The sequence below is a fragment of the Oryza brachyantha genome, chromosome 2 (genome assembly GCF_000231095.2).
Source record: "Oryza brachyantha chromosome 2, ObraRS2, whole genome shotgun sequence".
Classification (NCBI taxonomy): domain Eukaryota; kingdom Viridiplantae; phylum Streptophyta; class Magnoliopsida; order Poales; family Poaceae; genus Oryza; species Oryza brachyantha.
In genome coordinates, this window is record NC_023164.2 from 11,738,050 (window position 1) to 11,882,228 (window position 144,179).

Genomic DNA, 144,179 nt, shown 5'->3' on the forward strand with positions numbered 1-144,179 from the left:
TTCATTTTAAATAAGACGGATGGTTAAATGTTGAATATGAATCCAAAGAATTGCTTCTTTTTAGATAGAGGGAGGCCATGTTCGGTATCATGGAGGGAGGGGTTAGTTATCTGGCGCGGAAAACACAATAATAGATTAATACATGATTAATTAATTATTAAAAAATATAAAATAGATTAATATGATTTTTTTAAAAAACAACTTTAATATAGAAATTTTCATAAAAAAATACGCTGTTTACCAGTTTGGGAAATGTGCGCGTAAAAAAGAAAGGGGATTTAGTTATCTAGGGGTTGGCCGAACGCGGCCGGAGTAGCTCTATCGTCTGAAGTGTCACTCTGTCAGTACTGTTGTCTGTTGGCAATATGTCTTCAGTCTTTGTCCGGCTACTTGGTACGACAAGTATACGTACATCACGTACACGCCTCTCCTACTACATCGCTGCTAGCGAGAGAACGAGAGTGGGGAGAGCTACTAGTTGGGGAGAGTGACAGATCTAGAGAGAGAGAGAAAGAGAGAGAGAGAGAGAGTTCAGGAGGTGCAGAGGTCGATGGCGGTACAAGGGAGTGGTACTATCATGTGCGGCCTGGGAAAGTTGTTGTCTGCTGCTGTTGCATAGTACATGCAGCCGTGCATGCATGTGACTGCGAGGGGTAGCCGGTTGGTGCTGATCGCCCACAGATCCGAGTCCACACGAGAGGCGCTCGCTCGATCTCGGCTCGCTGCCGTCCGTCCATTCCCGGTTTCCCGTTCCCGCAGGGGGTAGACTGGCCCATCCCATCCGCTGCCTATTTGCGTGCATGCGCGCGCGGCACGGCCATGTGTTCCTTCCCACCCATCATCTGGCCCTGCCGGCCGGTTACATTTTTACATGCATCCGCCGTTTCCTCGCATCTGTTTGTGACCAAGTTGAAACTTGTCCGTTGGCAGAGTCGCATGTAAGCCTGCTAGTGGATTATAATTCAATCAAATCCGCTCCAATTCATTTCTTTGTTAATTAGTCTAAAACCAACCCGCATCAATTATTTTTCTTTGGGATCTAATCCAAACCGATTCAATTTTGATTTTAGCCTAACCCGCACCAACCCATTTGGTTAAACCCACCCTTGCAAAATAGATGCACCATTTGATATGTATAACCTCGGACCTAAAATTTTAAAACTCACGTTCACACTATAAAAGTTTATCAAATTTGGCTGAAATTTATTGAGATGATCTGTTATGTATAAAAGCAACTTTGTGCAAATTTTGGTCGATTTCTACATGTGGGCCCCACATATATCTATTATCTTATCCATTAGCTATCCAATTAAAGGATCCATTTACTCTCCATGGGTTAAATCCATTTAGAACCTAAAATAACCTAAGCAAATCTAGTCCATACCAATCCATTTGTCTCTATAACCCAATCCAATCCAGACCATTTGAAGTTACAATCCATTTACACCCAACCAAACACAATTCAAATTAAAACCAACTCATTTAACCCATTTTCATACAACCCATTGGCAGGCCTAGTCGCATGCATTCAGACTAGGTTGCATGAATGAGAGAAATATCTTGAAATAATTGGGACAGGCCGGTCCAATGGTGTACCAGGGTTGGAAGGCCCGGGAGCGAAAGAGTGGACCAGGTCTCGGCTACTTGCGTGCCTAGTGGCTGCGGGCCTATTTCATGAGCTGCAAATGCAGCCCATGCAGGTTACTCCGTACCTGGTTAGTGGTTAACACCGATACCACCAGACAAGTAATATTGGGTAGCCAAAAATCGTACTGATGAAGTTTTTCTTGTCCCCCCAGTTGGCCTGCGTCGTCGTTGATAGTACGATGATAAGACCGTATTAGTATCATCTTATTTAAATAAGGGATAAAACTGGTAATGATTAAATGATGTGTGAGACATCAGTGCTGGTTTTTAAAATGAAACGGCACCAATGCTATATCAAGGTGAGCCGATCTAGGGACAAAGCAGCGCCGTAACAGACCCATCTCAACTTTCTCTACCAAATATATTTTAAATATCTCTTTCGGAAGGGCAAATTCAGTCTCTCCGTCTCTCTCTCAGCTCTCGCTGCAGCCCATGTCTTCTGTGGCCGTGCCATCGCGCATCCTCTACACTTCCCCTTCATCTCTGTCGGGAATCCTTGGACATCACTAGGTGAAACACCAAGAACACACGCGAACACTGTAGTAGTGTTTCCGGCACACAGACACCAACCGGCAAAAGACAGAATTTTGGGCTGCTATAATTTGCAGCATTTTCAGGCTATCTCTGAATATAAATAGCAAAACAATACAGCCTACAACTCAGTAACAAACTTAGCCGGATTCGGGTGCATAGACCGTTCCGCCCGCATCCCTAATGTCATATCCCGCCCGGAAATTTATACTAATATTTAAATAATTGTATGTATTAAATCTCGGTCCAAAACTAGCCCAAACAAATAAAATAAAAAAATATCTCAACATATAATTGGAATAGGCCGGTCCGGTGGTGTAGCGGGGTTGGATGGCCCGGGTCCAAAAGAGTGGAGTCAGTGGGCCAGGGCTTGGCTACTTGCCTTCCTAGTGGCTGCGGGCCTGTTTCATGAGTATGCAGCCCTTGCAAGTTACTTTTAGGGGTGGATAGAAAGCTCGTGGCTCGTTAGCTCGCTCGACTCGTGACAAACTTGGCTCGTTTCATTTTTCTAACGAGCCGAGCTAGCATTTTAGCTCGTTAGAGATAACGAGCTAGTTCGTGAGCTGCTCACAAGCCTAACGAGCTAGACCAAAGACACGCGATTAGCCGGCGTTCATTGATTCTACCCCGGAATACATGTGTTCAGTACTTCATTGGTTCATCATATGATATGTTGGTTCAAACTTTAATATTTAGATACAATTTCATATGATTTTCATGTTTGAACTAAAAATTTGTTTGTATAATCTATTGAAAAATTGTTTAAATTCACTTTCAATGCATGGCTCACGAGCCTAACGAGCCAGCTCGAGCTTTGTAACGAGCCGAGCCGAGCCAGGTTTTTAGCTCGTTACGATAACGAGTCGAGCCAGCTCGTTATCTTAACGAGCTAGACCGCCGAGCCGAGCTGAGCTGGCTCGTTATCCAGCCCTAGTTACTTTGTACCTGGCTGACACCAATACCAGAAAACACGTACGACATCAGTATTGGTCAGCCAAAAATGGTACTGATTGAGGATTTCTCTTGTGCCCCCACCCCCCGTTGGCCTGCATCCTCGTTGATAAGACCATATTAGTATCATCTTATTTAAATAAGGAATAAAACTGGTAATGATGTGTGAGACTCAGGTTCTTAAAATGAAATAGCATCAATGCTACCAAACTGAGCCGATCTAGGCATCGAGTAGGGCCGTAACAGACCGACTGTATCTCGACGAATGGATATCTCGGTCTCTCTCAACTTTCTCTGCCAAATGGATTTTAAATATCTCTCTCGTATGGGCTAATTCAGTCTCTCTCTCTCTCTCTCTCAGCTCTTGCCGCAGCCAATCTCTTCGGTGGCGGTGCCATCGCGCATCCTCCACGCTGCCGTCCTCTTCCTCTTTGTCAGGAATCCCAGGATATCACTGGCTGAAACACGAAGAACACACGGGAACACTGTGGTGTTTCCGGCACACAGGCACCAACCGGCAGAAGACACAATTTTGGGCTGCTAGATTCCGGAGACTGATGCCGAAGAATTATGGACTGAATATACATCTTTATCTTTATCTTTACTACTTAAAAGAGGAGTTTCGTCCATCCGTGCCCCCACGAATCCTTCCACCCATGTTGCATTTCTGCCTCCAAACCGTGTCGAACGTCATTTTCCGTAGTTCTCGAATTGCAGTTTGGCCAACTGGTTATCTTGTGAAGCTTTGAATGAGGAGGTGGTACGTTCTAAACTTGCATCGGCCAGTAAAACTAAATTTTTGTTCTTTATCTACACAAAGAACTTTTTTGTATTTCTTTATACATTCTTAAATTTTTTATGTGCAGCAATTTTTCGTATTTTTTTACACATTTATTCTCATTTTTTTTAGATTTTTATGTAATTTTGTATATACACTTCCTTATATTTTTTGGTTTTCTACACAATCTTAAATTTATTTATTTATTGTTTGTCTTATGTGAAAGCACAACACCATATATAATCCGGTTCCATCCTTTGCATGTAAATCGATGTATATCCTACACTTATCATATACTATAATAGATATAAGCTCAGTTTTCATCTTAAGATCCATATTACAGTAAGTGTCGTAGTTCTATGTCTGAAATTTGGACTTAATTTTTTCTCAATAAAACTGTATCAACAAAATTTAAAGCTGTTTGAACAAACTGCCAATTGAATTTTTACGGATGAACTTTAAGTTGCAAGCTCAGTTTTCATCTTAAGATCCATGTCTTTTCTTTATCTTTACTACTTTAAGGATGTGTTTGGCTCGTGGACGAGATGGTTTGGGTTGGCTCCATTCCTGGATTGTAGGATAAGTTGATTCTGTTTTTTTGGTTGGATGAATGGTTTGTACCCTGCTTTTTGTTTGGTGGAAGAGATGAGATGGGATGGGTTGAACCTGTTTTTTGTTTGGTTGAAGGGATGAGATGAATAAAGGTTACCTCTCATAACGAAAATAAAATATTAAATACTAGGATTAATATATGAATAATCTAAAGTAATTGAATGTATATTTATACAAGTAATATATTTTAAATAAATTTAATAAATAAAATGAATACCCCGCTGTGTGTCGTGGTCGTCCTGGGACAGATCCACCTCACCGTTTTAGTAGGATGGGTTAGACCAGGATCTACGAGGAATATTTCTCTTCTAGATCCAACCCATCCTACTCATCCACCAACCAAAGAGCGACAAAACACATCCTAAAACGGGAGACTCGTGCGTCCATCCCCTCCCCACGTTGCACAGCTACATTCTAGATCAAGTCACCGGTTAATTAAATTGACATTCAACATTACCATCAATTAGCCTCATAGCCCAGCGGTAAGGTCCTCTTCTCTCGAAAGGGAGGTTTTGGGTTCGATTCACCTTATCATGCGCGCCTGGTTACATTCTGGTTACATTGCAAATTATTGTACAAAGTCGACAAGCAAAAAAAATTTCTACATATAAATATTTTATTTATGAACAGAAACATTTTATTGATGTGTAAAGTTTACGTATATTTATGTAAACAATTTATGAAAGGAAATAATTTATTTATATACAATGTTTATGAATACAAACATTCCGTTTATTTGGAAAGTTTATCGATGGAACCTGTTTTTCATATATATAATTTTAAGTAGAAGTTTGAATTTTTTAAGTTCACTTTTATTTGATAAGAGAACCTAATCTAAGAAAAAATGCTGAGAATCTTTCATACTGAATACAAGAAATTACATTTTTCTTTTCAATAATTTTTTTTATGGTACAATGAAAATGTTTTTTAATTTTTTAATATTTAGTGGGGTAAGTTAACAAAACATCAAATTACATCGTTAAAATAATGACAAAAAATGCATGCATGCATGAGTTTTTGAGCTAGCTCTTTCATGCACTCACAAAACTAATATTCCATGACGTGTTGAAGTGTTCATGGATCCTTGACATAGACAGCAAATATACATAGATCGGATTTAACCAAGACAGTATGCAGTTGAGCACGATATAATTATAGGAAACATGAATAAATAAACAATGAATGCTTTGCTGTGATCGGCTAAAACCAATTTGCATGTAATCCTCGTAAGCTGATGCAACACAAAATAATTACCGATCTAAGCAAATCCAACCGATTAGAATAAAAATAATGCAGTAAGGCAATCGACTACTTTGGTGACATAAATATGATGAACATGTATATCGGCGAAGATCATCGGCTATAAACGACTAACAAACGACCAAGATCTATAAAATATCTAGCCCAGTGTCACGACCAGAGTTTTATCCTATCCTAAAAATAATTAAATAATGCATTAAAATCAATTTGTTAATTAAAGTTCAAGAGAAAACAATGTAAATTAATTAATTTAAATGGAAGCTTTTCGGATATTCTAAAATGTGCCGAAAGCATTTTAAATTATTAACATGATTTAAATTGAATTTTAGAGTATAAAATTTGCTTAAATAAACCAAATAAAAATTAGCAAAATTGGATGTAATTTTTTTCCTTGTTCTATTTCCCTCCTTCCTTCCTCCCTTTTTCCCCTTTTTTTCCCTTCCTTCTCTCTCCCTTTTTCCTCTTTTTTCCTTTCCCTCTTTTCTTTCTCCTTTTTTTCCCAGCCAAGCAGGTCGCCGGCCCACACCTTCTCCTCCTCCTCTTTCTCCAGCCGGCCTCCCTTCCCCCCTACTCTTTGGGCCGGCCCAGCCCTTTCCCCGGCCCGCTCGCTCCACTCCCTCACCCGCGTCGGGAGTCCAACTACCCTCCCCCCTCTTCCAGCTGCTGACAGGCTAGGCCCACCAGTCGAAGGCGTCCCCTTCCTTCAGCCGCCCCTAGCCCGCACGCGTCGCGCCGCCAACGCGCTCGCCTCGCTGCTTGGCCGCGTTCGCGCCGCCGTCCTCGACCTCGCCTTGTCGCGTCCCGCTCGTGCGCGCGTCTCCCGCCGCTAGCCTCCATGCCGCCACTCTGCCTCGCCACCGCGTTCGTGTCCGCGCCGCGCCCGCCATCACTGTCGTGTTCGCCGGTGCAAATTTCGGGCGCCGTCGTCGCCACAATCCCCGCCACCAATCACTCCCCAAATCAAGCCACCGATTGCGCCGCCGCCTTCCTATTCGGCCTCCACCTTCCTTCCCTCTCCCTCCTTTCCATACTGGCGACCACCCTACCCTTCTTTTTAAACCCCTCTCCATCCGCCGCCGCCGGCCAGCATTATTGCCTCGTCGACGGCATCGCCTTCGTCGCCGACCGAACATCGATAGCCACCGGCGCACCGCGTCCTCATGCCGGACCGCCGCCACTGGGATCACGTCGCCGATCAGAACCGCCGGGCGTCGTCTCCTCCACCGCCTCCGGGCGGCGTCCCCTCCATCGACGCTGTTGTCCTCTTAGCTGCCGCGCCAATCCCGGTGAGCATCTCCTCCCTCCTCTCTCCCTTGCTCTGTTTTCGCCGTGCACCACCGAGAGCGCGCATGCGCTATGCGTCGGCGTCGTCGTTAGCCGCACACCGCTACACTCCCTCCGCTCGCGCGCCGCCGTCGAGGCCACCGCCTCTCCTTCCTGCCGGCCATCGCCGTCGTCGTTTCTGACGCCGTCGCCACCTCCTCTGCCCCGTTTGCTTCCTTTGGCCGCGCCGCCCGTTGTCGGGACAAGCCGCGTCGCCCCGCCGCCTTCTCGCTACGCCGCTGTGTCGCGCCCTCACCGCTCGCTACAGCAGCACCGCGCCCGCGCCATCGGCCATCCTCTGCTGCTGCCGCCATGTCGCGTCGTCTTCTTGGTCGATCCACTTCCGCGCCACCGCTCACCGCACCGCCTTCCAGTCCCCACCGACGCCCGCGCCACCACGTCGCGCCGTGCCGCTCGCGCTGCTGGCCGCCGCCCTCGCCCACGTTGGCCATGTCCTCGCCGCCTCGCGCCACGACGCCACATCTGCCTTGCCGCCCTGTGCCCACGAGCCCATCCCGTCGCGCCGCACCTCGCCGTGCCGTCGCTGTCGCCCCGGCTACCGCCTCTCCTTCCACTCTCCTCCTCTTCCTCCCCTCGCCGTTGTAACGCCATTGGTCTTCGCCGCCGAAGTCGTGCGCACACAGCCGCGTCGTGCCGCCGCCCTGCTCGGCCGACGTCGTCGCCACCTCCCCGGCCATCGCCGTCCTGCCTTCCCCGTCCCCCTGCTCGCTGCGCCAGCACCCCACTCAGCCACCACACGCGTAGCCGTGCTCACCGCTGCTGCCCGCCGCCGGTAGCTGGTCGCCGCCGCCGTTGGTTCTAGCCACCGCAGCACCGTCGCCCTCCGGCCACCGCCCCTGCTGCCCACCGCCACCCATTCGGCTGGCGCCATCCCCTCCCCCTCTGCTTTGTCCCATTGCCATCCTGGGCCCGCTTGTCAGCTCTCCCATCTCCCCTTCTCTCTGCCAAGTGGGTCCCACACACCAGCTCTTCCTCTCTCTCCCCATGGGTCCCCTCTATCAGCCCTCTCTCTCTCACTGACCCGTGGGCCCACTCGATCATGCTATCTCCCTCTCTCCCTTTCTCCCTCCTCGTGGGTCCCGCCCGTTAGACTCCTCCCCTCCTCTCTTTCCCGAGCCCACCTGTCACCCTCTCGGTTCTCCCTCTCCCAGTGGGCCCATGTTGTCATCCTCACTTTCCTGAGGATGACGTCAGATGTCCAATTAATTGTGCAATAAAACATTTAAGGTTTTTCCTGTTTAGTTTAAAAACCCAGAAAACTTCTAAAATTCATAACTAATTCATCTAGTCTCAGTTTAGGTCTATTCAAATTTCATTAAATCTAGAAAAATGCCAAGAATCCATTAAAAATAGTTCTTTCTCTGTTTCGATTGTTTTATAGCCTATTTTGCTCTGTTTGTCATAGGTTTTTGCCCGTCGAAGCACCGATCATCCTCGAAGTCGTCACCGAAGTTTCTCGTGGGTCTGAGCAAGGCAAGTGGCACCCCATCCTTCAACATATTGATCCCATGTTTATAAACTTCCTGCTTTAAATTCAAACATGCATTACTTTATGCAAATTTACTTTAGTTTATTTATCTATTGTGTAATTACCTTTATTTATATCCGTTGATTCCTATTTATTATTATTGTCATCTCAGGGTTAATTTGACTAGAAATAGGCTTAGGCAATGCTTAGCCATGCTTATGATCATGATTAACTAATTACTGTTAGACTTGATAGACCTTTCATGGTTATGATCATGATTAATCTCCTGTGTGGATTAATAATAACTAAAATATTGTTTATGGTGGGCTATGGGTGCATGGGTTTGAGAGTCGCGCCCATGGAAATTAAGAACCGGTTGTCGGGAAACCCATGGAAATTAAGTCTCACACGTACTAACCACAAACAGAGTATGGGCAAGGTGGGATTTGAAGCGTAGCTTCGAACTATTCGACATACCCAGGCAAGGGTGGACATGATGGAGAATGGATGCGAGTCATGGTTTAACGATGGCCTATACTGCTTCGGAATTCACCAAGGCACAAGAGGGGACTGCCGACTTCGTATAAAGGAGGGGGGGAAACCTGCAGTGTGGTGCGATTGAATATGGAGGGTTATGTGACGGGTCCTAGCACAGTTTCCTTTCCGTGGGAGCTGGGAAGCTGGGAGCTCGCCCGTAACCGTGGGCACGGCTATTCGAATAGTTTATACTCTGATCAGAGGTGTACTACTGTACCCACAAGACACGACTCCACTACACTTGAACGTGCGCCGACATACCACCACGGCATACCGGAAAGGAGACCGTGATAGGACCCGTTACACAACCCTCCCTATTTAATCGCACCACACTTCAGGTTTCCCCCCTCCTTTACACCAAGTCGGGCAGTCCCCTCTTGTGCCTTGGTAGATCCGGAAGCAGGAGAAGCTTTCGTTACACCACGATTGCCCGTCCATACTCCATCACGCCTACCCTTGCCTGGGTACGTCAAATAGTTCGAAGTCATGCTCCAAATCCCATCTTACCCATTTCGGCATGTGGTTAGCACTTATTTACTTCCAGGGTTTCCCGTGAACCGGTCCTTAATCGCCATGGGTGCGACTCTCAAAACCATGCACCCCTGGTCCAGCATGGCTAAGCATTAACCTAGGCCTGACTCTAATCAAGTTACCCCTGGTCCAGCAATGAATAAAGTTGGATAAACAACGGCATAATAATAAGGTTTACCCGAAAATAGCATAAAGTAAGTACTTTAATTAAAACAATGCATATTTGAAGTAATAAAGCGGGGAATTTGCAATAATGGGTTCAATATGTTCAAGGATGAGTGTCACTTGCCTTGCTGTGGCCCTTGGGGAACTTCGGCGACGATCTCGAAGTAAACCGGCTCTTCGGCGGGGTCCGAATCTAAGCGACAAAGCACAAAAATAAATAAACAGGTACAAACTCTACTGAAACAGCAAAAGAAACTATTTTTAGTGGGTTCTTGACAATTTTATGATTTTAATGAAATTTGAATGGACCTAAACGGAGACTAGATGAATTACTTATGAATTTTAGAAGTTTTCTGGGTTTTTTAGCTAAACAGAAAAGTCCTAAATCAATTATTGCGCAATTAATGGGGCTGGTGACGTCAGCGAGGAGAGAGGAGGCTGACGGCTGACAGGTGGGGACCACCTGTCGGTGAGAGAAGGGGAGAGGGAGAGACTGACACGCGGGCCCGGGGAGGAGAGAGAGAGGAGGCGGGCGCGGGGTGACTGACGGGTGGGGCCCACTCGTCAGCGAGAGGGAACAGACAGGAGGGGAGCAGAGCGCGGCTCGGGCGGACGGCGGCGACCGGCGGGAGCGGCGGGCGACGCGGCGGCGCACGGCGACGGCGGCGCGACGGCGACGGCGCGACGGCGCCGACCGGCGAGCGGCGACGGCGACGACGGCCGAGGCGGCGACGCACGGCGATGGTGGAAGGACAGCGGCAACGGCGACTAGCGAGCGGCGACGGCGCGGCACGCGCGGGCGCAAGCAACGGCGGCCAGACGTCGGCGACGCGGAGGCGACGACGACCACGGCGACCGGCGGGATCGGCGAGCTTCGGCCTCGTCCGGCGACGGCGCGCGACTCGGCGGCGGTCGGCCAGAAAGGGGGAGAAAGAGGGGAGGAGGATGGGGATGCTCACCGGCGGCGGCGAGAGCGCGGATGGGTCGGCGAGATCGAGGCGAAGGTGGCGGCGCGGGTTGGAGCGGGAGATCGGCAACGGCGGCGGAGATCGACGGGTGCCGGCGACGGGCGAGACGCGGCGGCGGAGAGGTCGGAGGAGCTGCGGCGGGCGCGAGACGTCCACCGGCGACGACGAGAGCCCGGGAAAGGTCGGCGACACCGAGGCGGAGACGATGATGCGGCTAGGCGGCGACGACCGGTGACTGGTGGCGAGATTGCGCGGCGGCGGCGAACGGCGGCGACTCGAGCGACGACGGAAAGTGGGCGACGGCGCACGGCGGCTCGGGATTTATAGGGTGGCGGCACCGGCTAGGGCGGGCGGAGGTTGGAGACCGAGTCGGCGACGACGCGGTCTCGGCGGCGGCCGTTGCGGCGGCGGCGGTTGTGGCGCGGCGGCTGACTCGGACGCGACCGGCGCGACGCGGGCGCGAGCGCGGGGAAACGGTCACTGACAGGTGGGCCCCACCTGTCAGTGGCGCGAGAGGGGAGGGAGCGGCGATGGACTGCGCGGCGCGGGCGAGCGGGCGAGCGGGCGAGCTGGGCCGGAGCCGCGGCCCAGGCGGGAGCGCGCGCGGGCGGAGGGAAGCGGCCGGCGCGGCTGGGCCGGCCGAGCGGGAGGATGGGCCGGCTCGGCTGGGCCGGCCCGGGAAGGAAAATGAAAAAGAAAAAGAAAAGGAAAAAGAGAGAGGGAGGAAAATTGGACTTCGGCCCAATTTGAGAAGGAAGGGAAAAAGAAAGGAAAAAGTAGGAAAAAAGGAAAACCCCACTTTTGCCGAGTTTTAAATTAATTTGTTTGGCCAAATTTTATACTTCTGCAATTTGAATTTAAATCCAGTTAGTCGATTTGCGAGCCACGATTTAATTGAATTAATTCCTTTTAGAGGGATTTTTCCTGAGTTAATTAAGCCAATTGTTATTTACGGATTTCTTTTTACAATTTAGGCTTAGGACGAAACTCCGGGTGTGACAGTTTTCCATAGAGAGAAGGAATTGATTACAATGAAACATTTTTTCCTGTCTCTAATAAAGACTGATTCAAAATTGTCATGGCGCTAGTGGCACATTATGATTTAGAGCTCCATCGAATGGATGTGAAAACGGTATTTCTAAATGGCGATTTAAATGAAAATATTTACATGGCTCAACCGGAAGGTTTTATTGTGGAAGGAAAGAGCCATATGGGATGCAAACTTAAGAAATCCATCTATGGACTTAAACAGACGTCAAGGCAATGGAACCTTAAGTTCGATGAAATTATCAAGAAATTCGGATTTAAGGAGAATAAGGTGGACAACTGCATTTATACCAAAATTAAAGGTGGGAAATTCGTTATACTAGTACTCTATGTAGATGACATTTTATTAGTAAGCAGTGATAAGAATCTGCTGCGAGAAACCAAGGAATTTTTGTCATCGAAATTTGATATGAAAGATCTCGGTGATGCATCATACGTTTTGGGTATTGAGATTCACCGAGACAAGTCCAAAGGGGTGCTAGGATTATCTCAGAAATCATATATTTCCAGAATATTGGAAAGATATAATATGAGTAAATGCTCGACATCACCTGCTCCAATAATGAAAGGGGACAAATTTGGTTCATTCCAATGTCCAAGAAATGAATTAGAAGAAAAAGAAATGACTATGGTACCATATGCTTCAGCTGTCGGAAGCTTAATGTATGCTCAAGTTTGTACGCGACCAGACCTGGCGTTTGTAACCGAGATGCTTGGCAGATATCTGTCTAAACCAGGTATGGACCACTGGAAGGCAGTAAAGAAAGTATTGCGTTATTTGCAAGGAACTAAATATTACATGCTCACATATAGAAAATCTGATAAGCTTGAAGTTACTGGTATTTGGATGCTGACTTTGCAGGGTGTTTAGATACCAAGAAATCTACTTTTGGGTATATATTCACTCTCGCAGGGGGAGCCATTTCATGCAAAAGTACTAAACAAACACTGACTGCATCATCGACAATGCAGGCACAATTTGTGGCATGTTATCAGCAACGGGACAAGCTGTATGGCTTAAAAATTTTATCCCGGGATTACAAGTGGTTGACAACATTGAAAGACCATTGACAATATACTGCGACAATGAGGCCGCAGTTTTCTGTACGAGTAACAACAAGTCAAGTGAAGCTGCCAAACACATTGACCTTAAATATCATGCTGTGAAAGATAGAGTACAGGATCAAACAATTAAAGTTGAATACATAAACGCTAAATCAATGCTTGCGGATCCGTTAACTAAAGGCTTATCTCCCAATTTGTTCAAAGAACATGTGGTCAACATGGGGTTGTGTAATGACCTTGAATATGATCCTAGAAACCGGGGCAATTAATTTCAATCAACATCCGCCTAATTAATCAAGGGTTTATTTATGTGATATAGTGAACTATAAGTCTTGTTGTCTCAATGATGCTAAATGTTGTTGTGACACATTGCTTTGGGGAGCTGTATTATATGATGGACTCGTAATTAACCTCTAAATCAAGGGGAGAATGTTGGTTGATTTATCGTTTAGCCAATATTTAGGAAAGGATATAACCACCATAATCCTATCTGTAATTTATCTCTAACTCTAAATTCGTAACCCTCATGGGCTGTAACTGCAATCGGTAGTTACGGGTCAGAATTAGATTAGGAAAAGCCTCCGAGGCCCACCAGTGCGATATTAAAGAAGAGGAGCCAACGGGGACGCTCGTGTCGCTTATTCTTGTATCCAGAAATTAGAAATCAATCTCTCCTGATCAGAGAAGCGCAGGAAGGGTTTCGTGCGGCGATTCCAGGGTAGTGCCGTTGGAGACCCGAAGGCCGGAGGTTCAGAACAGATCACCGGCAGTCTAATCTCGCCGGAGACGAAGGAAAGAAGACAGAATTGAAGGAAAGAAAAGAAGGGAATCAGATGGCTTCATCTGCAGGTTTATTTAGTTTTCTTCATTTGAATTAATCGGTAGGGTTTAAATTCGTAATCTATTATTTATGGATGAGTTGAGTTATCTAACAAGAAGTGGGGTTCGATTAGGGAGGGAAATAAAGAAAAGAGAAAAAGAAAAAGGAAAAAGGGAGAATGAAAGGAGGGAAAAAGAAAAGAAAAAGGAAGGAGGAAAAAAAAACAAATTGCCTCCAATTGTGTCAATTTTTATTAAGTTTATTAGAGCAAATTTTATTGACTGCAATTGAAATATAAATCCTGTTAATAATTTTTAAATGCTTTCGGAGTATTTTAGAACATCCGAACAGCTTCCATTAAATTAAATTAAATTGTACACTGTTTTCTCCTGAACTTTATTTAAAAAATTTTTTAATGTATTATTTAATTACTTCTTGGCTTGGGGTAAAACTCTGGGCGTGACATTGGGTTGGTCCGAGAATGGATTGGTCGGCTGCCCGATCTACCGTCTCACGAGGGGTAGTCTTGCCAACTCGGTTCAGTGTATGGGAGATTCACCCTTAGCGTGATACGGATAGTTAGGAGTGGGTTATGTGAAGGGTCTTGTCACAACCTCTTTGCGGGATGTCATGGTGATATGTCGACGTGCAGGAATATATGTGGGGCTATGTCTTGTGGGTAAGGTTGCACACCTCTGATCAGAGTAAAACTATTGAAACGGTCACACCTATTGTTATTGGGTGTTAACACCAAAATTTGTTAAATTTCCATATTGGATTCAGATAAGGAAAGATGCAATCGCCGATAGATATTTTATCCGGAAGAGTTCGAATTCAACAGGGAATCGTGAAGACCGCGGCGTAATTTTATCTGGTAGTTAGAGTTAGTTAGCATTTTATCTCTAAGAGATTAGAGTCTGATCGGGACTTGTTGGTCTTCTTTTATCTATTAGAAACCATGTCGTGTTAGAGATAGAGTTTGTTATTTTTTTTTATCTATTAGGAGTCGTGTCCGACATGGATTAGCATCCACCCGATGGTATAAATATGTGTGTCTGGGGTCATTGTAAATCATCTACACATCAATAGATCAATTACTCTCGGCGCATCGCCACCCTCCTAATTGAGGTTTCAATCCGGCGGAACTTGGCACCTGACGCGGGGCTACATCACTTCGATCTCCGGTGGAGGGGTAAGTCCATCGTTCCGCCGGACCACGGTAATCGCATCTGCTAGATTAGGACTGTCTTGGTTCGGTCCGATTTTTTAATCTGGTTGTGCGATTGCCAGTTATCGTATCAGTTTTAACTCGAGTTACTTCGGTACCTTGAGTTGATCTGGTCGGCCACTTTGGGTGATTTCCGTTGGTTCGATATTCGCTGTTTGACATATTCAATCTAGTACTGTCTTGGTTCGGTCTAATCTAGTAGACTGCGTTTGTCAGATGGTTTATATAAGATCGATGTATTTTGTTCACTATTTATCGGAGTACCAACCGATAAGTTATCGATCATCGGCTCGTTGGCTTGATAGCAATCTAGATCTGTTTATAATCTGGCCTGATATTGCTAGGCGTAATCTTGAACTGTCTTGGTTGGGTCCGATCTTCTATGATTATTCTTAGCAATCTAGGCTAGATATTTTATAGATCTTGGTTGTTTATCCGCCGTCTATAGCCGATGTTTTTTTTCCGATCTACATGCTTATCATATTTACATCAATATAATAGCAGATTGCTTTACTGCATTATTTTTATACCAATCGACTTGATTATTTTAGATCGGTAGTTATTTATGTTGCATCAGTTTATGAGAATTACATGCAAATTGGATTTAGCCGATCGTAACACATGATTCATTGTTTATTTCAAGTAATTCGTCAGTTTATTTATTAGCCTTATCGATCGATCTTCATGTTTCCTATAATCATATCGTGCTCAACTGCATACTATCTTGGTTAAGTCCAATCTCTGTACGTCTAGTTCGATCTAGTTATAAGAGCTCGTCCGATCGACTAGGATTAATAAGTAGCTTGGCGGATTACGTTGGTCTAATATTTAATTCAAGTCTATTTCTATCAAGATTCTAGCCGATCGAAGCTTTTTATAGCCGAACGTTTATCCTATCGGCTAACCGTTGTAGCATCAACATCTGATTGACTTGATATTTATTCACCTATCGGCTTGATAGCCGATCGGCTTGTTTTACTGTCTATCTTGTTAGTTGCAGGATCAAATTGACTGGCATGCCCGAGTATCTTCTCAGAATTTAGGTCCTGTACTGGAGCTGTCTAAGATTGACTCCCAGAAGTCAAAGTTGCGTCTAACAAGTAGTTGTTCAAAGATAAGGCGAGTTGCTATACTCAAGTACTACATGTGAGGTTGTGCTGATGCCATCGGTTCTCTAAAAAACTGTACTAATTTTTGTTTTCCAACTGCGTAGTTAACACTCTATTTTTTATTTGTTTAATTAAGACAATGAATATGTACCGAATTGTTATAGTGTGTACACGGGCTAGTCCTGAACCGAGATTTAATGCATACTATTGTTGAAAAATTGGTGTAAATTTTTAGGGGTGTCAGTATTCATTGATTGCTATATCATTGTTTCACTCATCATCAGATCGATCAAGGCTATAGACCACTTTTACTAAATGTCGAGACGACCAAATCACTAACACTAACATCAAACAAAATAGGAACAAGAACTTGGAGTTTTAGAATTATTGTGTTGACACCATCTTTTAAGTGAAATAAATAACTTTCTTGATCTTTCAAAGGATGTATCGCTACAGGTTATATTTTTAATCATTGAATGGGAAATGTACACATACTCCATAGAAACATCACATGCAATTCACTTTGTCAAAAACATCGAATTATAACTTTTGATCTGAAAAGAGTTGATGTGATAAATATTAGGTATGTAATGTATGGTAAATTAATATTTTATTTAAATTTCTTTTATTCAATATAAGAGACCATGATATTTCTTTTCAAACTCACAAAAATATATGTTGAATTACATGTTATTTGAGAGTTGCATAATCATTTGTTCATTGGATATATACAAACATTAATATTTTTTATTTAATATAAGGAGACAAGAAGTTATATGGGATACAACTTATTTTTGCATAAAGTGGCTTTTCAAAATTAGCTTTAAGTAGTTTAAAATTTATGTAAATAATATATAATGTAAACAAATTACATAAATAAAATTATCATTATAATGTGTGAACTTGATTTTGCAGTGATTGTGAAATTAGTGTTTGAACTTATTGTTGCAATCCTTTTGAGATTTGTGTATTAACGTGGTGTTGCAGATTTATCTTTTTGTTTAAAATATAAAAAGAAGAAAAAGTACTGCCATGATATAATTCTTACGGGTTTGATAGATCTTTTTAATTAAAATATAGAACAAAGAAAAAATACTGCCATGATATAATTCTTACGGGTTTGATAGATCTTTTTAATTAAAATATAGAACAAAGAAAAAGTACTGCCATGAAATAGTTTTTTAGATTGTATCCATGTAACCATAATGAGAAGGTCAAATGGTTTGATGAAGGCGGTCCATGAGAATTGTAGAGGAGGAGACAAATTATATAAGTATGAGGTCTTTTAGGGCCTCATAATTTCGCTTCAGCATATGCTTATAAGCTTAAATTTTAATTTTTAGCCTTAAATTTGAGTTTATTTTAGGATTTTTTCATCTATGTTTTTTTGGCATTTGATTTTAGGTAGCTAATATATATATATATATATATATATATAAAACTTCTTAGATTATTTTTCAATGCAAATATACCTTTTGCGTTTTTCTTTTAAAAAGTCAAAAGATGACCTGCTTGGAGTGCATCACTTGACCTCCAACAATAATTCTTGGCCATGGATATTTTACTTTTTATGAATGCAAAGAATGTGTAAAACATTATCTATAGTAGTACATAGTGAGCAAATGGTTGTTACTTTTTTAAAAAGTAAACAATTGTTAAAATTTTAAGGTTAGATGGAACAAATAAAATAAAAGAAATTTCACATATTGAAATATGATTTTTAAGTATTTGCGTTTCACAATTTAATTATCCAGTATGAAAATATAGTTTCAAACTATCATTTGACTTGTACATAAAAATAATGCTAAAGATTTAAATTTATCTGGCAGTAATTGGGTTTTGAAAATGGCTTCACGATTTGTGACAGTAATTTAAATTGGAATGCATTAAATACTTACTTTATAGCAAAGAACACTTCTTAGGCAAGTTTTTTTTTCCTTTTTGATGATCTATTTTCTCTAATGAGGTAAGACGAATGTCATTCATCGGATCATTGTGTAATGGACGGACCAAAACTAATTGGGAGTGCCATAAAGAATTCATATAACTATAAATAAATTTAGTGTTGCAATCACAAATGTACAAAAGAATCCCATCCCCTACTGAAAGAAGGGGAAACTATTAAGACCCATATCCCAATCGTTTAGCTTCACAACAGTCAACCTCCAATGCTCCACCACAAAGCATATCTGCGCGCTGCACTGCGTTTTTCCATAGATTCTGCACTATGTCAGGAGACTGTAACTTCCTAAATTGATGCGAGAAGTGCAACCCCGACGACAATGGCGCCGGGCCGAAGCCATGGTGCGGCCCCAACGCGAGGAGCCGACGACGCGACGTGCGCGCCGCCGGCGTACACCATTCCCGGATCTGATCCCACCGATTTGACGCTGCATTCCAACAAAGCCAAAGGAGGGGTCAGTGACGAACACTAGAGCGAGCGCGAGGGGCAATTAGTTAGCTTGATATAGCGTAATTCGATTAACTCAAATACCTGGCTGTGCTGGGGCAGAAGACGATGTCGTACGACGTGTCGCCGCCGGCACATGTGAAGGTTGAAGTTGCGTCGTCGTAGGCGTAGCTGTACGCTCGTGGGCATGCGTCCTTGAAGAACCGAGAGTACGGCGATGGCCTGCAGGTGTTGGGGCTGCCGTAGCCGCCGCTGCAGCAGTACTGCGCCGACCCGAACGCCTCGCACGCGCTCTTGCACGCCACGCCGTCGCCGCCGGCGGCTGCGGCCGGCAACGCCACCCTCAGCTCGGCTGGGCACCTCCCGTTCAGGTCCACCATGCACCCCGTCGGCACGCAGCTGCCGCCGGACGCCCCGCTCTGCGGCGTCACCAGCATCGGAAGGTTATACCCGTCGACGAGGCTGACGTCGTAGAAGTCCATGCCGCCGCTGCCGTCCAGCGTGAACTCCGCCAGGGTCGCGGGCGGCTTGGCGGTGTTGCCCGCGCAGTCCAGCCGGCCGGTGCCACAGTCGCCGGTGGCGCAGGCGAACCTGCCGGAGGGATCCGTGGAGCAGAACGTGCGGCCCCAGAATCGGCCCGACCACCCGTGGGGCACCGTCATTGTCCTCGACTCGCCCGGCGCGAGCGAGAATCCCGTGCTGTCGAGCGCCGGCGAGTTCCCGGCGGACAGGATCCCCGGCCACACGGTGTACCCGCAATTGTTGGTGACGGTGAACGACTTCGACCGAACACCTGAACAAATCGACCAAGAATTGGAAGGTCGTTGCACAACACGTGACTAGCGCGAATGAAAAAGCAAGCATCAAGATTCAAGAAGCAGAAGAGGGTGATCGATTGGCTGCTTACCACTAACGGAGACGAGGAGGACGACGAGGGTGACGAGAGCTTGGTGTGCTGCTGGCTGCATTGCGATTTGCTTCTCACTAGCGCTGTAATTTCTACGTTAATTAGTGCGAGTGCGATCGATGCGGAGTGTGGCTAAGGTGATCGATGAGCTTTGCTTCTGGTGATGCAGTGTGGTTGAGGGCTTGGAGCTTGAGCTGAGTTATATAAGTTGCTGATCCTGTTTAGTGCTTCCGTTGATGCAGTGTTACGTAGAGGCCCAGCACCTTTTTTTCTTTATCTTTTCGTTGCTGATTCCACCAACCGGGTTCCGAACTTTCATGTGCAACTTCGTTTTCTGTATTTCACATGAATAGTACAATATCGAAAACAAAAAAGTAAATACAGTATTATCCTGATTTCTTTCTCGTGGAGAAAAACACATAACATAAGCGCGTTAGGTATTGCAGATAGTTAATGATCAGAGATAGTAAGAATAATGACACACCTCTTGATTTCATTAAATTATACAGTCGTGCATCAGTATTCCGGAGGCATGGTTTATTGAAAATCCATGCGATGGGCATCGCTGGAATATTCCCATATTAGAAATGAGAAATTTTACGATCTTTTGGTACGTACCGAGAGGCATCTAAATTTTAGTGTAAAATTTGGTATTTCTTAGTACCACACAAAATTTTATATAGAAATTTTGGTACCTCTTGGTACCTTCTGAAAGACCGTAAAATTGCTCATTAGAAATAGTCCTACGAGAGAATAGTTAGTGCTGAGAGGCACCATTGTATGACGAGGGGGATTGTTGGAAAATTTATAGATAGGAAATGTGGGGGAGGGGGGGAGTGGGAGTTGCATCAGCTTAAAAGTGAATAGTCATTCGTCACTTGAGCTAGTTTCTTGGGTGTAGCAAAGATATCTCCACCATTGCGTTGGACTATCACATATATATATATATATATATATATAAAGAAAAAACAGGTAGTACCATCATAAAAATGAACTCACGGAGAAAATGCAATAATCAAATGGAATATTTCTCCCTGGTAAATCCCGTGTGATGATTGGTTTGCCCATTTAATGGAATACTCCATGGTTGGATCCGCATCAAGATTCATACTTACCTCTTTCTACCTCGCCTCCAGCGAGATAGCGGTAACTGCGGCCCAATCAAATAGGTTTTAAGACTGGGAAAGGTTGGGGGTGGCAAAGAAGCGTATAGGGTTGGATCTCGACACTAATGTAGGGAATGACGGTTGGAAGAGCGCACCTAGCCACCGCTAGGTTGAGAAAGAGGCAATGCAACAAGGGAGAAGGGTATTATGGTGGGTCTCACCAGCGCCGTTGTTACCTTCATGCGTCGGCGTGGCTAGGCAATGGTTCTGATTAGGCTCGTATGTGCGGGGTAGTGGCAGAGGAAAGAAGAATAGCAGGGGTGTTTAGAGCTTCGGTGCTTACACGAATCTCGTATCCTGATCCAACGGATCATAATAGGGTATAATAAGAAATCTTAGCGAGGTCACCGTTAGAAATGAAAAAATAATAAATGGAATGTCTTTCTACAACCATACTATTAACTGACATTTTAGTGATTAATCAGAGAAGGAAAAAACATACTCCATTTAAAGTTAAATTTGCCATTTCTACTGCACCTCAATCTATAACCATATTTAAACCATGTTAAAAGTCATTTTGGTTTTCTTCTACCTTCCCTACACCCCGTTTTCATCTATTTCTCCTTGTTCATTTAAACTGTAACGATCTATGTTGCCTCTTGAGGGAGCTTAAATGCATCCTCTCTATATGTTACATAAATTACCAATCAATTATTTTCATCAATATGTGGCGTCTTGAGGGAGCTTAAATGCATATCATTTTGTTGTCTAAGTCATCTCTATAGTATAAAATCGTCATGTCCCCCTCATATAATTTGAGAGCTGGGAGGTTCATGAATTAATTTGGCGCATCCAAGCTAGATGCTTGAATGGAGCGAGAAATTAAAATAACAAGAAAAAAATCATTAAAAGCTGGTTATAAGGGAACTACAGGGTTATGTATGAAATTGATTCGTAGGGGTAAAGTAGAAATACCTGAGAGTATTTGTATTTTTCCCCCTAATTAGAGACATATATAGCCGCACACCCTCAACACGAACTCACTAACATCTTATATAGTATATAGTGGTTGCGGTAAATTTTTTGCTGTATTCAGATGGAAAGTCCAAATTAAAAACATCCAATTTATTTCCTGAAATCATGTTGCATCATCCAAAGTAGATTTTATATGGAGAGATCACACGCTTATTCCCGTTTGCAGATGGTTTTCTAGCGTAAATTTTTTTTGCGTAGAATTATAGATAAATTGTGGGACTGACCTTTCGGTCCTCTTATGGACTGTATAAAGAATACCATTATGTAAATTAACACGACATTTTCTGTGAAATCCAGCGGTGGTATACTATTCAAAGGAGGCACGTGATCCGCGACTATAGCGCTTGTTTTGTAGGATTATTCAGTTGACCAGACATGCATACATTTGCACAACGTGTTTGTTTTCAAGTAGTTTAGATGCATAGTCCTGGAAACACTCCCATCTTCTTCCAGGAAAATTCACTGCTCCTCCTAATAAACAACCATTATACCCTTGCCCGTCCAAATTTACATTATTAATGGTGTGTTGCTGTACGAATTTATTTAAAAACCATGAAAGGAAAAGGGCCCTGGAATATATATATGCGTGCGTTCAACATACGAGATACAGTTATATCTTTGGCCGAAAGCTGCTACTAGCCAGAAGATGATTTATAATAGTATTCAATAAATTGGCCCCATGCCTGAGTGTACGTCGTTTGTCGTTTCACATAATTTTGTTTCGCCCCTGATACATATATATATATATATATATATATATATATATATATATATATATATATATATATATATATATATATATATATATATATATATATATATATATATATATATATATATATATATATAAAGTCTCTATCCTACTACCAGGTGTAGCTACTCCCTTCACGTCTAAAATACAGAAACACTTTCATACATATTTATGCTCTCTTCCAACAAAAAATACAAACTCTATACATATAGTTGTATCATTCATATAAGATTTAATAGTGTCTATACTTTCTGTTGGGTGGAAGCAGAAACATATACGAAAATATTTCTGCACCTTAGATGTAAAGGGAGTAGCTACACCTGGTAGTAGGATATATATATATATATATATATATATATATATATATATATATATATATATATATATATATATATATATATATCCCTCCACTAATCCTGGACGATGGAGCTTCGAAACATCCAGTGAAATCGCGAGGCTTTTCCTGGCCTTTCGTGAAAGCAAGGCAGATCGATCGATTAGCTAGCTAGCTAATATTAATATCATGCAGTGTGCTCCTTCGGTCTCTTTTCTTAATCCGGCCCCATTTCGATTCGATCCCCTGGAGATCAGCTGATGGATGACCATACGCGTTACGTAGCGACCGACCGGTAGTAGTACACTGTACTTCGACGTCGTGTAAGCGGCATGCTGCAGCCTCATCCGTGGACAACCGGCTGCGTTTGCGTGGCGTCGCTGACGTACGATTCCAGCCGCGTGCGTACGTACGTACCTTGATCGCAGTCAGCAATGGCGCATATATATGTCGGTGGTTGGAAGGCGACGCTGTTGATCGATCGGTCTTGCAATCTAATCTAGCTAAGTGTTCGAAAGCATGGTACGTACGTATATAGGGACGTTGCAACGTCCTTGTCATCGTGTGGACCAAATGTTTTGCTCCGATCGACGAGGAACGGACACGTCCATTGATTTCTCTCAGAGGATATATGAATGCATATGTATATTTGTGTACGACAGTTCAGACTATATCAGAAAAAATACTACCTTTCTTTGGATAGATATTCATATTATTACTTATCTCATCAATCGCTTTACATTTAAAATTCTTCCTGTTTTATCTTCCATTTATCTATATACCTCTATCCATTCCTTATTTATTAATGGGCACAACCATTTTTTTCTCTCAGCCTACTACATGCTAAATAAACATATAATGGCTTCCATTTTCGTATGGAGGTAGTAATTTTCGTCAGCGTGGACAACAGGTTCATTCCAACAAGAACGTTGGAATTTCCTAACATCTAGGCTCTGTTTGGAACCAAGGATTTTCAAAGTAAAATGAGAAATAGTATGAAACAGGGACGCATACGAATTGGGACTTTTTGCGTGTTTGGGAGAAAGCAAAACAGTAAATTTAGGAAGGAAGGACATTATATATCCGAATAAATGTTTCTTTGATTCTGTTGATTTAGGCCTTATTTCAAACAAAGTATAGGAGAAATGCATGAATGGTTGTTTGACTTGTACATAGGAAAAAAAATAGAAATGTTGAGTATTAAGTAGTAAATGTGATTTTCAATGGTCTAAGTCATACAATCTAGGGTCAAACTAAGGTAAAGAGTATCTTTCAATGGTGCATTTTCTCAACATATCCTACACAGATGAAAAGAAAAACAGGCGAGCTCAAGGCTGATGTTAGTTGTTGTATGAAATTCCCTTGAAAGTTGAAACCAAGTCATAGGAAAAAATTCTGTACTACTTTTCTTCCTTTGTTCCGTTCTTACAAATCAGAGGGATGAATAGTAACAATTCGTATAAATTTCCAGTATTTCCTATGTTTTAATTTTCTCCATTTTCCGTACAAACAAAAGAGCTGTAAGCAGTCAAGCCGGATGGAAATTCTTTATTGGACACTGTTTTTTTGGCGTTTTCCAACTATGTGCGCGAAAATACTAATGCGCGAGCCTCCTCCGAGTGATCCGTTCAGCTTCCTTTTTTGGCCACCGCAGTATTCATTCTTCTTTTATTTTGGCCCTTTGCTCCTCTTTCTAGTTTTTAGCACGCAGGTCTATGACCATTAGTATTAATTCATACCTTTCGCTACTACAGAACCCTCTATCCGTAACTAACCGAAATAGGTATTAGCCACGGGTATGTGGTCCGTGACGGACAAAGGGTTACTGAAACTCAAATGTTTCACTCACGGGTCAACGGACTGTTACGGATAAGCAATTCCCGTAATGGTTCGTCATTTCGAACCGTGACCGATACTGATCCAGGGACCCATGGTAAGTGAAGAAGACCTGTGACCGATAGTTAGTCGTAATGGCCGAGAACGAAGAACTGTGACCGATCTTGTCTAAATTTGTATCTGTGCTAATAAATTAGAAATATATAAAAATATACATTAGAATCTAGATAAACATAAAAATTCTTATAATATGAAATGGAAAGAGTACGTATTTTAGTAGTGTGCTAGTGCTGAGAGCAACACACATGGCCTCGCAACCCACATACATATTATTTTGTCCTTTTGCAGATTTTTTTGAATTTGTTTTAAATTTATATGTATAAAGTATATATATATATGTAATTTATATGTATAAAGTCTATAAATGTATATAGTTTATATGTATAAAGTATCTACGTATAAAATCTAATGCATAACAAATATGCTACTAAATTCATTTGAAATTTATATGTATATGGTAATCATAGGCTAAGCATATTTTCAGTACATAAGAACTCTACAAGAAGTAGTATTTACTTTCTGCCATGTGTTTCTTTTTCAATTTTACTCCTACACTAATTTTACTACACATACTACTAGACATAATATAGGTGATTTTGACACTCGGATTCAACTCAATGATGGCCCATGCCAATCTTAGGGTATATTTTTAGAGTATAGAAAAATCCAATTGTACTACATATATAGTGGGAGGTGACGCCAATGGCTTATGTCTTAAGTTTTTGCTCTTTCCGTTTCGTATTAGAAAGTGTTAATTTTATCCCTATCTCAATTAACCGATGTGTCAATAAATATGTTTTATATATGTATTCAAATTTATTATGATCCACGTGAATCTTTAAAGTACTAGAACATCTTATAATGTCAAATGAAACTGATAACAATTGCAAATGAGGTTGGTTAAACTAACATGACTAGGCTGTAGCGTTTAATGACACAAAGTACTTAGTTATAAGATTACTACTGCTGCAAAAGTCTACCAGATTTTGACGAATATCTTTGCTAGCTATGATCTTGACCATAATTCACTAGGGATATGATCTTATCCACGAAGAAACACTATAACATAAACAGAAGGCGTCTTTCAAAATTGCTAGGTCCAAATCAGGGCATTGGGTCAAGGATTTTGATTATGGACGGGGTTCGAGATTGCTGACGGTGATTAGTCTAATCACGCAACAACCATTTCCCCGTTGCTGCTGGAGCATATATAGATTATTCTATTAATTAAGCTTACAATGAACTCGCGGATCAATTAACGACTCTGCTGGTGGTTAATATATTTCGTCGAACATTCGTCGGCTTATATATATATATATATATAATATATATATATATATTAATCTTGTTTTGGTATAACTGGAGTAGCAAAACCAGTCATCGGACAGTGTCATCCATGCGTAGTAGCTATTGGTTGAGACATATTGAGTGGTTCACGATAGAAATCATTAAGATTCAATGGCTGGCTATGTAAAGCGATGAATATTCAAGAAGCTGTGTGTTGTTCGACCGATCGATATCGTCAACTCTTTTCATTACTACAGCAGAACAGAACTGTCTCGTAAAGACATTTTTGCCCTACTGTTCAAATGCATAATACCTAGACATTTTGAAAAGTGCTGATAATTACCTTGTGGTGGAATTTCTTTATAAAAAGGCTTTTTCACTACAGCACAAACCCTTTTTGCATGCAGTCAGATCTATTCTATGCATGCATGTGGCTGGGCGGCTCGTCTAGTTCTTTTCGTTTGTGAAAATGGGTGTCTTTGCACAATCATTATCGCGTACGGTCTACTTAAGTAGACACCTACGATCGATATAATTGATCTTCATGTGCAGTCCTGAAAGTTTAGCCCGCCTTATCATAGGCACTATGCCTATCGCTTATGAATATCGTTTCGGTAGAAAAAATATATTTTTCACTTCTTTAATTAATCCTATTGTTTATCTCGTGATAAATAGTATAAATAATTTTAAATAAATTCCAATAAAACATAAACACTGCATGTATTTGAATATTTATAACTTAGCACCGTAGTAATTAAAGAACAAGTAGCGAGCACAATAACTATTTTCAAACAAAGATAAATATGTATATGATCATATTCAAATTTCGGTTCCAAACAGACCATACCATTACTGGACAAGATTTTCATTGAACGTATTCGGTATCCCACTCTACTAGGGACTTCGCATTTATTATCCGCCTTATTCGTCGAAAAATTTGCCAAGATTGTTATAGCAATCCTACAGGAGGAAAAGCGACATGTGTCTACGTCTAGGATGGATCTATAGGATATGATATGCGAGCTATAATCTGGCATATATACTCTGTATACTCAATATATATATATATATACATATATGTATTTTTTTTTTAAAAAAAAGAAACACTAACCTCCAGCGAGGGCGCGAGGCAGCGACCAGCGGCAAGCGGGCATGGGCCGAGGGAGGCCCACGCGCACGCGCGGTGGATGCGGCCCACGCAGTCATGCCAAATGCGGGCGTTTCGCATCCATCTAACAGTATGATCAATATAAATAAACCAACCGCACACTACCCATTAATTAATTAATCGATCGTTAATTAAGCTGCATCCATCCACATATGGTACTACGTACCACTATATAACATTATAACAATCGATCGACGAGTCTGTTGAACTAGTCAACACAGAGAGTGCATCCATCTTCCAGCAAGCTACGTTCATTTCATTTAAATTAACAGAAATAAGTACTACGTCTACCGTTTCGATGGGATATGGCTATTAGTATTAGATGGTTCACTCTGAACATACTGAACATATAGCAGCATAGCGCGATACAGAACATTCACGTGGCTGCGGCGGCGCCTGTCACATCCGAAGTTTAATCATAAGCCGAAATCGTAAAAGGAATTAATTTTAATTAAATTGAAGCCTGCAAATCGTTAAGAAGATTTAAACTCAAATTGCAGAGTATAAAATTTTCTTCCAAAAATTTAATTTAAAACTAGGCAAAAAGGTGAGGCCTTCCCTTTTCCTTTTTCCCCTTCTTTTCTCCCTTTTTCTTTCTTTTTTCCTTTCTTTTCCGGATTGGGCCACAGCCCAATCTCTCCTTCCTCCTCCTCCTTTCTCCTCCTTCCTCTCCCTTCCCTCCTCCCGGGCCGGCCCAAACCGTGCGGCCCAACTCTCTCTCCGCCTCGGCCCAACTCCCGCGCCCCCATCTCGGCCCAGCTCCAAGCCCACGCGCCGCCGAAGTCCGGTCTGCCTCCCCCGCGCTGGCCGAGTCCGAGCCACCGCCGACTCCGCCAGACGCCCGCAACCGTTGCCGCCGAATCCGCCGCCGTGGCCGACTCGGTCTCTCCAACCACCTCCGCCCTAGCCGGCCGCCCCTCCTCCTATAAATCCCTACTCCCCTTGCGCCGCCGCCACATTTTCCCCTTCGCCCGCACCCGCCGTCGCACCGCCGCCGATCCAATCTCACTGTCCGCGTGTCACCGCACTCCTCGCCGGTCGTCGTCACGCGTTCCGCCGCCACGCCGACGCGTCCACGCCTTCGTCGTCGCTGATGAGCGCCACCAACTGTTTCCCCCCTCTTCTTTCCCCCTGCCGCCGTTGTTGGTGTGCCCGCACCGTCGCCACGCGCCGGGAGCCACGCGCCGTCGCCGTCGGGTCGCCGCCAAGCGTCGTCGGCGCCATGCCGTTGTTTTGCCGCCCTCGCCTTCCCGCACCGCCGCCCCGCCACGTCCCCCTCCTCTTCCTCCGTGCGCGTGCCGCCCGGCCGGCGCCACCGTGTGCCTCGTTCGGTCGCTGCCACCCCGGCCGTCGCTGTTCCCGTCGCCGGCCTCTGCCATCTCCCTCCCTCTCTGCTTCCTCTCTCTAACCGGCCGGACCTACCCGTCAGCCTCCCTCTCTCTCACCCCCTGCCCCACCCGGCAGCCGCTCGTCACCCTTCCCCTCTTTCCTCCCCTCGGGCCCACCTATCACCCTCCCATCTCCCTCCTCTCTAACTGCCTCGTAGACCCCACCTGTCCGGTGCCACCCTCCCTCCGTTGACGTCAGCGAGCTCCCTTTATTGCGCAATAAGTGATTTAGGACTTTTCTGTTTAGTTTAAAAACCCAGAAAATTTCTAAAATTCATAACTAATTCGTCCGGTCTCCGTTTAAATCCATTCAAATTTTATTAAATTCATAAAATTGTCAAGAATCCATTTAAAATACTTTCTTTTGCGGTTTCAGTAGAGTTTGTGCCTGTTTATTTATTTTTGTGCTTTGTCGCTTAGACTCGGACCCCGCCGAAGCACCAGTTTACTTCGAGATCATCGCTGAAGTACCCCAAGGACCAAAGAAAGGCAAGTGGCACTCATATTTGATCATATAGAACCCATTATTGCAAATTCTCTGCTTTATTTATTCAAACCTGTATTGTTTTACTTAAAGTATTTATTGTATTTATTTTACAGATGATCTACTATTATGCCATTGTTTATCCAGCTTTATTTATGCTATGCCAGGGGTAACTTGAGTAAAGTTAGGCCTAGATTAATGCTTAGCCGTGCTGAGAACAAGTAGCTCATGGGATCACACTTTAAACATTACTAGTTCTGAATAGCTGTTAGTTATAATTCATTACTTGGTTTGGGTTGATTCCAACTAAAATATTGATCATGGTGAGCTATGGGTGCTTGGTTTCGAGAGTCGCACCCATGGTAATTAAGGACTGGTTCACGGGAAACCCTGGAAGTAATTTAGTGCTAACCATATGCTAATATGGGTAAGGTGGGATTTGAAGCATGGCTTCGAACTATTTGACGTACCAAGGCAAAGGTAGGCATGATGGAGTATGGATGAGACATCGTGGTGTAACGATGGTCTCTGCTGCTTCCGGATCTACCAAGGCACAAGAGGGGACTGCTCGACTTGGTGTAAAGGAGGGGGTGAAACCTGAAGTGCGTTGCGGTTAAATAGGGAGGGTTATGGAATGGGTCCTATCACGGTCACGGTCTCATTTCCGGTATGTCATGGTGGCATGTCGGCGCACGTTCAAGTGCAGTGGAGTCGTGTCTTGTGGGTACAGTAGTACACCTCTGATTAGAGTATAATCTATTCGAATAGCCGTGCCCACGGACACGGACGGACTCCTAGATACGCTATGATTAGTAGAACCTTTAATGATTTGAATAAACTGGCTTTCACTTGGGACTACTGCAACATGGTTTAACGTTGAGTGGTGGTTGAGCTTGTCGCAGCGTGGTGTAACGTTGGACAGTGATGTGGTATTTTACAACTGTTATTTATTTATTCTTTTATTTAGTCAATTACCTCTATTCAGTTTAATCTCTATTATTTATTAAATGCTGATTTATTGCAACTAATCTTAGCATGTCCTTGATGTCTCCTATGCATCATTTATTACACTCTTTTTCGTGCTGCTTGTTGAGTACGGTGGTCTGTACTCAGCATTGCTCAATTTCCCCTTCAGAGATAGATGTGGAATCCGATGGAGGTGACTCTCAGGAGTGAGTTGTCGAAGGCGTTGCCTGTAGACTGGAGTCGTACCCGTGGGAGCTAGTCTATGTTATCTTTCCACTGCATTCCTCGATTAGATTAATTGTTATTTTCATTTGTTTCTAAGAACGATGTTTATGTAATCAATATTGTCTTTTTTTACTCTGGCTAGTCCTGGATATGGATTTTAATACACAATTAGGTTCAGAAATTCGTGTGAGGAATTTCTGAGCGTGACAGTGACGACGATGACAATGCACACCATCCCCTCTAGCAATCCAAGATTTCTTATCTGATGGATCTTAGCTTAAAGAACAAGTTCATAGAAAATGGCAGTGAGATTTCGGTACGCAACGCTATTGATACGAAGCTTAAAGAAACGAATGAGGATAAATTGGTACCTCACATGTATCATGTATGATATCTGAACAGTATCATGACTGGAACTAGTGGTATTATATCTGTAATACCGAGACACATGTATGATACCCATAAAGTACCCTCCTGATAATACCTAATGAGTGTTACGTACTTCCCTTGTTTGACTAATTAAACAAAGCATAATAGATATGAGACACAAGGTACCGTACTTTGCTTTTTGTTACTTTGTTTTAATACCAGCTGATACTTGTAGAAATCACATAGGTAACCAGTTGTTACGTTACATGTACCACGTATGATATCACAGTATATCAGGCACAATACCATAGTCATGTACGTAACATGATACCCTAGGTTAACATGATACCTTACATGTAACATGGTCGTGTCTTGATTCGCCGTCGGAATCAGAATTTACCCCTTTGTCTGAACGGTACACCGTAATATAGCAGTCCCCATTATATATATATACATACACACACAGGAGTAGTAAATATCATATTCCAATACAGTGTTGGATAAAATAGTTAGAAAAATAGTATTGTAAGTCTCTCGTACTCTATTTTAACTATCGGTATAGCTTATGAACTATTTATATTGTATTTAGGGATGTTTTTAACTTAATCCATTAATTTAAGTCATAACTTGTTATTTAGTACATATATTGAATCATGTTGTTAATTTTACAATTGTACTAATTTTCTAAAATAGATTTACTGAATTATATATAATACATTCGATTCATATTGTAAGACTTTCTAGCCTTGTCTAAATTTATCAATTGATAAATGTATATAATTTATATATATATATATATTAACATCTATATAAATCTAGATGAAAGTCTTAAACTGTGAAATGGAGGGAGTAATAATTTTTGACCGGACATACTCTTTCTAGATTCACTACTGATAAAAATATTTATGTTTTAAGAGCTAACGTTGAAGGTCGTAATTTTCACGGTCACGTGTTTTTACCCTGGGTTCCCATCATCCCGTGGACTACGAATAGGAATGCTGAGCAAGCTTGTTGGAGAAAGCGTGGACCGCAGAATGTGGATAGAGTGGATCCGCATCGTTCTGAGCTGGTGCCACGTAGATGCATCGACGACTAAGGTCTGTTTAGTTCCAAAAAAGTTTTTAAAAAACATCATATCAATTTTTTAAATATTTAAATAGAGCATTAAACATAGATGAAAAAAACTAATTACACAGTTGTGGGAGAAATCTTAAGAGGAATCTTTTGATCCTAATTAGTTCCTGATTAGTCATAAGTGCTACAGTAGTCAACGTGGGCTAATGATGGCTTAATTATGCTCAAAAGATTCGTCTCGTGGTTTTCAGCCGAGCTGTGAAATTTGTTTTTTTCGTTTATGTCCGAAAACTCCTTTCGACATCTAATCAAATGTCCCATATGACCCATCTTTCAAAAAATTTTGGGAACTAAATGGGGGCTTAACTCCCGTCACCAGCGAATTGATGACTTTCGACAGGTCAGTTAGTTTGACTTCAATATTTTGTCACGTGCTTGCATTGCCTACTGTGCTTAAGAATCAATCCCTCTCTTTTCGCTTCGGTGTATATTTATAAGTTAAATTTTAAATTTTTAGTCTTATTTGAAGTTGATCGATTTTGATGTTTTTCATCGAATAAGTTTATTTTTTAACCTTAGCTTTTAGCTAGCTAAAAATACTTATATAAATTTTCCATTCATAATTATTTACAAATATGTCGTTTGAGATTCACTCATAACGTTTTTCTTCACGTGGGAGCATACGTGTCCGATAAGAAAAAATTGTGCCGCTGAGAGGCGGGACAAGTAAAGACTCGTGTAAATAAAGGCAAGTATAAGAAACAGAAGAACATCCTCACACAAAACAACCCACTGAAACAGTTATGCGCACACCGAGTCCGTTAGTGCGACAAGAAGAAAAACAGCGCAGACTTGAGCACTGAGAAACGTAATTGCATGTCACTGGCGTGGTGCCGCGTCACACACCGGCAAAAGCTAATGGAGGTCAAGCACACGGACACTGAAAACGCTGACCGTTAATTAGAGAGAGAGGAAATGATTTTGTTGCGGTTCATTTTGCCAAACATTCTGCCTTAGCATTACTGTTTCCTCGTAATATTTGGACGTCCGATCGCATGAAAAGAAAAAACGGATTCATTAGTACATTCAACCCGTCTCTCTATCAAAGCCTGTGTGCATCATCTATCTAGCTAGCTCCATCTCTCTTACGCATGCATCCATGCATTGCATGCATCATGATTGATCTTATTAAAGTGTGGTTTTCTCTGGGCTGTTCGGAAAAAAAAAACGAAATGTCATATTTGTAAATGAAACATAATTTATGAATAAAATATTTCTAAACATGTTCTCAATAATGTAAAAGAAAAGCTAAAAATAGACTGTTATGACGAAAACTCTGGGTTAGAAATTCAACATTAAGCTTATAAGCACAATCAGAAATAAAAGAACGAGCCTATATTTTGATTCTCTATAGGGTTCGTGCGCTTTGATCTTAAAATCATGCACAATTGTCCGTATCTCACACTACTTTTTTACTGGAAGTTGTTGAAGGTAGGAAAAAATAAACGGTCTTCGCCGGTGGATTCAAATCGTTAGTGAAATTAAAAAACAATCTGCAATGATGCACGGTTTGACATATCAAAAATTTATTTATTTTACAAAACAGATGGTGCCAATAAAATATTATTAGAAACCCAAATTCTCATTTTTATTTACAAGAAAATTATCTCTGATGATATTTTTAGTGATTTTTGGCTATTTGACCGTCCAACCAAAGTAGTACAAAGCTTTGATCGATCTTATTGTTAGGGCAACTATGACATGGTATTGAACATAAACTTTGTTGTCCTGTATCGTTGATGATATTTTAACGGTCTCGTATGGTAGTGGGCATGTTAGTTGTGCCAATCTTGTAATTAAACTTTAATTCAAAATATATATTGCATATTTATAGAAACTTTATTATTGTAAAGTTTATATATTTATTTGAATATAAAGTGTCTAATATAAAGAAATTGTTTGTCTTATTTTGAATTAAAAAGATAATTTCTAACATATGTAAATTCTATAATTGGTAAGACAATTTCTAATTTAGAAAGTCTATAATATATAGAATGTTTGCCTAATGAGGTGGACTCCGTCCTAGCCGTTTGATGATTTTATCTATCGGATTTGCAGAATGATGAATGAAGAAAGTAGAATGATGAATGAAGGAAATCCGTCCTAACCGTTTGATCTTCGATGCACCTAAATTTTCATATAGTCGTTATTAGACTCCATGTCTAAGTTTCATATTTAAGCATAGAGTTGGGGGGCTATACCTATCTTTCTTTTCTTTCTTTAGAGACCTCCACAACCTCTACAATCATTACAGAGTACTCGGCATCACTCGGAAAGGCACTCAAGGAGCACCCAGGAAGCACTCATACAACGTCAAGCAAATTCTGTGAGGATACGTCCGATGATCAACAATCTACATTGATAATTTGAGTGGCTATGTATGACTCTGTTGACGTTGAAAATGATTAACAACGTATCCCACACGAAGGCCTGAGAATCACTTCTAAGAACGTTCCAGTACATGACCTAAATTCTTAGATTGTTGGACGTGTCAATTAGTTTGATCCTTTAACTGACAAGATATAACATGGAAAACAGTCAAACCTAAACCGCTATCGGCTAGATGTGCCGATACCACTTCAAGACCCTAGCCGATGAGCTGGACGATCGGCTTTATAGGAATTTCATGACGACAGATAAAATATGCCTAATTGGCTTAATCAAGGGTTGGATAATTACCGAGTAGCTCTATCAATCGATTAATCTTAAAAATCGGACTTAACCAAGACAGTTTTGAGATTAATTAGCCGATCGAAGTAATCTGGTGCTTATCGCACACACAATCAGTAGCCGATAGGAAACTGAGCATGGAATCCGAAATAAACTGGAATGCTATGGGAATTAATAATACAAAACAATAACAACCAAACACATACATGCTCGCGCTAGATCTAGAAGATCGGACTGAACCAAGACAGTTCAGATCTAAACGTGATCATGCATGAAATCAGTAAAATATTACAACGTATGAGTAATCATATATCAAACCAGCGCAATCCATCAACCTATTTACCAATCTTAGCCGATCGGACAGGTTCCTACAACCAGATCAGACCAAACTCACATATATCGGACCAAACCGAGACACTATGCAGTTTGGCACGATATAACTATAGCAAACATGAAGATCGATAAGTTTAATAAATAAACCAATGGATTACTTGAGATAATATTGGCTAGAACTCCAGCGATAAGCCCTCACGAGTACTTGATCCAATCTGACAATACAAACCCAACCAACTAGATTGATTGGACTAAACCGAGACAGAATTGAGTTGAATAAATTCATATCGACGAACTGAATAAAGAACTCGCGAGGACTTGATCGAGAACCTATCACTACTTCAAACTACGAATAGTTCAAAGCAATACCAAGTCTTAGGTAGGTTGTCGATCAGCTAGGCAGGAGATTGAACTAAATCAAGACAATCCTATTCTAGCCAATCGACGGGTTGACGAACACGAACTTACATTGCGAAGCTGACAAACCTCATACCAAGAGCTCGCTCCATCAAAAAGTTTGGCGATGCGCAAAAGTTGAATTAGATAAACTGATTGTTGTTTTCACAAAGCCACGGGATAGCCTATTATGGATCCGTATTAGCAACTAACCTATTACACATGGACTCTAATTAGATATAAAATCCTAAAGAAACTCTAAGATAAAAATAAAACTAAATTACACGGACTCGATTAGTTCTGAATCTATCTCTAAGCTTTTGGGCCCAATCGGACACTAACCCTTGTCCGATTCAGACTCTATCGACTATTTCCGTATCGTCCTCATTCCTCCAGTCGATTCCCCTTCTCCTGCCGATTTGGTCTCTAATCTTGCATTAATCCATAAAGGCAATTTTCTAAAATCTGGCGTTAACAGACTCCGTGGGCTACTGGGGGATACATGTACTAGGGTATCTGTAATCTGTACATATACATATAGGTTAGAGGGTACCGAATAGGATGGCAATATTATCTTGTATTAGATCGGTTAGGAGGTTCATAATATCTGGATTGCATGCCAAGAATATTGGATCCTACCGTATTTGGGACGGTTGGATCTTTGTCTTTTTAGATTATGACTCTATCTGTAAACCCTATCCCTCACTGTATAAGAGTTGTATAAGAGTGTACGAGACACCCCTAGGGAACATATACACACCATCGAATACAATGGATTAGGGTATTATCTCGCATACCGATAGCTTGAACCTAAGTAACCTCGTGTCTTCATATCACCATTGTTTTCTACATCTTTGTTAGCCACCCATATATTACTATCGATCCAGATCATCGACAATGCACTATAGGGTAGATTTATGCACATGTACAATTACTGGTACTATACATGTGCTTAAGCTATGACACAATTTAGTAATGCAAATAAGATAACCTAAACTCCTTCAAATCAATCATATAAACCAAACATTTGAAATTGTCTATTTTCTAGCATTGCTAATTTGGTTATGTAATCAAAATATGTCAAGATAACGACAACCCAACAGTTAATGATGAGTATTGGGACTTTACATAAATAATTATAGGCTTACACCTTTTGCAAGTACAAGTTTTCAAGTTTGGACGTTAATTTCCAAACTTGCAAGGCCAAGTATATACGGTAATTTGAGAAATACTGCAACAATAACTTCATACTCTAATCACTACAAGGCAAGTTCACTAATTATGAAGATAATTTTAATTAAATAATTTATATACCATATCTAATATTAGTACAAAATTTTAAACTCTATAAAGATAAATTTAATGAAAGCTACTTTATAAAAACATGACTTGCATCCCGTCCAACTTACCGTTTTTCTTCTATTAAACGAAAAATTGTTGATGTTTCTCTATGTCAAATCAACATAATCAATTGTGTAACTCTCAAATAGCAAGTAATTCAAAATATAACTTTTTCAAGTTTAGAAACAAATTTTCTTGTGTCTCCTTACATCACACTAAAAGCAATTAAAACCAAATATGATCATAAACAAATATTTATCGCACGAGTTCATTTCGTTCAAAAAATATACGACATAGTTTTAAACAAATGGTAATTATCTTTTATGGTTTCAATGGTTGTGTTTCCTGTTTATTATAATTAGGAGGTGGACATATCATTCAATAATTAAAAAAATATTCCACAATGATACATCACTTGACATTTCAATGACTTTACTTATTTCATATAAAAGTATGGTGCCAACGAAATATTTTTACAACTCCAAATATTTATTTTATTTACCATATATTATCTCTAATGTTATTATTAATAGTTTGGTCGTTTGGGTGTCCAAAAATTCTCGGCGATAGCCTTTATTGATTTGACTATGAGTGCAACTGTGACGTGATGATGAACACGAACTTTACTATCTTGCCATCATTATCGGTGGCTTGTGTTCCTACGCCAGCCATGCTGATGTTATGATTGGACTTTGATTCTAAATATATATAGTTCGTAATTATACAAGTTTTGTAATGAAAAGTTTATATTTTTATTTTAATATAAACTTTTTTAGTATATAGAAAGTGTTTGTCTTTTATCTAATTGGCAAGATAATTTCTAAGGTATGAAAACTCTATAATTGGTAAGATAATTTCTAATTTAAAAAGTCTTTGATATATAGAAGTTATGTGTAAGGAGAAATTGAGTCTGTCCTACCCGTTCTATATTACGGAGATGATAATGAAAGAGGTAGAATAAGTAAAATTGGTTGGTGCATGTGTTTTTTGCATTGACAGCAAAACATATACTATTAGAAAACAAAAATGGTACACATCTATCCTACAACGTACCAACTTATTTTGCTTATCATCATCATTGCGTGACATCTGATGGTTGAAAACTTTTGTACGTGGTTTAACAATCTAGATTCTCCTTCTCTACCTCTCTATGGTAGGGAGATATTTCCTTTTAGCAGAAACCTTCGATATGGAAAACAAATATTTTTATCAAGGTATGATCAATAATTAAGAATTTTTTCTTCTTAAATATTTTATACATAATTAAAATTTTCCATATAAATATCACAAATTCGGATGTATAAGATTTGATTACTATTTCTATATTAAGAGAGATTATATACCTAAGATAAAACTTTTTGCAAAAGCACCATATGCTAGCTCACATCATTCTTAGTCTGCATGGTCCATAGCAACAAGGCACGTTGGCAAGAGGCTGCTGCAGTAGCACCTCTATGCTAACAACACACTTAGGCTACGTTCGGTAGGAGGGGGAAGGAGGTTAGTTATCGGACGCGAAAAACGTAATAATAGATTAGTATATGATTAATTAATTAGTAATTATTAAAAAAATATAAAATAAATTAATATGATTTTTAAAACAACTTTTCTATAGAAAATTTTCGCAAAAAATACACCATTTAGCAGTTCGAGAAGCGTGTGCACGGAAAATGAGAGGGGTTAGTTAACTTAGGCCTTGTTTAGTTCCCAAAAGGTTTCTCCAAAAACATCACATCGAATCTTTGGACATCTAAAAAAAGCATTAAACATAAATGAACCAAAAAACTAATTGCATAATTATGTAAGAAATCGTGAGACGAATGTTTTAAGACTAATTAGTGCATGATTAGCCATAAGTGCTACAGTAACCACTATGTGCTAATGATAGATTAATTAGACTCAAAAGATTCATCTCGCAGTTTTCAGGCGGAATCTGAAATTTATTTTATAATTAAACTACATTTAATAGTTCAAAAACTTGATGTGATGTTTTTGCAAAAAAATTTGCAAACCAAACAACCCCTTAGTGGGATGGCCGAACGTGACCTTACTTAGGCCATGACATATATTCTATTTTTTATGGGTATTGTAGTCTTACTAATTTACATTTTGAAAATATATAACTATTGTCGACATGCTTAGATAAATAATAGTAAATATATATATCTATTTGTAATATAAAATATAGATCGTTACTTTTATTTTTGATTTATAAGTTTGGGATGAGTGTTATATAGATGTTGTAGATGGTATTTTTTTAAAAAAAATAATAGATGTTATGCTATTAAATAAGTTTTGTATAATAAGTGGATGATAGCTAAATAAGGATGATTTATCTGCCTACCAAAAGTACGCTGGTGTGATCCAAAATCATCAACTAAATTCTAACATGTGATGAACCACTAACAATAACATAAAATAAAGGTATGGTAAATAGGAATGAGTGTTTGGGGTACATGGATTTATATGTTGGCACTATATTTTGACAGGTAAAATAACTGAATCATTTCATCTATCCGATGTTGAATCACTATAAGCAATGGCAAAATTGATCCTAAGCCTCCAATAAAAAGTGATAAAATGAACCGGCCTGTTTATCTCGTCAGATAATAATTAATGAAAAACAAAAACTTGTGAAAACATGTGTTTTTTCCGGTTGCTTAACATGTACTTTTCCTAGTCGCTTAACATGTCCTTTCCTGCTATTAATTTAATTCCAATTCTTGAATGTCTCAATGCATATTATAACCATGTGTAATATGATTGGTTCTTTCGATCAAAAATAATATTTATTTTAGTTCATAATTAATACCTTGATATACTTAGATTAATCGAGACGATGCTTAAATTAATCTAGACGATGCGCATAATACCATAGTATTAGCACGCGTACATTGCTGGTCCGTACTTATAATAGGAAAACCAATTGGGTAGTAATAAACAGAGGAGGTGTAGCTATCTTTGGGTAGGTTGTATATGTACCATATATAAATCACCAAACCTAAATCTGCCCCAAATAAAATTTACCTTCCATTTAATTACGATGGATTTGTTGGATGCGATACCGGACCAGCTACAATCCTACAACCGAATCAACGCTAGGCTCTCTCTTACACCTAACCTCGGTAGGTACGAGTGTCGAATAAGGAAAATACATAGACTGACGATCTCCTTCTTGAGATTAGATCGGTCTAATCTCGCAGGAAAAGTATCTTCGACCACCATCTCACCCTCGTTCTAAAATCAGCCGTAGTAACAAAACACCACGTATAAAGGTGCTTATTAGCTGACTCAATTGACATAAGCAAATTTCGTGGAGGAAAGAGAGGAGACAGAAAAGACGTTGTCATATTTATTAAAGAAAACCTTGTTGTATGAGAGTGGATAAAAAGAAAAATAGTGTAATAAAAAATATTTTATTGCAAAGGGAATCTGGCTCTATCTTTGTATGTACCATTATAAAATAAGTTCTTGTCGCTGACGTGGATCAGATAAGAGTAAATAGTTGACTCTAACTTTGAACATGTCCTTATAATGTACTTCCCCATTATAATAAATGTATTTTTAGAATTCAAATTTATCTAACTAAACACATATATGTAGAATAACCGTTATCCCGTCAATTATGTCCTACTGAAATTTCATTTTAACCAAGCTGCCTTACCGTCACTTGTTTATCCACCTCCAAATTCTCTTCCTCGCACAAGTGTGATAATAAGGTAAATATACTAAAGTCAAATCAAATCCTTTGATGAGTATGACCAAAATGGAGATACTAGAGAAGAGTATCTTTACGATACCATATCGTTTTTGGCGGGCGAATCCGCTATTGGTCGCGTTGATTGCTCTTATATATAGCTGTTGCTGCTGCTATCGTCCAGCTCCCCGTTGCTGAAGCTGAATCACGCCGGGAATTAAAACCGCCATTAGCCCCATTACATCAACGGCAATGGCGATGAGACGACAGAGTTGGACATTTGAAGTCGCCTTCATCGTCCTCGCTGGCTTCGCTACAAGTATGAATGCACATGAGGAACTAGACGTCCTCGATCCCTTTTTCCGTGTTCGTCTTTAACAGATTAATTAATTTGCTATTGTTTGATCGATTTGATTTGGTGGATTGGATCAGGAGGCTTTTCAAAGTCGTTCACCATCACCAACAACTGCGACTACACGGTGTGGCCAGGCGTCCTCTCCAGCGCGGGATCGGTGGCGCCGGAGAGCAACGGGTTCGAGCTCGCGCCGGGGCAGTCGCGGACCATGTCGGCGCCGGCGGGGTGGTCCGGGCGGCTATGGGGCCGGACTCTCTGCGCGTCCGACACCTCAGGCAAGCTCGCCTGCGTCACCGGCGACTGCGGCTCCGGCCGGACGGACTGCGGCGGCGGCGGCGCCGCCCCTCCGGCCACGCTGGCGGAGTTCACGCTCGACGGCAGCGGCGGCATGGACTTCTACGACGTCAGCCTGGTGGACGGCTACAACCTCCCAGTGCTCGTGACGCCGGAGGGCGCGGCGGCCGGCGGCAACTGCAATCCCACCGGGTGCGTGGCCGACCTCAACGCCGCGTGCCCGGCGGAGCTGAGGGTGGCGTCGCCGGCCGCGGCCGCAGCCGGCGGCGGTGGCGTGGCGTGCAAGAGCGCGTGCGAGGCGTTCGGGTCGGCGCAGTACTGCTGCAGCGGCGAGTACGGCAACCCCAACACGTGCCGGCCATCGTCGTACTCCCAGTTCTTCAAGAGCGCGTGCCCGCGAGCGTACAGCTACGCTTACGACGACGCCACCTCGACCTTCACATGCGCCGGCACCGCCACAACCTACACCATCACGTTCTGCCCCAGCACGAGCAGGTAAGGCTACAACATCCAAGTCGCCACGTCATTTTTTCTTTGCGTGAGCGAACAGAGATTTGACCCCCGGCCCTGCCCTGATACGCTAGTAAACATTATTAGCGAGGATTAGCCAAATCGTACGAAACCAAGATAAAGCGACGTGGGCATTTGTATATGAAAGAAAACAAAAAGGAGAGGTTAATTAAACACTTACTAGGCTTTGGTCTCTAGCCATTGGCCGTTTTCCGCTAAAAGTAATAAACCACGCGCACCAAGCTGAGTCGGCCGGCCGGCGGGTGGCCGAGCAAGCTCCAGTGAAACGCGCTGCTTCCCCTCCGGCAAGTTAGTCGGCCGCCGGCCGTCGTCACCCACCCTTGTGGTGCTCCAATTCTAGTCGGCTTTTGCTTGGCCTTCTTTGGATTTCATGTCGCTCTCGCAGACGACGATCGTCAGCACACTAGTTTGCTTGCAAGACCAGATTGCGTGCATATGTTAGTACAATCATATCATATTATTATTATTATTATTATGGGATTATTTAATGTGCGAACTGTAGTTGTTGAAGCCGACACCTTGACGCCGGTCTCGAATTAATTCGGTTTTACGCTCGTGTTTTTGCAGCGTTAAGGCGGCCGGGCCGAACCCGCTAATCAACGGCACCACGGTAAACGCCGGCGGCAACGAGAGCGCCGCCGCGGCGCCGCGGCCTCCGTCGCGCCTTGTGCTCGTCTGCGTCGCGGTGTTCGCGCTCGCGCGGGCTTTCTTATGACCGCACCGTTGGGCTGCGCGCCTTCCCAACTGGGCCTTTTTTGATTCTTCTGTCTACAACGGAGATGGACACGGGCCGGCCTGCATGATGGGCTTTCAGCTTACCAATACGGGAAAAGAAAAGTCGTATAAAGTCGATGTTTCTATTTAAAGTCGATGTTTCTATTTAGATCTTACACTAAGAATCTAGCGACATCTTAAAATACTCGACAGGAAGCATGCTATAAAATACTTAAAAGTTGTGGTTCCATGCAAATTTTGTAGGTAAATTTTGCTATAAAATACTTAAAAGACGTGGTTTCGCAATACATTAATTGTTTTTACTATATAGACACTAATTCTACATATGGAATTTTTAATGCTGGACCCCGTGGACATCAAAATAATTTATATACCCAATCAAGAAGAGATAATACTATAAATACCACAATAGAGACAGACATACAGAAGAGTGCCATTTAATAAGATTGAAACCTCCGTGAAACTCAATGTCACATTACTACTCCCTCCGTTTCGTAACGTAAATCTTTCTAGCTTTACCTAAATTCATTAATCGATAAACGTATATAATTTATATATGTGTATAGATTTATTAGGATACATATGAATCTATGCAAGGTTAAAAAGGCTTACAATATAAAACGGAGATATACTTTTTTTCTCACATTACTATATTTTTTGCTTATGTGGCATATCATTTAATAATATGGAAACCTCCGTGAAATTCCCACTAATAATATGGTTACATTAATTGTTTACTATTTCCTCCATCGTAAAATAACTTTATTTTTTCACTTATCTCACACGTACCAATACAAACTAGAAGACTATAATACCCTTCATTTCATTAAATACCAATATAATTGTGCCTTACTTTTATCTATTGTTCATGTATTTATTCAAATTTATTGCTTTCACAAAATTCATTGCAATGATTACTCATATATGAACTTATTTTGGGACAGCCGAGAATGGGCAAAAATAATGTTAGTTTGGGATTGAGGTAGATAAAACTACAATGTACATGCTTTTCTAGCACGCTGTGGTTGCTCTAAGTTGTGACGATTAAAGGACAAGGGGGTTAGTCACTTAAGTCTAACGTTTCTCTCTTGCCACTCCAATTTGTATCACGATTTTTCCAAAACAAAACGTATCACTATCAATGCCAAAGGTATCATGAACTAATAATACAATTTATATTCATAGCAAACTAGATAATATTCCATGCAATTTGCATGACGCTAGTTAATTGAAGTAGAATTAGATTTGATATAAAACTATCATATTCTATCTATACAGATACATACTATTATAGACTCAATGGATTTGGACAGTAGAATAAGATTTTGTATGCAACTCTTATTTTAAATGTTAATTAGATACAGTTTCCACATAAATTTGCATTGGCTTGTTGAATATAGATTTGATATAGAACTGTTGTCATCTATTTTCATAAAGATTAAATTTAGAATTGAATTTAACATACAACTCTTGTCTTCTATTTCTATAAATACTATTATGTTTATTTATACTTACTGCTATCAGTCTACAGTAATATAATTTGTCCCAATATTGATCTAGCGGTGTATATTTATCTTTTCTAATGGTGTATATTATAGTGATATAATTGGTAGTCTTCCGGCGAATATGTTGGCTTCTTTTTTAGCTAGCTTTATAATATAGGTCGTGTTCGCCACCACCGGTTAGCTAGCTAAGCTACTCTTGTTTTCTGCGTGCACGTTTCCCGAACTGCTAAACGGTGTATTTTTTGTAAAAAGTTTCTATAGGAAAGTTGTTTTAAAAAATCATATTAATCTATTTTATATTTTTTAATAATTAATTAATCATGTACTAATTTATTACTACGTCTTCCGTGTCTGGACATAAATTAACTTATACCCACCTGCCGAACGCGGCCATAGTATAATAGACAATGCAGGCTACAAGTTCGGTGCTTCAAAAAAAATCAGTAGGCTGCAAAGAGAACCCGCCTTATCCATACAATACTGTAAAGAGTAAATTTCACGTAACTACATATACTTTAACTAAATTATTAGAAAACTATAGATTTAATGTAATGTATCCCAAAGCTACGTATGTGTTGCAGCTAGATATTTTAGAGCTTAAAACCTATTGAAATTATCATAAACTAGATATTTTAGAGCTTAAATGCCTATTACTACCATATGTGTTGGAGCTATAAACATTATAGTTTTATGATAGAATTAATATTAAACCTATAGGTCTGTGACAATTTTGCTGTTCAATAGTATTGCGATATTCAATATAAAATATGCCATTTATGAATTACGCATGACTTCATACTAAATTTGTAATTTTTCATAGTTTGATAAAAGTATAGATAGTTCTGTGAAATTTAGGCCTTGTTTAGTTTCCAAAAACATCACATCAAATTTTTGGACACCTAAATAAAGCATTTAATATAGATGAAAAAAAAAATAATTGCACAGTTATGGAAGAAATCTTTAGACGAATCTTTTGAGCCTAATTAGTTCATGATTAGCCATAAGTGCTACGGTAACCAACATGTGCTAATGACGGATTAATTAAGCTCAAAAGATTCGTCTCGCGGGTTATAGGCTAGCCATAAAATTCGTTTTTTCATTCATGTCTGAAAACCTCTTCCGATATCCGATCAAACGTTCGATGTGATGTTTTTACCAAAAAATTTTGGCAACTAAACACCACCGTACTCTGCCACAAAATACTACTGCTAGTTGAACCCCAGAGGAACTGTACGGCCTAGCAATGCCCAATGAATGAACTTTAGACCTGGAGACTCAAACTCAATCACGGAAGTCTAGATAGCAGATGAGAAAATTGATCGTTGCTGTTCAAATTTGTTGTGTTCTGCCAAACTACGCTGATTTTCCGATGTCACATATCTCGTACAGTTTGCTATCTTTAGAGCTGGGATGTGCTGGATGCCAGGATATTGATATTACCACGAGTCAGATGAGAGAGGAGAGAAATAAATCATAAGTTTGGTTACAAACTCTTATAAATACTCAAGTAGTAGAGACGCATGCCCATCCATCCTGACACTAACAAAAGTCACGTTTCCCTCCTAACCACACCGGTCACACACAAGAGTACAAGACCGGACGGCCATATTATCAGCGCAGCGCTCTGCACCTGCGGCAATGGCGGAACGAGCGCACCAAGCACTTGTCTCCATCCTTGTCGTCCTCTTCGCCTCAGTTCGTGGTAAGCCTGCTCGCTGCCGATCGGTTCACCAGCGTATCCGTGCGCGAATTCTTTCTTGCGTTCGCTGATCCTATTTCTCTCGTTGTTGGATGGTTCGATCAGATGCCGCGTCCAAGTCGTTCGCCATCACCAACAGCTGCGAGTACACGGTGTGGCCGGGGATCCTGTCAAGCGCCGGCTCGGCCGGGATGGACAGCACAGGCTTCGCGCTCGCGCCGGGCGAGTCGCGGACCATGTCGGTGCCGACGGGGTGGTCGGGTCGGCTTTGGGGCCGCACGCTCTGCTCCGCAGACGGCACCGGGAAGTTCACCTGCGTGACCGGCGACTGCGGCTCCGGGCGGCAGGACTGCGCCGGCGGGGGCGCGGCCCCGCCGGCGACGCTGGCCGAGTTCACGATGGACGGCAGCGGCGGGATGGACTTCTACGACGTCAGCCTGGTCGACGGGTACAACCTGCCGATGCTCGTGGCGCCGCAGGGCGCGGCGGCCGGCGGCAACTGCGCGCCAACGGGGTGCATGGTCGACCTGAACGGCGCGTGCCCGGCCGACCTGCGCGTGGCGTCGGCGTCGGCGCCGGCGCCGGGCGGCGTGGCGTGCAGGAGCGCGTGCGAGGCGTTCGGGTCGGCGCAGTACTGCTGCAGCGGCGAGTACGGCAGCCCCAACACGTGCCGGCCGTCGTCCTACTCCCAGTTCTTCAAGAACGCGTGCCCGAGGGCGTACAGCTACGCCTACGATGACGCCACCTCCACCTTCACCTGCACAGGCGGCGACACCACCTACGCCATCACCTTCTGCCCCAGCACGGCCAGGTACACGCATCCGTCACCCGGGCTGTCATCACAATTTTCTTCCTCTTCCGCGAACCGTCGTCGTCTGAACATGGTATCCGGAAGTAACCGCGATTTTTCCATTTCCGCGCGCGGTTAGGCCGAAATGGTGTCGAGCCGGTAAGAAAAACGACGTTTTCGTCGCGTCCGAAAGGCGAAAAGGAAACCGCCTTTTCGCTGCTCGGTGCGGTGTGACTCCAGATTCCCAGAGACGCGCACGCACCGATGAGCCATCCACCCAGCCGGCCGCGTGCGCGACCGTCCATCCGTCCGTGCCGTCTTGTATGTACGCTAGCCGATGCCGCGCCGCAGCCTTCTGTATGGTCCACGAAAGAATAAGTCGGCACGGTCCTGGACACGCTAGACGCCTATTCCTTCCACTCAGATTTTGCTACGGAAACTGCAATTTTTTTTCTCACATACGTGTACATATATATTTAATTTTTTGCATCAATATGACAAATTCTGACGGTAAGAACGTTTATTTCTGTCGCTTGCAGTGTGAAGTCGGCCGGCCAGAACTCCGCTGGGCTGCCCCTGATGAACGACACCATGGTTTACCTCGCGGGCGACCAGGTGAACGCGGCTGCGCCGCCCCGCCCCCTCGTCGCCCTCCTCGTCGCCGCCGTGTACCTCGCGGTCGCGTGCACCCTGCACTGAACTGAACCCCACGCGATCGATCGAGAGAAAATCGCGTGACGCGACAAGGACGAAGAGACGAAATGGACGCACCACCTGCCTGCTGCCCGTGCCCGGGGCCCAGGAACAGTGAGATTCACCCGTGGGTGACGCTGACGCTAATGCGTTCACGGGCCATGCTTTGCGGCTCAGTACACAATAACTAGAGCTAGTAGACTAATTATCCTAGCTTTAGTTATTAGAGTACTGCTATAGTCATTGAAATGGTAGACACCTATAGATAGATCGTTTGCTTAATTAGCCACACGTATATATTGAGGGTATAATTCTCTTTCTATAGATTTTTTTGTCATTTTTTATACGATTGAGAAGGATAGGATTGAGAGGGTTGATTTAATTATCATTTCATTGGTAGCTAGACGTGTACTCGTATATTACAAAATTTTGAGCTAGGATGGGTTGGGTCACACATATGGTGATTGATATGTACTCCTGCTGCTTTAAAATATAAACATTTCTAAAATTTAAATTTACTAGCACACTACGAATATTTATGTGTTGATTTCTATTATTCTCATTACATCAAGTGAATGGGCCTCTAGAAAGTGGCTCTAGTAGCACCACTCAGGTTTCTAGGTTACAAAAGATCTTTATAGAATTTTTTTTTATAAAAGTCATTCAGTTAATAAGAATTAAGTGTTGAAAAAACCTCCTACATTCTTCTTATAATGTAAGATGTTTGACTTTTTGGTTGCAACGTTTGACCATTCCTCTTATTCAAAAGTTTAGTATAAATATAAAAAATGACAAGTCATTTTTAAAGTTCTTTTGATAATAAAGTAAGTCACGAGCAAAACAAACGATATTTTCATAATTTTTTGAATAAGACAAATGGTCAAACATTAAAAGCAAAAAAGTCAAACATTTTATATTTCACCATTATGAAACGGAGGAAGTATATAAAATGTTCCTTTAATTCCTATGAGTTATGAGTCATAGAGATATGACATAGGAATAACTTCATCAACTTACATCTGTTGAAAAAAAAACTATAAATTGATGGGTGCAATTCCTCCACTTTTAGTATTACTATGGATAGAAATTCCACCGGACCTATAACTAGCCATTAATATTTGTAAAACAATTGCTAGAAATGCTCATACTCTAATTTAGAACAGACGGAGTACATTGTACCACACAATATATGCACGAAATATTCATGATTGCATTATTTATTTGGCGTGCATATGCAGACAAATAAAAACCTAGAATACATTTTTTTAGGCCATTGTTCTATGTTTGTTGTGTATGCTTGTTGTTGTTCTTCTTATTTATATTCTACTTCTCTCGCCTTGTCGATCATATAGAGACGGGCTTTAGGTATCGCGAACCTATCCAGTCAGTACTTATATGCTTTGACTATTATTAATCTAAAATATTTTTTTTGATGAAATGAGAAATACGTGGTGAATGCCTGGGAAATATCTGTCAACTTCTTTCATGTCCCCGGCCGTTTGCTCTTTCTGAAGATGGACATGTATCAGCTAAAACTAGTACAATCACTCAACAGTTGGTATTAATTCTTTGCCAATTAATGTACGGGTCACAAAGTTTGGTGTGAGTTTGAGTTTTTAACAAAAACACATGTAACAACTAACAAGTAGGAGTATGTGTGTATGTCATTTAAAGATGTACGACGGTCATTCAGAATCCTCTCGTACTCTAATAGAAACTTAGGGATTGTTTGTTTTTATAAGTTCTGGGACTAAAATTTAGTTCTAGGGCTAAAACAATAAGTCCACTTTAGTCCCGTCTTGTTTGTTTGGAGGAACTAAAAGAGACTAAAACCTCATTAAATGATCTATTCAATAGTACACACATAGCTATAGACCTAGAGTAGTGGAATATGTGTGCTATAGACATTTAGTCCTTTTTAGCACCTCCCCAGGGACCTATGGATCTAGGTAGTTTTAACCTCTATTAGTCTCTCATGTTTAGTATTTTAGGGACTAAAAGTGACTAAAGTGAAAAGACTTATTGATTAGTCTCTCCAAACAAACGGCCCCTTACTTTGGGCATGTTTGGGCATATTTATGGAGGGTGGCTCACAATCCCAGACCTAGGGGAGAGGTTGTTTCGGTGTTGTTAGAGCAAGTATAATAGCATGCTATAAGCCCGCTAAATGCTAAGTTGGAGGAGAGAGAAGAAACGGGCTATAAGCTTATAGCCAGCTCTGGCACAAGATCAATAAAGTCTGTGAGATAGACAAGTAGACCATATGTTAATTATAAATGGCTAACTACTATGATAAGTGGGCTGAGTTGGCTATATTATTAGCCTTGCTCCTATCAATGATGGGATATGTATGTGATTTTTAATTACTACACAAAATGTCAAGCATTTATTAACATTTTCTTGCCAGATGTAGATAACTATATATACCATAAGTAATAACTACTGTTAGAAGCATTACTCAAAAGAAGCACACACCGATGAATTGCATGGTGTGATCTCTGGTTAATTTTGGGGGTTTAACATATTCTCTTACTAGCTTGAAGTCGGAAATATATATGCCTATAATTATATGATTGAGGAAAAAAATGTCAAAAAGGGTCCCTTCTACGTATCATAATCAGAAGGATAAAACAATTTTATTAATAGAGAGTTGAATAGACATCTCAACTGGTCGCGGAAGCATGATATCAGCTAATCGTAATATTGACATGGCTAACTTCATGAAATTGCTTTGTTCATTACTTCTCTTTATTAAGGAAGGCGGTAAGTTTTTTTTCATAAGAACACAGTATAATGCAGATACTTACAAGACACGCATACTCTCCCCTAAGAACACGCGTACGCATAGATGAATAGTAAAAAATAACTGAAACATCTCGGGCACCGGATATATCGTCAGAGATCTGGTGCCTTCCCCTCGCTACGACGGTGATCGAGCGCGTGCAGCACCCCGAGACAGCGGCCTGTAGCCCTTGCTGTTGTGCATGTCTCCGTCCTCCGGCTCCGTGCATACTCCATTTAGCGGTTTGCTTAAATTACTCCTCTAATCCAAGATCCAATTATACCGTTTTGTTTATCGTTAGTACTGTAAAAGCCTATATTGGTGCCACCACCGTCTATCCCTATTGCATATCCAATTTACTCCCTTAACTTCATAATATTAAAAATCAATCAAATCTTGATGGATATCCACATAAAATCAAATTGATATGGATATTTTCTATATAAAAAAGATAGTCACATATTTTATAAAAAATATTTTTCTATTTATTCTAGGAATAACATAATATGTTTTTATCCTTTACAAAGCACAGGCTTCAGCTAGTTACAGTTATATGTTTACAACGAGATTTCATACTATTATATATAAATGAAATATACCTATGTGATTTATTTATAATCGGAACATTTTTATATAGTATACAAGAAACATACAGATGTAATTGTTGAAACATGTATGAAATACAAAGAGAGAGCATATAAAAATGCCTATGTATCAGAGCAGAGAGTCTCAGTCTGCAAGTGCCACAGAGCATCTTGTGCATGCAGGCTGTGTTAGATCAGATGTCTGAAGATATTTTAGTTTGGAGCTTCATAGCAAGCATTATTGAATCTCGTATTCAATGTAATTCTGGTGCAGTTTACAAAAGAGGAACCCACATCAATATGGCAGCATTAAACTCATGATTTTAGGTATCTTTGTCGCTTTTTTCCAGATGCTTAATCTATATGTTTAGAATTGCTGGGGCCTCAGAATAAACTTGAAAAATGTGTGTTTCTGGTTCATAGAAGACAGAATATTTTCCCTTCTACCATAAACCACAAACATTCCTTTGGACCACCACCCAAACGTGCATAAGAAAAAGATGACTCAATATGCCGAGAGGAGTTCACAATACTGCTTAATTCGAATGGAGAAAATAACAGGAATTTTCGAAAGATAAAATATAAAGCACGGCGCGTATAATCCAATCATTCCTATAGAAAGACGGCTTTTCCCCCTGTCCATGTCAGAATCTAATTCCATCAGAACTTCAATGCCTGAAGCAATTTCTGCAATTAACCAGATGCACAAGCGAGTTTCACAGGTTTGACTAAAACTCGGCCACTACAGTGTTTCATTAGCTGTATTATTCTTGCTTTCCATAACCACACGGCACCAAATGTGAAAATTGTGCTGAAAGATTTGCTTAATTATCTTCATGTTAATGATTGGGACAATAGAATGAATTGGGTTTACCTTATTTTTCATTTGGATGTAACAACAAATTTCATCTGAATAAGTAAAGTACAACTAGTGTAAGTTAAAACACCTGGTAAAGTATGAGATAAGCTCTGGACAGAATGTGAATCTTATCAAATCATTCATCCTCTTTGGAAGAGGATGTGACAAACCATTTAAGAGCATATTAAAGGTCAGTGCACGGGAAGGAGACGATTTTTTTTTGCTTGGCATCATACAAATATAGAACCTTTTGTGTGATGCTTACTATCTATGGAGACGTGACATGTTTGGCCGAAATTTAGACTAACCATAAAAGATAGCTTAAGTTGTGGAGCTTGGATATTCACAACGAGATAAAGTACATTTTTGATAGTTAATCAAGAGAGATCTAGCTGTGGGATTGTAGGGACCGATAGGGATGGACTTTCGGTTTTAATAAAACTATTAATACAACCGTGCATTATAGCATGCCCACATAATTGAGGATAGATGAAACATACCCATTTAGAAAAATATTTCTTTAAAGAAATCATTTAATTTGATTTTGTGGAGGCTGTGGTTTTTACGTGAGATAGGGTAGAGAGGACGAACAATTGCTTTTAAGCAGTAGAGATAAAATTTATCTTCCATGTAATCGTCTAGTGACCATAAAAGATAGCGTAAGTCGTCGAGCTTAGATATTCAGAACGAGATCTAAGTACACCTTTGACGGTTAATCAAGAACGATCTAGCTGTGGGACTGTAGGAATCGATTGGGGTGGGTGTTCGGTTTTAAATAAGAGATTTGCTCCGATCCAATAAAAGGTAACTCAAGGTATCAAATCGTTTTTTACCATTGGATCTAGCTGAGTAGGATGTGCACTATTAGATAATCAGAAACGATTTGGTACCGTGAGGTACCGGTACCTCGAGGTACTTTTTGTTAAACTGAAGCAAATCTTTTTAAATAAACTAGTAATATAATCGTGCATTACAACATGTCTATTAATTGCTGATGGATTACACAAGCCCATAGAGAAAACAAATATTTTTAAAGAAACTACATTTTTTTTTGGAAACGGTGGTTTTTACGTGAGGTGGGGGTAGAGAGGACGGACAAGTCTACTTTAAATAATAGAGATATAGACCGAAGCAGCCTTACAAAACAAAAGCCAAAATAAAAAAAACTAAAAAGTTCTAGTTCGGTTTTCTCGGTGTTTGGTTTTCCAGAATAAAATCAATTGCTGCCTCATAGATGCTGCCTTTTTACCTTGTGAGTATGAGCGTGGGGGCCATGCTATTATTCTAGGGTCATGGAACAGAGACGCATCTGTTGTAAGACAGACATACGGCTGTATTCGACAAGCCTCTACTATAACTTATCTTTCTCGTTTTTCACACGCACGTTTTTTGAAATACTAGACAGTATTAAAAACTCTATATGGGGCTCGTGGTGGAATGAAGTGGAGCTAAGTCCGTAACGTGCACGACTAGTGAGAAGACAGACAGCCACTGAACACATGGACTCTTCGGTTGGTCAAGTGGCTTGGAAACAAAGACCGAAGAAGGCCACCACTGCCATTCGGTAAAACGGAGGAGAATGAAAGAAAATATAAGATCTTACATCTATTCAGGAGAGTATACCAGCTACCGTAGGTTCTATGGAAAAAAAATATACTGAAAACCAAACACCGAACCGACCCGAATTGTCGATTTTGCAGTGTTTGGTTCTTTCATTCTTTTTAACTTGCGTGTAGCTCGGTCGTTGATGATCCACTCGGTTTGTCTACTTGAAAAACTGTATGTACCGACAAGAACCAAACATCTCTGTATAGGAATATATGTTTTCTAACCTTGGCCCAAGGCCCAACAGGCAACATAGAGCTCCTTTAGATTCGTGATGATACTGGCAGTGTGACATATGGCGTAGGGCCTGTATACAGGAGCTCAAGATTACGAGAAACTAGTTTCACCTTCACCAGCTACTGTAGTTTATTTTCTATATTGTATAGCTCTTAGCTTTTTTTGAAAGTTGAGTGTGGTTTGGAAAAGGTTTTTCGATATTCTGTTCAAAATGGATTTAGGTGCGCTCACGGGGCTAAGTGGCGAAATACACATTAGGCAAGGATATAATCTGATGAGTGGATAAAAACCTCTTACGATAAATTGAAAATCCTAAATACCAACATTATTATTCATCATTGAGTTAGTAAATTACTAATATGCTTTTATAAACTAAAGGTCGAGATCAATTCTACTACGGTATAATAGTACTAGTAGAGAGCATCATATTATTCTTATTTGATAAAACAAGGCAAGAAAAATGAATGTTTATATACTCACCAAGCCAAAAAAGACCAATGCACAAGACTTCACAATGATGGCTTGGTTAAGTTTGCAAAAAATGCCCACACTTTCTTATTTCTCAAACGGCGTACCAAGAATAGGCATTTTACGATGCTCTCTGTTGTTTAGTCGCACACCGTTTACTTTTTTTTTTAATATAATAAATTGGATCAACTTATAGGAACATTTATAACTTTAAATCAATAGTCGAGATTTTTTTCTACCAACGGTAATATTACTAGTAGTAGTCCCCATGAAACAAATCAGTGACTAATATCATCTTTGATTTCTCCAAATTAATGGTTGATGCAGCAATTAGAGTATACTGGAGAGTTTTAAATTTATAAAGTTTGTTAACAGTCATATGGTCCATCCACAGATGACAACACCAAAAAGCATATTGGTATATAATTATCGCACCCACACCGTGCAAAAATTATATTAAGGCCGAGAAGCTCAGATCAATCAATGGTAGCAACACAGGAAAAAGAACAAATGAACATTATATGTTACACTTGGAATCGTGCTTTGTCAGCAGATGGAAACATCAACTCTTGATCAAACCCAGGGCAATAGTTCTTTGCACATTACCAACGAAACAGGCGCTGCAAGTGAAATTTCAAATGACAATGTTAATTTTATGAAATCAAGGAACATGCAAGGTAATGGACTTATGGGAAAACAATTTTGCAGCATAAGAAGAAGAGAGTGCAACACTAATTATTTTGGTACACAGGTTGGTGATAAGTGCAAAATTTTACTTTTTGCAGTCAGGGTCACAATTGACACTACAGCTAAACGATGTATTCTGCTTTGCCTTTTTAGGATTTTTTTAAATTATCCTTAAATGGTCGTAAGCCTTTCATTGCCTACTAGTAGAAATTTTTGTATTCAATAGATTTAATTTTATTACATTACACCTTGTAGTATATATGGCATAAATTATATAGCAATAAAATTAGAACCGAAATATATAATGTTACAATATGTATTATATATTACATAATACGTTAAAATACATAAATTTGTATATATATCTTACCAAAGTTTTAAATAAAATATTTGATACAATTCTATTACTCCCTCCGTTTCATAACGTAAGATGTTTGACTATTCAAAAAATTATGGAAATATCATTTATTATTCTGCTTATGACTTACTTTATTATCAAAAGAACTTTAAGCACGACTTGTCATTCTCTATATTTGTACTAAATTTTTGAATAAGACGAATAGTCAAACGTTACAACCAAAAAAGTCAAACATCTTACATTATAAACGGAGATAGTATTAGATTAAATTTTAATACAGTAATAGGAGAAGATACCATAACCGTGTCTTTTTTTTCATTTTGGGATTACCTTGCTTTTCTTCTTCTTTTTCTTCTCAATGTATGCCATGATCTCCTCCTGTCGCTCAAGAGTCTCCTGCAAGGCCTGCAACAACATATAATACGCAAATTTTACAAATGGTTTATCCACAGTAGCAGGACTGCATATACTTTGCTAGTGTACTCAAGACGCTTAATAATACAGAGCATGGGATTAACATGTCATATATTTTAGTGGTGGTAATGGGCCAAAGGCCTTGGGTCCTTTAATAACCCTATTTAATACTAAAAAATATTAATTTAAAAATCTATAATATTTAGCCCAGCTAATTTTAGGCCCATCCTTCTCAAATTTTATTGACAAAATAGTTAGGTCCATTACCATACATATATACGAATAAAAATGGAAACTTGGATAACATAATAATAATGTGCCTCTTACCAGCTTTTTTTAAGAGGTTAACACGTGTGCTAATTTCATTTCTTAGGTAGACTACAGGGTCCTAAGCTTCGCAATTACCATCGTTGAGAAAGTATCTCTAGATACTAAAATTTACATTAAAATTTTAATTTGGGTATCTCGAGGTATAAAGTATTTGGAGATACCAAATTTTACACTATAAAATACGGTACCTTCAGGTACTTGAGTATGATAAAATTGCTCTATTTGCTTACAACCTCATTGTTTCGCTCAAATTAAGCATAAGTAATACAAGTTATTAACAACTAAAAGATAATTGAAAGGTAAATTTTTATATATGTGTTCTCAACCATCTAAAAGCAAAAGTTAGAAAATAAACTATACTGAAAAAACCCAAAATGAACTCTAAATTTAGGTTTTAAAATTCAAATCTTGATTTATTAACATAAGCATAAGAAAAAAATAGTGATAGGGTGGAGAAACATTGTTTCCCCATCAGCTTTTCATCAGTAAGAAGGTGCAAATGAGCTCACCTTCTTGGTGGCTGCAAGCTCCTCCTCCAACGCACTAACTCGGCTGACGGCAGTCCTGAGCATCTCCTCCTTATCAGCCGGCATTTCAGCAGGCCTGGTGAGGATCGCAACGACCTTCTCCTCGATTTCGGAGAGGCGCTTTGCAGCGCAAGCGTATTCAGCCGCCGGCACAGCCTCCACTAATGCACTCTTGGGTGGCTGCTGTTCTTGGCTTTTGGTTGCGCCAAGCACCTTCTTTGGCATGCCGCGGCTAACACGGAGAATGGTTGCGATGCTCATGACGAGAGCCATGATGCCCCCAAAGAATGGAGGATTGGATCCATTGGAGGCATTTGCAATGGCTGGAAGAAAAATGATTATCCAATCTGTCAGTTAATGGTTGAAGTACAGTAGCAAGGTTTGGTCAGAAGATTGTCAGGCAGTAAAGATGGGGTTTTTAACCTTTGGTGATTGCAATATCCTCATCCGGCAGTCCCTTGCTCTGGCAAATGGCATCTATGGCCTTCTCTACCATTGGAACATCACAGAAGTAGGGTGATCCAGGGGTCTGCAAACAAATAAAAGGAATCATTGAGTTAATAAAAGAAATATATGAACCAGTACACCACAAGAATGAGAATTTTATGTGAGGTCTAAGCTTGGATGTTTTTTGAGATTCTAAGCTTTTCCTAGAACTGACATATCAACATAAAAGTCAATTGTCCAAGACCATGATTTAACTGATCACAATATAATATTAACCCGATCATGGATGCAAAATGGTGGTTGTGATCCATATTGGGTAGTCTCCTACTCAGGCTAACCATACACGATTTGTGAGACAGGTGGTGGCACTGCCCCTCCTGAACTTATGTTTTAGGACACGATAAAAGAAAGACTTGACTACTTTACATGAGGAAGAAGGTGGTTGAAGGAGGAAGAAATGTGGAAGAGGACAGGGTTGTGTGGTCCAGAGTTGACAGAATGGTAAAAATGAGAATCAAGTAAAGATTTGGTGTTACTAATGTGAAGTAGTGAACCGGTAACTTCGTACTATAAATAGAATTTTTAACTCTCAATCCTATAACAGAACATTTTTTCCTTTTAATATCTATCACATATTCACATTATCAAGTGGCAAACCGACTTAAGATTGCATTTGAGACTCCTAATTGTTTTATTCTGTTTTCTTAGAGATTATACGTCTCATTTTATCCACAAGACGTGAGAAAATTCATCAGTAATCCAAAGAGCATAACTCACAGGGTGCATCAGAGGGGCAAGCTCCTCACGAACAGGTGATAGCAAAGGATGCTCGATTCGGCCCCGCGATATTTTTCGTGACAGAGTGCGCCCTTCATCCTTGAATGAATCCTGCTTCTTTAGTTTACATAAATAAAATGACAAATGTCTAAGCACCATGATCCAATGGATTTAGAGATACTCAAATATGAATATGTTACTACGAAAAGCTGGTAACTCTTTTGCTACCTTGGCGTCATCTTCACAAATCATCATTTTCTCCTCGGTCTCCGAATGATTCAAGCTAAGATTTCCACACCACCCAGCACCGCTTTGAACCATCTTAACATAAATTTAACATAAAAACTTGAGTGCCTTGTCGGTTATGAATTGTAATTTAACAACTTGTTCAAGGATGAAGATGTGGCAATGAGAAGATCAGGATTGGAACAGTTACCTTCATCACTTCAGCATCCTTCCAAGGGCCCTTGTCAGCCTTCATGCAACCACCTTCACATTGGCAAGTTCCACCAAAAAACTCCGGCAGCTCACTGTACAATATGAGTAAAATTAAGTTAGTGAATATTGTCATCAAATATGAGGGTTAAATTAGAGTATCATTTGTATTAGTATACTAATATTGCCTTCGAATTTAACTTTTCTTTTGTATATTACTATACAGCACAATAGGAGCATCTCCTTTGTTGTTTGTAAAAGAAAAAACTTAGAGCATGGGTGTCCTACCTAGCATCGATCACTTCAAGAAGCTTGCTCTGGTACTTGTTGCCCAACACCTAAATAAATGCACCGATTGTCAACCAATTTGGTCATGGGAAAACTTAAAGTTTTTTCAACACACCAAGTATTGGAAGGACACTAACATGAATCTTTGCTGTTGTCTTTGGGTCAAGGAAACTCTTCACTGTGCTCCAAAGAAGTCGGAATCCTGGCCCTGCATTAATAATGAACATCCGACACAGTGTCTGGACAGACAATTACAAGCAGTAAGAACATTAACAAATCTAGCACAAAGTTTCTGCAAAATTACCAACAGTTGTTTATCTATCCAATGCATTAATTACCTCAGGGTAGTTATCACCATCAATCTTCTGAAGCTGACCAATGAGGTCTCTTGCAGCTTTGCTGAATTGTTTCATCCCCTGAAAATGCAATAGTTTGTCTTAGCTTGGAAATTGTAAAATTCCAACCATCCCCAATGAATTGTCCAAATACATACCACCCCTTGCACATCAAGAATTGTTGTGCTCTGATCAATGTGGCACTTGGCGGCGACTGAGCAAGCCGGGAACTTAACAGCAAAGTTCTTCTCAAACTCCCTGACATGGTTCTTGACAAAACGATCCATTGTAGTGACCTGCATTAGCCTATTGACGTCGATCTGTCCAAGTCGTTCAATGTAGACAGGCCTTCCCTCCTTATCAACTCCATGGTAACCTTGAGGATAGCATTCTGCCACCTTGTCAGCTTCTTCAAATTCAAAATCCTAACGTAACATTGTAAGAAGAAGTTGTCAATACTTATGAATAACGAAATCTTTTAAAAAATAACTGCTTATGAACAATGGCGTGTATCAACCATAAAACGACATTAGTCTAAACAAAGTTCAACCTCAAAATCCAATGTGGTAGATGCAGTTACCTCAAGAATGGTATCTGCACCAAATTCCTTTCTCCACCGCAGCATATCAGCCCACATTTGCTTTGCCTTCTCAACATCAAACTTTCTTGCCTTCAAAAATCTGTGTAATCTCAAGTTTCAGCAATAATAGAGCTTTCACATAAGAAACTTAACAACATAAATGTGTGCTGTTCTCAGATTATACACCTTAGCATCATGTGGTAATCATCGTGCTGAGATGGTAGGAGCTCTTCAAGTACAAGGAGCTGACGGAAGGCATCGACGGCCTGCACTTCCTCAGGATCACGTTCATCCGCGATTGAGATGGACATGACCTTGCTGCTCCTCCTCCCCTTCTTCATTGAATGCCTCAATTTTTGTGAAGCGCTCATTGCCTTCTTCTTCAATGACATGATTTTGGCCTTCCTTTCATCCTCGGAGTATTCAACGTTGGATTTCCTCTTCTCTTCATAGTGGCCATCTAAGGTTGCTGAGACATTGTGTATTTTAGTTTATATGGTATATTTTCATAAACCAAATTTGTAATACGATTTGAACAGTTAAGTTAGTATTTATGTAATAATTGTGAGAATGGACAACGCCATCGGCAAAAACGACCTATAATTCTTTTAAAACAGTGTTTATAATTTGAGTAGAAAAGAATTTAATAAGTTGTTTTACACCAATAGAAACTTGTAGGTCCTAATTATGCACTTTAATCAATAAGAAAATGGTCGTGATAATTATTCCCTTTCTTACCAGAGCTTAGATGGTGCTCAAGAGGTCTTGACAGGACTTCTGTCATGACTGTTGCGCCCTATCTGGACCTGAACAGTTACCCACATCATTAGTTGTTTATATCATACGCTAAGTTTCTAGAACAAGGAGAAAACGAACAATTTTCTGAATATCTTGACAACCTGAAGCATTGTTGGTTGGTAGTGTAATGAAGTGTAAAATAACACAGATGTTAGTTATCACAAAAGGTATTGGTTTGCAGGGAGATTTCGTATGTATTATGAGCAGTGAGCATGTCAAAAACCAATGTTCCATCAGCATAACTATAAGTTATATTAGCATCTCTCCTTTTCTGCTTACAGAAAAGTTTCTAAATTTACACATAAAAATTAAAGATAGCGTTGAGGCACCAGATGATGGAAATTGACAGCCACCCAAAATTGCACTAGAAGACACAAATTCAATTCATTATTTTACAACCTAGCCCAGTATTCATATGACCCATTGACTACCAGAAAAGAACTTTTTTTCTAAAGAATAGCAGAAAAGCACTCTAAGGCGAGGATTTATGATCTGAAACAATCTGAACATATAATATTTGCACCCATTTTTTGTCATGAGATGCAGCAAAATCAGCAAGCTTAAAAAATCAAATGAAGACATTACAAAGGCCCAGAAAACCACGTTGAACCAGCAGGAATGTTACCAATCCCTATATCCCCTTGGCAATCCCTGGCTAACTAGTCACGGAAGAACTCCGAAATACAAACAAGCAATTAACAGACTTGGATCTCGAAATTGGAAGCATAGCAAAGGCCGATGAGGATACAAGAAAGCTAGCCCCTGACGGATCATCACGAGACGAAGAAACAACCCAAGATCTGACAACAAAGGCACGCAATGGCAACAGAAATGGGGAGAAAATCATGCAGATGGCGAAGAACACGCACGTACCTCCAAGAGGAGGAGGAGGAGCCTGGAAGTGGGAAGGGGAGGAGGGTGGTGCGGCGGAGGTGGAGGGGTGCAGAAATGGAGGAGAAATAGACTCGTCATGGCCAGCGCGCATTCCCCGCGGCCAAACGAGGAGAGTGCCAGAGGATGTTTTCTGTATGACGACGATCCACCCCCAATATTAGCTACTCTAACCCTTCTTATTATTAGCTGGGTCTTTTCTACGGAACGATTTCATTTTTCCTCCCTCTATAAATAGAAGAGTATATATCGATGATAATAGTTGTATTTTTATTATAATTTAAAGAAGCTATTCATTATACGTTTACACGTATATCTTGCTTGCGTTGCCAACTTAGCTCATCGACTCCTCTAACCCAGGGCTCTAGCTCCGCTGTCGCTATCGTTGCCTTCTCCTCTATTCGTCAAACCATAGGTCCATTGCTTTAGAACCGTCCTCTTATTATTTTTTCACTACCCTTAACCCTAAAAATCTAATTCAATAAAACTTATTAAAATTCTAGTGTTGCTAGAGTCAAGACTCGACAATGATACTGTTGTTGTTGGTTTGTTCCCATCTCCCTCCCTCTCTTCCTACCAACCCACAATAGACAGCAATCTCCTAAATTATACTCCATCTATCCCAAAGTAACTCTATTTACAAATAAAAAAGATAATATCCTCCACTTTATTAAATTCCAATGCAATTATTCTCATTTTATCTACTTCAAATTCATTTGTTCCATAATTTCACAAACTCTAGTGCAACGGCTGCTAAAAATAAGATACAAATATTTTCGCTTATGTTTCTACTTATAAGCCGATATTTAAATTTTAAAACGGTTTTTTGGATTTTTTTAGTCATAGTTTATTTTTTAAAAAAAATGCTAAGAACATGCATATAAATGTTTTACCCACAAAATATTTTTTTAATTATGAATAAGTCATTTCATTTACGTTAACTTGCAACGAAACAATGAGGCTATAACTTATTTGGGAACAAACATGAGGAAACAAAGATAAAATTAGGGACAGGGGAGAAATATTTCAAAATTTTCAATTGGACTACATCATAAGTAGGGCTATAGCTTTTTTTTCCATGGTGATCCACAAAAATCAATTGCAATTCTTGTATTTTCAACCATGGATTGATGCGTTAGAGCATCTCCAATAGGTCCTTTAAATTGATTAATTTACTAAATATAGAAGATTTGAGATTAAAACTGCAATCCAACAGAATCAGCTTCTTCCTCCCCCGAATTTCTTGGTCGCCATTCTCCACCCTGCGCTAGCCAAGTTTGGTGATTCGGCGCGGATCGTCATCCCTCTCATGCGCGTGCATTTTGCCTGGTTCCCGCGGCCTCGCGCGCCTCCCGCGGCTCGTTTGCATGCATTTGCTCAGCGTGAATCCAATGCAAGGATATATGGTGTCGTCGTCGTGAACCCAATGCAAGGCGATCATCGGTGTCTAGCTATTATCAGGCCGTCGTCCTGCGATTCAATCACCCAGGCGATCACTGGCACCCAACTTACGTCTCTACGATTTTCAATCACCCAGGCGATCGAGCTTGTTCTGTTCGTACGCGGCGGCTTGTGCTATCCAGTCCATATTTTGTTTGCCGATTGGATTAAAACAAAAGGAATATGACATGGAGGAGGTTTTAAAATATGGAGAGTCAATATTTACCTATTCCGTTGGTTTTGTCCATAGTTTTAGGAGGTTTTATTTTTTAGAAAGGAGTACAAACATCAAATTTAGCTAATTAGATAAAATTTTTGTTGGAGATACTCTTATAATCTTTCTGTTTTTCTTTCTTGCACTGTTGCACACAACCCCTTATTTTTTTTACCAAAATGAATATATCGTGGACCTCTCGTAGTCTCCTACTATTTCACTGTAAAAATCGATTATTTATGGAATTAATCTTCGAGGTCTAGAACATTTTTTTGTTGTTTTTCTCCTCAAAACAAAAGTCTGTGTCATCTCAAAGAAATATATGCCACGTTCGTATATCAATCACCCATGCCCTGGTAACTGCCGCCAATAAAAATGCTTATTTTCAAATAATGATGGAGATAGATTACTTGCCCATTCTGTATGTTTCAAATGGTAGATTAAAAAAATATAAAGGAATGGCGATAATAGCATGCATGTTTGCAATGGAAACAAATGATCTAAAAAGGATCTTATTAATTATAAAATTATGTTTACTTCAAGAAAAGGAAAATATATATTATGAAAATAGAGCAAAAATGATAAATGAAATTATATCTTACGATCGATACTAGGTTGTCCGATTTTTTATTTGATGTCCTTGAATTTTAGATCTATTTTAACTATTCATTTTATTTGAAAATTTTTACATAATTAGTAATTATTTTGTTATATTTTTTACCATCAAAGGTAATTTAAGCATGATTTGTATTTTATATATTTGCAAAAAAAATGACTAAGCTGACAAAATTTAATAGGGTCAAATAAAAGATCAGACACCGGCCGTGTTCAGCAAACGGAAGATGAGGTTTATTTATCCGGCATGAAAAATATATGAATAGATTAGCACATGATTAATTAATTATTAGTTATAAAAAAATATAAAATAAATTAATATATTTTTTTAAAGTACCTTCCCTATTAAAAATTTTTGCATTAGTAATTGGAAACGTGGGCACGATCGAATATAGATTAAGGGGCAGCCGAACACGGCCACCAAAGAACTAGTCTACGTTCCATATACACGCATCGAAATTCATTTAGAGCTGGTACCATAGGGTAAGTTGGTTAGAAGAACAGTTATAGCCAGCTACAGTATGAACTTAAGAGTGCATGACAGATATTGTATGATAATATATGTTTTGTAATTAACTATGATAGACTAAATTAAGTATAGATACTCTAGCCAGCGACCTAGGATAGGCGGCGGCAGAGTTGAGGCTTGAGAGAAATGTAGACGTGGAGGGCGGCCGACGTACGGGTGAAACAGGGAAGCGGTGAAAGATGGGCACGTGTATGTGCGAGCAGAGCACTACCCGGATGTGGGGGTTCCGACGGCGGAGTGAGGGGTGCACGAACTATGGAGAGCTGTCGACAGTAGCCATAGCCCACAGCGCGGCGGCAGAACAAAGGCTCTCCTCCGGTGAGGGGCTAGCTCGGGCGCTCTGAACCTGGGGGTAGAATAGAAACGAACGAGAGTAGTATACAGAAGATGCATGGTCAAGGCGAAGTGGCTCACTGGTATTAATCCGGCGTCGCGGCGGTCGTCGGCGAGGTCGAGAGGGTACCAGCTAGCACCAGGTGTTCGACGCGGGAGAGACCTTTGGTTTTCTCAGGGATCTGCCTTGGTGTTCCTCCACCCGACGTCGTCCGCGGCCGGGACGCGATCCTGAAGCCTCTTCGTCTCCAACGCCGGCGGGTCCCCAGGTGTTCGACACCGGGCCCCGGCCTCCGGGGGATGGTTCGATCTCTCTCGTGCGGTGTCAGGCGTGTGACGGGTGGAGGTCGAAACCCCGGAGCGGCTATATGGCACTTCAACGCTGTTTTTCTCAAAAAATTAGTTAATCGTCATGCAAGCACGTCATGAACATTAGTTCTTACTATCTAATTAATTACTGGGTTATTTTATTTCCCCTTGTGCTAGCTACAAAAAAAGCTAATACAAAAGCATAAAAAGAAGAGATCAGGCCGGCAGTTGACCTCACCGCTCGATCTCTATGCGTGCAACAACTGTATCATCTCTACATATATATATATTATCTATACTCACAGAATTAGAAAACGTTTAGACATTCTTGCCCCCATACACTACGCCAGAATCCTACATCTATGACGGGACAACAGTGACGGACCTAAGAATTGGTCAGAGATGCCGGTTACCTTTGACGGGTCATTCCGTTCGCCGTCATCGGTGAGCCATCCGGCCGCAGCCCGTCACTGGTATCCCCTCACCTGTGACGGGCCATAACATTATAAGCCGTCACAAGTGACGGGCCGCTACCTGTGACGGATTTGTTTTCCGACCCGTCACAAATGAAGTCATAACAGTGAGGGAGGAGATTATATTTTTTCCCAGCGGGACCCGTCAGAGACGAGGTTTACTCACCTCAAACGGGTTTAAGCTCTCACCCGTTTGAGGTGAGGGAGGATATTTTATTTTCTCCCAGCGGGACCCGTCAGAGACGAGGTTTACTCACCTCAAACGGGTTTAAGCTCTCACCCGTTTGAGGTGAGGGAGGATATTTTATTTTCTTCCAGCGGGGCCCACAACAGGAGGAGATAAGGTCGGCCGATCTCTCGGTTCTCTCCTCCATTTCTCTTGGTTCTTTCTCCCATTCCCCATTTCTCTATCTCTCCCTCTCTCTACGTGCGTGAGCGATGGCCAAGCAAGGGCAGGAGGGGCGGCGGCGCCCTCCCTCCACTAGATCCGACAGGGGCGGTAGGGGAGGTGCGGTGGGATCGGACGGATCTGGAGCCGTGGCGCGGTGGCAACCAACGACGGGAGGAGAGGCGGTGGCGGCCTAATGGCGGAGCCCTCCACCTCCGACCGCCCCTTACGCCACCACCCGTGGGCTCCGCCGCCTCTACTACCACACGCACCTCCGCCTACACCTCCACCGGCCCAAGCTTGCATGTGTCGGCCGGATTTGGAGCTCCTGGGCGGATCCGGGCCCCAACCACCAGATCTGACAGGGTGATGATTTTTTTGATTTTGTTTTGTGCCCAAATGATTGTGAATGTGAAGTAATTTTGTTCTTTGGCTAGATGAACGTGGTTGTGATGTTTCTTGTGATTCTGTTTTGTGTTTAAATGATCGTAAATGTGATTATTTTTTGTGATTTATGAATGCCTAATGAAAGTCTGCGACTAGTTATGCTTATAATTTTTTTACTGTCATGTATCTGTGTATTCAAAGGGCATGACTAGCGAATCCTGAGGCTAGCCAATATTTAGCATTTATTTTTTATTGAATTTAACTTTTCACTGATGGGTCTGTAGTAAAATCCATCATAGGTAGTATCTCCTCTGACGTGTTTTCACTAACGAACCGTCATAGGTGTGTTACCTGTGACGGGTACTACCCTTTGGGCCCGTCACAGGTGAGTTACCTATGACGGGTCCTAACTGGCCTAACGGTACCGATCTAACACCTCCGACGGACGGACAAATATACACCCGTCAGAGGTGGGAGTCACCTCTGACGACTTTCTACCCATCAGAGGTGACTCCACTCACCAGTGACCACTGATAACTGACTATGGTCAAAACTATCACAGGTGAGAGTTTGGACCCGTTCCATGTCAATGTCCAGTGTAGTGATATGTCCTGTTAGATACCGATGAAAATGCCGATCAATGGGGACAATGGTCTTGCGTGTTGTACATTTGCCATGGGTTGCTCGTGTCCCCGTACGTCCTCGTGGTGCGACGTACGTGCCGTGTTAATTAAGCGAGCTCGTATATGCTTGGGATTTAATTCGGGGTGACATCGGGTTCCGTTGGTGCCCATGCGGAAGGTGACGGCCGGCCATGACGACGTGACGACAGCTCGGAGCTCTAGTCCGTAAGTGATGGTGCGACAAGAGGTAAAAGAAGTAGACGATATGATCGCGAGCAAGTACTATTGGGTCTTAACATAAGTTACAAGTTGTCACCTAGAATTAAATGTTGGGTCCGTTTAGTGATCAAATATTTGAAAATTTTGCGAAAGAGCCTGCAACCTAGTGGTTATAAAGATCTCAGTAGCACCTGAGGTCCTGGGTTCGACTCCTCGTTGAAGCGAATTTTCCAGGACTCTAACGGCTTTAGACTTTCAGTGGGAGACGACGTTTCGGAGGTGCTCATAGGGGGTTTGCGTGCGTGCCTTCTCAGGCGGAGTGTGCGTGCGTTGTGAGCAGGGTTTGCGTGCGTGCCTTCTCAGGCGGAGTGTGCGTGCGTTGTGAGCATCTGCGTTGTACTTTGTTCTCATTAAACGTACATGCCCTTTCCGAAGCCCCCATACATTGCGCGCGTGTTTAACAGAAGAACAAAAAATCAAATGTTTAATCAATAGCAAAAGTTTTAAACGTTTAGAGGATGAAAGAGAGAGACATCTCTCATATAGGAAATGACCTCCGTGTAATCTATAAGATAAAGGGAAATTGATTCTCCCTCTTGTGTTACTATTTATTCGTTAACTATAACCATTCGTATTTTTGGAAAAATATTATATGTCTAAAAATATGTTATATATAAATAGACAACCATACAACTTTCACCAATAATTAACTAATCATTTAAATATATATTATTATTGATCAAACTTAAAATATTAACGAAGACAGTGGGAGTAAAAGAGAAATAATAGGTCCGTTAAACAATGTTTAAAAATTACTGTATTAATTATGAGTTGTTTTCATAGTAAAATTAAACTTCCGTCGATGTTATTGACCTCTGTCTAACGGTGTGGTGGCTTGGCTGGTATATAGTCATATATAACAGCAGAGTAAAGAGGGCCAATGGGTTATTGTTCAATAAATGAAAACTTTTGTTGAAATATTAAAAGACGCTCCTGAGATGATAACATGAATGAAACAATGGATTATAAGATGAAAATTGCAATTTTTCGGTCGGTAATATCAATTCCTAAGAGCATTTTTTTCATCCTTGAGAAAGATACCATGAGGTACCACTGTTTTCTACGTAAAATTTAGTAAGGGGTACCTCATGATACATTGTTATGAAAAGTGCTCAATTCCTAAAGTAATAGCATCATATGACTATCTGTATCTGTGCCTACTTGCTGATTAAAAGAGATTTGAGTTTTCACATGCTAGAAATTAAAATAGATGTGAGGTTTCTCGATCAAGATAAAAATCATGTCGATACGTGGAGTCCTCAAATCTTAATCTCACGTATCGACAAAATTTGCACAATCTCAGTTTCTTTGTTGATAGTATTCTATGAATAGTCATGCAAGCATGTCATAGACATTCTTAGATTATTAATGGGTTTGTTTTTCTTTCATAGTACCAACGAAGAGTACTAATATATAGAAATATAAAACATCAAAGAATAAAAAGGGGATCAGGTCGATCTACAGTTGACCTGAGCTTGAGTACGTGCAAAAATCACGAGTATTTAACATCTGGATATTCACCTTGGACAGCCTTTTTCACATCTGTTAGCCATGAACATGTTGGTCTTCCTGCTATGGTGCACCATCCACCGAATGAATAGTGATTTAATTGGTAAACAAACAGAGAATGGTTGAGTGAATGTTAGCACGGGTGCTTATATTTACGGTACCCATTGATAACAAGACACTTTGGTGAGGTGTGCGTACATGAATTTTTTGGAGAAATAATATTATTTTAATGGAAAATCGTAAGATTATAGGGCACTAACAGAAAATCGCAGTAGTAGGCGCCTATCGAACGGCGAAATGGCGACAGGCCTCATGTCGAACATCCGAAGATCGACAAGTGGGCTGTCGATCGGTAGAACCGACCGCTGCCGCCTATCGAATGGGGGGAGGGTGACAGGACAGACCCTGTCGAACGGGGGGTGTCGACAGGTCCCCCCACGCCGGAACAGCACGCGCTGGCTTTTGCTTTTCTTTTTGCTTTCGCTTTTGCTTTTGCTTTTTGCTTTCGTTTTCAACAAGTTATAAACCGAACCGTGGCTTTGGTTTTGGACCACATCCTCGAGAAGACGTACACCATTTCGCTGTCTGCCGTGGAGAGTCGTCGGAGGGTAACTGGACCAGCTAGCACGCTGGAGAGGAGGCCGAGGAGCTGCTGGCTAGCAATAAAGAGGTGGCCATGGCCTCCAGCAGTGAAGGTATGCACCACTAATCCTAGAGTAAAGTTTATTAAAAAATGGTTTGTGATTTTTTAATTTTTTTTTGCATATATCAGTGTTAGCACGTGTTTGGTTAGCAGTGTTACTACACATTTTTAAGTGAATTGAAATAATTGCAATTTTAAAATAGAACCAGTGTTAGCCCATGGTCAGTACATGTATAAGGATGTATATTCTGGGATTATGATACAACTAGTTGGTTAATAATAGTTGTAAGTTAGTACATGACAATGTAGTATAAGTTGTACCGGGGTAATTATTGAATAATTAAATGGCAAATTGTTAGACAATTTGTTAGTAATGTAGCAGTTTGCTGTGTCATTGGTAAATGGTGCTAAATGTATGTACGCAGTGACAAGGTTAAATTAGTTGTTAATAAGTATGTGTTATTAATCGCAAGGTACTATATTTATATTTTTATTTGTTTTATGAATCCAATTGCTGGTTAAATAATATCTGCAAGTTAGTACATGGCAAATGTTGACCATTAGTTGAGCGTTAAATATTACTACATTTCCCTCATATAGTATACCTGCTATGGATGAAATAAAATTTGATATGAAAATATTAACTTATAGAAACATACAAGTGATATAATCATTTAATGATCAACTTGAAAAATAGTTGTTATTTTGTATTTTAAAAAATATTATTAAGCCCATACATAAATTTCACTAGAAAAATTATGAATTAAAACTACATGTTATCAAATACATCAAATTTGATATGATTTTTTTCAAAAAAAATAAAATATGTTTTATATTTTGTGAAAAAACAATTAAGTGAAAACAAATTTTTTTTCAACACACATTTGTTGAAAAGTAATTTTCAAATTTGATGCAAAGCATTTTACATAAATCTTGCTAACTATAATGAAATAATGTTTCGTATAAAAATATTTTTTAACATTCATACCAAATATTCACTAAATTATTTTATTTGTTTCCACAACTCAAATAATTCAGTGGCGTAGAAGGGATTAGGTGAAATTACTAGGGCATGTAGTGGATTGGCCCGGTAATGACATGGTTAAATTAGTTGTTAGTTAGTACATGTTAGTAATTGCAAGGTACTATATTTTTTTTTGGATTATGAAACCAATCATTGGTTACTCATAGTTAAACGGTACCCTATTTGTCATGTTTATCAGGATGTCAGGTGATATCCCCATTCGTCTGTATTACGGCGATGCTCCTATTCAACTATGTGACAGCGGGGTGGATTTGACTGTATATGGCTTCCATGATACTAGTCTAAACGCACCGGAGCACATGGGATTCAACGACCTGTTAGGGTGGTTGTATGATATGTTTGGGTAGATCCAGTGCTCGATAAATTTACGATAAATGTCGTGTGGCCAGTGAGGGGCCAACACGGATGGCAGTGGAGAGTAGTGGAGATTGCCTCAACTGGAGGTTGGAGAAAGTTTCTTAGTAAAGTAAGGAAGAAAGGGTATAGCCTGGCAATACTGGTGCAAAAAACAACATGTGCTGATCAATCGGGGGAGACAAGTCATGTCATGGTGGAAGACACTCTATTGGGAGATCGACAAGTGGAAAATGTTTGGCAGACCGAGGAAGCTCCAGAGGGAGAAGCATTACAAGGTACTACACAAGCAGAGGTTATTGTTCGTGACAATAGTTAGGAGGCCAACTACTCGGATGACGAAGAACCAGATTCGCCCATGTGTGCTGACGCAACGGAGGAGAATGAGGCGGTTGTGGATCAGATGGAAGTGGAAAACGAGGAATGCCTTGCGCTTGTAGTGCACGAAGAAGATACAACACGGTGGGACAACGAAACCGACATACCCGATGATTGGACGACCATATCCATGAGTCGTATGAACGTTAACGATGGTCTAGATGCCCACTGGCGTTATGACAACAAGCAGGTGCAATTAGGACAGACGTTTCACGACAAAGGTCACCTACAAGCTGCGGTGAAGAGGTGGGCATTTGACCAGAAGCGTGAGTTTAGGGTGAAGGTTTTGACTAGGACAACGTATGACGTGAAGTGCACACAGGCTGGATGTCCTTAGAGAGTGCATGGGTACAAGCCACAACATGACACTTTATGGGTAGCTTCGAGGGTTGAGCAACATACATATTTGTTGCGCAATACCGTACTGCAACACAGGAACATGACAGCGACATTTGTAGCACAAATGGTATATTCAAAGGTGGTGAGAAAAACATCACTGTCCCCTTTCACCATAATGCATGACGTAGAGAAAGAGTACGGATATGAGATATCGTACGACAAGGCTTGGAGGGCAAAACAGAAGGCACTGGAGATGAGGTTTGGAACTTACGAGGATTCTTATCACAATCTCCCCCCACTATTGGAGGTGATGCAAGCAAGAAACCCTGGCACACACATAGCTATTATGGACGAGGTCAATGAAAATGGGGAGAATATTCTTCGTCGGGCTTTCTTGTCATTTGGGTGTATGATAGAGGCCTTTAGAAATTGCATTCCTGTGCTTTGCGTGGATGGGACTTTCATGACTGGCAAGTACAGAGGAACAATTCTAACTCTAATCGGAGTCAACGCAGACAACCACGTCGTTCCTGTTGCTTTCGCCTTCGTTGAAAGCGAAAACATATCAAGCTGGCTTTGGTTTCTATGACAAATCAAATTGGGTGTTGTTCATAACAGACCAAATGTCTGTCTGTTGCATGACTGACACCCCGGTTTGCTATCGGTGATACAAAAGCTTCAAGAAGATGTCAGCAAGGAAGTGCCTTGGCCGGACTTGCGGAGCAGATGGTGCATGCGACATCTGGGGGCTAATTTTTTCAGACAGTTTCAGAGTAAGAGATTGATGGACCTGTTCAAGAAGCTATGCAAGCAGAATCAACAAAGAAAGTTTGATGCTATATGGGAACAACTGGATCGTTTGACCAACACACACATGGAAGAGATTAGGAAAAGACCCGTAGTTGCCAGACAAGAGGAGCCAGAGGGACTTGAAGCCATCCCTAATGAAGAACCAAGTATTACTCGTCACAGGAGGCATGGAAAGGCCACGAAGTGCTTCACGGAGTGGATACAATTCGAGCCAAAGGAGAAATGGTCATTGTTGCACGATACAAATGGTTCGAGGTATGGTCTAATGACAACAAATCTTGCTGAAGTGTACAACTGGGTTATGAAAAATACACGATCTCTTCCTTTGGTTGCTATTCTTGAGGGAATCACGAGGGGTACACAGAAGTACCTCCACAAAAGATATGCCATGACCTGTCTGTACCTCAACAAGCCTGGTGTTAAGTACAGCCCAGCTATTACACAACACATGGATGAGAAAAGTAAGAAGGAAGGAATGCACAGAGTGTGGCCTGCTAGGAATAGAGAGTTGCTATTTGAGATACGACTTTATGACAAGAGTGGTGTCGGCATTGGATCAACGGACATCACACTGGAATGCATGTTGTGGCCCGAGAATCGTGCTTGCAAATGCAACTGCAACAAGCCTTCTCTTTTTCACCGGCCATGTTCTCATGTGTTTGCCGCGACGGCAAAAGCCGACGTTGATGCAAACCTTTTTGTTTCTCCGTACTTCACAAAGGAAGCGTGGGAGGCAACTTGGCGTGGTGAATTGCGTGGTTGGTGTGCCATGTGCGATTTTCGGGGCAAGCCATTTGGGTTCCTGACTCAGGTCAATTAGTTGATACGAAGGGTCGTCGCAAGTCGCGCAGGATCAAGAACCTTATGGACGAAGCTGAAGCGAACAATGGATCTCGTCGTAAGAAAGCTTGCATTCTTTGCAGGGGGAAGCATGCCCGTATAGATTGCCCATTGTACATTGTAGGGAAAGACGCCGCAGGTGCTGATGTTCGTCGCGTTCCGAAGGGCAAGTCCAAGAAGAAAAATAATACTTAGTTCCGTGTTAGATATTGTTGTTGTTGTTGAGTACGGCTGTAATTTTAATTTGAACCATCGTGTACTTTTAATATCCAAACGTATGTGGCATGTCCTTGTAATTTTAATTTCGAACACCATTTCACTATAATAATGGAATTTCTATGTCGGGGGCCTATACCTTTAAATTTAAATTTGATATGCGGTACACTTTCAATATACATATGTATGTGTCATGGACTGGTAACTTTAATGTCGCCGTGCAGTACAGTATTATCGTTACGATGTACATTTCGTTAGCTTTTCAAAAAAAATTGGTAAGTACTATAATTGCATTATGTATTGTACTGCAACTAGATGTGCGTTCTCCTAATATGTGATGGTATATGCAGGTATGGCTGATCAGACTGCAGTGCAGCAATTGATCGACCCGGACACCGATCGGAACCACTGATCGCGTTGACTTAGTACAGGGGCTTTCTGCAATGCCCTAAAAATGCGAGGGCCGGATCAATATTGGCGTATTGATCCTCGTTGGATTCCAAGGTGCATAATTTTACATATAGTTTTCTTAGTAATCTCTTATTTCCAAATCTTGATGTATTACTAACGTACCATACTTCATGTTGTAGGTTGAGAGCAGCCGGGCTGTTGACCTTTGCACGGCTGGTCGAGCCTTCACGCGGAAGGTCCGAAAGAATCCCAATTGACGCGACGCTTCTTAGTGCTCTTGTGGATAGATGGAGGCCGGAGACCCATACTTTCCACCTGACAGTTGGAGAGATGGTGCCCACTTTGCATGATGTGTCTTATTTGTTGGGGCTGCCGCTAGCCGGGCCAGCAGTTGGCCCAACTGTGGTACATGTTGGATGGGTCGACGACCTTCTGGCCAGTTTTGCAGGTGTGCTGCCCGATGGACTTACTGATGTCACGGATGGCCATGGGCCAACAAAAACCTAGCTCAATCAGTTTCGGCGGGAAGTCTTCCCTGATGACCAGGACGAGTGGATACAACGACGTCACTTAGTCGCTTACCTCATGTGGTTGTTCAGATGGGTGATGTTCACGAGAACACATGCTGACTCCATGGACAAGCACTTCATCCACTACGTAGAGGAGATTGCAACATTACCTGTGGACGAAATTCCACAGTATAGTTGGGGGTCGGCGGTACTTGCGGCAACTTATGCTAGACTGTGCGATGCTTGCGTGAGGAACAGCAAGCAGAGTTCACTAACAGGATGTCCGTTGCTGCTTATGTTGTGGGCGCACGAGTGGTTCGACATTGGGAGACCTCAGCTCGACTCGTACGCAAGCTATAGGGTGTCCGAGATGTATACATCCGGTGTAGATGACATCAACGATCGTCCCACTATGGGATCGTTGTGGACGCACCGCGAGGTTATCTTAGTTCAATTCTTTTGTATTGTCATTACGAACGGTTCAGTACTACTGGTATACTATTCTGATACAACAAATTTCTTCTGGTTGCAGCCGAGATGGGTTAGCGGGACGACACGGCGTGTGTACACGTAGTTTGTAGCTGACTTTGATCAGCTTACGCCTAAATGTGTTCAGTGGACTCCGTACACCCCACACAATGTACATGACAGGGCCCCACATGGTCTCGCGGACCTTTGCACGCAAGATACACAACTCTGGAGGACTACCTGTCACCTTGTGCTGGACGTGCATGTGGAACCACACAACATCCATAGAGTGATGAAACAAATGGGCATGTACCAACCCTTCCCTCCACAAGCCGGCCGTGGTTTGGCTCAAAATCTGCATAGGTTAGTACTCATCAAAGTAGTTGAATCCGAAACTTTTTGCAAAATACAACTTCATAAAATTCTTACGTACATCTGCATGTACTGGTGTGCAGGTACTCTAGAAAGGGGCTCAGGCTGTCATACGAGATGACTGTTGTCACCGCAGTGCAGCCGACTGTACAAGAGTGGGAGCACGCAGCCGAAAACTTGACATCTGAGACAACTCTTGACGATGGGAGTTTCTATGGGCCATACCTTCGTTGGTACCACACTGCCACACGATGGAGGTGTTTTCCGCCATAGGGAGATAGCAGTGTGCCCCACCAGGCGACCATTACCGACACGTTTGCCCCTCAGCCACGCTTGGCCTACAACTCAATGGTACGTGTTTGATAAATTTGCAACTAGCTCACTTCCTCTAATTAAGATGCAATTACTACAATAGTATGAATTACCTGTATTACTTGTGGAACCAGGCGGAATTTATTGAGCAAGTTCATCAGGAGTCCGACGTCATGCTGAGAAGACTGGAGCCGCGGCCTACGGTCGTCACCCCTGACGACGTGGCAAGCGTCCTTCGCCGGTTCCGCGCCCGTGCTGCCGCACTGCTATGTCGCGTCTCATGTCAGAGCGTGGCAGATGTTGTGCCCCCGTCGGCCCATAGGGGCCCACCACCTCTACCCCGATGTTCCAGCGTCGATAACAGTGGTCCATCCACGTCACATCGCGGGTACGAAGAGCCCCACACATCTCACAGTCGGCCTTCCTTTCAACACACATCACAATCGGATTACACAAGTGGGTCAGCTGGATCAGGGGTGCCGACGTCAAGTACGAGGCATCCACGCCCGTAGGGAGAACAAACTCCTCCATTTGTTGTGTCTACGCAGGCAGCATCTGGATCGACACACATCCCTCCCATGCCAATAAGGGATAACATGGTGAACGCATCGGCATGGGGCCTTCAAATCACTCTGTGTGCACCGGAGCAAGGGCAAGCACAACACACATGTAAGTCCTTTTAAATAGTTCTACACTTTAGACCGTCATTATTTGTATCATGACTAAGTACATATTTTTTTGGTTCCTTTTAAAGGTCAATATATAAATAAAATTTAAAAATATATAAATTTGTAATTATAATTTAAATATTTTGTAGAGAAGACTTTATGTACAAGAATACAAGTAAATGAGGTGCCATTTAAAAATATAATTTAAAAAATTTAAATTCAAATTAACTATTAAAAACTAATTATTATCAAGACAAGATTCCCTATGTAGCTATAATTTGTAGTGATGCTAACCGCGCAATATGCGCGGGCCACCGTACCAAATCTACATCAATGGTTCCGAGATTTTTGACGATTCGTTTGCCCTTGCATTGTCGACGACAATCTCGTTGTAAGTAGCATTTCTTCTGACTAGGTGTCAACTTACCAAATATTACGTTAAACCGAAACTACAAACTGATTTTAATATATACTACAATTTTTACCTTGCTACTAAGTTGTAACAACATGTCGAATAACGATTCATCCTTACTCCTTTCCATAAGCAGACTAGGCTAAACAGGTAAATTAGATCATCAATGCCTTTTCAGTTTCTTCCAGTACTTGAGTAAGGTACATTTGTGTATTCTTTACACGCAAATATAAATTTGTACAGTAATATTTTCCCAATATTCAAGTATACCAACCGATAAATTATATGACAATAATATTGGAACACTTGAATATTTGTAAAATATTAAAGTAGATAATTAATTGTATTTATTTAATATGTACATAATTATATTTGCGTTTCACGAATACACAAAAGTAGCATATTTAGCGACCAGAAGAAACTGAAAGGGCGGTTTGTGATGCTAACTTACTTGTTCGGCATAGTCTGCTTGGTAACCTTGGTTGCTTCACGGATATGGAGCCTTTTCTACGGTGAAGATGGAAATGAGTTCTAAGTTTCTGTATTTCGCTGGTGTGTGTTCGGTGCTCTTATATAGCGAGGGACATCGAATTTTCACTGTCGCGGTAGGTGAAGTGGACACGCCGAAAATTTCACTGTCGGTAGGCTGAGTGGAGAAATTTGCGCAAAGGCGCGGTCGAAAGCAAAAGCAAAAGCAAAAGCAAAAGAAAAAGCAAAAGCAAAAGAAAAAGAAAAAGCAGATGCTACCGGCTGGTCGAGGGGGCCTGTCGTTCTCCCCCCGTTCGACAGGCGTTTGACAGGCGGGGGGAGACCTGTCAACGTGCCCCCGTTCGACAGGGTCCGGCCTGTCGTCCCCCCCCCCCCCGGTTCGATAGGCCGTGGCTTGTTCGACAGCACCATGGCCGAGGCCTGTCGACCTCCCGCCGGACGACATGCGCCTTGTCGCCATTCCACCGTTCGATAGGCAGTTACTCCCGCGATTCCCCATCACTGACCTATAATCTTGCGATTTTCCATTAAAATAATAATATTTCTCCAAAAAATTCGTGCGTACATGATGTTTATAGGGATGAGCATGCGCAAATGTATCACTGTGTTAATTAACCCAAAGTTGATACTAGCATGAAAGTCCCATCTTCCAAATCCTACAAGTCCACAACTCCCCTCCATCCCCTGTACTCCAAAGTTGTTGCACGTCGGAGGGGAGGGATTGTGGATCATTACTGTTTTAAATTTATGAAAGCTGTATGATTGTATATTTATACATCACATATTATTATTATTATTATTATTATTATTATTATTTTGTCATGCACAATATTTTTATAGATAAGGTGGGCGATTAAAGTTAGCAAATAAATAATAATAGTGACAACTATTTAAAATGAGAGGCAGTATTTAAGGCATGAAGGTGACGATGAGGTAGCCAGCTAGGGGGTGGGTCTGTGCATGGTGGACTAGGGATGCGTTCGTCCAACCAACTAAGAGCAAGGCTAATAATATAGCCAACTTGTTGGCTATAAGAATTCTTATAGCCTTCTTTTAGTCCACTCATATACTCCCTCCATCCCGTTATGTTTGTCGTTTCCGACAACCTTGTGAAAATTAAGGAAGCTGTGAAATGACTTTTTTGCCCCTGTGCCTTCTCCTCGTCAACACAGAAATGCCTAACACCTGAAGAAACGCCGGCCACCGCGCCAGCTGCGGAGGCTCACCCCCCAGACACTGGTGAGGCCCTCCTCTTGGTCCAAGCACCCCGGAGGAGGGGGATCCCGCACCGGCTTCGCATCGGAAGAAAACGAAAGTGCAGCCGTCGCCGACATCCCAACTGACCGAAGCCGCCGGTGCCCTCCCCCAACACTGCTGCGGCGCCGACGGCATTCCTCTCGAGCCGGTAAATGCCTTCGCCGCCACCCATACTCGCCGGAGCCATCACTGCCACCCCTTCTTCTGGAGCCACCGGCAACTTCGCCATTCTCTTGGGCCATCAACGTTGCTGCGGCGCCGGCGGCATTCTTTCAAGCCCCAACATCCCATTGACACTAACGATGGATGGTGGGGTGGTTAGGCAGCGGAAATTCATCACGCCATGGAAGAAGATGGCACACGAAGGCATCAGTGGTGGCGGATCGTCGACCAATGTCACGACACCATTCCCCCAGCAGCCTCATCCTCAGGTGGTGGAGACATACACACAGCATGCTAGCAATGGCAGTTGCAACCACAACCATGTACAAGACTGCCTCCACCATTCCACTGCCATGGCCACGCGAGCCGGTGTAGCTTCGTCTTCGACGACTCTCTCCCCAAGGTTTGTCTTCTATCAGTACACTATGTCTTAGATTGATCTTGCTCTAGAATAAATTTTAGTGATTATTATCAAGTGGAATGGCATTACAACCTCAAGAAATGCATTGCTGCTAACATGGAGTTCTGCTTGTTATGTCGTTCCATCATTCAGAGTTTGTTTGCTGTCTTGTTTATCTAGAATTTAGAATTTTAGACAAATCAAGAGTCTACACTTTGTCTTATGTGATGAATATAATCTCGTTGTTTACAGTTAAACTACTCAAATAAACTGGAGCTTGGCTCGTGCTGTGTTCACAGGGGGTTTGCATTTCAGAAGTGGTCTAATTGATTTTCAGTTTTTTAGTTATTCAGTTTTAGTTAGAATGTAGCTGTAGACTCACATTTTGGAAATTAGTTTTGGATGGGCTGTCCATGTGTTGCTATACATTCTTCACATTTTTTTTCCATGTTTGGAAGACAGAAATTAAAGTCATGAGCATGATGATTTTTATTTGATTAAGCCATTAATTTTTTATTTGATAAAGCAATTTCTAGTTTGTCAAGGATCACTAGCTGGTGCTAACAGTTCAGCAATACTTTAATTTCTTGTTTGGAGTGTTACAGTTGCAGAAGAAAAATGTGACAATTTTCACTTGTAGTCTGGTTCAGTAAATACCATGGTCAAAATGAAGTCTTGCATTGGTAATTTAGTATGTTACATTTATAGTCAAATGAAGTAATTAGGCGCAAGTAAATTTCATTGTATTTATGTAATTTGGTAAAAGGCTCTGTCTTCTCTCTGTTCTTTAGTTCCATCAATTACTGTAGCAGTTCTTCAGTTTTATGCAGTATCATTTCTTCAGAGAGTGATAGAGCTGAGTTGTGAGATTTAAGTGTTAGGCTAGACAATTGTTAAGATCCTCAATACCCTGATACTTTCAGCAATAAAGAAATATATTCCATTTAATTGTTAAGATCTATACCCTTGCATTTCTTATATAATGATGCTCTTGCAGGGTTGCACAAGGCATGTCTAATATTCGAGGAGAGCAAAGAGGCAAGAAGAGGAAGCCCCCTTGCCTGAGCATGCAAATTTTTAGATCTCCATTGAGCAGAATGTTAGTGTCCCCAAGATTTCAATTACCTGGAGTACGATTAAGGTCACCGTTAGTAGGATATCGAAAATCACCATACGCTCAAAGAAGGATGCCGCATATTGATTTGAATGTGGAAGTAGAAGTAGAAGATGAAGACCCTTGTATTGTTCTTGTTCCTGAACAGAGTATTGTCAACTCTAGTATTGATCAAGTTCCTCAGGAGAATGCACAACATTGGTTTGATCCATGCTTTGATGTCGATGATGTTGTTCCAGTCGCTCTAGAGGATGAAGAGATAGGTGATGCCGATGATGTTGTCCCAGTAACTCTAGAGGAGACAGGTCTTGACCCTGGCTAGGAGAATGTACAACCTCAGTTTGATCCTTTCTTCGACTCTGATGTTGATGATGTTGACTCAGTTCCTCAGGAGAATACACAGAGGAATGTCGATCTTGATAATGACAAACGGAGAGCAATATTTGAAGCTATGCTTGTAAAGGCAAGTAAAGGATATTTAAAGGGCCATGAGAGCAAGGAGGTTTCAATGGAATTCTCAGTGTCTATCAGAACTGTACAGCGTATATGGAAAAAAGGCAAAAGTTGTTTGGATCAAGGCATTCCGGTTGATGTTGTGAGTGGAAGATATAGGTGTGGCAGAAAAAAGATGGTGGTGGATGTGTCCAAGCTTGAAGATATTTCGATATCGAACCGTACCACAATACAAGATGTAGCTACCCAACTTGGTGTTAGCAAAAGCAAGGTGCACAGAATGAAAAAAGAAGGTGCTATAAAGCGTGTATTGAGCGCATTGGATCCTTACTTGACAGATCAAAACAAAATTGACCGGCTAAAGTGGTGTCTTGAAATGCTTGACCCAAGGAGTGTGCCTCACAATCCTGTTTTCAAACCACTATTTGATTACATTTTCATATATGAAAAGTGGTTCAACATCACAAGGAAGACGATGCGATATTACGCAGCTCCAACTGCCGCGAGTCGCAATAGGACAATTCAAAACAAAAACTTCATCCCCAAAATAATGATCTTAACAGCTCTTGCCAGACCAAGGTTTGACTCAAATGGAAACTACACTTTCAATGGAAAAATTAGATGCTTCCCTTTTGTGACACACATAGCTGCGAAGAGGTCAAGCGTGAACCGTCCTGCAGGGACGATTGAGATGAAGCCCATCGAGTCAATCACAAAGGAAGTAATCCAAAACTTCATGATAGAAAAGGTTTTGCCGGCAGTTCGTGCTAAGTGGCCTCGTGAAGACGCCGACAAACCTATATACATCCAGCAGGATAATGCTCGGCCCCATATTGCAACCGATGATGGAATGTTTTGTGAGACTGCGAAGCAAGACAACTTTAACATCAAACTTGTTTGCCAGCCGGCAAATTCTCCAGATTTGAATGTTTTGATCTAGGTTTCTTCAACTCCATTCAGGTCATCTAGTATAAATCAACCTCAACAACAACAGAAGAACTTGTAGCCGTCGTTGATCGAGCATTTCAAGATTATCTACTGAGGCGGTCAAACAGGATTTTCTTTTCTCTTCATGCATGCATGAGGGAAATCATAAAAGTACATGGTGGCAACTCTTTTGATCTTCCACACATCAAAAAAGGAGTGCTTGAAAGGCAAGGTCACCTTCCTTTGCAACTAAAGTGTGATGCTAAGTCAGTAAATGATGCTAGACTTTCTTTGGGGTATAACTCGCTTTATAAGCCTTGCTCTCAGTGAAATACTCATAGGTTAACTTGCTTGATGTGTTTTGATTAGTGACATTTATATGACTCTCTTTCAGGACAATGGCAGATACCTGAAGATGCTCGTGGTGTTGCTGGTTTGAAATTTTTGGAAGCTGTTGCTGGAGTGCTACTAACTGTTTCTAGTTGCTGGAGGTTTACCTGCTTATCTTTTGCTGAAATAGCACCACTAAATTCATGTCTGCTAGAGTACTTTTTTGAATCGAAGAAGCACAATTATGTACTTTTGAGTCTTTTTTTGGTGTGCTGGAGGTAGAGACCAGATTATCTTTTTGGTGTTATCATACCCATTCTATTTGATATTGTGCTCCATCAGCCCAAAAACAAGTGATTGTTCAGACAATTTTCCTTTTAAGTAATTGCTGCTTGTGAGTTATAAGATCAAGTGTTGTTCCTGTTGGAATCCGAACCCTGAAGAATTTCATGGAGCTGGGAGTGAAAGACTCTTTGGTTCATGTCTGCACTTAGCCTAGATTGCTAATTCTGATGATTGATGATTCTGTAGTGGAGTACTCTAATCAGATAGCTGATCAGCTGGTGACATCCGGTCTCCATGGAAGCAGCAAGCTTGTTGGTTGGTTGCTCTGAATTTAGTTTGGGAATACATATAACAGTATGTCTGATGTAAGTCACTGTGTCTGAATTTAGTTTGGAAAGACATATAACAGTATGTCTGAACTTAGTTTGGCTCTGAATTTGAGTGTTCGTGAGTAATCACGAATGTGGATGGAAAACCTGCTTCAAGCCGGCTGGTTTATTTGTTCATCAAGGTTTCCTCGAAGATATCCTCGCGGAGCGCCGTAGCCATTCAGCTGCGTAGCTCAGCAGCTGAGCGCAGTGGAGGAGAAGCTGTGGGGAGGGGCAAACATGGAATCAGCGCTGGAGATAACACTACGACGTCAAACAAAAAGAATGTTTCCAAACTAAACTAGAGCGTCAAATATAACGGGATGGAGGGAGGAATAGTTAGTTGTTTACCATTAGTGTATGACCCACTTGTCACTCTCACAGAGTTTATTGGTTTTCGTGCCAGAGTTGGCTATAAGCTTATAGTCCACTTCTCCTCTCTCTCCTCCTTTCTCTCCTCCACCTAAGTATTTAGCCGGCTTATAGCCTGCTATTAAACTTGCTCTAAGTTAACTCACCCATCTCGTTTTCCGCGCGCACGCTTCCCGAACTGCTAAACGGTGTACTTTTTGTAAAAATTTTCTACAGAAAAGTTGTTTTAAAAATTATATTAATATATTTTATATTTTATAATAATTAATAATTAATTAATCATGTACTAATATATTAGTACGTTTTCCGCCCCGGGAAGTTAACTTACCCTCTCCTCTCACGAAGCGGCCTAGCCCTGTGTAGTATTTGTCCCTCTCCTCTCACGAAGCGGCCTAGCCCTGTGTAGTATTTGTGGTTGTTCAGTTGTCTAGTTCTTACCTACTTTCTCTTATTTTTTTTGACGCCGTTGAATTGTTAATATACGTTTGACCCTTCGTCTTATTCAAAAAACTTATATAATTATTGACTATTTTATTATGATTTGGTTTATTACTAAATTAACTTTAAATATGATTTATAATTTTATATATTTGGACAAATTTTTTAAATAAGATAAATAATTAAACATAAATTAAAAAGTTAACGGTGTCGGAAAAAACGGAGGGAGTACAGTGCTGGAGCTCAACGAGCATCTTGCAAGGCTGGAGTTACGCAAGAAGGTGGGCGACTATTGAATCCGTGCATCTGAAAGTTATCAACGGTGCATACCTGGTGGAGAGACGCAACGAAACAAATCCACTACGTGCCTACAGGTGTGTTCCATGAATGTGTTTAAACTATCAATGGGATGTCTACTCTTCTGTGCATTTCATTTAAATAATTATTTAAAATTTTGAACAACATTGATTGAGATGTGATATATCACTTCATAAACATGAAAAATTCAAATATGACTTCTACATGTTGCGACAAAAAAAATCAAATTAACCTTTGAGTAGTATACATATATTCATGGTAAATTTTGATTTTTTTCTACAACCAATAGAAATGTTATTATAACTTGCATGCTTATATGATCACACATATTTGTGATTACATGTTATGGTCACCTAACTTTAAATCTGTCCTACCGATTTTTATAACTATTTGGATTACATGTTAGAGATCAAGAGATCTCATCAAGAGTTTAAATTTACAAGTTCATAATTGCTTATTTCCCCTGTTACAACGTGCTGATGTTGACAATACAGAACCGTCCCAACTAGTTAGCAATTGCGAGTAGTCAACAAGCACACATATAGGGACACAAAATGCAAAGTTTAATGCATAAATGCAAAAACTTACATATATGTTGCCCTTCTTTGTCTACTGCCACGTACACTTAGAGTACTCGGACAAACTTATCAGAATCCTCCTCCCCATTATAGCGACGAAGAGCATTGATGATGCTTCCGATATAAAAGGTGACCATTGGCCGACTTGAATCTCCCGAGACAAAGCTAACACCAAAACCTTTTAGGAAGTATTAGTTCTTGAAGTCATCTTCAAGATTTCAACGAATAACTATGAAACATTGGACCCGTACTTGGTGCACCAACTTTTATCGAAAAGAGATCCACCTACAATATTTGAGGATATAAGGTTCGACCATAGACAAGGTATACTCGAGAGTCGAGACAATAGCGACAAGAAGGATACCTCAATTTTTAGGTTTGGGCCCTATGATGATGAGTAATAGCCTTACTTATGTCGGTCGTAACCAGTTTCATCATTATACCAATCTCGCATGAGTACAATATAAAAGGAGAAAACCCTACTCTACTCCAGAACTATATCAGCATAGTAGCACGGGAGCAGTTGTCGGCAACTAGACATCATGAGATTTCTCTAATGTTGACTCGATTGGATTTGTATTGCAATGTATTATATTGACTTGTCTTCTAATTGTACCTTAAGGTCTATTGGTCCGAAGATTTATTCTATTATCCTCCGCTGAGTCTCTTGTCCAAGTAAAACTAAGGAGATAAATATGGATCATCCAGGAGAAGCACCATGGCTTTACGGAACTGCCACCATAATTATCTCTTTAACCGTCTTTGGAACACCTGCCCTTCCATAGCAACCTAGCATGATCGTTCACACGTGCTCAACCGCTCAGGGATCCACACACGAAAGAAGACGAGGGCAACGCAGCCACGCTACCGCGTCACAGGCACCGCCACCGTTGATGAGCACCGCTTATCCATGACAGCCTGTCCCTCCCCCACTCTTTCTTCTTTGCATTTATTAGTGGAGAAGTCGAGGGCACTCCAACTCATGTTTGGATGAAAACACGGATGCTGGTTCGTATCCAGGATCAAACTTGACTGTGGGCCCAATAAACCATCACCAATCAAGACAATGCAACAGCCACAAAACCCGGCTATCAAATAAGAAAAACATGCAAAAGTATACCAATAACTGTTTTATTTTTTAAATCTTTTTAATAAACAATTTTATTACTAAACCTTGAAGAAAAATATTTTCACGTGTATATCTTTTGGCCACACTAGTATTGGTAGGGTGGTAAAATAACACTGCCATGCAAAATTAGTTGACGATATTGCCAAAAAATTCATATAGTGAAAATATTTTTTAGAGGTTTGTAAAAAAATTATTTAGTAAAAAATAAAAAACCCCGTTATCATTTGATTTTTTCTATTAGGATTTTATTTTTCTGAAGTCCCAAAATTCACGTGAATTAGACTTTTTCAATACACTTTTTTTTTGTAAATAGTGTTACGGCATTACCTTGGTCATGCTGCTCACATCATATTTCAATTCAGCTGCATATTTCAACACCATTTTCTCTCAAATTCTACCGATTTCACCCAGGTCTTTATATCAATTCCGAATTTTCGATATTAGCATTTTGAGACCTGGGCCCGGCGGCCAGCCCAGTGGAGATTCCCAACGAGGCACCACCGCATTTGTTCGCATCTGCCCCCTTTACGGACTGGGCAGTGGCTGTAGCCGTACCTTCCCCTCCCCCTAAACCCTAGCCATGGCGGCGGCCAACCTCCTCTCGCGGGCGCTCCTCCCCTCTCTAAACCCCAACCCAACCGCCCGCCACAACCGCGCGGGCCCTTCGGCCGTGCCTCTGCGCCGCCGCCACGGCCTCACGGCCTCCGCCCGCGCGTCCCTCTCCACGGCCGCGCCGGCGGCGGTGGCGGCCGACGGCAAGCGCTGCTTCCAGCGCGGCGCCGATGGCCACCTTTGCTGCGAGGGGGTGAGGGTGGAGGACGCGATGGCGGCGGCGGAGCGGACCCCCTTCTACCTCTACAGCAGGCCTCAGGTCGTGCGGAACTTCACCGCCTACCGGGACGCCCTCGAGGGGCTCCGCTCGGTTGTGGGCTACGCCGTCAAGGCCAACAACAACCTCCGCGTGCTGCAGCTCCTGCGCGATCTCGGCTGCGGCGCCGTCCTCGTCAGCGGGAACGAGCTCCGCCTTGCCCTCCGGGCAGGATTCGACCCCACCAGGTTCCTCGTTGTTCCCATCTCCCTCTCTTTTCTTTACATAAATTTCGGATGTATCGGAATACAATGAATCAATGACTTGCTGGTGGATGACAGTCCTTTTTGACTATTCACTGTGCTATTCTTTCTTCATGTTAATTATAAAACATGCTCTTAGTGGCTTTATGGTGATGGTCTGATTGCATTGTCAAGAACATAGAAGTGGTGTAGTTGGACTGGAAGAATGTAGTATCAACGTAGCTCATTAATATGCTACATTTTTTTTAAAATTCTTTTCCATATTATGATGATAGTGAATTCAACTAAATTTGCTTACATTTTTTTTTGATAACATTGTGCTTACACCAGCATTACAATTTTATAACCAAAATGAAGCAATTTTGAACCAAACTCAGTTGACTCAAGGAGCATAACTACTTTGCAGGGGAGATTCTGATGTATGAAAATGAGATCTTCATATTTTAGAGAACATGTGATGTGATGATTGATAATAAAATCTTAGCATACCTGAAAAGTTTTCATGTTATAGATAACATTTCTCAATACTTCAATTGGTGTCAATTGTATCAACTAACTTATTTTATTATTTATTTTTGCGATCAGGTGTATATTTAATGGAAATGGGAAAACATTGGAGGATCTTGTTTTAGCTGCAGAGAGTGGTGTGTTTGTAAATGTAGACAGTGAATTTGATTTGGAGAATATTGTCACTGCTGCGAGAGTTGCTGGAAAGAAAGTCCCTGTTTTGCTCAGGATAAATCCAGATGTGGACCCACAGGTAATTTTCTACTCCTACCTCAAGATACGTGATATGGCTATATTGGTATGCTATTGCATTATTTGTCATATACAATGAGTGATATGGCTATATTGGAGTTGTCTAGCCCTTTTGTTTTCCACTTTGTTTTTTTGGGGTGCACATTACTTCTTTTGTATTAATTAATTGAATATTATGTGCAAAGAGTGCTCTTTGTTCCTCCATAGTTATCTGTTGCATGATGGGAGTGATGCAGCTGCTTTAAGATTGCAGGAAAGTATATTTGTTTCAAAGAGGCATGTAGATTGAGTTGGAAACAAGATTTCTTCAGTTGATGATCAAATTTCATATTGTTTTTTGCCTTACAAGCTTGCCTATTTTTGTCAATAGGTCCATCCTTATGTTGCCACTGGAAATAAAACTTCCAAATTTGGTATTCGTAATGAGAAACTACAATGGTTCTTAGACTCTATCAAGTCATACTCAAATGATATCAAACTGGTGGGTGTTCATTGTCATCTGGGATCTACCATTACAAAGGTAAACACATTATGCTGTTCTGTTTTTTGGTAATAATTATTAGGAGATTAGAGTTGTAGGTATTATTTTTGTGAGCTTGTTCATGGTGGTGTTTTGTACCTCGACATATTGTGCTCAACAAACACTTTGTCATGCAAGCAACTCACCTTTTCTTTTCACCACAAAGAAAGTGTAAATCCCATAAAAAATAGTTATGCAGTGGTTTTCCACTACCATTTTTGCAACATGTATTATGAATCTCAGTTCCACCATGTCCTGTTACACTCCTATTAGCTGATATGGATGGCCCCACTAGTTAGAGCCTTGAAACAGATGTTCCAGGATCCTAAGATCACATTGCCTCTGTGACCTGGCACCATAGTAGATAAAACGGGACTTGGCTAGTGGTTAAACCGGAAAAACCTGGAACCAACCAGCACCTCTAACGACTTGGTTTCCTTTTAGGACCGTTCCCACAGTTGACCTGGGATGAACTGCTCGAACCATACAGTTATTTTCATAAACTGGTGAACCGATGAAAGCCGAGCTGGACGGCTTATTGTGTGTACACCAGAACTTGGGCCGCATTAAAGCCCATATAATCCAAACTGTAGTTTGAAGGTCCATTCTTCCAAATTAAATGGAAAAACTCATGACAGAAGTGGGGATTGATCCCTGGTGGCTGTGGTAGGAGCTTTATGCACCCACCAACTTGACTGTTGGCTGCTTGTGAAGCAGTAGGAACGTGAAGTGTAGTAAAGGTCTTTGACCCGCGGTTGAACCGAGTGTTATCAAGTCGTCTGACTAATCATGATTAGTCAGCCTGATCAGTCCTAGTAGCTCGATTATGCACCTCGAGGTGATTAGCTCGATCAGAGAACTAGTCATTCGACTAATCACCAATTAATCATGATAAGTTGTCCAATCAGGCTATGGACGACTGGTTTGGTATAGTCACTTTGGGTCTTTGAGGCTGAAGGGGAGCCACACCAAGTGTGGCCCTTGGTATGGGGGTTGTGGAGTTGACCCATTAGGTTATAGTAATAGTTGTTACAGTAGTTATTGTAGTGGCCCACATACTGTATATATTTCCTCTCCTCTCTTCTGCCGCCACATGCCCATGAAACAAGAGAACCAACTTCCTCCCATCCCAGACCACCGTTTCACCGCTTCGTGAGGCTTCCTTCACAGCGTCTCCACCTGCGAGGCTTCCTCTACAATTGCCACTGTGATGTGGACTAGGGTTCCCGATCTTCCAAAAGGTTCTGATAAACGGTCGATTTGGGCGGAGTCGCGACACACGTCGATCCAACTTCTTGAGCCCCGCAATCGCAGCACCGTCTCCTCTGGTTACCACCGGGCCGGAACACAGATTGCCTCGCCAAGAAGGCTAATTCCTGTTTGTGAATTGAAGAGCACAAACAAGAACAAGAAAGAAAGCAACCAAAATTGCAGATGAATGATTAAGCTCACGAGTTAGGGTCTTACAAACCGATCTAGCAGGGAAACTGTTCTTGACAAAAATAATCTAAGCAAAACCCAACCCTAACCTAGGCGACAGCTACTGATATAATCTTAGAGTCATGCAAGACCCCTGGACGCGTCCCTATTAGGACTCAGACACGATACATGGCCCAAAAGGCCCAAAGACGTTGACGCAGCACCAGAATAGATTCTAGACGCTAAATTGTTTTGGTTGATTCCCGTTGACTTGTAATGAATTTGGATGTGGGACCAGATCCATTGGAAAGGTTATCTTCTTAGCTTTCCATCCATATAAAGAACACCCCAATCAGAGCACTTATGTGACCTGGGCGCCCGATTTAGTGTAGACTGGTCCTGGACTTCGAGCCGTGGTCGAAGTCGAATTTGTTTGGGCCTCCACCTTGACTTGGACGTCCTTGATGATCCTCCACACCTCCAAGCATCTCTTTAAATGTCTCCATGTCCTCTCCATGATTCCTAATCATAATACAATCATTAAGTAGCAATCTATTCTCCAAATCATACAAAAAAGAACATAGGAACGAGCTCACCTCTAAATTTAATTGTCGTGCGCAAGCTCTAGTGATTGGACCTTGAATATCCAACAGAGGTGTATTGTGTGCATCGGAAGGAGTGATGACCTCATCACACTGCATCGCTGGTCTTTAGTGCTATGTCCCTCACTCCCTTTGTGTCCAACCCTGCTTGTCGCTGGTGCCATTGAAGACTGCTGCCGATGACACTGAAGACTACAAATTGAGTCCTCTGTTCGTCAGTCCAATTGTTGCCAATGCGGTTGAAGACTACAGCTGAGTCCTCTGTTGCCAGTTACTGATGCTCTCCGCAGTTTGTCATGCTGCTTGGTTGTTGTTCTATTATCTGCACTAGTCCCCGACTAATCAAACCTGATTGACGACTAATCATAACTAGTTGTCTGATTGGTACCCTTATGACCAGACTTGACTTTATGATTTGGAAACATCTTGAACTGCTGGTCACACTGGTGAATGTGTGAACTAGGACTGTAGGATTGAAATACAAGACCAAGCCTTTTAGCAGAAATAAAAGAATCCTCAAATTTGATGGACTAACCTGTCGATATTTGATCACACTTATGCCGCTGATTAAGACCTCTCAAGAACAAGAGAACACAACTTGATGATAGATCAACGTTATTGCATTAATATGTGTTTACAAAGTGCAAAAATGAGACTAGATGAGCTCAGCCCAACCAATAAAAATTGAATAACAACAGTGGGATGAACGACACAAGAATTAAAAAAAAAATCAATAACACAATTTGAAGAGTGCAAAATATATGATAAAAAATGCCACATCCTTAAATCTTAAATGTAGAAAGTGTTATTAAATTCAATTTAATGGTTGCAACATTTCAGACATGGGAACACAACATCCTAGAGTGCCACAAATTTTTGAAGATCGTGCAACATTAAGTCTTTTTGAATTACGAACAAATGAAGTATCTCAAAGTAGCTTTGCAAAAAATAGAATGACTGCTGTAACCTTGTTTCCCTATGTAACTTGCCTTTCTTTTCTATTAACTATAGTTCAGGCAGCCATGGATGTTGTAGGAACTGCCACAACCTGTGCCTTCTTCTCCGACATAAACTCATGTTTTCTACCTTCGATAGCCAGGGAATGTACTCCTTGATCTCTCGAGTACAGATAAAGCCATTATCTCAGGCTGAGATTTCAGATAGATTCTTATGGCAGTTCCTAAGCTAGTCAATTTGCCGAGTAAGGGAACAACCACTGTTGCTGATCGGGTTCACAAGTCAACTTTGTTATGAATAGCGCTTGTATTCATTTGAGGGAAAAATGCCCGAATATATTCATGTACAAAGGAACACCAAAAGGCTAAAACTATAAATACATCTAACAAACTTATGTGTTTTAAAAGTGTCATTTTCCTGACTCATGCCGTATCAATCGGGCTGTATAGCTTGTATTCAGTCATTCTGTTATCATTGATAAAACCCTGGTGGCAGTTTTGTTAAAAAATGTAACCTGAGAAATAGCTCATTTTGTTAAAATTGGTCCACGTATGTTCCTACGTTCAGCTCAAAAAGCCTTAGAAGGAGATTCAACAATGATTCCTGAAAAGCCTTCTCAACAGTGATGGTACGCATGCTACTTCTAGTCATTGATGTGCCACTGGCTACGGAGATGGGGTGAGGAACAAAGTGCTTCCTGTTGACATGGACGAGAAGTTCATTCAGTGGTTAGACCGGCTGGGAAGGGGATAGGTAGCTGCTGGAGACTAGAGAGGAAAAATAAAAGCTGCCAAAAGTTACATGTTGCAGTGAGAAAACTGAAGGGAAATAACTGGGGGGTTTAATGAGGCTACATGACGTGGTGACATCTATTATGAAGGATCCGAATGGATCAGATACTAGACTCCCAATGTTATTGCTCAAGGAGATTCTTGTGTGTACACTATTTGTGGGCAGCAGTGTGTCCATGCAAAAAAAGGGCTTTATTCTGCTGATTTTGAAACTTCATCAAACTTATTGTGTTTGTTTCTGTATATCCAAGGACATGGCCCGGTTAAAGACGTGGTCTTATGTTTATTTGCTAAATAACTATTTTTCTTCAGACCATGTTCAAATACTTAGACAATACTTTTGAGCTACATTATATATGATATGTTTTCCTTTTGTCTAGGTGGATATATTTAGAGATGCTGCAGTTCTTATGGTGAATTATGTTGATGAAATTCGAGCACAAGGTTTTGAGTTGGAATATCTTAATATTGGTGGTGGCCTGGGGATAGATTATCATCACACAGATGCAGTCTTGCCTACACCTATGGACCTCATCAACACTGTGAGCTCAATATCCATGTTATATTCCCGATTGTCTTTGTATGCACAAATGGTTTCTTTAAATATATCACTTCCGATTTTGTGCTTTTACAGTGTTAAAGTTTGGCTTATGATGTGATGCTTATATGCGCCCCCCTGTCATTTTTTTGTAGGTGCGAGAATTAGTTCTCTCACGAGATCTTACTCTCATCATTGAACCTGGGAGATCCCTCATAGCTAACACTTGCTGCTTCGTCAATAGGGTCACTGGTGTTAAATCCAATGGTACAAAGAATTTCATTGTAGTTGATGGCAGCATGGCGGAGCTTATCAGACCAAGTCTATATGGAGCATACCAGGTTTGTTTAGTGATACAGCTGATTGTGGTTGCAAGCATCAACGTTGGACCATTGGTTCAATGTGCATAAAAAAGTAGCTGTTAGTTTGGATTCATAAATACATGATTTGAACATGTTAAACATGGAATATACATTTACAGTTATTTCATATCTTATATTATCATGTTGTTTACTTTTCATCTCTATCCACATGGTGCAGCATATCGAACTGGTTTCTCCTCCTTCCCCAGATGCAGAAGTAGCAACATTCGATATTGTTGGACCAGTTTGTGAATCTGCAGATTTTCTTGGCAAGGACAGGGAACTTCCAACACCCGATAAGGTTTGATGATATCCTCTGTTTTCCTTTTGATGATATTCTTCTTGGTACGCCACTCTGACGTATTGCGCTTTTAGGGAGCTGGTTTGGTGGTTCATGACGCAGGAGCCTACTGCATGAGCATGGCTTCAACCTACAACTTGAAGTTGCGACCGCCTGAATATTGGGTACCAATTGACCTATGTATATTTTTAGAGTAAATAATTTGTTGATAGGTTTGTAAAATGTTCCCTTATGTTGGCCTGTTCCCGTCCAATATGCCCTGTTATTTGCAACGCAGGTAGAAGATGACGGGTCCATTGCTAAGATTCGGCATGGAGAGACATTTGATGACTATCTGAAGTTCTTTGATAATCTCTCTGCCTAATTCATTTTCCTGCAACTGTAATAAGATCTTTCTGTCAAGCTCCTATTTTCCTGTGGGTGCGGCTGTATTCTGATTTGTAGCGCAGTACAGTGTTGTAGACAGTATTTTTATTGTAGTGTGTTTTTATCCAAAGTCATCCCAGCGGACTAGAATAAGAAATTACCTGCAATAAAAGTTATTTTGTATGCTATTAGATCACGCGGGTTGCATATTATCACCTTCATCATTTTGCTTTGGTTTATGTTTATAAGTTAAAATTTGAATTTTCAATCTTAAAGTTAATTTTAAGGTTTTTTTTATCGAAGTTTATTTTTCAGTTGTTTTTACATCACTTAGAATGTAAATATAAAAGTTTTATTCATATTTTTTTGTAAATATGCTGTTTGACTTTTTTTTATAAACAAATGATTGCAAAATATGTTTTTGCGTGATTCAGTGACCAATCCTCGCCGCCGTCATCGCAGGCAAGATCGGCACAAGACCTCCTAGGCAGTCTCTGTCCTCTGGCTGTCGCCACTCTCTCCCGCACGCACGCACGCCGACACGGTCGCCTAGAAACTAATGACCTGCATACAGGCGACTCAGCGACGAGTTCAGCGGGATGGTGTGGCGTGTGCGCGAGATGATGCGGCAGAAGGGCAGCGGCACCGCCGGAGCTTCACCGTCGCCTGATCTCTATTTTAGGGAACAGGAATAAGTGAGTTGGTGGGTAAGAGCATGTGGAACAGCCTCTCTAAATCCAACTATCCAAATATCTATTTGGCCACTCTCTGTCTCAAGTAAATTCATTGTTTACTCTAACAATCTCTCTATTTTAAGTTTATGATAGCGGGACCCATGTGTCAGCCTCTATACCATTCTTCCTCTTTCTCTCTCCCGAATGACGGATGAGGACTGGCCGGATGGTAGATGGTGGCGGCAACACTTGGACAAGGGAATGGACGGATGGTGGACGACGCGGATGGAGGCCGATGGTGGGGCAGAGAGACGAGTGGCGGGATGGGCGGAGGCCGACGACGGGGTGGAGCGGCGGGCAAGCGGAGGCCGACGACGTGGACGGAGGCCAGCAAGGGGGTGGGCGAAGGCCCATAGCGGGGCGGAGCGGGTGTGCATGACGGTGGCGATGACGGCCTGGCGTGGGCGGCGGATGGAGGAGAGGGGAGAGGGAGGCGCTGGGAGGAGGAGAGAGGTGTTGTGTAGGCCCATGCGTGGACCCACATAATGGCAAGTCTGGTTTGGCTGGCCAACTTTGGCTAGTGAAATGCGCGCATGTGCCCTGTATGACGCATGATTGTTTCGTATACGTATATATAACACACACTTTAGACATATAAACTTTATACCTATAAACTTTAGGCGTGTAAATTTTATACATAACTTTAGGCGCGCATATATATATATATATATATATAAACTCTATATATAGACTCTTTATGAAAATCTATATAGATACAAATATTATATATAGACTAATATTATAGATATAAATTTAATATATAAAAATATTCATACATATAAATTTATACATGCGAACTATACGCACATAAAATAGAAAAATAAAAAACACTGTTTGGGAAAGTGTCGCGCGCCCCTATCTGCACTCGCGCGAATTAGACTTTCTCGGTATGTACGTGCACACCACGGTTCCATGGCGTTTGCCAGGTTAAGTTCTAGGCCAACACGGATTGTATCCATGCGTTTTCTTCATTCTAAAGGATGCACTACGTGCAGGCAGGGCTCAACTTTCTCCAATGTTACTGCCACCGCCCCGATATGGAGCACAGGACCAGCACCACCTCTTCCTAGATCTCTCCCTTGCACTCACAAGGCCGGCCACGTTCAATGCAAAATAAAATCATACATATAATTAAAATTTTACAAGACTATATTTTTATTCAAGTATTTGCACTTATATACCCTCAACACCTAGATAGTGTGTTATTTATAAAAAACACTCGGTACGAGGGTCTTTTTTATCCCATGTGCCAAACTATTGTTGGCCTCGATCCGGTGGATTGTTGGCTAACGACGTGTAGAAAATTTATTGGCATCCGCCTAATACCTTGCTAGTAGGTGTTTTATCCATACAGGAGACCGCATGCAAATGTTTTTGATAAGGGCCAGCCATGGGGAGGGGGAGCTTTAGCAATTTTGTGGCCGTACCTTAATGCTCATTAGTTCAGTGTTTTTTTTTATATTTCCAAAAATGTGCCGAGCATAATAAGTATTAGTATAGATATATTTCACATACACATAGATATATTTAGCATTATACTTAAAAAAATATTTAACAATGTATTTAGCATATACATATAGATATATTTAGCATTATATGTGTAGATTTATTGAGCATTATTATGGGCTACATAGAATTATAAATTATTTCTTAAAGTGACCCTTGTGTGCGCTATATAGGTCCAGACAGATAAGATCTATATACACATAATAGACATCTGTCACACTATATTGCTTTACTCACAATTGCCATCTCTCAATATAAGTAGGCAACCGAGAAGAGCATAAATGAGCCAAACACAAGCAAGATTGCAAATCAGCCCTTCATACTTATGTCGAACATCAAGAGGCGTTAGACAACGCATATCTTAGTAACTCGAATCACACCTACTTGATTCCTCTCATTTATACACTAGTCATACGAAATCACCCATGTTCATCATATTGAGCAATATACAAAACTAAGAAAAGGTGACTAAACTAAATACTACATATAATACACATATAGTTGCTTACATAGCAATTTATAAACGTGGTCTTTCACAAGCTTGATACCCAAGCCCCACAAGCGTCCAACCAGGGGCAAACCCTCGGTTCAGATATTTTACTGTCTATACACCCGAATCAACGCAATACCTATATGAACCACATCGATGGTAACAATCAGTACATTAAATAGTTAATGTACGGGCAAAGACCAAACCTAGAATACATGCAAGCTATCATGCAAAGGAGACCATTTGTAGAAAATATTTTGCATAAAGCTTATTTTATTTCACAAAGGTTTGTTCAACGACATTTATAACTCATTTATAAATATATACATCTAGCCAATTAACATGACATTTTAATAAAATATTTTATTATAGAATCATTGCCTCCCTTGTATAAATTTAGTAATACAACATTCACCTGCAATAATATCATCACCAAGGATATCATAAACCATAAAAAACCACTTCATTTTTTATCCCCAAGTTATCAAAATAGTATAAACCATAAAACTATACTCAATGAACATAAACATGTTTCTCATGACTATGAGCATGGCTAATCGACTAGCTCTAACTATATAGAGTGTGCACGTATCCATATGATGTGATAAGAGCACAAAAGACCAAACATTCTAGTTGGACCATTACTCGTTGGTACCCCACACTCTACCCATTGAGTGTAGACTAGAGGTCTCAACACAGCCTTAACACTAGCCAACATATGTTATGCCATACGAAGGCACTATGCTATCTCAACACTGTTAGGATAGTAAGCTATCCACCCTAACAGCGGTGGCAACCGATCCTTTGGCTCCCCACATGGCACATGCCATTGTGTTGAAACTCAATCATATGGTCTAAGAATCTTAGGCACACATAGATAGTTGCTAGTTTCCACTACTCCATAAACTGTAGGTGTAGTGCTAGATATACACACAAGTTAATCAGCCATGGTTGTCTCACACCAGTAGTCCTTAATTAACCCAGTAAACACCCCCCTTTTGGTGCACAACTACCACATATGCACACACATGCTTGCCTAGATTTGAAATCAAGTTTTACTTCAATTTAGTTCACAAATATCATAATTTCCATATTATTTCAGAAGCATATAAAAGTGCATTTTAAACCATTGAGGCAAGCCATGATGTAGATAATATATTCCTAAGCATGTGGTATATGTATAAGCAAGTTTAGCTCTAAATGTGCACAATTAAAGTTCTCTTAACACATTCTAAGATTACTATCATCAAGGGATAATTAGGTGATAGCTACCATTACCACATTTCAAATACCAATATTTTCAACTACACATGCAATTTTCCAATCAAATATTTCATTTCCCAAAACTAGGATACAACATGCCCAAAGGATATAGGGGAGGAAGAACTTTTCTTGCCCTTTCTTAGCAATACACCAATCAAATCCTATCTCCTAATTATTTCAACTTGTTACCTATACAAATTTTAAGGTATTTGCTATAGATATAAAAAAGAAACATGCAAACCAATATGTTCTAACATGCATGATTATATTTTTTGTATGGGTTGGTGCATCATTAAAATGGATTTTAGTTAAATAAAATCTATTTTATATTTTTTGGATTAGGAGTTTGATTTTACAAATTCTATTTGTGTTTCTCGGTAGTAGCTGTATACTATACTATACATGCATTTCATGAGTTGTATCTGTGAATTTTTAACCGGAAGCATGAAATTAAATAATATTCTAGGTCTTACATAGTTGGTTTCACATTTTTGTGAACTAGTATGAATTTCTTATGAAATTTTTAAGTTCTAGTGTTATTAGTTGATAATATATTAGAGTTATTTTCAGTACATAAAGTAGTCTATTTTATTTAATATTTTGAAAGTTCACAATTATTCTAGTGTACATGTCCAAGTTAATCTATTTTGGAGGTATAATGCATTTTCTAATAATTACTATAAGTTAGGCAATATTACAGTATTTACGTATTATACATGTCTCTTTTATTTTCACGTACATTTTTACTGAGCAGTATTAAGGAGAGTACTGGTTTGTATCTAACACTCTATTTTCCTTATATTTTGACTTTAAGTTTGAACATTAAAAATTATTATACATTTACTGTATCATTGACTCTACTATACGTATAGTGGCATGTATATTATGTGACTTTTATATATGAAGTGACCCCTCCAGATCAAATTTGGAATTTTTATTAACGAAGAAATTTTTTGGGGCATTTTAGAAGTTGGCAAGAATTTCCTTCTTATTATAAAATCGTTTTCCTAAGGATTATTTATTAACTACATTTCCTGTACAGAACATGTTACATTTCACTTCATTTTAATTTTCTACACAATTTGAAAAGTCCAAGAAAATTAATTTCACAATTTTTAGAGGTATACATATTTTCTTATGTATTTCACAACTTTTACTCTGTTAAACAGTTCAGCAGAAAACCTACTGATCTTCCCCTTTTCCTTTTAGCTTTCTTACTGGCGGGTCCTACCTGGCAGTGGCACAGGACAGGGGAGAGCAGGGCCGGCGGCTAGTCGAGCGGCTCCGGCAAGGTGGTGGTGCCAGCGCCAGTGAATGGTGGCAGGTCCGGGTAACAACCAAAAGGGAAAACACTCCCCACCCTCTTGCGGACGGCCGCACGACACCCGAAGGCAGCCCGAGCAACTTCGGCGATGTGCGCAAGCGGCGGGACAGTTTGCATCATGCATGCATAGAGTTTGATTCGATGGCTTCTATGCAACTAAAGACATGAAAAAAGGCCACTGAAGCTTACCAAACTGAGCCCTCCGAGTGATTGGTCTCCGGTGAGTGGCATGAGGATGAATCACGGTGACGGCAGGGCAATACGACGGTCCGATGGTGATAGCTTGATCTAGTGCTCCATCTATCAAATTTGTGCAAACACCAGGTAACACATGTTCTGGCTATGACGTAACTGAAGGAAATCGATCGGATCTTCACCGGTTTGGGTGAATTTGGAGCATAGTTCCCGTGGGTGAGTGGTCGGAGCCGATGAAAGACAACGAACACATTCTTCGGTTAGTCACAACTAGAAACTAAACCAATCCTGATCCACGACCTGCGCTAGTACACACCATGACAATTTAATAATAGTAGTTGTTTACTAAACAAAAAAAATAATAGAGTTTTACAAATACAACAAAACTTAAGGAACTAATTCTCGTAGCAGCGATCGTCAGACATCCTTGAGCAAAAGAACAACCTTAACCTTTGAAAGGAACTTCGTCCGAATCGTAGTTTGCTTCTAGAGAAAAGGGGAAATTTGCAAGACTAAGTACAACTAACATACCTAATAAGTAACACCGACAAATACAATATAATACAAAGGAGCACAAAGGATAGGCTAAGAGTTATTTTGCACAGATAGGAAATTTCAAAATATTTATTCCGCAAAGGTAAGAATTAATAATTATTAAACAATATTAAACCAAACTTTGTCCAGCGATACGCCACACTACACCAGACCCAATCATTCACTAGTACCATGCTAAACCACATAGTACAAACTTAATCAACTATGCTATAAAATTATTACTCCATGTTCACTTATTATAAAAGAGCGAGACTAATCATAGTAAATCTCAATCGATGCTATAACCATGAGCGTTGCTATTCAAACAGTTTTATTCAAATCAGATGTGTATAACTTTACCCCTAAGACATAACCATGAAGTACGTATCCATACATCAGTATGCCACCACGACATCCCAACAAGAGGCTGTAATAGAACCATCCGCACAAACCAATCCTCACCATTCACATCATGCTGAGGTTCACTTCCTGTACAGGTAGACCCTCACTAGGCAAGCTACCCCCTTGCGCCATGATAGATTCGACAGCTGATCAACTCTTCCCGGGGCTGACCCAACTCCATCCTATGTACACTCTCCTCGGTATACTTCTAGTCCAGCAGTTGTCTACACTGGCTTGTGATAAGTACGGTTATTTTTAAAAGGGTTTCCCGTGAATCAGTGCTTAACTATTGTGGGCGCAACTTGCAAGACCATACACCCACAGCTCACCATTATGACGTATTTTAGTTGATTTATTAAACCACTATATCATCAACTACTTCCATTACGAGCTCACCGCTCAAGAGTTAGGAATTAAACTAAGCATGTCCGAGAACATAATTATACAACATATTATTTAATCCAAAGTGACCAGATAAAGAGAATATGATATATGTTTGAATAGCATAAGCATAGGATTAACCATAGTTCATGCAATTGTAAAACAATATATAAATAATTTCTAAATGGTAAAATAATTTTAAAACATTGTACAACATGATAAATAAAGAAAGTATGACTTGCCTTGAGACTCTGAACTTGTATGGGCTATTACTTTGTAACAAAAGGGAGCGTTTGAGTCACCAAAATCTAGAACATACAAGTAAAAACACTCAAAATAATACATTCGACAATACAAATAGAATAGAAACTATTTTTATTGGATTGTTGTCAATTTTATAGATTTACTGAAATTTGAACAAGCTTAAAGGGTCTTCAGTTGAAGTTATGAATTTAGAAGTTAAACCGAAAATAGATCTAACGATTTATCAACCGATGACGGTTAACGAAAGTTGAGATCGTAACTACGATCACAAGCGTGGCAATGACTAAACAAAAAAGAAGAAAGGAAGCAAAAACAACACTTTACTGTTACGACGACGATAAAAGGTTCACAACTCTACCAAAAAACAACTCGCGACAACTCGCGACAGACGCCGGAAAAACCTCGATGACAAAGGTAGAACGACTGGCCATAATCCGACGATGGCCGAGCGACCGAAACAAGGGTAGAAGATGACTGACAGAACAACACACGAATACGACGTTTAACTGGACGAAGTTGTAGCGAACAACAACAGGGTTTGGCTGGCTTGGCAAGGAGCAGCAGCGGCTGTGCTCCGTGGTTGCAAGACAGTGACCAATGGTGCACAACTTGATGGCAGTGCAGCAGTGATAACAGGGACAACAACGCACTACATGAGGTAGGCAGGGCACAGGGAGTGGTGGCTGTGGGGGAAAACGGAGGGGGCCTGGGATTGCTTTTATTGGAACTCAGGTGCGACAAAAATAATAGACCTATGAGGAGTCTAGTAAAATAAGAAAAGGAAAGGGATAGAGAAAGGGGGAGAGGGAAGAGGAGGAGTCGGCCAGGGAGAGGGAGGGAGATGGTGGCTCAGGCAGAGGGCCAACGGCTAGGAAAAACAGGCCTACGACCCGGGAAATGAAAAAGAAAAAGAAATGTCACCTTTTATTTAGTTTACTTTGGATGAATTTTAAATATTGAAACTTATTTCAATTGTTCGAAAATTTCGCTAAAAATCCCGTTAATATATTTCAGCACAATGAATACAAGAAAAATATTATTGGCCTTTTAATCGTTTTATTAAATGATTTATTTTTACTTTCAACTCTTGACTTAAAAGAAAAAAAATAATTTGTTCAATTCCTATCCTTTTTATGATTGAAAACTCGGCAGGTGACAAGTTGCAACTCTTGCAAAAGCTTCCAACACCTTTCAAATGATTGAAAATTAAAATAGACATTTGGAAGACTGATATACAATTTAGAAAAAAATAGGTATAAGAGTATGTGACAACACATGGATGGTATACTTAGTAATGACTGTTAATGAACTTTACAGACTACATATACCATAATGTAAACATTTAGCTCTGCGAGGCTTTGACGGATAAAAAGAGTATTCATTCGTGCAGTGCCATCACATGCTAACGTTTTTGGAAGTTGAGGAACTTTATGGAATAGCCAAAGATGACAACAAAGGTGGCCATAAAGCCAAAATGGGCAAGTATCACATATCCTAGGAAGTCATGTTGGATACCAAGATTATCATCCAAAAATTCTTTCACTGATACAGGCACACCACCCGGAATAGAAAGTGATCCACCATTGTTCCCAAACTGTGATGCAACGACACCATAGATTGTCCAAGACACTGGGTTTGCCCAAAAATACCACCTCCACCAAATTGGTATTGCCTGCAACACATGCATCAACTTGAATAACCTGTATAAGCCAACTAACTAAAAAATCAACGACAAAAAAAACTTGCTTTGCTTTACCTTCCTAACAATTAGGAACCCAGCAAACAAGTTCCAGAGAGGGAGTGCAAAGGTTATGAGAATGTTTGCAAGCACTGCAGATGGAGTACATGCCACTAACATCATGCCGAAAAATGTGAAGTAGTTGAAGCTTGAAACAATGAAGAATAGGAAATAGAAGAATTTGTTAGCTTTCCAATCATATCCAATCATCGCATAGATGATGCAAGTGTACAGAATGCCCTGTATGATGTTGTAAGTGAACTCCACGCTCGCCTGCGAAGATTAATCGTTTAGATTAGAAAAAGAAGTAGAATTAGTATACAAGTGTCTAGTCTTTTATGCTATTATTTTGTTTACACCGGTGTGCTTATATTTGTAGAAATATCTAGTGATGTAGTCATGTTTTTATTTTAGTAGGATTTCAACATCTTGGAATAGCAGAACATTGATATTCCTTCTTATATGTAATGTTCTCAATACAAACAAAATAACCATATTTCACTCAAACCGTCTCAAATTATATAAGAACCTGATGTTACCTGAGCAAATGCATAAGACAATGGAGAGTACATCCCAGCTGCCCTTTCACGATAGAAGACTGCTCGCTCAATTGACACAACAGGTTGAACTGACATGCAATTAGTTGCCCCAATAAAGAAGATTGCAGCATAAGTGGCTCCAAGTAAATTGTTCAAATCTTGCTGTGAATTTCTACGCATATCACATATGAAACACACATCAGCACACGGAAGAACTTAATACAATATCCAACCATAATCACCAATTTTAACTAGATTATCAACTTTAATTAGAACTTACAAGCTTTTCCCTTTCTGCCAAAATATCGTCCCAAAGAAAAAGGCATAGAGAATTGTTATAAGATAGCGCATGGCATTGTATGCTGGATTCTTCCAGTAAGACTGATATTGCTTCCATAAGTTCGCAATGCATTGGTTGTAGAAATTTTGAGAATATTTTGTAGAAAATAAGAGATCCTGGAAGCCTGATGGGGGAATGCTCAACTCCTTGATTAGTTCTTGGTTTTTTCTGGCATATTATGAAAGTTGAACTTTGTATAAGTCCTACAAATAACTACATCATTTTATCGATCGTTTATAATTCATAACTGTTCCAATGTAAGCAAAAAACTAGTAATACAAAATATTGTGGAAAATAGTGGAATCAATAATACAGAATATTGTCAAACACTAGAATTGAGAGTGCTTACCTATATAGCTGGGAATTGGCATAAATTTCAGCAAAATCTATGTTCAAACGAGCTTCGGCTAGAGTGGAGCTAACTTCAAGCATCCAAGTTGCAGGATTATATCCTTCTATAATATTTGGAACACCCGGAATCGCCTGCACAATAAATATATGTCATGTAATAAAATATATAATTTTTGGCACCTAAATGGACTTGAAACTATGTCTATGTTTGTTGGCTTTCAATAGCTCAGAAATCATAACATTAAGCAAAGGGTGCATTTAACTACATAAAGAAGAAAAAAATGTGCTAACAATACCCAACTAAAATATTTGAAAAATATGTAAGGAAAACATAACTAACCTCAAAGTACTCAACCAGTTTGTGAGAGTGGTCACCAAGTTCACCAGCATAAATAACTCGACCTCCTCTTTTCAAAAGCAAAAGCTGGGTTAAAGTGAACCAGTTGTGAGTTAATTGCATGAACGGTGCATACATCCATGCATAAATGACACAAACATAACATAGTAGACAAAATAGAGACGGTGCATGTGCTTGAGAGAGACCTCATCAAAAGCCTCAAAAATGTCAATACTTGGCTGATGGATTGTGCAGACCACAGTACGCCCAGTGTTGACAGTATTTCTCACTGTTCGCATGACAATTGCAGCAGCTCTAGCATCAAGGCCAGACGTAGGCTCATCCATAAAGATGATTGAAGGATTAGCTACCAACTCTATGGCAATCGTCAGCCGCTTCCTTTGTTCAGTCGACAACCCACTAACTCCAGGGAGACCAACCATAGCATTGCACAACACGTCAAGCTCCACAAGGGCCATGACTTCAGCAACAAACATCTAAATGGATTAAAGTTTATATTTGATCAAAAATAATTACGTTGTGATATAAAAAAAATGCACATTTAAATGCATGCTATTTGAAAAAATATGGCTTAGAAAAAAAGATAACCTTTCTTGTGTTGCTATCAATGTCCGAGGAAAGACGCAACCAAGCCGAGTAGAGAATGGATTCATATACAGTAACATTTGGTGAATGAATATCGGCTTGTTCACAGTAGCCACTTATACGGGCAAATGTTTCTTGTTTCTTGGGATAACCAGAGAGGGTCATGCTACCTTCAATTGCTCCACTAGTTTTCCTTCCTGCTAGAACATCCATCAAAGTTGTCTTTCCAGCTCCACTTACACCAACTAATGCTGTCAGAATACCCGGCCTAAAAGCACCACTAATATCTGACAACAACTGTAGACGGCTTTCTGTGAGTCCTTGTTCCTTTATTTCCTGAATGACACAAGATGAAACATATATGTCAAATAACATAGAACATGTACTCTAGTAACTATATGAAACGAGTAAGATAGGATTACCGTGGGCATGTCAACATAATAGTTTAGGTGGTTAAAACAAAGCGACAATGGTTGGAAAGGCAAGCCAATTTGTGATTGGGTTGGACTATTTCTTGCTCTGTTAGTATCTACAGAAACAAACAAACAAAATTATTAATGTAGAAATTAATTTTCAGCAACTTAATAAGTATGTAAGAATGATCTAACAAATATAGTATAGACGAAATATCTTACTATAAAATCAAAAATTATAATATGGATAGAAATGATCTTACTCATGGATATTGATGATGTTGTATTAGACTTGATGATTGATCTGTCGTTGGATGCATTATCGGACATCTGCCCTTTATTTCTTGTTTTGGCATACAACTCAATTTCATTGCCTTCATCAAGGACCAATGTATTTGTAGTTCTTATAGCTGGGATAAGCAACTTATTTTAAGTGTAAGTACCTCAACCAAGAAAAAAACAAAGCAGTTTACATGACAAAGAAAATGTGCTTACGACTTAAGTATGTAAGAGCCAAGATGTATAAGGTGTTGAATAAAATAGTGAATCCTATAAGGGCTCCAATGGATAGCCAAAATCCCCATTCTTCAGTGAAAAGACCTTTCGACTTAAGAATAGCCTTGCCTACTGTTTGTGCGTCAATAGCCGTGTCATTGTTTGGCTGAAGTTAAAAAAGCTCGCAATTACTTGAAATGCTGCCAAATCTCTGAGGATATTGGTTTTCTCTAGATCTATTTAGGAGAGATGAGGAAAAAAACTAATATAAACTTACAATGGCCCACCTACTAGCCAAAAATTCATTGACTGAAATTGCATTTTGGCCATACATCATGGGAGATGCCCAGTAACACCATATCCACCATGGTCTAACATCATCTGTCCACATTGAAATCAAATAGGAGAGGCAAGATTAGTATCACTCATGTAAATTAAATGTGAACTGCAATTACATGATTTCTCATAACAATACTTCAGCATGGTAGCTCTTTACGTACTTCTACGTATCACAAATCCTCCAAAAACAAAGACAACAAGCAAGACAAACATCCCAAAAGTAACAGCCACAACCATTGTTCTCAAAATAGCACCAAGTAATCTAAATAGAGCCATTGCCATTAGGTGAGTAGCAAAGAAAGCTAGATACTGACGAAAGAACCTGAAATCAATAGATAGAGAAATTTGATAAGCTCTTCAAAGGATTCATGGTATTAACAAGAAAAATAAACAATGTAGGGTTTGTTTAACGATTTTGGGTACCTTCCTGCAGCTGGTGCAAATCCCATCACATAGTATGTGATGGAAACCCAGACTGCAGCCTCCACAAGAGAAATAGGAACTTTTATTAGTATGGTTGCAAGACCATAGGTCCATGCAGGGAAGAACATAAAATTCCTATGTTTGTAGAACACCGGAAGCTTCTGTACTGTTAAGCTCATTTCAGAAAGACCATTGAACATGACTGTTATTAAATTGAATGTCAATGCCCCAAGAAATTTAGTGCCATCAGAAAACTTCCCATGAGGCATCTTTGTTCTAAGGAACACAGTCATTGACAAGAAAGAAAGAATGATTAATTGGGCAATCTTGAATTTGTAAATAAAAGAATTGCGCTTCATCAACAACTTCTCTCTAGCCATCACAGCCTTCAATGACTCCCACTTGGATAGTGCATTTTTCATTGTTGTCAGTGCAGCAGGATGGGTTTTGGATTTTTTAAAAGGAATATGTAGCTCCTTTAGCATCTGCTGACCAATATGAGATGACTTAAAACGTTCTGCAAACTCTGAGACTGACACATATTGGTATGGCTCCTGGTCGAGGAACCAATATTGTTGCTGGTCTTTCTTGGAAGTCACCTCTTGTAAGAAGTCAGCCACTCCTTTCCTTTTAGGGCATCGGAAACCAGAAGCTTCAAAAAATTCCAAAATATTATCACGTGGCCCATGATACACTATGTATCCTTCTGACATTAGAATTATGTCATCAAATAGATTATAGGTCTCTGGAGGTGGTTGAAGGAGGGAGATCATAACAGTTTCATTCATTATATGGACCAAATGCCTAATAAATTTTACAATCTGAAATGTGCTAGAGCTATCCAGGCCAGTGGATATCTCATCCATGAGCAAAGCCCTTGCCGGTCCTGTTAACATTTCCCCTGCCACCGAAAAAGTAATAATGGTAAACAATAGACATTCCATTATTGATGTTCACCTTAACAAATGATCTGCAGTGGTGAATAATGAATTAACCAATCTAGCACTTTTTGTATAAGTATGTCTAGTTTTCTTATTGATTTTACATTCATACCTGTCGTCACACGCTTCTTTTGCCCACCAGAAATTCCTCTAATCATCTCATCACCAACAATTGTATCTGCACAAATGTCCAACCCAAGCACCTGACAATGTTCATTGAGTATTTTTTTTTCTTTGTTATGATCAACCCTAGTAAATTATGTGGACCAACATGAAAATAATCACCTTGAGAACAAAATCTGTTATGATATTAGTCTCTTGTCCTTGCATTGCAGTAGCTTTCATGAAAGCATCTATCTCAGGGTCTGGCTTAACGCCTGCATTGCGTTCTCTTCTAGATATTTCTATGAGCATGTCGTATCTTGAACCAATTCCTAAGCACCTCCTAGAGAAATCTAATGTTTCTCTTACAGTCATCTCTGCATTATGGAGATCATATTGACTAACATAGGCACTTGTCCTCTCAGGATGGAACTCAGAAAATGTATGTCCACAATATGTGACATTGCCAGAGACCTAGATTAATTAACATAGAATGAATAAGCATATGGCACAAATGCATAAGTAGTGAAATAACAAGATTGCAACAAATGAATGGATTCAAAATATAACCTTGAGGTTTGTGTCAAGCTTCCTAGTTAGAGCTCGCATAAGTGTGCTCTTCCCTGAGGATGGAGGCCCAAGAAGAAGAGTCATCCTGAAAGTAGTAACTAGGCGGACTGACCATTTTTTTCTACTGATCATATTACGACATTAAAATTTCTTCTAGGTAGATTGATTGCTATATGATTAGCGTACTATATAGTGCCTAAGATGATGGTAGAAACCTCCATGAAACTATAAATGAATATAGATCCTGTAATCATAAATGGATGTACAATAATAATTTGTGAATGGGCCACCCTAAAAAAGGATAGATCCTCACAACCGTTAAAATTTATTAATAAGTATAAAACCTTAAAAATCATTCCATCCCACATTAGCACAGTGGTGGGATTTAATTCCCTAGCCATGAATTTTCATTCTTGGTCCTTTAGTCGATTGTTTCCCTCTCTTGCACAAATGCCTGCTACATCATCAAGGGGGGTTAATGGGCCAAGGTCTAGCCCCCAAAGACGCTATCCACGACAGCAACACCAATTCTCAAGTTGTGGCCTGTCAACCATGCTCGTGGCTCCATTGTGGTCTTTCACAGTTCTGGCCATGAATCCTTCCATGTCAGCTGGTGGAACAACCCCTAGTGGCCAACTTCTGTCAAGTGAATAGCACATTTTGCTAGATTTTTTTATGTTTGTGTACAAACCACAATGGATCAAGTATTACCACTACTTTAATTTTTTTATTTGGTATTTTTACTAGTTTTTCACTTTTTACTACTGGCCTAGAAGTCAGCTAGTAAATCCCCCACCATCTCCCAATGCTGCAATCGTCGGCCTCCTCTTCATATTTTAGCTTTAGTGTTCACAATGCTACCTTGGCCTTGTCCTCCTCCCTCACTCCCATCATCAAATCACGTTTTACTTTGTACCACTCCTTTTTTTTTCTCCCAATGGTTTGAGTTACCAATTGTAAGTACTTCTAGATCCAACTGCTAAATGCTAGTGAATCCCATGTGTAAATTGTAGTTTATTCATTAACAACTTGAAGAAACCAATATGTTTAGGGTTTACTACTTCGGAGAGATATTTATTGTTGCAGAGAGAGTTTATAGCTTGTGAGTGTAATTAGGTGGCCATTTAGGATTTCAGTACTAACAGAGGGAGTTGTATTCCATTGAGTAGAGGACTAATTCTGCATAGAATCCAAAATAAATCTAAGTAATAATGTGGTACAAAGGTAAATTTATCTTATTCCTGTTCCATTAAACAATTATTTTTCTTCTAAAATAGTAAATTTCACGTAACCTCATGTATTATGATTCAAGTTGCACAAAACCATAACAATTTTCACACATGGCATATAACCTAGGTATTATGGCATTAAAGTATGACAAAAAAAACAAGCTTTGAGCATTTTGACTTTGGTCGGTTTGACAAAAACATACTTTTGAGCATTTTGACTTTGGTCGAATATGTCTTACAATCACATATGAGATTTAAGAGTTCTTAGTCAGTCACATAAAATGTTGTGACCATCTAGTAACCATTATTTTATCGTTATACAATAGTATGCCAAAGGTTAATAGTGTGCATGCAATTCATGTAGTTTTATTGTTGGATTGTAGCACCTTTGGTTTGACAAAATTTATGAATGGATACAATGGCAATGTGATTTAGTACCAATAACATTGTTACATAAATTTTACACATGTAGACGTAATTATTTTAGGGTTATACAATTTTTACCTATGTGAAATTGGTGTGCAAGAAAATTTCAATTAAACTACACTTAACATCTCAATTTGCTTATCGATCTACTATTGACAAATAAACTTGCGTGGTCAACATGAACTTTGGACTTTGGGTGTGAGATGTTAAAAGCTCTTTATTTCATTTGGTACCATGTGGAATTGGAACTCATTTCAAACTCTTTGAACTACTTAGAATTCCTTTTGTGTGTACCTGGATGGCTTGAGGATGCCATTGACTTCCTTCAGTATATCGATGGCCCTCATGTTTGCGGAACCAAGTTGCCCAACAAGTCCCTGCCATTTAATTAAATGACTACACATTCAATTCATCACAAATCATATAAACAAATAGTGCTAATTTCTTCTTATTAAAAAAGAATTAGCTAAAACTAGTTCACAATGAAAGGACGAGTAATGTTTGCTAGGAAGGTGAAATTTCTTATTCTTTCTAATTTTCTTGTCAATCATAAACATTAACATATGCACAGACATTCATACCTGTGGATTTTATGTAGAAAATTCAATCCATATGCTTGTTTACTCTTCAAAGTACCATCCTTATTGTAAGATAACTTTGTCCAAAATGTTGTGTTATATATATGTTACTCTTATGTTTAATTTGTTTCTATTTAATTAACATTGCATATTAAAAATGTTTTGTGATCTTGGTTTTCATGAAATATAATATACAATCACAAGAAAGTTATACGAATAGTGTTATTTTTCAGAAAGAGAAATCGACTTTTTCACCCATATAATCACAAGGAATACTATGTTCCTAAATACATAATATTGCTGAATGGCAGCATGCATCGGTTGCGATTGTTATAATCTATGTTCTATTTAACATTTCTTTTTAAAAAAAATACAACCAGGAAAATGACCACCAGTTAAATATTAAGAAAATATTTACATGTTGCATTGAACATCCCAAACAATTAAAGAGATTGTAGACAAGAAAAACTACATAAATGAAGAGTTCCATGCATAATACACTTGTAGGAGAATTTCCTGTTTAAAATTCTGAAGCCAAAGATCCTTATTTGGTTGCATATTCTAAAGTGTCTTCCCATTTCTTTGCTTCCAAATATTCTAGCATGCAAAAAACATAATCTTCACTTTAGTAGGTTAGAATATAATAAATTGGCATAATCAAGTTGATAGTTTAGTACTTATCTATTTGAATAATATTTTTTTTGGAATATTGATAAGAATGGCCAGTTTATGGCTCATTCAAAGTACTTGGCCTTAAATTAACAATGGATGCATAAAAAAGAAATTGCCTCTTAAGGTTAAGATATCCATGTGTTACCTATTTAAAGGGGTAATTTAAGAAAACATAATTTAGTATGATAGTAAAAAAATGTTGTTTTGTATGAATGAAAAAAAAAAACCCACATTTATTCTTAGATTGTCATTTCACTAATTTTTTTGTAGAGTTGATTATGTATCTTTTTCAGACTTAAATCACTAGATAGTTTTCCTCATATTGGAGGCAACCGGTCGTTTGGTATTGATCCAAAAACTAAAACCTTATTTTAGCAGGAGAATATGCTTTATGTTGGGCTCTATGTCTTGATAAAAATGATATTTTCAACACATTAGCTCAGGTTCACTGCAATGACGTAACGAGTATGATGAATCCATGCATGGTGAGTTTTGTTATCTGGAGACAATGGATATTTAAATTTTCATCCATGTTCCGTAGGAATTTATCAATAGGATTACTTCCGAATAAGCAGTGTCTCTAGTTTAGAGTTTATTGTGCAGAATGTTTGTCTTCTTGTCATATGTTTAGTAAAAAACTTGTAATAATTAGCATCTTAGGTTAGCAAAGACCAAATATCCATTATCTCTTACCTGCGAGATCCTACCTGGCTAGCGATCACCAACCTTCGGACCAAAATCGTCACAAAAATTTTTTCATCTCTATCTCTGATAGGAGAATTCCAGCAAGGTAGTTCGATACTAATTACACAATAGCAGATGATGAAGGAAAACATGCAGGCAAGTTATTGCATATATGCATTTAAATTTTGTGCTTACATTTTTATATGTGGGTCTTTTACCTACTCTCATAATCACTAAAGTTGGGGCCGATAAGGGTGCTTTTATATTGTTAAATTATATGTTATGTAAATATCTTATTCTCGACTCAACGCAGAGCCTAGTATCAGAGTATTTTGTTCTAACTACAGCTATACAAGGAAAGAAACCTAACCCGATTTGGAATGTTTGAGTACTCTTAGAGTTTGTAGCAAGAATGAAACATATAAATGAGATGACATGAGACTTATTAGAACTAGAGAGAGTAATAGTTTATGTCAGGATAAATTAAATCTCACAAAATTTATTAGGTTTTTTACAATGATAATTTGCTTGATTTTATGTAATAACTATATTGAGCTACCCGATTATGCTCAGGAGTTTTTAATGTTCGCTAACAATTTGATTTGAATAGTTTATTAGAATGAATAGACTAGATATTGTGTCGAGATGTTATTCTGAACTCCGCTCAAATGTCAAAACTGACAATAACTTGCTTGGATCAACAATGTAGTTGTAAGCTACTCGAATGATGCCTCCGATGGATTACTTCTATAAGTTGACTTGTTGCGACAATTGTACTTTTCAGTCTTTCTACTTGAGTAGAGTTTGGTAGCTACTGTCAATACTACGAATATGGCATACCTCATATACCCATAATTACCTCAACCTAAGTAATACATAGCTAATTATATATGAAAAGAAATTCTATACATATGGATAGAATCCTAGACAGACAAGGGAAGAGTACATGGTAAGGAAACTGTACCAAGTCCTACTCGGGTATGAAGATTGTTGATATAGTATACATGCTTGTCTCCCTAGTCCTACTCAGACTATGGGTACAAATACAAGACCCTGGGAAGGGGAGAAGACAAGTGGGAACAGCCAAACATACCCTATGGGGTAACTAGAGATAGTACACATACCACCAAGGAGTGTGCTCGTCAATAATAAATTCCATACAGCTGACATCAACATGTGGTTATAGGGTAGTCTATCCAAGTAGATAGTTCTAAGTCTTCTATTTGAGTATATCTTGTTGACATCATATAAGAGTAGAACTAATTGATGATGTTATGAGTAGACTATTATCTGATGGGGGCACGAACCTGTACAAAAATCCTTGTGTGTCTTTCTTGTTGGTACTATCGCGCGTCTAAGTTGGAACTGGAATAATCTACAAATACCATAGTCAGATACCTATCTAACGACAAGTCTTCGCATGCAAGATCCTTATGAGCCTCATCTCAATGCACTCAAGCAGGATTATCTCCACATAACCTATCATATACATACTACACTATACAATAGGTTTGTCTCAACATGCATGATCCTTATTACCCTCATCTCGTTGCACTCAAGCTGATCTTTTGCTATGTTAGGGGTACTTAGGACTATGGTTTTCTTATTCAGTAGTTTTCTTTATCCAATTTGGTGGCCTATTTGATATTGATTGGGATGTTGTCCTGACAGCGGGAATTCTATGTATGTTTATGATTTTTGGGCTAACAGTATTGTGCAAGGTCATCCAAAAGTCAACACACCATCTTTCGATCAAGTGCAAAACATAAGTACCATAGAATCAGAAATGCAGTTTCTAACAACAGCTATCCTGAGGTCGGCCCACTCAATCATGACCCAATTGGCCATGTCTATTTTGGTGCATTGTGCCTAAGATTGTCGTACTCTTGTAAATGAGCCACCGATCGAAAAAGTAAAGCAACACTCTACACGACACTAGTAGTCTACTACAAAAACTTTAATCATTGCCAGTTCAAAACATCAATTTTCTAAGGCTTCTTGAGATAATAATAATCTCTAATGGTTAAAGACAAAAGATAAACTGAATTGTGAGGTTAAATCTGTAAAAATTCAAGGTCATGTTCTTTCCAACCATATAAGAGTTGTCACTCCTACAACTAAAAAATGTGACCTTGCCAAATTCTAGGACTATTAGAAGGCCCGCCTGCAATGTGGTCAATCAGGAGTGGAGGACACAACCTGCCTACAAACACTTGTTACACAAACACACCAATAAGAGAGCCACCTAGAAATTAATGGCATTACTGCAGGTGGACCGCTAAGATATACCAACTTATTATTGCAGCAGGCCTTTTAATGGTTCGCATACAACATTGGAAATTTCAAAGTAATATATATTTGCACCTAACTTTTTCATATGGATTCGAATAAATATGAACATTATATAAAAATTGTTGGTCTCAACGAGATCTAAAATTTTGTAGTTGACGATTTTTATTTGAGATTTTTTATGAATCCAAATATTCACTATAATATCTTATATTTTTTTTTACAAAATCTGATATCTACATTTCAAATTACCTCAAATGAAGATATGATTTATATAAAAATTGTAGAGCTTGACAAGATATACAACTTTATAACTGACTAATTTTTTTCATTTAAATCATTTGTAAATAATATAGGTTTAGGAGATATGAAGTTAAATTAGTAGCATAATACTTTCAAGCACAAATGCTTCATAGTGTAGTGTTAAGAAACATATTTCTTTTACGTCTTCGGTTTGAATCTCATAAACAAAACATGTACATTCTTGATTAAAAAAATTATATATAATAAGTGGCATGCATGCGAGGGGAGGGCACAACCTGCCTGTGAACAATTTGTTACACAAACGAACCAATCAGAGAATTGAGATCCAATAAAAATAATGGCATCATTGCAGGTGGGCCGCTAAGAGACCAACTCATTATTGCAAGCGGGCCTAATGGTCCACATGCAATAATGGAAATTTTAAAGTAATATATATTTGCACCTAAAATTTTCATATGAATTCGAATAAAGATGAACTTCATGTGAAAATTGTTGGTCTTGAGTAAATCTAAAACTTTATAGTTGACAATTTATTATTTGAGATTTTTTACATATAGAAATATTCAGTATAATATTTTATTCATTTTTACGAAATCTCAGATCTACGTTTCAAATTGCCTGAAATGAAGATATGATTTATATGAGCTTGACTAGATATACAACTTTATAATTGACTGTTTTTTTTCATTTAAAGCCATTTGTAAACATTACAGTTTTAGGAGATATGAAGTTAAAATAATAGCAAAATACTTTCAAGAACAAATGCTTCATAGTGTAGTGCTAAGGAAAATATTACTTTTAAGTCTTGGGTTTGAATCTCATAAACAAAACATATAAATTCTTGATTTAAAATATTATATATAATAAGTGGCCTACCTTGCGAAAATGTTCTCCATAACAGTGTCCTCAATATGTATTAGCACACTTTTCAAATGTTAAATGGTGTGTTTCGTGTAAAAAATTCCAATAGAGAAGTTTCTTTTAAAATATAATAAACATATTATTTATTAATTTTTAATTCATAAATAATTATATGTTAATAATAGTTCATTGTGTGTGATGCAATGGGTAATTCAGAAAGCTGAAAAACACGAGGCCTTGAAGAGCGTATATATTACTGATAAACTGAAATGGGACTGTTCAATTCGTGTACATGAAAACTGAAAGCATATATTGAAAAAAAATGCATCCATTTACTAGCTAGGTTATACGTGGTCGCACGCCACAAGCAACAAATTTTTGAGTTTTAGTTCATGCTTGTCTACAGTGGGCATGCATTTGTATTAGGAAGAAATTATGTGTCTTGCCATAGATAAGTGGTTAGTATGACAAATTGTCATTGATAAATGTAACAAAGAAATATCATCGTATAATAAGAATTTTTATTCCCCTTTGCCATCAGCGTCGGTTGACCATTTTGAGCTTCGTTATCCCTATGCAACAAGTCCTTTTACTCCCTAGTTTAAACTTGCAGTTACAAGGATAAAATAAACTTTTAACATAGATTAACGGAGGTCAATTATAGTCAACTGATGGTGATGGCAAAAGGAAAAAAAATAATGACACGCAGAATTTCTCTCTTTAATAATTTTGCACGTAGAAATACTTTGTTTTTAGCCAATCTCCTATGTACCTACATAAAGCCAAAAAGACTATAATATCCTTCATTTTTTTTCAAACTCATGCATTAATTTATTTCTCATTTTACCAAATTCCAATGCTTTTATCCCCTTTTTGGTCAAACTTTAATGCATTAATTGCTGCAAAAATAAAATCTGTGGGGACTAAATAAAGAGGAAAGAAATTAAAGTTTTTGTGAAACAAAGAGAGTATAGCTTAATAAAGAACTCCCATAAATCTTTTTATATGTTAGAGATTAGATTTCAACATCGGCAACCACTCCAAATTGATCAGAGCCGTCTAATTTAGCTTTAATCTTTCGTGCTCTTTTATGAGTAAAAGATAGGTGGGGCCGTGGAGTAATCTCTATGTTATAGATCAAATTGGGGAAACCTGCAGGACATCTCCCTCTCCCTCGCTGTTAAAATTGGAGGTTAGTTGATCATAAAACAGTGAATTTGGCCTGATCACGTAATTGAATGCTGGTATAATAGCCAGATATTTAGAGGGTTTAATTTACAGTGCTTGCATGGGTACCTTTTTTCTTACTTGAGATTACATATTCATTAATCTTACACCTAATTTTAAGTAAATATATATCCGGTAATTAATATGTACCTCTGTCGAGAGGAACCTTCTATCTATTATGGATCGATATATATATTACACTTAATCAATGGATCATCGATGTCACCACTGCTTCAAAGCATACAGTAGAAAATCTTGTATTTCCGTTTTGTTGTAATAATCAAAGAAGAGTAAAGGGTAGTAGATAAATACGTGCCTGGAGAAAGTTGACGGCGGCGTTGGAAAGAGTGGGCAGGGCGCGGCTGGCGACGAAGGCGTCCGCCTGCACGGACAGCTGCTCGTACCGAATTTCGATCTTCGGGAGCTCGATGCCCACCCTGCATGATATGTGCGCGGCACCACGTGCGATCACGTAAATATAACACAAGAAATTAGTGATGATCAAGACCATTTCTCTCATAGTTAAAAAGTGAATCGGCTTATTAGCAATTGAAAAAAAACAATATATGTATATAAACGACTTGTGTATATATATATATATATATGCGCGTGGTTTCATCCCTATTTAAAAGCGTATGCTGTAATATAAATTAATATGAAAAAATGACAAAAATCTGTTTTACCATTAAAATTTTGGTTTATATAAGAAAAAAAAAAGAAGCCGAGACTATGGCAGAGAAGAAAATAAGTCAGCTTGCAGTAGGAGTAGTAGTAGTATATATGGACGTAGCGCATACATGTCTATTCGGTCCCTAAGACGGCGTAGGAACCGCTCGCTGTCGTCCTGCAAAAGGCGTTCCACGAGGGCGCGGGCGGCCTCGCCGGCGGCCAGCGTCCCGATGTCGACGAGCTCCACCGGCTTGCCGGCGTCGTCCGCGCCGCCCTGCAGGAGCGTGCTCCGGACGACGCCGCGTCGCATCCGGTCGTGGGTGGGCAGCTTCTCCAGCGCCGCCCACCGCAGGTTCTCCTCCTCCTCGTCGTGCTCCCGCACGGACTGCGCCCGCCGGAACGGGTCATCCGCCTCCACCTGCCGGAATGACTGTGAGATGGCGGAGCCCCAGCTCGGGGTCCGCCGGCTCGCCGACGCCGGCAGCGCCGAGTGGTGGCGGTGGTGGTTCGCCGTCGTTTCAGGCGGCGTCGCCGACGCCATCTCGATGTCTAGCTCTCTTGCTTTGCCTCAGTGGGTAACAGTGGAGCCTATACCCTAGCTATATATATACGCACGCGCTACGGTTGCTCGCCCGATGGCTTGAACAGTACTGGCCGTATGGTCAATGCAAAAGAAAAAAAAACAAAGAAAAAAACAGTTCTCCCTATATATGTTTTTTAGCCAATGACGCTATTCATTTTTGCCATTATGATTGATCAATTTTGTTATAAAAAGTTTAGTGTAAATATGAAAAAAAATAATAGGTGCTTAAAAACATAAAGTTACTCTGGTGATAAAACAAACGCGACAAAATAAATAAGATTATACTATTTTTTAATAAGATGAATGATCAAACATTATATAAACTCTAAAAATGGAGGGAATATGGCTTTTATGCAGATATTTATGTCAGCATCTTTTAAAAACAGTTTAAATAATTTATCGATTTTTCAGTATTTAGTTCCTTAATTTCACTGTGGTCTCAAATACTCCCTCCGACTTTTTTTTGGTTTGATGTTGTTGAATTTGTTTATATACGTTTGACACTTCGTCTTATTTAAAAAATTTATATAATTATTGACTATTTTATTATAATTTGATTTATTACTAAAGTAACTTTAAGTATGATTTATAATTTTATATATTTTGATAAAACTTTTGATTAAAACGAATGATCAAACGTAAATCAAAAAGTCAATGGCGTCAAAAAAAAAACCGCAAGGAGTAATATTATAGTAAGTAAACTGAGTTTCATGCAACTTGCCTAACCCTAGTTTACATAGAAACACATGATGCATGCGTACGTGCATGATGAGAAATTGGTACTTTGAACTTCCCACTGCTACATAAGAACGTGATAATCTCATATGTCTTTTTTAGATAAAAGGCCTGGCCTATCTTTTTATTAAAGCCAAAAACAAGGGACAGATGTTTGAGGGGTTACCAACTTAACATCACAGGGCTCAAAAAAGAAAACGCAACAAGCTACCCAGCTGCAAAAGAGCACCAAGACCAACTCACACGGCGAGCAATAGGACACACACGAAAGCTAAAAACTGAAGCTATTACAAAGAGGCGTAGATCCAAGACAACCGAGCTCACTACTGCCAATTCACAGCTATTTCTTCAACCAATCCTGGACCTTGAGCTTCTGAGTCGTCTTACAGCCACCTGTAGAGCTGATATCCAACGCTCTAAGACCGTCACCTCTTCCACCCTCAAAAGTTTCTCCTCTATAAGAGTAAACACACAATTCGCAAGGGAATAATCAGTGGAGAGGAAACAATTTGATCGTGAAAAATCATATCATTTCTAACCGATCATAATTGCCAGCAGCATGCAGCAAGAAGACAAAAACTAACTCTATGAAATTTAGCTCCAATATTCCAAACAAAACAGTCATTAAACTTATCAAACGAACTTGGGATTTTTCTTAACCCAACTGCATCTCGGTATAAACACCATGTAAACACAGCAAGGTGACAGGAAAAGAAAATATGACTAGAATCCTCAGCCGCATTACAAAGCTGACAAAATTCTAAGCCATTCCAAGGCATTTTTTTTTAATTGCCAAGCAGATTGAATCTTGTCATGCCAAACCAACGAGATAAAGTGTTTAAGTTTCAAAGGAATAGGAGAACTCCAAAGGTTTTGCATCTGGACATCACAACCACCTCTAAAAGTCAACATATTATACATAGATTTTGAAGAAAACTTGCTTTTAGAATCAAGATCCCAAATTAATTTATCTATCCCCCTTCCTGGTTATTGTCATCGAGGTGTTTACCAGATTACAAAGCTCATTCCAATGATCAGCATCTTCATGAGAGAAAGAACGTCTAAAAGTTAACAAGTTCATACCTCCTTCAGTATAACCTCTCGAACTAAGATCTTTTTCTGATTACAAATCTCATATAAGTAAAGAAACAAAGTTTTTAGAGAGACATTACCTAACCAAATATCCTTCCAAAACCAAATGTGACTCCCATTACCTCTAATCCAGGAAACCTCTATATATACACTATACACCCAGGGTTTAACTTTATGTAAACCTTGCCAAAAGAAAGAAAGACTACCACCCCTGCCTGACTTTGAAAAAACCAGAATTATTCATATATTTAGCTCTAAGAATAGTCATACACAAGATTTCATCATCTGATTCCAATTTGAGAATCCATTTAGCTAAAAGAGAAAAGTTCATAGCTCTAGTCTCAGTAAAACTCAAACCTCCAAAAATCTTGGAAAATATTACTGCAACCTTCCCAATAAAAACAACCTCTAATATAATCGAATCCATTTTTTATGAATGGACTCTAGGAGAAAATATAAACCCATGGCATAAGAAGGGATGGAGGAAAGATAAGCATTAATCAGTATAGTACAAGGATATAGATTGCCAAGAATTAAGCCTTTTTTTCAACTTTTGGGAGATAAATTCCAAATTTGCAACTCTCAATTTGTCAGGGCTAGGGAGACATAGATATTTTAGAGGGAAAGAACCAGTATTACAGTTGAGCATCATAGCTATTCTCTCCTCTTCAGCTAAAGAAACTCCCATAGTATAGACATCACTTTTATGGTAATTTATTCTCATACCCGAAATCTTTAAAACAATAAAGAAGGAAATTTGGTAGCAATAATTTCCTCCTTAACACAAGGGATGAAGATGATTGTGTCATCTACATATTGTTGATGAGTCAAGCCTCCAGGGACTAAATGAGGGACAATACCAGAAAGGATCCCATTTTATTTAGCCAACTAAAACATTCTGGCTAAAGCATCTCCCACCAAATTAAAAAGAAGAGGAGAGAGGTGGTCCCCTTGTCCTTAGGCCTCTAAAAGTTTTAATAAACTCAGATATGGTACCATTAATATTAATATAGACTCTACCACCCATAACACAAGATTTAATCCAGTTAATCCACAGTATCCTTTGAAGCACCTCAAATAGAAAATTCCAACTCAACCTATCATAAGCCTTCTTAAAGTCAATTTTAAAAATAACTTCTGAGAGCTTTTTTATGTCTAAGTTCATGCAAAACCTCATGAAGTACTACCCCTCCTTCTAAAATAAACCTCTTAGGGATAAAAGCTGTTTGAGCATGAGAAATAATCTCATATATGAAAGTTACATGCTGCTATTTCCACTATTATCTAACGATATCAATTATGTGACAGCCTCATATGTGCTGGTTTATCCTATACCTGACACACGTACATATGACACATTTCTCGCTAACCTATACTCCTCAATCTCAAAATAAGTGATCGCCTTTTGATTCAAATCATGTCCGAAAACAATTAAATGATATCATTTGGAGGACTACTTCTCTCACCTACAGCCTCTCCTTTATATATATATATATATATATATATATATATATATATATATATATATATATACATATATATATATATGTATATATATAATATATGTATATATATATATATATATATATGTATATATATATATGTATATATATAATATATGTATATATATATATATGTATGTCTGTATATATATGTATGTATGTATATATATATATGTATATACATATATATATATATATATATAGACACACACACGTGGAGTTTGGAACAACCACAAGTGTATATTCCTGTGCAGTGTGCTGGTGTTAATTTATTCCATAATCCATATGCTTGCAAAATATGTGCTTATAGCTAGCTGTCCATGTGTAATTTGTGATTTATATGCATACAGATGCGTATCTACATTATGCCATGCGATAGATGTGCGTACTAGCCATCTCTTTTCTCCTCCCAGATACGTACCCCAACAATCATAAATTAATTAATTAATACCAAAACAGTACGTACTACGTGATCATATGGACCAGCATGCTGCTTCGCACGGTTGTGGCGGTGGCACCGTACCTCGTACAACATCGATCTGCCTTAATTTCTTTTTCCTTGGTACCCATAAAATACTGCCCACATGTATCATCTATATATTAGCTAGCTTTCTAGGTTTATATAGTTTTGCCTTCAAGGATGAACTCCATCCTCCGACGTCATTGATTTCACTCTACGTTAGACGACCGTTTGTCTCATTTAAAAGTATATCTATAATTAATAATTATTTTATTATAATTTGAGTTGCTGCAAAAGAAATTTTAAACATGACTTACGATTTTACATATTAGTAAAAAAAATAGAATGGGACGAATGGTAAGCGTATATAAAAAATAAACGGCATCAAATAAGAAAAAAAAGAGCGAGTATATATGGACGACAATTAGTATACTATTCCTTGCTGTACTTTTCTCTCTGAAGACTTTTTGATGTATATTAGCCAACATCGTCAAAACCAAATTAAGTACGTACAGTACAGTTTCTTTGAAATATTGAGTCCCCTGCAGGTCCCCAGCGAATCGACCAACAACAACGAACTGATCGTTTATGTATGGATGAGTCTAAATTTCTCTGGTCGATGGCGTCTTGCTCAATCATGATGAAGTATGCAACTCGTGCTAATATTTTCTTCAGATTAATTTTAAGCCATATTACGACTAAATACGTTTTAATTATAACTTATCTTTCATGTATTATTACAAAATTTTTAAATAAGATGGATGTCTAATGCATGCTAAAAATTGAACAGTCCTCTATTAAAAATACGGATGGAGAGGGTGATTATTTGAGTTTTTTATGTAAATAGCCAAATGACATAATTGTAAATGAAAAATAATTTGTGAATAAAAATTTTACATACGTATTCTTAGAGACCCAAAAATAAGGCTGAAAAATAAACTTCAGTGAAAAAAACTCAAAATCAACTTTAAATTTAAGGTTAAAAATTAAATTTAGATTTTTAAGCATAAGTGGAAGAGAAGATGGGGTGCAGAGCAGTACCGTATGTGTACTACCTGCTATATGGACAAAACAACACAGTCGTGGCGGTGGTAACGCAGTTGCAGGTACACATTTGTACTAGGTTTACTTTCATAAATATGTGAAGATAAAATATGTCACTGACTTTTCTTTGCGACGGCTTTTGGTTTATATACGGGAAAAGACTAAAATTACCTTAAACATCCTTATATGATTTGAATTTAAATTTAATGATCCAAACCATATAACAAAACTCAATATGCCCATGGTAATTGCCGAAGACACTCCAGCTAAGCCAAATTTATCATTGTGGACGTTTTGCTACATGAAATTAAACTTGTTTGAATCAAACTCAACTTTTAGTGTAGCGTAGTTAAATTTTGCCAACCACTTTCCCCTGTTGAATACTTCCTCCAATATTTTTTATTTGATGCTATTAACTTTTCAATACACATTTAACCGTTCGTCTTATTCGAAACTTTTTAAAATATACAAAATTATTGGTCATTCTTAATGTGTCTTTAGTAATGAATCAAATTACAATAAAATAATTAATAATTATGTATTTTTTATAAGTTGGACGAATAGTTAAATACGGACAAAATCAATGGTGTTAATTAAAAACAATTGACGGGAGTGATTTGTAAGTGAAGATGAAAGAACCAGTTAACTGAAGACTTTGATACACTGGCACGCCCCCTCTCAAAACATTTCTTTTCACGTAAATCTGTAGGGATGTCTATATGGCGTATATGGCACTCGACTGTCATTTGTTGTTGGATCTGTCAATCTGGTAAGCCATACGATACAGGAATGACTGCATGTCAGTAAACGAGAAATAATTTATGAATAGAACGGTTACGTATGGGTTGGTAGCTAACTACGATAAAAAAAATAAAAAAATAACTTTAAATTTAATGTTAAAATTTAATTTTTTACTTATAAACGTAAAAAGACGAGGCTGACAGACCCAAACGCGAAGAGAGAAAAAACAAAAAAATTCATAAACATTAACGGCGGGCACGTCCTGGATCCTTGCTTTTGTGTTAAACTACAATTATGGGACTGTACTCTGTTGCTCAGTTGCACTATTGGGCTGGGCTTTTCCTGCTATTGCTAATTTTCAGACAAATTCAACTTCTGAAAATCCAATTAAATTTAGACAATTACCTTTTGAGAAAACATAACACCTATATTAGTAAAACTGCAGATACATTATGTTTGATTTAGTGATTTGCCAATCAAACACAAATCAAATATATTCAAGGAAATCAATAGTTGCATAAATTGTAACCACAGTTGCAAAAATTTATAATTTTAATTGCACATGATTGAAATTGGCAACTCCAACAACAGAGTGCAATCTCGCTGTATAGGTGGCAATAATTATGATTTCCTATCTTTGAAAAATCACAAAGATAATCAATCCAATTTGCCGCTGCTGCATGCCCTGTCATCGCTCGTTGTTGCTACACCAATGTGATGCAGCAATGATTGCAACCTTCTAAGTGTCTTCTCGGTAATAGTAAATTTCTTCTAGTTCATAGAAGTTTAAAATTTGGAATAGAAACAAATTAGTTCATTGGTCGTGAAAGTTTCCAAGTTCGATATGTGCATAACCCGTTTTTTCAAATCTGGGACTTTTTGGTCAACATTCAAATTAGGTGACCTAGACACCATTGTTGTGTTTCTAACACCACTCATTTGTTCGATTCTAATAAACGGTTTAGAAAAAACACTAAAAACAATGCTGCTACTTGGGTCAGAAACCAGTACAATATATTTTGTTTTCTTTAAACTGAGACCGATAGTGGTCTCATATGGTTTTCTTCCCAAAATAAAAATTGTAGAAAATTTTCTGCAGATATACAAAGTTCTATCTTTTGCCATCTTTCATTGGACAGTTTGTGAGTTATGTGTAAAATAGCAAAGCCATCGATATAGGTAATTAAATACGGGTTGATGGAATAAATAGAATCATTGTGTTTTATCGTCGTAAATATGTTAAGTGTTCGTACTTCTAGTTAGTCACATATAGAGGTTTTATGTGATGTTTTGCTTCATAGGTGTGGAGGATTCAAACGTGGGAGATGTTCAACCAAGTTATAGTTGAAGTTGAGTCAAGTGCACGATCAACTTGTTCCATTAATATTCAACGAAATTAATTTTACATCTCATCAGATGTTCCATTATTAGTTGTGGTTTCCACTCTACTTTAAAAGTTTAAAATTATTCACCCCCTCTAGACAAGAGAAGCATTGCCGATTATATCAATATTAAAACCGCATCGCGTATATATTTTTATTTTGAAGTTCATTATGAAGAATGGACGAAATTACAAAATTGCGGAATTTTCAAAACTGTTGGATTAAAAAGTTTCAAATATTTAATCAATTCCAACAAAGTATTAAAATTAATGCTTCATCTCAATACCTTTTTAAAAAGGTTAAAATTTGTGTGGAAAATATATACTTCAGAATCTCGTTTTCATATTACTTGAATTTTAAATATATGTGATCTTTCAAAACTATTTTCATAAAAAAGTAACCTCAATGCAGGAGTTTCAACCTTGTCGTGGAAGGTATTTATTCGCGTTATTAAGCAGTGATAGTATGAAAAATTAGCAATTAAGTCTTGTTCAGATAATGGAATGAGTACGTCGGCGATTAGAGGAAACTTGAGGCATCCATGGAATGGGCTTGATATAGACCAAGTGAAAATTTAGGGTCACACGAATAATTTTCTCACGATGAATTTCTTTCATTTTTTTCTGTATAGCACCCTAATTCTTCCCTTTTTAGAAAGCTGATAACAAATAACAGTGCATTGAATTCCTGAGTCCCATACATCGATGAACTTCCTATATATATCTGGTCCATTTTTTGCAGTTCCCACTGAAAGTTGTAGGAGACGAGTCTTTTCATTCGTCCCCTTAGAGCAACATGGCAACCAAAACTGTCAAGTCCAAATCTTGAAACCCCACTGGAAGATCCTGATCCTCGATATTACGATATACACCAACCATCTTGAGGTACACAAATGCATGGAGGAGTAAAGAAATCAAAGCAAAACAGTGTGCTTGATTTGCTATTGCTAACCACTTGCGCAGAAAGCCGAAACCTAGGCTGGGTCGTTCGTTTGTATAGATTATTCCTAGATTATTCCTTGGCTTCTGCGTGCACCTTTACCGAACAGTTAAATACGGTGTTTGTTTTTTAAAAAAATCTATATAGAAATTCACCATCTCACATTTTAAAAATAAAATTTCAACCGTACCACTAATTCCATAGTTTACACCAGTAAATAGTTATAAAAAATCAGATAATCATTCACATTTCATCTTTCATCCATCAAAAGAACGTAGCCCTGGTTTGGCTAATTAGAGGCCACTACCCCATAAAGACGGCATCTAATCACATACTTTGTATGCAGCTGAGCACTGGTAGTGGAGCTCCCCCTTTATGCTCCACTACCACCTCCTGATTGACAACGTATGTGCTTGCCTGGTTGTTCATGGCCACTTTCTTCTCTCTTTCAGCGTATCATCGGGAGCACTATCTCGATCTTCTCCCTCTCCCATGGCTTGGTTTCACTGCTCTGTCGGCCCTGCTTCTTCAGAAGATCGAAAGCGATGACTGACAGGCAGCCATCTGATCGAGCGATTCTGTTAGACGTGCTTTCCCACTTTGATCACATCTGGTCTGCCATTGCTGCACTTTTGAGGTGTTCCTATGGCATGGTGATGTAGTGTGCTAACTAACTGAAGGACGATGAAGAAAAGTGGACATGCCTTAGCACTGTCTAATGCCTATCCCCTTTTGATTATCTTGACACACCATGAAGGCATGAACAATGGTGATGGCACTAGCAGGTAACTGTTGTTGATCCATTTCAGCTTGATTTTTAGTTGAAATTTATAGCATTCAACCATAAGTCTTGAAGAAGAGCAATCAAGATTACTTTCTGCTTGTATGATTCCCTGTTTATTGGTAATGACAGAATAGTTGCGTTAAAAAGAGCAGAAACGAACTTCAGCGGTAAGGATAAAAATGCAGTGCTTGCTTCGGGTGTCAGTATTGGATTTCAGATGGAAGGCAATGCAATTGGATATTAGATATATCTTACAGTCCGTTGATAATTTGAGTGTCTAATGTCACCTAAATAAATGAAAATTTACTTTAAAAATGTACCTAATTAAATTAGCAACATCCTTTCTCGACATATTCTGAAACTGATGTCTGATCTGTAATTCCTTCCTAATATAAAATGACAAGCTTTGGATTGTGCATGCCAGCGTCACCTGGCACTAGCCAGACAAACACAGACATTGATCAACCGTGTGGCGATGTGCTGGTAAAGCAAAATGAGAAAACGACGCAATTTGTCACTCAAAAGAAGCCATTTGTCAAAGGTGCCGCAAACTTGTCAGGTAAGTGCTTCCCCTGAAACTAATCAGCAGTCATCAACTAGGACCCCATCCTGATAGTCATACAGAAAGCGTTGCTCCTCCACATTTCCCCCAGCAAAATAAACTCCATTTGGTTTTTTTTTATTTTACGTCGTTAACTTTTACAATCGTTTGACTATTAGTCTTATTCTAAATTTTTATTCAAATTACAAGTCATACTAAAAGTTACTATAATAATAAATCAAATAATAATAAAATATTAATATATACTTTTTATAATAAAATAAATGGTCAAAATAAATATAAAATTCAATGGCGTAAAGAAAAGTGGAGGGAGTAGTTTTCCTCCACTTGGAGTTTATTTGGCGATAGGCCTTGTTAAGGGTTAGTAGCCTAGATTCCCTGTTATTTCACTCGCACGCTTCCCGAGCTACTAAATCGTGTGTTTTTTGCTAAATTTTTTTATGAAAAAGTTGCTTTAGAAAATCATAACAATCCATATTTTATTTTTTTTATAACTGATAATTAATTAATCACGTACTAATCAATTATTGTTATGTTTTCCGCACGCCGTTGGTGGCATGCATGCAATGGAATGCAGAGGAGAGCTGCCTAACCTCCCAAATTGCAAAGGGCAAAATGCCCCACTATTATATATTTGGCTCTAATGTCGTGTGATCCGCGAGTAGGAAACGGGAGAAAGGCAGCTTGGCTTCACCTCGTTCGTCTCTCGCTCATGCATGCCTCCCGTGTGGGTCACTGAGACTGAGAGCGTCCTGCACATCGCGTGCGTGTGAGCTAGCTGTTTCACGGATCAGGATATGATGCAGCTGAAGGCTCGGCGATCCGCCGCTGCTTCTTCCCTGCAGTTTGCTCTCGTCTTCGCCCTGCTGATCTCGAATTCATTGGCAGGTACAGTAATTAATCCCGTCTATTATAATATACCCTACCAAGTTCTTGATCTTGTGATCATCCTTTTGTTTCAAAAGCTGTTTTAGTTAAATCGACCCTGCCTCTCTCTAAGTCGCTAGCTGTAGCCTGTAGCTTAATTTCGTAGAGTATTAACTCCCACAAGTGTAGGAATACATATATATACACCAAATTTAAATGTTTAGTTGCATTGCTAACTAATACTGTTGCTTTGCTGACCATAATTTCGCGAATTAATGCTTAGAAAATGGAAGGCTTGTTTACGTGAGGATCATTTTAGTGGCGTGAGGAGGATTGAGAATTAATAAAGCTCTGCGCCAGCGCGCTCATTTAAGCTAGCTAGCTTGGTTTATGTCATGACCCGGCCCTCAGAAAGAGGTGCACTTTGCTTAATTGCCTTCTTAACTTATAGTCCCGTATTATGTACTACTTGTACGTACAGGGAGACAACGCAGCTTCATGATTGATCAAGGTTCTGCTCAGCTTCAACAGGTATATCGAACAAGTAAATCCTCTCATTACCGGTCATTCGGTCAATGCTCTCTCTCTCTCTCATTCATTCGGTCAATGCTCTCTCTCTCTCTCTCTGAGAGAGGGAAGAGAGATAGATAACAAAGTATATATAGGGAAAGAATCATCAATAGATAGTAGTACATGTTAAAAGGATGGATCAATCATCATGCAAGCACACACGTCCAACTAATCAGTCCATCCAAAACTAGAAGCGTAGAACATTTTTCCCATCCTTAAAAAATACCACTGTTTTCTATGTAAAATTCGGTACCTTCTGCTTATCAAGGATGGTAAAATTATAGGACATCTCCACCTACATACTCATAAGAAACAAATCATAACCATCTGTATATCATTTGTTTTTCTCACATACTTCCCTATCTTCATCAATCACAACCCTCTGTTCTATCGACCTTAAACTTTCTTTAAAAAAAAAAAGAGCGTCTTTACGTTATTGGACGGAGGAAGTACCTGCTTCGGTGCTTTCACCACTTTGTGCTTCATTTCTTAGAACAATATATTGCAGGGACCAGAAGCTGAAAAGAAAAATGGAGCACGGATACAAGTGCATGGCCGGATTCTCAGTGTGAAGACAAATGACTACGGCAGTTACGACCCTTCCCCATCCATGGACAAGCCTCACTTCAAGCTCATACCCAACTGATTAATCACTTGATCCACAGTGGGGAATTAATTAAGCGAGAACGATTCTACCTTTATATGGGGGATTTGATGTATAGAAATAGAGGTATTCCTAGCTAGAGACTTGCTCATATTGTAATTAGTACTCTAATATAGATGTGACATAGATGCTGCTTTTGCTTAGCCCAAATTATCTCTCAACGTTTTGATCCGCTGACCATGTCATACGAGTTCTCAATGTATTCTACTTGAATTATACATAGCTAAAAGTTTTTTTTTCTCAAGTGGGAGTTTTGCCAATATTTTCTCTCTGTTACATATTGATCTTCTCTTCTATGTCGTAGTGATTACATGTTCTTATTCTAATTAGAGTATGTGTCTTTGTTGCACCACAATCCACAGACATGGGTGCGTAATTAAACACACAGGTCAACGTTCGAATTGAAGACATTACATTTAAAATATGTTAGCGCAGAAATATGTGCTAAACATTAAGGCAATATATGTGCTCAACTTAATATTTATCGAAAAACTCCATATACCCACCACCCCTCTAAACATTAGATTTAAAGTCTATACAACGGATTATTTTAGGTACACCAAAAGTATTTTACACCATCCATTATCCATTGCTCCAAGGGCTAGCCCCAAACAAGGTGATATATGATGTGCACAATGGTTGCATATATGATGGTCATGGTGACATCTTCAAGGAAAATTGTCACCCGTGTTAGCATGTGTAGCTCATCACATAGCGCATGATCTTGGTCATATATTTGAAGATGTGCAAAAGAAAGCAATAAACTTTTGTCATGTAACATTATTAGTTTCCGCATGGGCAAGGGTGGTCGAATTTTTTAGTGAACTGAAGATAGCTAAGATTTGAGATAAACTTTGATCACCTAACTACAACTATATGACATGTTTGTGTTGCCCCTTAGCAATGGATATACTCGGTTTTGTTGATCTTAGCGATACAAACCAACCTCGACTAAGCAAGCAAATCAAAAAACAAGAAATAACAAGATAAAAGTGGTCTGAATTGCAAACCAACCTTAACCATATATATAGGTGATCTAACCGAGCACAAATTTACCTAGAAAATGTCACTATGGCGAAAATTTAATGCACAACAAACTCGAGAAACTCTAAAGGGTACCTAACTATTATAACAGGGAATTCATTGGCCGTGCTCCACTAGGATAGGACGGGCATGTCCCACACTGATAAATTCACCATAGTTCAGAAGGAGGTCTCCAACACTAAAATAAGTCCTAGAAAAATTCAAATATCTCCTACTTTTTACTTGAATTTTCAGGGAAAAATTAGTAATTTTAATGCAAAAAAACAATTTTAGAGTTTTTATAATAGAAAAATATAAGAAAATATATTTTCTCTCTTGGGCCAAAAGTTTGCCCAAGATCCCCTTCATCTTCTCATCCCTAGCCGACCCAGCTTGGCTGCTCCCCTTTCTTTTGGGCTGGCCCACGAAGCCGCTACCAGTCTTCTCGCTCGTGGGCTGCCTGCCTTTCCGCCGGCCCACGAGGCCGCTAAGCTGCCCTTCCCCGTTTCAGCCCGCGAGCACCGCTCGACCCAGCTAGCCCGCGGGAGCCGCACGCGTGCGTGCGTCGTCCTCCTCCTCCAGCCAGCGCCGCCGCCGGTTCATCTCTCTCCCGTGAAAAACCCTAACAGCCGCCGCCGCCAATTCGCCTCCATCCGGTCGCCCCCCCTCCCTACCTCCCCACCAAATTGATTACGGGAATGAAATCCCCATTCGTTCCTCTTTTTTTTTTCCCCCTTAATTTCCCACTCAGTCACATGATGGATCGCTGGAATTCGACTCCTCTCCGAGCCCAGCCGACCATTGATGGAGACCATGAAGGTGCCGCTAGCCATTTCCACTCCCCAGCGCCCTTCCCCTCCCTGGACCCTATAAAATAATAGAACCTCTCAATCCTTCTTTGTTGGAGTCTTTTACCCCAATGTCATTAAAAAAGATTGATGCTTATTTTGTATGCCACAAAAAATTTTGTAGACACCTTTCATTTACCTGCATGTCATTCCGTTCATCTTATAAACTCTTACATATGGGACCCACCTAAGAAAATTACTCCCTATGCCCATACCCAGCTTCTCTCTCCGGTACTCCCTCTCGTGCACCTCCTCCTCCCGCTCATGAAACCCTAGCCGCCGCCGTCGCCAGACCGCGACCGCCGGACCGCCGCCGCCAAACCATCGTCGTCCCTCTCGTGCGCAACCCGACGGAGCCGGCGTGGTCGTGCGGCCAGGGCGGCGCACCTGCTTGAACTTGTTGCTATGGATGCAATGGTCATGCCCTTCTTTTTTTTCGTATGTAATGGTCATGCACCTGCTTGAATGTTGATGATATGACTCAAGTAGTGTAGTACTAATGTCATGTATTTTAACTATTGTATTCTCATATTTTTCTGATTTATTCTGATAATTTCTGAATATTTTTCTGATTTTTTGCGTATTTTTTGGATTTATTTACGAATTTCTTACAATTTCCCAAAATTATGAGTCGATTTTCCTGTTTTCCGTGAATTTCTAGACATTTTATATTTTAATTACAAATGTTCTAACTTCTTTACTGATTTAGAATTAATTCTGTAATTTTCTAAATTTTTTACTGATTTTTCATATTTATTGACGGTTAATCTGGGGATTTCTCTGATTTTTTTGAATTACCCGGATTTTTTGCGAACTTTTTGGATTTATTTACGAATTTTCCCTTATTTTTTACAAGTTTCTGGATTTATAAGCCAATTTTCCTTAATTTTATGAAATTCTAGGAATTTTATAATTTAATTACGAATTCTCTTACTTATTTCTTGATTTAAAATTAATTTTGTCATTTTCTAAACTTTTTACTGATTTTTTGTATTTACTTACTGTTTTAAAATTATGTTTGTCATTTATTTACTAACAAGGACAAAACAGTCTTTTTATGTCTCTATTTGACACTGTTACGTTTCTATCCATGATGTGCAGATACATCCGAAATGACGTGCAGATAAAAGAAAGCTAGATGGATGGCTTACATGTGTCTAGAAGCTTTTTAATGACACACGTAACAACTATCTTTTTTTAATTGGCATGTATCGTAAAGTACTCTGCTGTTGAGTCCACACCCAAGCACGAGGTCTACGATGAACTTCGGCGGACTTCTACCAATGCTCTCGACTAGTCTAATTAGTGTTAATGCAGCTTCGCACATTTTTTTTTCCCGAATGATATCGATCTTATAGGTTATAGCTTTTTGCATGTGGATTACGAACTGTGTATATATAATTCAGTATTTTTTTTCGTGTGAAATTGGAAAAATGTTGGGACTTCAAATTAGGAATATGACTTGATTTTTGTTAATTACAATTATAGAATGATTAAATCACAGAAAACTATAATTGTGACTCCAAACAGGGCATACTTGGTACTAATATAAGGTGAAAATAAAAGGTAAAATGATAAATATTTGAATATTGTATATTCAATTTTTTTAGTTACTAATTTTTTGCATGCAGAACTAACCAAAAATTTTACCCTTAACTTTAAATACATGTTACTCGTAACAATCAAAAATTGTATATAATAACCTATGTATTCAATACAGGATGAGAATTTAAATATTTATCGCAACAATTAAATTTTAATATTTGTGATGTCATTGGCAATAGCACGTGCAAATATGGGTTCACGACTAGTAATGAATAATCGATCATAACAATATAACATTGCTATCCCTAAAAGATGTTATGCAATATAATGAATCCCGTCTAATCTTTGAATTTTAAATATGACTGAATATCAAAACAATTATGACTCTGATTGTAAAAATTATATTAGTAGGTATTTCATGAAAAATATTTCTTATGTCTTTCTCGTAAAGTTTCTTGGTTCTTATGCCTGAGCTAACTATAAGTTTATAGCCCGCTTCTCCTCTCTCTCCTCTCATCTCTACTCCATATCAGTATTTAGCTGGTGTATAGCATGCTATTATACTTGCTCTAAAATGCAAAAGTAGTATAGTAGTACTTGGTTTGTAGCCTTGTCATTTTTAGTGTAAACCAAAACAACCATGCAGTCGCTAGCGTACACAAATTAATAGGCATTAGTAATATATCCGTGCTAATGCTACACCATTAAGTGCATTGTCTCAATTGATGTGAGTATATCAAGATATCAATTAAGAACTAAAATAATATTATTTTTGATCAAAAGAACCAATTGATATTACACAATGTAAAAATATGCATTAAGTTATTGAAAAGTTGGAATTGAAGTAATAATTGGAAAAATACATGTTAAGTAATCAAGAAAAGCACATGCTAAGCAACCAGGAAAAATAGATGTTTTCATTGATTGTGTTTTTGATTCATTATTATTATCTTAAGACATGCACAGGTTCGATTTATCGTTATTCATCGGAGGCTTGGATGCAATTTGACAATGCTTGCAGTGATTCAACATTTGACAAATCAAAGGATTCATTTATTTTTCCAATCAAAACATAGTGCCAACACATAATTCCATGTATCCCAAACAGTTGTTTCTATTTATCAAATATTTATTTTATATTAATAAGTTAGAATTTACTCGATGAATTTTGATCACATCGACGCACTATCGATAGGCGGATCACATCCTTATCTAGCCATCATTAGGGATGGCAATTTCCTCCTATGGGGATGGAGACGGGTCACAAATATGACCCGCGAGTAATTGGGCCAGGCCCCGTATTTTGGCAGGTGAGGGGACGGGGTGGATTCCTATCCGTAGGTGACCCGAGGGTGTATATTAGACTATCACCCCTTAATTTACAGCCTATGGAAGATCGAAAAGCCCAGGTACATAAACTAGTAACCCTAAAAGCTAAAATCGTTCTCTACCTCTCCTCCAATAACTCGCGATTTGCAACGGCCAGCGGCGGTGAATCTGATCCCCCTCCCTCTCTCGGTCTTTCCAGGCCGCCCTCCACCCCTCCTCCCTCTTGGACTCTCTCCTTCCGTCCATCCCTTCCTCGGTAGCAGCCCTCTGCCCCTCTCCAGCGGCAACGCACATGGCCAATGAGAGAGGGAGGTCGCGCGGCAGCGAGGCGATGATTGGCTAGACAGTGAGGTGGCGACTGGCTGGACCTAGTTCTGAACCAATGCGGGTAAGCAAGTCCTCGGTTGGGTCGGGTACGGGGATTGATTTGGACCTGCTTCTCCACTTAGGGCTGGGTTCAGGTGGAGAAGTCTAGGGTCGGATACACAATTAACTTATTTAATAGCATGACATCTATTTAATTTTTACTAAAAGTTATCATGTACAATATATATATAAACTCATCCCCAACTTCTAAATAAAAAAATAAAACCGGTGGTCTATATTTTATATTAAAAATAGATAGTATGATTTATCGTTATTTTATCTAAACATGTGGTATAATAGTTACATATGTTAATTACTAAGACACAATCGATATAATTACATCATTCTATTATTTTGTGTATACTAACATGTATGTGCACATACGTATACATAAAAACTACTCTAATTAAATAATTAAATAGTTTTCTTTTATATAAAGTTAGTTAAGGAAACAAAAGTTTCGTTTCAGTGGTGTCAACTGCGAACACCAAGCAGCTCTCAATGTGCATGATTACACGGACGATGTCAGTGTGTTATTAGCCATGAAAGTGCTACTCCGCCAGCCATCTACCAACCCGCCTTACTGCAGCAGACAACAACAATGAGATGCGCCGGCCTCCGATGATAATGTGAATGAGATTATGTTGTGTATAGAAATTCTTCTAATATAGAAGTAGTATATCAAATCTTATCTATCATAAATTAGTGACCCTGACCTAGAAAAAAAATTAATTAAGTATAGAAGATTTAAGAAGAAAACATCGTGATAAGTGATCCTTCCACGATAAAATTTTGACTTTCCATATCAAAGATTTTTGATGTTTTGTGTTGTCAGATTGTTTCAGGTGATGACGATTAGTAAAATGAATTAGTGCGTTATAGAGTAGATAACCTGAATCTACTAAATATCAGCGAGTTTTCATGGAGTCACAAATTGTATTGGGAATCGTAAGTCCCACTTTCAACCTTCCAAGCGATCCCTTCAACAAGAAAGCTGCATGTGGTAGCTGAAATGAAATTTAGAAATAAAAACTAGAATGACCTTCCAAGAAAAAAAAGGAAAAGCAGAAATGGCCACCCTGCCCATCGCAAGCATATCTTTTTTTTCCAAGTCAACATGTGACCAAGACAGATATTAAAAAGAAAGTACTACCTCCGTTTCATAATGTAAGATGTTTGACTTTTTTTAGCTGCAACATTTGACCATTCGTCTTATTTAAAAATTTAGTATAAATATAAAAAAATGACGAGTCGTGCTTAAAATTCTATCAAAAGTAAGTCACAAACAAAATAAATGATATTTTCATAATTTTTGAATAAGACAAATGATCAAACATTGCAAGTAAAAAGTTAAACATCTTACATTATGAAACTGAGGGAGTATTTATTTTGACACTTCTCACACGCATGTACAGATGCAATACAATGCTAACATCCTCGTATTTTTGTTTTTCTTGTACTTATAAGCTAAAATTTTAATATTTAGTCTTAAATTTAAAGTTGGTTTTAGAGTATTTTATTATAATTTATGTTTTAACATTTATTTTTAAATCGTTAAGAACAACTATATAAAAGTTTTATTCATAAATTATTTTCAATTACAAAAACATCGTCTAGTTTTTTTTCCTAGAAAAGTCAAAAGATAAGCCTCTAAAAGTACTGCAATATTGTTCATTTTAATAAAGTTGAATGTTTTTGTCTTGCGCTTCAACAAATTTCAAAGTATTTGAGATTTCGAAGACAAAATCTTTTTAGAACAAACAAACCAAGGGATTAAAAAGATGAAGTCTTTACAGGACGGTGGAGAAAGTACACAGGCATGCAGCCTCCTAGCTAGCTCTGGCCCTCTACAGAAACAGTCCTCAACGCAGGAAGAAACGCAGGTCCAGGACGCTGAGAACCTTGAACCCGTCCAGGCTGCACCCCTTCACAAGCCTCGCCTTCTTCGGCGCCGGCGGGCAGCGCAGGGCGCCTTCAGCTCCTCCTCCTCCACCGCCGCAACCCGTCGGCGTCGAAGCTGCAGCTGCCGCTTCTCCTTCTTCCTCCTCCTCCTCTCCGCGAGGCCGCTTCGTCTTCAGGGACGGCAGCTCCGCGGGATGCGGCGGACGGGTCACCGCTTCGGCCTCCTGGACGGTTCTCTTGGCAAGAATTTTGATCTTCCTCTGGAAACCCATGCCTCTGCACAATGGACGCAACAACAAGAGATCGGAGGAGATGATCAAATCAATCAGTCAATCAAACAAAGAACAACCAAGGAGAAAGAGAAAGAGAGAGAGAGAGAGAGAGAGAGCTGTTCATACTTAGAAGAGAGCTTATCTATCTGCACGGAAGGGAGATGGACAAGACAGAAATGACAGTGCATGCTTATAAGCAGCTCGATCAGTAAAGCATGCAGGAAAGATCATTGCAAAAAGGGCTGGAGAAAAATAAAAAGCAAGCAAAAGAAACGCTACATAAATTGGCAGTGCACGAGTCAGGAATCGATCGAAGGAAGTTGCACACGAGATGTAAAGGAGGGAACTCTTCAGTTCATTTGTGCAAAACTTATCTTCTTTCGAGAACAGTGAGGAAGGAAGGATATACACAGCAGGGTTGGAGGGAAATTACTGATGGCTGATGAGGGGCACGTGAGCATGAGCAAAAGTGAGCAAAAAGAGTAAAACAAAGGAAGAGAGGCAAGGAGAAAAGAAGAGCTTTGTCTTTGCTACAAAGAGGAGTTTAAAGGCCGTTAGGTATATGCAAAAAAGGCCAGCCAGTTATAATCATCCATTGTTTTGGTGTGTTTTTGGAGGGAATCAACTGCATGCTTTAAAGTTAAATGCAAACTTTTTAGTCTATTCAATTGATACTTTTGAATGCAACCGGTCCTTTGTTTTCTTTCCTGGGCATGAAGAGGATGGAGACTTCTTTAACCAGAACAGTGACACTGTAAAACTGTAATAAAGTAGACGATAAACATCAGCCCTGATGAAATATCCCATTGCGTATAGCCTGCCTAAGCTGCCTCCCTATCGTGAGTCTCGTGACCTGTGACTGTGAGAGCTCGAAGTCTATCGATGAGAATTGAGAAACTACGATACGACATAGGAAGAAGAATAAGATTGATCTTCTCATTCACTTTTAAGTCATTATATACAGGGGGATACGGTGTAAACCAAGAGGCACGACGTTTGAAAAACGTCATACTTATTTCAGAGAGACGCTAATTGGAGATATAGACGTGAAGAAAGCTTATCCTCCTTTGTATCTAGATAGATTAGATCTATCCCTTGGATAGATGAGATCATATCAAATATTTCATAACACTCCCCCTCGATCGAATCCAGACTTGAAAGATCTGTAAAATCTTGGAAATATATTGTATAATTCGTTATTTAGATATATCAGGTAAAAACTCCTCAAAAACCCAATGGAAAAAAATAAGGAGAATAACGTGATATACTAAGAGCTTGTGTTGATATTACCTCATTAAAAACTTTGAATGAGAAAAATCTAAATGGTGAAAAAACTCATACAAAGAAAAGAGTATAATATAACAGAAATAGGTTATATTCCAGAGAGAGGTACTCCCCCTGAATCCTATAGACTTTTAAGTCTCCTCATACCAATTCCTTCAATACATTTAGAGAATGTGGAATATGGTAGAGATTTTGTGAATAAATCAATAAGATTATCACATGACTTGGTTTGCAAGACTTTTATCTCTCCATGTTGCTGAAGCTCATGAGGATAAAATAATTTAGGAGCAATATACTTAGTGATGTTGCTCTTAATATAACCAGTTTCCATCTGAACAACACAAGTGGCATTATCTTCATAGATAATGGTGGGTAATTCTAATGACTCAATACCACAAGATGTTAATATGTGGTTAACCATTCTGCGAAGCCATACACATTCACATGATGCTTCATATAATGCAATTATTTCAGAATGGTTTGTGAAAGTGGCTACCAGGGTTTGCTTCGAAGATTTCTATGAAATTGCAGTTCCACCTTGTAAAAATACGAATCCTGTTTGTGATCTGGCATTGTGGGGATCAGATAGATAACCAGCATCAGTATACCCAATTAAAGTCGGATCCTGGTTCCTTTTAAAGAATAATCCCAAATCTCTTGTGCCATTAAGATATCGAAAGATATTCTTAACTCCAGTCCAATGGCGATGGGTAGGAGTAGCGCTGTATCTTGCTAATAGATTTACAGCGAAAGCAATGTCTGGTCGCGTACTATTCGCAAGATACATCAGTGCGCCTATAGCACTAAGATATGGAAATTCAGGTCCTAAAATATCATCTCCATCTTCTTTTGGTCTAAATGGGTCTTTCTCTACATCTAGAGATCAAACCACCATAGGAGTTTTGGAGGGATATGACTTATCCATATTGAATTTCTCCAATATTTTCTGGGTATAGGCACTTTGGTGCACAAGGATTCCTGAAGATAAATGCTCAAGTTGTAGACCTAAGCAAAATTTGGTTTTACCCAAATCCTTCATTTCAAATTCCATCTTTAAATAATGACGTGCTTCATTTATATCTTGTGTATTGCCAATGATGTTTAAATCATCAACATATACTGATATAATGCAAAATCCTATGGGGGATTTTTTGATAAAGATGCACGGGCAATCATCATTTTTAGTGTATCCTTTTAGTGATAGGAATTCACTTAATCGGTTGTACCACATTCTGCCCGATTGTTTTAAGCCATAAAGTGACTTCTGCAACTTAAAACAATACATCTTACGATTTACCTTTTCATTCGGAATGTCGATTCCGTCTGGAACCTTCATGTAAATTTCTGAATCAAGTGACCCATAAAGATATGCTGTCACTACGTCCATCAACTGCATAGATAGATGATTTTGTATTGCCAATGATATTAAGTATCTGAAAGTTATATCGTTCATAACTGGAGAATAAGTTTCGTTGAAATCAACGCTAGGTTTTTGCGTAAAACCTTGTGCTACAAGCCTTGCTTTATATCTCACCACCTCATTGTTTTCATTTCGTTTCCGAACGAAAACCCATTTGTATCCCATAGGGAAGATACCACGAGGTGTAGGCATAATAGCCAAGAATACATCTCTTTTATAAAGCGAGGCTAATTCCGCGTCAATTGCATCCTTCCATTTGTTCCAGTCAGAGTGCTTTTGGCACTCTTTTATAGACCTAAGTTCTAGATCAATTTGGAGGCAATCAGCAATTTGTTTGAAAAATTTATTGTCGACAATTGTAGCTCTTCTATCAAAAGAATTTCCAGTGTCGGTATTCATCAACCCTCATAGACTCATTGTGATTTTCCAACATAATGTGTCTATGGTTTTCAGAATTTCTAGTCTCAGCATTGTGCACAACTGAGCTAGGTTGCAGATTATCATGATCTATTTGATATCTAGTATCAATTCGGTGTGTACCAACTGAAGGCTGGTTTATATTTACCATCTTTCTTTGCTTGTTACCAATTGTATCTCGCTTAGTGACCATACTTCTTTCTCTCTTTTTAGAGAGTGAAAGTTGAGTGGTTTTGTTTGGTACCTCCACTCTTTCTGGTGCATTCTGAGCGGGAATGAAAGATTTAGTCACACCTTTGTAATTGGTAAATGCATCTGACAGGTTATTTGCAGGTCTTTGCAAATGTATAATTTTTTGAACTTGTAGTTCAGTTTCTGTAGTACGTGGATCTGAGGCTGGAATACCCTGAGCATTCCAATCAATTTCCTGGCATTCTTTCTGGTACTTGAAGTCTCCCCCTAATGCCGGAAAATGTTCCTCATCAAAAATAGAGTCAGCGAATCGGGTAGTAAATAGATCACCAGTTAATGGTTCTAAATACTTTATGATCGACGGAGATTTAAATCCCACATAGATCCCCACTTTCCTGTGTGGGCCCATAGCAGTACGTTGTGGTGGTGAGATCGGTATATAGACAGCACAACCGAACTTACGCAAATGGGAAATACTTGGAGGATTTCCACGTACTAACTGCATTGGGGAAGTTTCATGATATGCCGTTGGTCGTAGTTAGATAAGATCAGCAACGTGCAGTACTGCATGACCCCAACATGACGAAGGTAGTTTACAATTCATCAATAATGGTCGAGCAATAAGCTTAATTCTTTTGATCAATCATTCAGCTAAACCATTTTGTGTGTGGACATATGGGACTGAATGTTGAACCTGAATTCCTAAAGCCATGCAATAATCATCGAAAGCATGAGATTTGAATTCGGCAGCGTTGTCCATACGGATTGATTGAATCATATGTTCAGGGTAACTTGCTTTTAACCTTATGATTTGGGACATGAGTTTAGCAAAAGCATGGTTTCGTGTCGATAGTAGACACACATGAGACCATCTTGTAGACCATCTTGTAGATGCATCGATCAAAACCATAAAGTACTTGAACGGTCCAGATCGTGGCACAATAGGGCCACAAATATCGCATTGAATACGTTCAAGGAATCGAAGTGGTTCGGCTCTAATTTTGAGATAAGGTCTCAAAATTAATTTCCCTATAGCACATGCAGTGCATACAAAATCAGAGGATTTGGAAAATTTTCCATTGATCAAATTATGACCAATAGAGTTGCCAATAATTTTTCTCATCATCCCGATACCAGGGTGCCCAAGTCGATCATGCCAAGTGTGGAATGCATCAATATTTTAAAAAATTACTTTATATGCAACATGGGAAATGGGCTTAATGTATATATAGTACAAACCCGATGTAAGAGATGGAATTTTTTCGCAAGTATGCTTGCTATATCCGTTTTGTCTGGTTAAGAGAAGAAATTCTTCTCGATTATCCATTTGGGTTTCAATGTGTAACCCATTTTGACGGATATCTCTATAACTTAGTAAGGTACGGGTTGAATCAGGATACAATAAAACATCCTCGATTATGATTTGTGTACCCATTGGGAGTGTAATAATTGCTCGTCCAGAGCCAACTATCACAGTATCGCGTCCAGCAATTGTCAAAACTTTCCCTTCTCTCTTTTTAAGAGTTTGGAAGTATTTGATCTCCCTAAGTATAGAATTTGTGGTACCGTTGTCCACAAGGCATAATTCCTCTCCAATCGGAGTGATATCGTGAGACATCTATATTGAAAGAAAGAAAATTGTTTAGTAAACAATTATTTATTCAATCCATACATGCAATAAGTAACGAAACAGCAAATACACAAATGATGTTTACATAAGCTGTAATAGTACATACTCTAATGACTTAAAAGTCTTACAACCTTATTACATAAGGGAGTTTTTACTTATCTACTTATTACAACAACTATTGTTTTGACATAATACATGGATATCATTGTATGTAACACACATACTAATACTTAAAGTTTTTCATCTTCAAGTAAGATGCACTGAGATTAATGAAAAACTTCAAGTGGATCCATTGAGCAAAACTCAATGAGCATGTCATCTGTCGAAGAAAGTGGACCAACGTCTTCTGGTAGAAGATCGAGATTGTTCTCTGGTTCAACAGGAGCCTTTTGAGAACTTCCAACCTCTGGTCTAGCTTCATTTGTAAGATTGAAGTGAGCTTCATATCTTGGTTCCTCAGATGACTTTTTCTCCTTGAGGGATTTCTGATACAGGAGGACAAGATGCTTTGGGATACAACAATCTTTAGCGATATGATAGTCAGATCCACACCTGTCGCAATGTTTGTTGTTATTGCGACGGGCTTGTGGTGCCTTTTCCTTGCCATTTCCCTTCTTTCGGCCCTTGAATTTGCGCCTATTGTTGTGTTTGCGTTTTCCAATTGAATTCTTGGGATTATTCGAAGAATTTCCCTTGAATCTTTTTGTATTATCAGCATTATACTTAGCATTGAAGTGAACCTCAGGCAGAGGTGCAGAACCAGGAGGGCGCTGTTGAGCATTCTTGAGACAAAGCTCATGATGTTTTTCTGCCTGAGTAAATGTATGTATAAGCTGAGAATACCTCTGAAAATTGTTAGCTCGATACTGTTGATTTAGTATCCTGTCCTCCAGAAGCATAGTGGATAGAATTTTTTCTATCTTTTCTGCCTCCGTAGGCTCTTTTTCGCAAAATTTCAACTTGGAGCAAATCTGATGAACAACATAGTTGAACTCTACCACAGTTTTAAAATCCTGCAAGCGTAGTTGAGACCACTCAAAATTAGCCTTAGGCCAAATGAGTTTCTCTTGCTGATCATAACGCTCTTTGAGAGCTTTCCATAAAGTGAGAGGGTTCATCTCTAATATGTACTCATGTTTGAGGTCTTTATGGATATAAAGCCGAAGGAAAAAGGACAGTCATTATTTTCTTGTCCTCAGCTGGCGGGTCCCCATCAACGGGGTCCTCAATTGCTTTAATAATCCCATGAGAAGCAAAGTTTATCTTGATATCCGAAGCCCAAATTGGGTAGTTACTCCCATCGAGGGCGAGTTCATTGAACTCTCTAATTGCCATTGTCCCTACAATCATGATTAACATTTATTAATTTACAGAGGTAAATTAATAAAAAAACATGATATATAGAAGTTGTAATCTCAATGCAAAATGTAAGACCTCATAATTTGTCATGTGTTGAAAATTGATTGTAGGTAATAGACCATACAATTGTTTTTCAAACATATTCTTGGAATAACACATGCGGGTAATTATTATAAGATATAGACCCTTTTAGTGATGGGCGAAATATTCGCTGCCTAAATTTAAGACTGCTAGTTGCCAAAAATATTAGGTCTCCATCTTGGTAATCATCTTATAATATAGACCGCTTAATGATGGCCGAAAATTTCGCTGCCTAGTAATGATCATTTGTGACCAAAATATAGGGCTCCATCTACGCGTGGTTTTATTGCCAAGTCAAATTATTAAAGTCAAACATGCATTAAATTCTCCATTAATTATGTGAGGCATAATTAAGAGAATTTACTAAATTAAAATACAAAATTTAAAGAATTTTGTAATTTTAATAAAGCGTGAAAGTAGAGCATGTCTTGAAATAATATGTGAAGGCATTTTATTTAAGACAATAAATGAATTTAGTAAAAGCATGATATTTAATAATGTAAAATATCATAAACATCAGGGACTAAAAAGTCAAATTACATGAAGGTAATTACACTGATGAACTGCTTTTAGTAAATTGCAGAAATTAAAAGGGACTAAAGACTAATTTAAACTAATATTTACAATGCAAATAGTAAATAAAAACAAATAAATAGGGGTGATGGGCCGAAATTTGAATTTCGGCCCATCCCCACAACGATGCCGCGCCGGCCTGCTGGCGAGAGGGCGCCAGGGCCACCGGCCTTGGGCCGCAGCCAGGCTGGGCTGGCCTGCTTGCGCCAATGGGGGGTGGGGGCAGCCATGGGCTGGTTGGCCCATGGGACACAGGACGGAGGGGGTGGGAGGATTAGCCCCCACGACACCCACGTAACAGCGTCGCCATGCAACACCAACGTAACGTGAACGTCGTCGCCCACTCCGCGTAACAGCGATGCACATGCATGCCATGCGCGCAACTGTCGCCGCCCATTCCGCCATGCGCCGCAACCGCCATGCGCCTGCGTCGCTGCGTGCCCGCGCCGTTCGCGTCGCGCGTCGGAGTGCCGACGCGCGCCCTGCCCGCGACGCCAACCGTCGTCCAACCGCCGTCCATGCCTTGCCGCCGCCCATGCGCGCGCCGTGCCGGAGTGCCGCGTGCCCGCGCCGCTTGTGCCGGCATGACGCCAACCGCTACCGTCCATGCGCGCGCCGCGCCGGAGTGCCGCCCCCGCGCGCACCGTAATGGAGTACCAACCATGAGCGTGCCACGTGTCACGCCCGGAGTTTTATCCCAAACCTAAATTTGTAAAAGAAATCCGTAAATAGTAATTGGCTTAATTAACTCAGGAAAAATCCCTCTAAAGGAATTAATTTAATTAAATCGAGGTTCGCAAATCGATTAACTAGATTTAAACTCAAATTGCAGAAGTATAAAATTTGGCCAAACAAATTAAGTTAAAATTCGGCAAAAGTGAGGCTTTCTTTTTTTTCCCTCCTTTCTCTTTCTTTTTCCCTTCCTTCTCAAATTGGGCCGAAGTCTAATTTTCCTCCTCTCTCTTTTTCTTTTTCCTTTTTTTCTTTTTCCCCTCTTCCTTCCCAGGCCGGCCCCGCCGAGCCGGGCCACCTCTCCCTCCAGGCCGGCCCAGCCGACCGGCCGCCTCCTCTCCCACGCACGCGCTTCCTCCCCCTCGCCTGGCCCGCCAGCTGCCTCGGCCCAGCTCGCCAGCTCGCCCGCGCCCGCGCCGCGCGAAGTCCGCGCCGCCTCCCCGCGCTGGCCGAGTCCGCGTCGCCGCCGAGTCCGCCGCAACCGCCGCGCCCGCGTGTGCGACTTGGTCTCCACCGGCCGTCTTGCCCTAGCCGGTGCCTCTCCACCTTTAAAACCCCCTCGCACAAGCGCCGCCGCCGCCTTTTCCCCTCTCCGCCTGAGCCGCCGCCGTGCCTAGCCACCTCGCCGTCGCGTCCAATCTCGCGCCTCGCCGCTGATCGCCACCGCGGAGCGCTGTCACCACCTCCGCCTCGTCGTCGCCGACTTGCTCCGCCCTTGTCATCGCCGGCGGGCATGCCCAGTGCCCTCGCTTCCTCTCGCCACCTGTTCATCGCCGCACCTGGTCTCACCACCGCCACCCCCGATCCCATCGCCCGGTCGTCGTCGTCCGTGCCGTCGGACGTCGCCACCTGTCCCGTCACCTCGCCGACCCGTCGCCATCGTTCCCATCGCCAGTGAGCCTCTCCGATCCCCTCCTCCCCTCTTTTCCTCTCCACGGGATGCCGCCGATGCCGCCGTGTGCGTGCGCGCCTTGGACGTTGCCGTCGCAACTCCGGTTGCCGTCGCCCCCGCCTCGCCGTCGCCGATGCAACCCCATCGTCACCGGAGCGCCGCCGCCCTCCTATCACGCCGCCGACATCGCACTTCCCGAGCCGCCCTCCTCTCGGCGCGGTCGGCGTCTCCGTCGCCGGCTGTCGCGCCGCCGCTCGCCGGGTCGTCGCCGTCGCCACTCTCCGCCGGTGCCGCTCGTTTCCGCCGTCGCCACCCATCGCCGCCCGCTCGGCCGGCCGCTGCTTCCCTCCTCTCCCAGCCGAACTCCGCTCCCCCTCCTCTCTATTCCAAGGCCGCCGACAGGCGGGTCCCAGACGTCAGCCTGGTCTCCCCCCTCTCCTCTCTCTCCCCTCGGGCCCAGCTGCCAGTCCCCTTCTCCTCTCTCACCCGCCGACAGGTGGACCCCACCTGCCAGCTGTCAGCCCCTCTCTCCTCCGCTGACGTCAGCAGCCCCATTAATTGCGCAATAATTGATTTAGGATTTTTCTGTTTAGTTAAAAAACACAGTTAATCTTCTAAAATTCATAAGTAATTCATCTAGTCTCCGTTTAGGTCCATTCAAATTTCATTAAATCCAGAAAAATACCAAGAATCCATTAAAAATAGTTTTTTTCTCTGTTTCAGTAGTTTTATAGCCTGTTTTTGCTTGTTTTGCCTTGTTTGTCGTAGGTTTTGACCCCGTCGCAGCGCCGTTCGTTCCCGAAGTCGTCGTTGAAGTTTCTCGTGGGTCTAAGCAAGGCAAGAGGCACCCTTCTTTGATCATATTGAACCTATGATTATAAAATCCCCCGCTTTTACATTCAAACATGCATTGTATTCAAATGTATTTACTTTATTTATCTATTGGGCATTTACCTTTATACCCGTTGATCCCCATTTATTATTATTGTCACCCAGGGTTAATTTGACTAGAAATAGGCTTAGGCAATGCTTAGCCATGCTTAATACAACTAGCTCACCAATTATTATTTAATTATTGATTAGACTTTGATAGACCTTTAATGGTTGTGATCATTACCCATTTCCCCGATGTGGATTAATGACAACTAAAATATTGCTTATGGTGGGCTGTGGGTGTATGGTTTTGAGAGTTGTGCCCATGGCAGTTAAGGACCGGTTCTCAGGAAACCCTGTAAGTCTTACACGTACTAACCACAAGCCAGAATGGGCAACGGTGAGACTCGTAATCTAGGTTGTCCCTATTCGACGTACCAGGGCAAGGGTGAGCGTGATGGAGTATGGATGGGCAATCGTGGTATAACGAAAGCCCCTGCTGCTTCCGGATTCACCAAGGCACAAGAGGGGACTGCCGGACTTGGTGTAAAGGAGGGGGTGAAACCTGAAGTGCGGTGCGATTGTCTAGGGAGGGTTAGGTGAAAGATCTTATCATGGTTTCCGTACTGAGGTATCGTGGTGATACGTTGGTGCATGCTAACATGCTTGGGAGCCATGTCTTGTGGGTAAAGTTGTACACCTCTACAGAGTAAAACTATTTGAATAGCCGTGCCCACGGTTATTGGACGAACCGACAGATTCACTGGGATTAGTTGAACCATTAATAACCTGATCAATCCTGGAACTGGTTTGACCCTGCGCAACGTGGTGTAACGTTAGCAGTGGTTTGGGTCTGTTGCAACGTGGTTTAACATTGGACAGAGGGTTGACCCTGTTGCAGTGTGGTGTAACGCTGGACAGTGGTTTGGGTCTGTTGCAACGTGGTGTAACGTTGAACAGTGGATGATTATTTTAAATATTACTTTACTTTTATTTCAGTATATTTTATTTACTGTTTTGCTAAATTACTGCAGCTTTGTGCAATTTAACCTTAGCCTATCTTTGACACCCTATTGCATTCATTATTCTCCCTCTCTTGGGTGTTACTTGTTGAGTACGGTGGTTTGTACTCAGTCTTGCTTAATTTTTCCCCCACCAGAGCAAGTGCCAGAACTTGAGTCAGAAG

General features: G+C 40.0%; 8 protein-coding genes across 10 annotated transcripts; 5 read left to right on the forward strand and 3 right to left on the reverse strand.

Annotated features, from left to right (window-relative positions):
* Nucleotides 1-6,543: 6,543 nt before the first annotated feature.
* Nucleotides 6,544-16,256, forward strand: LOC107303520. Its single transcript, XM_015833093.2, has 3 exons — nt 6,544-7,065; nt 8,529-8,596; nt 15,953-16,256. The coding sequence occupies exons 1-3, from the start codon at nt 6,615-6,617 to the stop codon at nt 16,100-16,102; spliced, it is 669 nt and encodes a 222-aa protein (XP_015688579.1). The 5' UTR covers nt 6,544-6,614; the 3' UTR covers nt 16,103-16,256.
* A 1,837-nt stretch (nt 16,257-18,093) lies between these two features.
* Nucleotides 18,094-19,439, reverse strand: LOC102716100 (thaumatin-like protein 1b). The gene is made up of 3 exons (XM_015833092.2): nt 19,379-19,439; nt 18,556-19,264; nt 18,094-18,451 (listed from the first exon to the last, which is right to left on the reverse strand). The coding sequence occupies exons 1-3, from the start codon at nt 19,437-19,439 to the stop codon at nt 18,310-18,312; spliced, it is 912 nt and encodes a 303-aa protein (XP_015688578.2). The 3' UTR covers nt 18,094-18,309.
* Nucleotides 19,440-40,210: 20,771 nt separating this feature from the next.
* On the forward strand, nt 40,211-41,853 carry LOC121053503 (pathogenesis-related thaumatin-like protein 3.5). Its single transcript, XM_040520600.1, has 3 exons — nt 40,211-40,277; nt 40,391-41,102; nt 41,706-41,853. The coding sequence occupies exons 1-3, from the start codon at nt 40,211-40,213 to the stop codon at nt 41,851-41,853; spliced, it is 927 nt and encodes a 308-aa protein (XP_040376534.1).
* Nucleotides 41,854-44,811: 2,958 nt separating this feature from the next.
* On the forward strand, nt 44,812-47,168 carry LOC121053665 (thaumatin-like protein 1b). Its single transcript, XM_040521515.1, has 3 exons — nt 44,812-45,080; nt 45,183-45,888; nt 46,407-47,168. The coding sequence occupies exons 1-3, from the start codon at nt 45,017-45,019 to the stop codon at nt 46,564-46,566; spliced, it is 930 nt and encodes a 309-aa protein (XP_040377449.1). The 5' UTR covers nt 44,812-45,016; the 3' UTR covers nt 46,567-47,168.
* Nucleotides 47,169-53,490: 6,322 nt separating this feature from the next.
* Nucleotides 53,491-60,005, reverse strand: LOC102700022 (phosphatidylinositol/phosphatidylcholine transfer protein SFH3-like). 2 transcript variants are annotated; one of them, XM_015834139.1, is made up of 15 exons: nt 59,945-60,005; nt 59,012-59,079; nt 58,460-58,742; nt 58,274-58,373; nt 57,852-58,118; nt 57,697-57,774; nt 57,496-57,597; nt 57,359-57,408; nt 57,072-57,165; nt 56,864-56,956; nt 56,636-56,746; nt 55,835-55,940; nt 55,394-55,734; nt 54,471-54,545; nt 53,491-53,715 (listed from the first exon to the last, which is right to left on the reverse strand). In XM_015834139.1, exons 2-15 carry the CDS (start codon nt 59,055-59,057, stop codon nt 53,698-53,700), a joined length of 1,764 nt encoding a protein of 587 aa, XP_015689625.1. In that variant the 5' UTR covers nt 59,058-59,079; nt 59,945-60,005; the 3' UTR covers nt 53,491-53,697. The 2 variants fall into 2 exon arrangements, with proteins under 2 accessions (XP_015689625.1, XP_006647237.1); XM_006647174.2 differs by having other exon boundaries at nt 56,636-56,752.
* Nucleotides 60,006-83,998: 23,993 nt separating this feature from the next.
* LOC121053577 (probable diaminopimelate decarboxylase, chloroplastic) lies at nt 83,999-91,359 on the forward strand. The gene is made up of 8 exons (XM_040521129.1): nt 83,999-84,514; nt 85,115-85,289; nt 85,659-85,808; nt 89,958-90,119; nt 90,271-90,456; nt 90,656-90,778; nt 90,853-90,942; nt 91,056-91,359. Exons 1-8 carry the CDS (start codon nt 84,039-84,041, stop codon nt 91,140-91,142), a joined length of 1,449 nt encoding a protein of 482 aa, XP_040377063.1. The 5' UTR covers nt 83,999-84,038; the 3' UTR covers nt 91,143-91,359.
* An 8,084-nt stretch (nt 91,360-99,443) lies between these two features.
* LOC102714987 (ABC transporter G family member 40) lies at nt 99,444-114,890 on the reverse strand. 2 transcript variants are annotated; one of them, XM_006648534.3, is made up of 20 exons: nt 114,459-114,890; nt 113,978-114,098; nt 107,381-107,463; nt 105,432-105,516; nt 105,045-105,335; nt 104,872-104,962; nt 103,819-104,719; nt 103,557-103,717; nt 103,334-103,437; nt 103,057-103,222; nt 102,825-102,971; nt 102,571-102,677; nt 102,152-102,484; nt 101,749-102,039; nt 101,546-101,629; nt 101,204-101,337; nt 100,795-101,022; nt 100,515-100,686; nt 99,994-100,248; nt 99,444-99,909 (listed from the first exon to the last, which is right to left on the reverse strand). In XM_006648534.3, exons 1-20 carry the CDS (start codon nt 114,869-114,871, stop codon nt 99,640-99,642), a joined length of 4,437 nt encoding a protein of 1,478 aa, XP_006648597.1. In that variant the 5' UTR covers nt 114,872-114,890; the 3' UTR covers nt 99,444-99,639. The 2 variants fall into 2 exon arrangements, with proteins under 2 accessions (XP_006648597.1, XP_015689586.1); XM_015834100.2 differs by lacking the exons at nt 99,444-99,909; nt 99,994-100,248; nt 100,515-100,686 and having other exon boundaries at nt 100,910-101,057.
* A 9,927-nt stretch (nt 114,891-124,817) lies between these two features.
* LOC121053557 (protein CASPARIAN STRIP INTEGRITY FACTOR 1-like) lies at nt 124,818-126,509 on the forward strand. The gene is made up of 3 exons (XM_040520990.1): nt 124,818-125,042; nt 125,503-125,552; nt 126,100-126,509. Exons 1-3 carry the CDS (start codon nt 124,952-124,954, stop codon nt 126,235-126,237), a joined length of 279 nt encoding a protein of 92 aa, XP_040376924.1. The 5' UTR covers nt 124,818-124,951; the 3' UTR covers nt 126,238-126,509.
* The last annotated feature ends 17,670 nt before the right edge of the window (nt 126,510-144,179 follow it).

Excerpts from the sequence above, each read along its gene's own strand:
- LOC107303520 (XM_015833093.2), top strand. The coding sequence starts at position 6,615 with ATGCCGCCACTCTGCCTCGCCACCGCGTTCGTGTCCGCGCCGCGCCCG. Across the intron at positions 7,066-8,528 it reads TAGCTGCCGCGCCAATCCCG|GTTTTTGCCCGTCGAAGCAC; the intron begins GTGAGCATCTCC and ends TGTTTGTCATAG. Across the intron at positions 8,597-15,952 it reads TTCTCGTGGGTCTGAGCAAG|GATCAAATTGACTGGCATGC; the intron begins GCAAGTGGCACC and ends TGTTAGTTGCAG.
- LOC102716100 (XM_015833092.2), bottom strand. The coding sequence starts at position 19,439 with ATGCAGCCAGCAGCACACCAAGCTCTCGTCACCCTCGTCGTCCTCCTC. Across the intron at positions 19,265-19,378 it reads CCTCCTCGTCTCCGTTAGTG|GTGTTCGGTCGAAGTCGTTC; the intron begins GTAAGCAGCCAA and ends CGATTTGTTCAG. Across the intron at positions 18,452-18,555 it reads TTCTGCCCCAGCACAGCCAG|CGTCAAATCGGTGGGATCAG; the intron begins GTATTTGAGTTA and ends GTTGGAATGCAG.
- LOC121053503 (XM_040520600.1), top strand. The coding sequence starts at position 40,211 with ATGGCGATGAGACGACAGAGTTGGACATTTGAAGTCGCCTTCATCGTC. Across the intron at positions 40,278-40,390 it reads CCTCGCTGGCTTCGCTACAA|GAGGCTTTTCAAAGTCGTTC; the intron begins GTATGAATGCAC and ends GGATTGGATCAG. Across the intron at positions 41,103-41,705 it reads TTCTGCCCCAGCACGAGCAG|CGTTAAGGCGGCCGGGCCGA; the intron begins GTAAGGCTACAA and ends GTGTTTTTGCAG.
- LOC121053665 (XM_040521515.1), top strand. The coding sequence starts at position 45,017 with ATGGCGGAACGAGCGCACCAAGCACTTGTCTCCATCCTTGTCGTCCTC. Across the intron at positions 45,081-45,182 it reads CCTCTTCGCCTCAGTTCGTG|ATGCCGCGTCCAAGTCGTTC; the intron begins GTAAGCCTGCTC and ends TGGTTCGATCAG. Across the intron at positions 45,889-46,406 it reads TTCTGCCCCAGCACGGCCAG|TGTGAAGTCGGCCGGCCAGA; the intron begins GTACACGCATCC and ends TGTCGCTTGCAG.
- LOC102700022 (XM_006647174.2), bottom strand. The coding sequence starts at position 59,057 with ATGACAGAAGTCCTGTCAAGACCTCTTGAGCACCATCTAAGCTCTG. Across the intron at positions 57,409-57,495 it reads AGACAACAGCAAAGATTCAT|GTGTTGGGCAACAAGTACCA; the intron begins GTTAGTGTCCTT and ends GCATTTATTTAG. Across the intron at positions 55,941-56,635 it reads TTGCCCCTCTGATGCACCCT|ACCCCTGGATCACCCTACTT; the intron begins GTGAGTTATGCT and ends ATTTGTTTGCAG.
- LOC121053577 (XM_040521129.1), top strand. The coding sequence starts at position 84,039 with ATGGCGGCGGCCAACCTCCTCTCGCGGGCGCTCCTCCCCTCTCTAAAC. Across the intron at positions 84,515-85,114 it reads GCAGGATTCGACCCCACCAG|GTGTATATTTAATGGAAATG; the intron begins GTTCCTCGTTGT and ends TTTTGCGATCAG. Across the intron at positions 85,809-89,957 it reads TGGGATCTACCATTACAAAG|GTGGATATATTTAGAGATGC; the intron begins GTAAACACATTA and ends CCTTTTGTCTAG.
- LOC102714987 (XM_006648534.3), bottom strand. The coding sequence starts at position 114,871 with ATGGCGTCGGCGACGCCGCCTGAAACGACGGCGAACCACCACCGCCAC. Across the intron at positions 104,963-105,044 it reads TAACAGATTTTGTTCTCAAG|GTGCTTGGGTTGGACATTTG; the intron begins GTGATTATTTTC and ends GAACATTGTCAG. Across the intron at positions 102,972-103,056 it reads GGCTCTTACATACTTAAGTC|CTATAAGAACTACAAATACA; the intron begins GTAAGCACATTT and ends TGCTTATCCCAG.
- LOC121053557 (XM_040520990.1), top strand. The coding sequence starts at position 124,952 with ATGATGCAGCTGAAGGCTCGGCGATCCGCCGCTGCTTCTTCCCTGCAG. Across the intron at positions 125,043-125,502 it reads GATCTCGAATTCATTGGCAG|GGAGACAACGCAGCTTCATG; the intron begins GTACAGTAATTA and ends TTGTACGTACAG. Across the intron at positions 125,553-126,099 it reads GTTCTGCTCAGCTTCAACAG|GGACCAGAAGCTGAAAAGAA; the intron begins GTATATCGAACA and ends AATATATTGCAG.